The sequence below is a fragment of the Chelonoidis abingdonii genome, chromosome 15, assembly GCF_003597395.2.
Source record: "Chelonoidis abingdonii isolate Lonesome George chromosome 15, CheloAbing_2.0, whole genome shotgun sequence".
NCBI classification, from domain to species: domain Eukaryota; kingdom Metazoa; phylum Chordata; order Testudines; family Testudinidae; genus Chelonoidis; species Chelonoidis abingdonii.
The window spans coordinates 33,025,551-33,160,787 of NC_133783.1; the positions used below are offsets into that span (position 1 = coordinate 33,025,551).

At 42.3% G+C, this 135,237-nt stretch overlaps 2 protein-coding genes across 6 annotated transcripts; one reads left to right on the plus strand and one right to left on the minus strand.

Annotated features, from left to right (window-relative positions):
- The first annotated feature begins 17,908 nt into the window (after positions 1-17,908).
- TNKS2 (tankyrase 2) lies at positions 17,909-74,595 on the plus strand. Of its 5 annotated transcripts, none has more exons than XM_032793095.2 (27): positions 17,909-18,233; positions 27,012-27,236; positions 28,084-28,179; positions 28,515-28,551; positions 29,299-29,374; positions 30,841-30,935; positions 33,584-33,650; positions 37,452-37,638; positions 38,418-38,539; positions 42,265-42,356; positions 42,442-42,520; positions 45,707-45,878; positions 46,580-46,677; positions 47,176-47,321; positions 49,775-49,940; positions 50,327-50,546; positions 54,865-54,974; positions 55,638-55,826; positions 56,668-56,920; positions 57,869-57,951; positions 58,698-58,818; positions 61,684-61,781; positions 63,020-63,094; positions 64,822-64,927; positions 69,615-69,801; positions 71,877-72,033; positions 72,358-74,595. In XM_032793095.2, the coding sequence occupies exons 1-27, from the start codon at positions 18,032-18,034 to the stop codon at positions 72,418-72,420; spliced, it is 3,522 nt and encodes a 1,173-aa protein (XP_032648986.1). In that variant the 5' UTR covers positions 17,909-18,031; the 3' UTR covers positions 72,421-74,595. The 5 variants fall into 5 exon arrangements, with proteins under 5 accessions (XP_032648986.1, XP_032648988.1, XP_032648989.1 ...); XM_032793097.2 differs by having other exon boundaries at positions 17,946-18,233; positions 47,179-47,321; XM_032793098.2 differs by having other exon boundaries at positions 17,946-18,233; positions 46,598-46,677.
- A 25,939-nt stretch (positions 74,596-100,534) lies between these two features.
- FGFBP3 (fibroblast growth factor binding protein 3) lies at positions 100,535-102,459 on the minus strand. The gene is made up of 2 exons (XM_032793100.1): positions 102,378-102,459; positions 100,535-101,412 (listed from the first exon to the last, which is right to left on the minus strand). Exon 2 carries the CDS (start codon positions 101,305-101,307, stop codon positions 100,549-100,551), a length of 759 nt encoding a protein of 252 aa, XP_032648991.1. The 5' UTR covers positions 101,308-101,412; positions 102,378-102,459; the 3' UTR covers positions 100,535-100,548.
- Positions 102,460-135,237: the final 32,778 nt, after the last annotated feature.

The following is a 135,237-nucleotide window of genomic DNA, read 5'->3' on the forward strand; positions in this document are numbered from 1 at the left end:
ACGCTCCAGAAATCGATGCTAGCCTCGGTACATGGATGCACACCACTGAATTAATATGCTTAGTGTGGCCGCGTGCACTCGACTTTATACAATCTGTTTTACACAACCGGTTTATGTAAAATCGGAATAATCCCATAGTGTAGACGTACCCTGAGACTGGCTGCTACCCTGCTGTAATGCTTGAGTAGCTGCTGAGCATTAGGAGAATATAGAACAATTTTACTTCAGTTCCAAGTTTCTCTTGCTCAGAGCTATTTTGACAATTTTACATAAACTGGAAATGCTTAGGAGCTTCTGATGTTTTTCTGCATACTCTTCTGTGATCATTGCTTCCCAGATAAAAATAAAAATTACATGGGGAGAATTACCTCTGCTAAACAAAGCTTGACGTTTGCTCAGTACAACAGCTGATGAAGTCAATGGAATTCTTTAGAATTACTTCATTAAATTGTAAAGTGTGTAAAATGCCAATTTGTATAAAATTTAGGGCTGTCGATTAATCAGTTAACTCGTGATTAACTACAAAAAATGAATCGTGATAAAAAATTGTGATTAATCGTAGTTTTAATTGCACTGTTAAACAATAGAATACCAATTGAAAATTATTAAATATTTTGGATGTTTTTCTACATTTTCATATATATTGTATTCTGTGTTGTATTGAAATCAAAGTGTATGTTATTTTTATTACAAATATTTGCACTGTAAAATTGATAAAGGAAATAGTATTTTCAATTCACTTCATACAAATACTGTAGTGCAATCTTTTTGTCATGAAAGTGCAACTTACAAATGTAGATCTTTTTTTACATAACTGCACTCAAAAACAAAACAATGTAAAACTTCAGAGCCAATAAGTCCACTCAGTCCTACTTCATGTTCAGCCAATCACCAAGACAAACAAGTTTGTCTACATTTACAGGAGATAATGCTGCCCTGTTCTTATTTATAGTGTCACCAAGTGAGAACAGGCATTTGCATAGCACTTTTGTAGCTGGCATTGCAAGGTATTTACATGCCATATATGCTAAACATTTGTACGCTCCTTCATGCTTTGGCCACCATTCCAGATGCTTCCATGCTAATGATGCTCATTAAAAAAATAATGCTAATAATGTTAATTAAATTTGTGACTGAACTCCTTGGGGGAGAATTGTATGTCCCCTGCTCTGTTTTCATTCTGCCATATATTTCATGTTATAGCATTCTCAGATGATGACCCAGCACATGTTCATTTTAAGAACACTTTCACTGCAGATTTCACAAAACGCAAAGAAGGTATCAATATGAGATTTCTAAAGATAGCTATAGCTCTGGACCCAAGGTTTAAGAATCTGAAGTGCCTTCCAAAATCTCAGCGGGATGAAGTGTGGAGCTTGTTTTCAGAAGTCTTAAAAGAGCAACACTCCAGTGTGGAAAGTACAGAACTCATACCACCAAAAAAAGAAATTCAACCTTCTGTTGGTGGCATCTGACTCAGATAATAAAAAGGAACATGTGTTGGTCTGCACTGCTTTGGATTGTTATTAAGCAGAACCCGTCATCAGCATGGACGCATGTGCCTTGGAATGGTGGTTTAAATATGAAGGGACATATGAATCTTCAGCACATCTGGAATGTAAATATCTTGCGATGCCGGCTACAACAGTGCCATGAGAACGCTTGTTCTCACTTTCAGGTGACATTGTCTGAGTGATTGTCTGAACAAGAAGAAGAACTGAGTGGATTTGCAGGCTCTAAAATTGTACATTGTTTTATTTTTGAACGCAATTGTTTTGTACATAATTCTACATTTGTAAGATCAACTTTAATGATAAAGAGATTGCACTACAGTATTTGTATGAGGTGAATTGAAAAACTCAATTTATTTTGTTTTTTTACAGTGCGAATACTTGTAATCAAAAATATAAAGTGAGCATTGTAAACTTTGTATTCTGTGTTGTAATTGAAATCAATATATTTGAAAATGTAGAAAACCAAAATATTTAAATAAATGGTATTCTATTATTGTTAACAGTGAGATTAATCATGATTAATTTTTTAATTGCTTGACAGCCCTAAAATTATTACTGAATATAGTTAAAATGAGAAATTACTAAAGGAAAAGGAAGTCCCCATCTTGTCTGTGTGCTACTATAGTTTGATCATGAAGTGTTCTGTGCTGGTGAATTAATGAATGAAGCTAGGGACTTTCCCAGTTGTTCCAAGGTAAATTCAGTCATTTATTACAAAAATAAATATATAAAATTAGTTTCACTAGTAGTAATGTTAACATGCTTTTCCACATCATTTTTTCTAGTAATGGAATTTACCTTGGAATAAATGTGAATGTCTCCAACAATTGTCATGCACTTGTCTGCTGATTAGAACTTCTTGATAGGGTGACCAGATAGCAAGTGTGAAAAATCAGGACAGAGGGTATGGGATAATGAGAACCTGTATAAAACAAAGCCCCAAATATGTGGACTGTTACTATAAAATCGGGACATCTGGTCACCCTACTTCTTGATCACAAACTATGTGCCACATGCTGCTTGCCTCCTACTACATGTTAGAGAGAGTATTCTAATGTACCCAAAAAGCCCTTGCACCTGGGTGGTGCAGGAAGCAGCAACTCCACTGAATTCTCCCTCAGACAATGTGGAAAGTATGACCAGCAAAATTATTCATGAACTATAGTAACCAGCACTAGAGCGCAGAGTCAATCAGGATAAAAGGTGTTCTGGTGTTCAGCGCCTGCTCTAGGTTTTTTGCCGCCCCCCAGCCCTGGGCTCTCCCCACACACACCAGTGCCCTCCCCCCCAACACATCGCCTGCTGCCCAGCCCTGGGATCCCCCCGCACCAGTGCTGACTCTGCCCGCTCCCCCTTCACCTTCAGCCGGTCCGGCACTGGCAGGGTCAAGGTAAGCAGTGAGGCTACTGGGCTGCGCCTCAGCCCAGGGTCCCTCCCTCCAGCTGGGGCTCCTGCCTCCAGGTCCGGCCGGGACCTGGGAGGGCAAAGCTGGGGGACTGCCCCAGCAGGGGGCTGAGGAGCCAGGGCAGGGTAGCCCCAGAGGAAGTGGAGCCCCAGAGAGCAGGACGTGGGCCCTGCAAGGCAGCGCCCCACCCTCTATGTTCCCACTGCTGCTTCTGGCCGTCCTGCCACAGTCCCTGGGTGGCTCGGGGGCCACTTCGCCCAGCCCCAGCTGTGACGCTGAGGGGCGGCCGCCCTGCGGCACCTGCAGGTGGCTCCTTGTGCCCCGCAGGGTGGCTCCCAGCCTGAGTGTCCCACTTTCGGATCCTGCCTGGCCCAGCCACAAGGTGCGGGTGCTGCTCCCCCATGGCATGAACCACAGTGGCCCCGGGGCATCCCCCATGCACAACACACTGCTGCTGCCAGGGCTCTCTAAGCTTTTGCTGCCAGTAGCAAAAAAAAAAACATAGCCGGAATGCAGCCCCAAGCATGTGCTTGGTTTGCTGGTGCCTAGAGCCAGCCCTGCTGGTGTTACAGACCTTGTGGGGAAGGTGTCAGGCTCCCTCTCTCGTTGGACTTGTAGATATCAGTGTGGTATTGTCAGTTATATAATCTGTTGGTCTAATCCAGCAGAGAGTGACAAAATGGCTCTCAGTTTTAACTCTTGGGGTTTGCAGAAAAAAATCCTCTCCTTCCATGGTTTACCTGACCTCCCCCCCTTTTTTTTTAAAACTCTTGTCAGATTCTAAAAGAATTATAGTTCATTATATTTGAAATTGTGCCCCCTTTTTCTGTGTACTATTTGGGCTTCTTTTAATTTTCCTGTGGAGACAAGGCCAGGTCTATGGCTTATACACTAGTGAAATCACAAGCATTTTCTTAAGAAATTAAATGGAGTTTGTAAAAGGAATATGTTGGCCATCTAAGACTATATAGACTGTATATTCTGATTAGAATTGACTGAACCAGTTTTCCTATCCTGCCTCACATCTCCTGTTTCCAGCTCATCCTCATACCCATGACCTCCAGTTAGTTCCTTCCCTCTCTGTGTCTTTTAATAAGCTATCCAGGCCTCTCCCTCTGTGATAACTCTCTGACAAGCAGGTACTCCTACCTTTGATCCATCCCACTGTATAAGATGCAATAATTCTGGCACTGATTTTGCTGGGCCCCACCATTAAGATCTTATACATTCCTAGGGCTTTCCTGGTCAGATTATGTCACAAGCCTTTGAAAAGGGAAATTTCAATGTGTGAAATTTAAATGGAGGAGCTGGCTTAATGCCCAGCAGATATGATAACAGATCTATGGGATTCCTTTACAGGAGGGATCAGCAAAAGGGCCTATCAAGATGAGGGTTAAAGCAGGTACACATACTACCATAAAGGTTTGGTATTCAGTTCAAAGAAGACCTGAACAGGTGTTTATCCAACCTATTCTTAAAAACCTCTAATGACAGGAATTCCACAACCTCCTTTCATAACCTGTGCCAATACTTAACTATCCTGATAGTTAGATAGTTTTTCTGAATCTCACTAAAATCTCCCTTGCTGCTGATTAATCTGATTACTTTGTGTCCTACTTCCAGAGGAAATGGAGAACAATTGATCAGCATCCTCTTGATAACAGCCCTTACCATATTTGAAGACTATTATCAGGTCGCTCTTCGGTATCCATATCATGATTTGCTTTTTATTTTTTACAATAATTTCATTTGTCACAGATCCACAGGATCAGTGCTCCACCTCCAGCTTTGGAACAGTCTCTTCCAGGAACTTCTTCAATGTGCCAGACCCCCAAGGGGTCTTACTCTTCCTTTAGGGAAGGACACATGGCCTCCCTGCTTCCTGAAAGTGAACCTCTGGGGCCATCAGCTCTCCTGCTTCACACTGTGATCTCTGTTCAGCAAGTCCAACTGAGGCCACGTCTAGACTACGCGCTGTATCGGCGCGTTAAAATCGATTGCTCGGGGATCGATATATCGCGTCTAATCTAGACGGGATATATCGATCCCTGAGCGCGCTTATATCGATTCCGGAACTCCACCAACCCCAACGGAGTTCCGGAATCGACATGGCGAGCCGCGGACATCGATCCCACGCGGTGAGGACGGGTGAGTAAATCGATTTTAGATATTCGACTTCAGCTACGTTATTCACGTAGCTGAAATTGCGTATCTAAAATCAATTTTACCCCGTAGTGTAGACCAGCCCAGAGACAGACTTTTGGCAGAGACTTGTACACTCCTCAGGGATTAATGCATGTAACCAAGTACTTACTCTGACACTTAAACAGCATTTTCAAAACAGTAGGGTTTATTAGTCAACTGGAACATAGCATAGGAAGTCCTTAGGTTACACAGAGAAATAAAGGTTAAAGCATAGTTCATTCTGATCAGCCCAGAGTCCCCAGCCAAGCTGTAGTAAACTCAATTTTCTCTCTCAGACTGATCTCCTTAATCAATTTCCAGGTGAGAGCGCTCTCACCTTGCTCCAGAAGCCAATACTTATCCCCCACCCCACTTTTTGTTCTTGAGCTGGGGTCTCAGCTTTGCTTCCCTGCTGGGAATGTGGCTCCATGAGTTACTGGAACTTCCACAGTCTCTTTGGACCCCTGGTTGATCCAGGGCTGTTTCATCCAGTTCCTTAATGACTCTGTGAGTTCCACCCAGACGGAGAGGTGACACACACATATATGTCTCTTAGCCTTCCCTGAGAGCAAACTTAATACTTTTCCCCCACTGCGTAGCCATGCAACATATAAGAAAAAGCGAGGCATGCATAAGATTTATAAAAAATATTACAAATCGTTATATCATTTATCTGTTTTAAATGTGTTGCATTTCTATTTCACTTTGTTCTGGTATTGTAAGAAATTGTAATTTGGACATCTGATTTACTGTCTTCATACCATTCATTAGTCTATGCATCATGCCTCACCCCTTTATTTGTCTCTATTTTTTAATACAGGTGTTATACCAACCTCATCACTGTAGTACCTGAGCACCTTCCTGAAGAGAATTAAGTAACATGAATAACATCTGTCATGTGTGGCTCGTTCTTTCATTATAACTGAGGCCAGGTCATTTTCTGCTAGGATGGGAAGGAGTTTCCTAGCCAACCGGAGATGTAGAAAGCTTTCATCACAGACATTGCTATGTGAGAGCTAGGTGTCAGTGAGGAATCCAGGAACACCCCTAAACAGACCTAATCTACTCTCTAAACAGACGTGATCTTTTCAATCTCTCCTGGTACTGACGTTTTTATGGGGGTCTAATCATTTTTTGTCATTTGTCTCTGGACTCCTATTTCTGCTATATGAGAGCAGAACTGTATTCCATATGAGTGTGCACCCTTTGTTTATGCAATGGCACTATAATATTTTCAGTATTATTTTCTAGCCTATTTGAACAACCTAAATAATTTTGAGTCATCTGCAAATTGGACACCTGCTCATCCTCTTTTCCAAATAACTCATAAATATATTAAACAATACTAACACTTAACAGCACTAGCATATTAACCCCACTGGTAACCTTGTTCCATGTTGAAAATTGAAAACTGACCATTTATTCTGACTCTTTGTTTTCTATCTTTATCGATTTCTATTGGCTTCAGAGATGCTGGATATCCATGTTCTGAAGGATTCCTGCTTGATTCCAGTAATCTCTGAACCTTGCTTCTTGCTTTCTTTTTGTTTTGGGGTATGCTTACTGTGACGAAGTTTGTCCTCTGTCTTGGTAGATTCTGTGCTTTCTGGCAGACTTGCTAGCCTCAGAGATTCACAGCAGCCCTCAGTTCGGCCACTTTTGCCAGCACCCAGAAGTTGACAAAACAAAAATCGCCAAAGGATGTTCACTCTTGCTCCCTCTGTTGACAGATCATGTCCACATTGGGGACACCATCATCGACAGGTGAGCAATGTACTGTGGGTATACATCTCACAGTGCAGTGTTGTGGGAAGGAAGAGCTGATTGCTGCATATCTTGAGATACCCTCCGAATTTTCCCACAGCCCCCTCAGCTGCTGAGAGCAGCATAATGAGTAGCTCTGTGAGCTCTCTATGCTGAGGAATGGCAAAGCGGCACAGCAGTCTGTCCCCCTCCCCCTGCAGCAGCAGTCTGCCTCCTGCGGTGTACCTAGTGCCGGCCAGACCAGGAGCATTCCAATGATTTATTCTTTGTTTGTTCCCCACATGGAGCAGCACACAGATACTTCCCAGAGGGGAGGGACGCATGCCTGCAGGGCAGCAGAGATCAAAACACTGAGCAGAGCAATCAGGGCAGGCATTGTGGGATACTGGGGGAAGCCAGTTCTGTCGACAAAACAATCAGGAATGTCTACCCTGGCTCTTTGTCAGAAATAATGGGGGGGGGGGGGAGGGAGACAAAAGTCTCTTGTAGGGATGGAAGTTTTTTGTTGCCTAAACTCGTCGTTTTTCATGACAAAAATCCCATTGTAGTGTGTATGCTCTTCCTGTTTTGTCGCCAAAAACTTGCTAGTGTAGACAAGGCCAGAGATGGATAGCTCTGCTCAGGCTAACATGCTAAAAATAGCAGTTTGACCCTGTCCTCCCAAGATCAGATGGGCTTGTACTCAGATGACTAGCTTGAGCCATCATGGCCACAGAGCTGCTTTTAGCCTGTGTCTGGGAACCACACTCCCAGTTGCAGTATAGATGTATGCTAAGAGACATTGCCCCAGAATAGCCAATAGCCTGGTGCATAGGGCACTGGCCTGGGGGCTGGGAAAGACCTGGATTCAAGTATCTGCTCCAAAGCAAGTATTCAAATCTGTGTTTTACACATGCCAGATAAGCGTCCTAACCACTGGGCTACTGGTTGTAAGGGGCCACAACTTTCTCCTTCAATTTATTAATCTAGCCCTGTATTTCCTTTGCTTTTGTTACTAATGGTTAAAAATGCCCCAAATGAAAACATTTAGTTTCAGGTCAAACAAAACATTTTGTTCAACCCAAACCTTTTTTATATGTATTTCAGAACTGCCAGTAAACTGAAAAATCATTTATTTGCGCAGCTCTGCTTATGTGTGCTTAAATATAGCCTCCAACATGTTGAGTGTAAGCATTTTAGCATGGTTTTTGCTTTTGATTTTAGAGCTTTTTTTGACTAGCATCCTTTATTCTTCTTTTCCCCCTTTTTATCAAGATCAGCCTTTCTAAAGTTTAGTGTCCAGTACTAATTTTGGGTCTGGTCCCCTTCCCAAGGATGTTGAACTTCATTATATTGGGTCACTATTACTTGGTTACTTCTTTAGCCAACTCTTGAGTGTTACTTAGCATTAAATCAAGAACCGTCTCCCTCTTTGTGTGATATAGAACTAGCTGTTCCAAGAAGCCATCATTTAAATTATTGAGAAATTGCCTTTCTAAACTTTGTCTCAAATTGACACTTAGCCAGTTTATGCATGGGTAAATGAAGTTACATATTACTACTCTTTTTATGAGAGAATAGTTGCCTCTCTGCTCTTCCTTGACATTGGGTACTCAGTGTCCCTTTCCTGCTCAGGGGGTTAATAGTAAAATTCTTCTAAAATATTTGTACTCATATAAGTTGATATGAATCCATTCAGATTCTCTCTATAGCCATCTCTCCTCAGACTTTTTCTCTCACTAGATTCCATGGAATCCTTTAAGCGTAGCACTACTCTTACATCTCTGTGATCTGGTCTGTATAATTTATAAGCCAGGTACCTAACTGATTTTTTTTTCATTCCTACATGTTTCAGAAATGCTTCTTATGTCCAGCTTCTCTTCTGCTATAGGCCTTCTAGTTTGCCTGGTTTTCCTTTCGGTCTTCTTGCACCGGTTTATCAATATCTACAATTTTGTAGCCAGGTTCCCTTTTTTTTTCATTCTGATCCCTTTGTGCTGCTGAAGGCACAAAAGTGATGAAATCTAACCAGCTAAGAGTTTTGCTGGTACTCAGCGTAGAGCCTGCATCACTGGCCTAAACCGGGCATAGCTTCAATGCCACTTTTCTTCCCTGTCCTGGCTCCAGTTTAGGGGATATGCAAGGACACGAAGGGGCAAGGACAGAGCACTGCTGTGCTCTAGCTATTTTCAGTCACACAAGCTGTTCTAAACTGTCCTGTGGCATGGGCCAAAGAATCCAGGAGCTGTAAATGACCTCTGTGCCAAGCAGTTCTCAGCCAAGACTCTGGCCCTTTATTTTTGGCTTGGGCTTATTTTTATTTAACATCTTTCCTTTAACTCGGGCATTGGCACCTTTTTACTCTTCAGGAATGTAGATCTTTGATCTCAATCTGTCCCTCCTCCCATTATATTCAGTACTGGGTACAGAATTTTGTTATATCACTACATTTCTAGCAGATTTCTTTGCTTGATTTTTAAGCAATCCTCAGCAGCTCTTGGCTTTCCGCCAGTGAATAGTTTGGATAATTCTCTAAACTCTTGCCAATTTTCTGTACCAGTAGCTCTCCTTTCCCCAGAAAGTTCTGCAGTGCCTAAAAAATATCTTTCTCTTTACCCCCATGTTTCAAATCCCTAAAGCTTCTATTTGGTCCTGTATGTGGAACTGGAATAATTTCAGAGAAAGCTATCACAGAGGCCCTGGACCTAAAGCTTTTTTTTAGTTAGCTCAATTGAGCTTTCATGACCAGTCTTTTGCCTTTCTATGTCATTGGTATCATGGCCACCAGCTCCTCCCACCTTTGTCTAGATGTATCATGTGATCTCTCACCTGTATACCTGAGAGTTAAGTCACTTAATGGTTTTCATGGTCACCGCATACATAGCTATCAATATTCTAAGGATTGACTTTCCTGTCACCGCAGCTTCTCTACATCTCACAACTATATCCCTTCTGGAATGACCACCTTCATATACAACTGATTCAAACTCTCTTGTGCTCACTCTCAGGCCTGGTCTACACAACGCGTTTAAACAGAATTTAACAGCGTTAAACCGATTTAACCCTGCACCCATCCACACAACGAGGCCCTTTATATCGATATAAAGGGCTCTTTAAACAGATTTCTGTACTCCTCCCCAACGAGAGGAGTAGCGCTGAAATCGGTATTGCCATGTCGGATTAGGGTTAGTGTGGCCGCAAATCAACAGTATTGGCCTCCGGGTGGTATCCCACAGTGCACCATTGTGACCGCTCTGGAAAGCAATCTGAACTTGGATGCACTGGCCAGGTAGACAGGAAAAGCCCTGCAAACTTCTGAATTTCATTTCCTGTTTCCCCAGCGTGGAGCTCTGATCAGCACGGGTGGCGATGCAGTCCCAAATCCAAAAAGAGCTCCAGCATGGACCGTACGGGAGATACTGGATCTGATCGCTGTATGGGGAGACAAATCTATTCTATCAGAGCTCCGTTACAGAAGATGAAATGACAAAGCAGTTGAAAAAATCTCCAGGCTATGATAGACAGAGGCCACAGCAGGGACTCAGCACAGTGCTGTGTGACAAGCGTAATGGAAAGCCAAAGAATCAAATGGATGTTCATAAAGGGAGGGAAGGAGGGAGGGGGTACTGAGGACTCCAGCTATCCCACAGTCCCCACAGTCTTCGAAAAGCATTTGCATTCTTGGCTGAGCTCCCAATGCCCGTAGGGTCAAAAACATTGTCCGGGGTGGTTCAGAGTATATCTCATCAATTTACCCCCCCTCGTGAAAGAAAAGGTAAAAAATAGTTTCTTGACTTTTTTATATGTCATCCTATTTATACTGCATGCTGCTGGTAGACGTGGTGCTGCAGCGCTGAACAGCAGCATCCCCTCTCCTTCCTTTCCTGATGGCAGACAGTACAAAATGGGGGAAAAACCATCATCATCCCGTGAGTGCTCCTGGCTGTCCTCGGTGAGGTCGGCCAGGGGCGCCTGAGTAAAAATGGGAATGACTTCCTGTCATTCCTGGCAGACCGTACAAAATGCTTGGTAATCGTCCTCATCATAGCAGCTGGAGCCTGAGCTCCATCAGCCCCTCCCACCCCTTTGTGTCTAAAGAAAAGATTCTGTACTCCCTGGACTATAATAGCAGCGGGAGGCTGCGCTCCTCTCCCCCACAACCTTTAATGTCCTGCCTGGACTATCATAGCAGCTGGAGGCTGCCTCCCCCTAATTTTATCTCGCTAAAAAGTCAATGTTTCTTATTCCTGCAATTTACTTCATCACACAAATGGGGGACATTGCAACAGTAGCCCAGGAGGGTTAGGAGAGAAGGAAAGCAACGGGTGGGGTTGTTGCAGAGGTACCCTCTAGAATGGCATGCAGCTCATCATTTCTGCAGGATCTCTGGGGCTCTGACCCAGAGTGGCTGTGCTCTCTGGCTCTCTAGTAGACTTGCCCCATATTCTAGGCAGAAGTGACTCTATTTTTAGACAAAACGTAAAGAAGGGAATGACCCACAGAATCATTCCCATTTTTGTCTATGCGACCCTGGCCGACCTCAGCGAGGCCAGCCAGGAGCACCCATGACAGCAGTGGACAGTACAAAATGATCAATAACGGTCATCGCCAATTTCCAATTGCAAACAGTACAAAATAATTGATAACTGTCATCTCATCGCCAATTTACAATGGCAGACAGTGCAATATAGATGGTAACCATCTCTGCTACCTTGCAAAGGCAAATGAATGCTGCTGTGTAGCACTGCAGTACCGCCTCTGTCAGCAGCATCCAGTACACATACGGTGACAGTGACAAAAGGCAAAACAGGCTCCATGGTTGCCATGCTACAGCGTCTGCCAGGGCAATCCAGGGGAAAAAGGGCGTGAAATGATTGTCTGCTGTTACTTTCATGGAGGAAGGATTGAGTGATGACATTTACCCAGAATCACCCACGACACTGTTTTTGCACCATCATGCATTGGGATCTCAACCCAAAATTTCAATGGCCAGGGGAGACTGCGGAAACTATGGGATAGCTACGGGATAGCTACCCACAGTGCAACGCTCGAGAAATCGACGCTAGCCTCGGTACATGGACGCACACCACAGAATTAATGTGCTTAGTGCACTCAACTTTATACAATCTGTTTTACAAAACCGGCTTACATAAAATCAGAATAATCCTGTAGTGTAGACAGTGCTTAACTCTGTCTGTCAGGTCTCTGAGGTCTAAAGATTCTATCATTTCTTCATTACTCCACAGTCTCTTGTTCTAATGTTGTTCCACTATACCCCCATCTGCTGGTCACACAAAGATAGCAAATAAAGAACAAATACCAACTAGATAAAAATGGTTGGTAGGAATTAAGAAAAATGGAACTGGCTGTCTGTATGAGATTTTCCTTCTTTGATGGATCAAATGATATGATTAAAAAACCCCTGAAGATTTAAAAATATCTATTTTTGTACACTCATAGTAACACAAAATCTGTACTGCCCTTATCTCTTATTGATAGTCAGCCTCTCTTACAACTTACGGGGAAAAATAACTCAGACTGTCAATGATTCTGTTTTATAATAAGTAGTTATTAACTAAAAATCTACCAGCTTAGTTTTCCTTACAAGTACTTTTGTTTATTTTATGGGCTAGATTCTCCATGCTCTGCTCCAGCACAGTAGTCAGAAATGTTAACTTTGAATTTTTGACTGGAAAGCACATTTCATAATGTTCAGATCTTGAGTACCACTTAATAGATTTCAGAGTGGTAGTCGTGTTAGTCTGTATCAGCAAAAAGAACAGGAGCATTCGTGGCACCTTAGAGACTAACAAATTTATTTGAGCATAGGCTTTCATGGGCTAAAACACACTTCATTGGATGCACGTAGTGGAAAATACAGTAGGAAGATATATATACACAGAGGACGTGAAAAAATGGATGTTGCTTTTAGCTCAAATGAATTTGTTAGTCTCTAAGGTGCCACAAGTACTCCTCGTTCTTTTTGCCAATTAATAGAGTTTGTTCTTCTAAGTCTTACCATGGAAAAGTCTAAAGCAAGTGCATTTTAGTAATTATTCATTTGAAATGAAAAATACTGGTTGATACTTTGAGACTTTTAATGGCAACATTAGTGACTGCTTCTACCAGCACTACAAGTCATTAGGGGGACCAATCGGAAAGTTTCAGGAAATTCATTGGGAATTAAAAGGGATAATAGTTGAAAACCCTAAAGCTAAAGCACTCCTGTTCTAAAGCTAATTGACTACCATGCAGATTGGCTTTGAAGATGTCCCTGCACATGAATTCCCACATGCACAACCTTTATTATCACAAGGAAATAAGAAATGCATTGTTTTCCCTTTTATAAATCAGGCTTGCACATGCAGTTTTCATCTTGTATTTTTCTGCCCTCTAGTGACAAACCAAAAATATTTTTAGAAAAAAATCTATAGACAGTTTGAAGATGTCACTGTATTTTCTGAGGCCATCTCAAGCCACTAACTTTACTTACTAATATGCTACAGTGTGTATTTAGGGTGACCAGACAGCAAGTGTAAAAAATCGGGACAGGAGGTGGGGGATAATAGGAGCCTATAGAAGAAAAAGACCCCAAAATCGGGACTGTCCCTATAAAATCAGGACATCTGGTCACCCTATGTGTATTAGTTGCTATTTTATAGTTTGTGATGTAACTAATAAATGGTGACCAGAAATGTGGCTCTATTTTTTCTGAATTTCAGCTGGCGTACAACATACTGGGGTAAATTATTGAACTTTAAAGGTGACCTTCACATAAAATATAGTAATAAATAAACTGAAGGTATTCTGGTGTGGTATAATGCCCCCAACAGCAAGATTGAGGGAGATATTAAGGGACTGATCCACCTTCAATTCTCACTGACCTCAGAGGGAGCTGATGATGTTCAGCACCTTGCTGGAATGCTTAGCACTTTTAAGAATCAACCTCTTAGCACAAAAGAATGTTAACCCTTTTTTCCCCCCTCTCCAATTCAGGCCCTGCAAGTCCACAGAGTCCTGTGAGCCATAGGTCAGCTCCATGCTCTAGCTGCCACAGAGCCCTCCTGGAGCATGGAGTCAGACAAAGTGGGTTTTATTTAGTATAATGATGCGGGCGTGTTGAAATTGTTTTACTTTAGATCCTCAAAGGCATAATGTATTTTAAAACCCTACCAGATTTCTAATTCATTTCGTTAATGTTTCAGAATCCCTTCCATCAGGAAAAGAAATACAGTGCAGTATAAACTGTATGCTTCTGAGAAATCTATCTCTGGTTTTAAATGTCATCTTATGGCTTTGTGGAGGAGATAAATATCCCACACTGAAGTCTCTCTCTCTAGACTTCAGTGGGAGCTGCTGGATGCTTCGCATTTTTAAAAATCAGGCCACATAGGTGCCTAAATTAAATAGAGCTCTTAGCTGCCCTATTCAGCGTTTCTCAAATGCAGCCACCAGGGGCTTTTCTTGCGGTCACAGCCTCCTGGGTGGTGATTGGAGGGGGGACAAAGTAGAGGCCCCTTCCCCAGGATCGCCAGCAGGGGTTGGTCCCTGCCCCCTTCTGGAACCACAAACGCTGAAGGAGCAGGTGACCAGTGTGAGTCCCCCACCTTCCTGGGGGCGGTGGGGCTTGTGCATAGGTGCTGGAACTAGCGGTGCTGCCGCATCCCTTGGCTTGAAGTGGTTTCCATTATATCCAGGGTTTAAAGTTTGGTTCAATGACTCTCAGAACCCCCACTATACAAATTGTTCCAGCACCCTTGGGCTTGGGCTATGGGCCCTGGGGTGGTGAGCAGCAGGCTCTAGCCATGCAGAGACAGGCTCTGTCCGCCAGCCGCCGGGCTTCTGGCTCTGGGCTCACTCCCCATCCCACATTGTCCCTGGCCCCTGCTGCCTCCTCCAGCCCCCAGCCATGCAGCAGGACTCCAGGCTACAGCCCTGGACTCACCCCACCTGCATTGCCCTGACCCGCACTGCCTCTTCCACCCCCCCATCCAGTCACCCATTAGCCCTGACCCTCCTGCTGCCGTACCAACCTCCACATCCAGGGTTTGTCCCCCAGCTTGCCGGGGATGAGTGAGTCTGCTGTGAAAAGTGATATTAACAAATATACAAATATAAACTTTTCATAGTAGCAGACTTACTAGCTAGCAAGTCTTAAAAAAAAAAAAAAGAAGCAACCAAAAAAGCAAACCATGCAAAGCACCTTATTTATGTTTCTATTCTGTTTAGGTCCAATAAAGAATAGAGACAACTGTACATTATTTTTATTATTGAGTCTGAAAAAAACAACAACCAAAAAACCCCTACATAAATAAATTACAATGATTTGAACATGTATATGGGCATATTTATTTGTTTTTCCTAAAGTTAATTAAGTGCTTTAGGAAAGACTGTCAGAGTGGCCACCACCAAGAGTTAGTGGCTGCACTGTGAGGCCACCAAAAAAATTGTTGTGAGTCCGCCTGCCTCATAAGTAAGACTGCAGCAAACTTTCTATTTAAAAGCCACCTTTATAAAATGCTGTGAAATCCACATGCCTAGGAAGATTGCCATGGAAACTGGTAGGCCACCTCAAACATAGGCATATAATATCGGATGTCAAAACAGGGTAATTTGACAAAAGATATAGGTCCTCCAAAAACAGACCTGATTTTTTAAATTACTCTTCTGATGCTTTTTTGCCTACAAATTCCGGGAGAATGGGGGACTGCAGACTGTGCATGTGAAAATCTGGCCTTAAGTTCCTGTTTAAATTTCAACACAGGTCAGAGTTTGGTTTAATAAAGCTTATTCTTCAGGAAAGCAAAGCCTCATTCCTGAAGGTGGGAATATGAGCAGCTCACAGTTGTTTAGAAGGAGCTCAGTGAGTGATAGACTGGTGGACTGACCTGCCCACAGAGGGCTTGTCACTAACGCACGTGAGCTATTCAAGAGTAAACAGTGAAGGCACTTTAGTTTTACCAAGCTATAAACTCCAGGCAAGCAGTGGAGACACGTCTAGACTCAGTTGCTGCCGTAGGCCTTGGCTACATTTGCAAGTTGGTGCACATTAAATCAGCCCCAGGCACCCTAACTCCTGAGGTGTCCTCACTGGCAAAACACTTAGCGCGCCTGGACTGTGCAGCTGGGGCACTCCTGGAAATCCACCTCCATGAGACACAAAGAGCTTGCTGCACCCTGGCTGAAATGCTGGGGTGTCAAGTGTGGCTGATGTGTTGCATTACTGCGCTGTGATTAGCCTCTGGAAACGTCCCATAATCCCCTGAAGTCAAGTGACCACTCTGGTCATTGTTTTGAACTTGGCTGAAGGCATGTGAATATCCCCTTTCAAAGCTCAGTTTCTGACAGCCACCATTCTTATCTGCTCCAGGACAAGGCAAACCATTACTGTGGAATCCTTGGGGGGGGGGGGGGGAGATGAGAAGGAGAGAGAGAGAGAGAGAGAGATGAGAAGAGAGAGAGGTGTGTGTGTGTGTGTGTGTGTGTGTGTAAGAGAGAGAGAGGGGCAGTGTGCGGAAGGCAGATGTCGGGGCTTCCCCTTGCTGCTGTCTGAACTTGCAAGACAGCCTGCTAACATACTCTTCCCCCCAAAATACACTGTCTCTCCCCCCACATACACACAACACCCTCCCTTTCACACTCCAACTCCCCATTTGAAAAGCATGCTGCAGCCACTTGCACACTGGCATAGCTACCACAATGCACTGCTCTCTGTGGCGTTGCAAGAGCTGCTCATGTGGCCACACCACTGCACTTTCAACTCACAGTGCAAACACAGGGCAGCACTTTCCCTGCTGTGGTCTCTGAGGGCTTGTTTAACTCCCAGCACTCTATATCTGCAAGTGTAGCCATGCCCTTAAGGAGTTCTCAAACTGTGGGCCGGGACCCCTCAGGGGGTCATGAGGTTATTGTGTGTGGGGGGGGGCGGTCGCAAGCTGTCAGCCTCCGCCTCAAACCCCACTTTGCCTCCAGCATTTATAATGTTAAATAGATAAAAAATGTTAATTTAGAAGGGAGTTCTCACTCAGAGGCTTGCTATGTGAAAGAGGTCACCTGTACAAAAGTTTGAGAATCACTGCCTTAGAGAAAGATGGTAGTATACAAGCCCCAAGCCCCTGAGTTTGACTTCACTTCTTACCTGACTGCACACACATCCAGTTCTCTCTGATTAAAGGCTCATTTTGCCAAGTGATTTAAAAGTCAGTTTGTATTGTGATTACTTTTATGCATATGGTCTCTTTGGACCTACCAGAAAACTATGGGCTGCATCCACCTAAATATATATATACACACCTGGGCTCCCCTTGACCTCATCTAACATATGCCTTGGTGCTCTGTGTACAGAATCACTAGGGGCTCTGTGAGATTTAAAAGGAAAGATGATGTAGTGATTTCGGCAGTAAAATGCAACTAGACTCCTGACCCACACTTTACTCATTTCAGTTGTACACAACCACTTCTGTCCCTCAGCGGTGTGAATAAGGAACCCCTTGAGTGAGATACGTTACACCGACCAAAGCACAGTATGGACAGGGCTATGGGCGGGGTAGAGCTCTGCCCAGACATATAGCTACCCCCTCTCCTGGAGATGGCTTTATTACACCAACAGGAGTGCTCCAGGCTGCCTTAGAGCATGCAACCCCTGATCCCCACGCTGGGCTCGGTGAAGCTCCAGGCTGCCTTAGAGCAGCAGGTACGGCCGTATGGCACCGCGGGCAGACTGCCTTGTCCTCAGCCAAGGCACCGTCAGAAGCAAGGACCCCGACCATCCGCCACAAGGAGCCGCTGCACCTGTGCGCCGTCAGGCTCCCCCCCTCACCACTGGGCTCTCACACTGAATGGGCCCCGCCCCTGCCTATATCACTGCCGACTCCGAGTCTCCGCGCAGTGCGCGCGCGCTGAGTCTCGCTTCGCGCACGCGCAAACAGCAGCGCTCATACTCTTATGTTTAGTTTCGCGGCGGGTGTCCTTTCTGCGCATGCTTTGTGTGCCCCATACCCAAAGTGAACGCACGCATGCGCAGTGTGTCCGGTTCCGGCTGCTGGAGCTGTGAGAGGGAGGGAGTCTGGCTGGGGCTGCCCCGGGCTCGCTTCCTCTTGTGGCGAGGCGTGTCGGGAGTCAGGGCCATGGCGGGGGGCGGCCCGTGACAGGCACCCGGAACGCTGCTGCTGGGCAGGGGAGCGCCATGGCCGGGCGGCGAGGCGCGGGCGGGGCGGCCCCCTTGGCGGAGGCGCCGGGCTGTGGGCCCGCGGCGGAGCCGGCCCGGGAGCTGTTCGAGGCCTGCAGGAACGGGGACGTGGAGCGGGTTAAGCGGCTGGTGCGGCCCGAGAACGTGAACGGCAGGGACACGGCGGGCAGGAAGTCCAGCCCCCTGCACTTCGCCGCAGGTACCGCGCGCACGTCTACTCTGGTGGGGCCGGCGCCTCCCGCCCGGGCCTGTGTGGGAGCGACTCGCTCCCGGCTGTGCCACGCACCTGGCCCCGAGTGCAGGGCTGCCTGGGGACTGCCCAACGCGCGAACCCGGCAGCCTGGCCCTGTCGGAGCCCATGATTGCTTCTTGTGGCGGGGCTCCGCTAGCTGCCAGCGGTGCGGGCTCCTCGCTCTGCTCTATGTGTAGATCCGCGAGAGGGGATGTGTCTGTGCTTCAGTGACGAGCGTTGGGGGGGTTTACCCACCCCCGGTCAGTTGTACATACGCCAGCTTGGCGATCCGCCGAGCTTGCTGGGCGCCAAACACCCATTGGTGACGGTGAGAGTTAGTCCCAGTCGCCATAGAGGATGGGACCTGCCCAATTGAACGTAAGACGGTAGCCGCTGACTGGGTGGTATGGCCTTCTCACCAGTGCTGGACTAGGACCCAGGTGATCTGAGTTCAGGTCTTGGCAGCGTTTCCCAAACTTCCTGTTTGACAAGTCCTTTGAATCTCAGAAGCTGTGTTGGTTCCCCTCATGTAAAATTGGAGTACTAATACTTTCTGCTCTACAGAAATGTTAGGAGATACTCTGTGTACTACAGTAAGAACAGAAGTACTTGTGGCACCTTAGAGACTTAACATTTATTTGAGCATAAGCTTTTTTGGGCTACAGCCCACTTCATCACGTGCATAGAATGGAACATATAGTAAGAAAACACACACACACCCCGAAAAGGTGGAAGTTACCATACCAACCCTAAGAGGCTAATTAATGAAAATAAGCTATTATCAGCAGGAGAAAAAAAACTTATGTAGTGACAATCAAGATAGCCCATTCCAGACGGTTGACAAGAAGGTGTGAGGATACTTAACATGGGGAAATTTGCAGATACAGACTAACACAGCCACTATTTAAGTATTTAGACTGAGAGTTAAGAATTAGACAGCTTATCTCATGTTGATTTTAAAACTGCCTTGTGTTAGAATTTCTTACATTGTCTGACAGGTCCCTTTTGAAAGTCCCAAACTTTATGCACTTTTTTTGTTTGTTGTCACTTGTAGATGAACATTACTGCGTCCTAACCAACTGAATCTAATCAGTCATTGCAGCAGGTCAGGAGATTGTTTTATCGCTTTAGGCACAGACCTGGCTGTAGCTGTCCAAACACTTATGTGGATGCTTTAGGCTTGCCTATTGCAGCTCATTTCTAGGGATAAATGGTACAAAATCAGCAGCCCATTATTTGCCAAACATAGGTCATTATGAACGTGTAGCCTTGCTGCTCCACTCTGAATAGAGTCCCCCTGTGTGTCTTTTCATATTCAAAGGCCTTCATGGGGTTGGCCCTAATTACCTGAAAGCCTCTTGCAGGATAGCTGTATTCCACTGAAACTGTGAAAGAGTTTACTATTAAAGGGAAGCTTATGAACACATGAGACAACTTTAATAGATTATGGACTTCCTAATGCTTTCAAAACCTAAGTACCAAACTCATTTCTTTCAATAAGATCTTTACACACAGTACACCTACAGTTGATTCTTAAACTCAAATTCCTTTGTTAGCCAGTCAAGCTATTTCTACTACAGGCTTGGGAAATAGAAGATAATCTAATAACTGAAGGGACGGAGACACAGACACACACACATTTCTCTTCAGATCGTGTAAAATTTAAGTGCCTAGATAAGAATAACCCTGCTTAGTTTTGTCCAGTGGAACTCTGAAGGCTCTGAATAGCCTTAAAATAAATCACACACTTATTAAATTTGCAATAGAAACAGATAGGTATGCCACTAGGTAGCAGAGATGTTGGGAGGGTTTCATATTCCTCCCTTTGGTTCCTGAAAAAGGAGGATTACAAGGCAGTTACTGATGTCTTCCCTCCCAAGACCACAGGATCTTTCTGGTAGAGAGACCTACCTGTTAGTCTCTCTTGAGAAGATCTACTTATAGTCTTCCATTGGATGGAACTTTTCCACTGTGAACATAATTGTAGTAAATGAAAAAGAATAACATGATTGGTAGCAAACTTGTGTTTTGGGTTTTTTTGTTCCATTATTCCGGATGTGAATAAGAAAGGCTGCTCTTTGGTCTTCTGTCTCTGGAGGATTACCAGACTACTGAAGATAGATGTAACCTACCAGGAAGTGGTAACAAAGGCTCTGCTGTAGTTTTGCACACCTTTGTTACCCTTGTTAATGAGGCTGGGTGTGCACACCTTTGCATTAATGCATGTGCTAGGCAACCTTTTTTGTTTGGTTTAGTTCAGTTCTGGAGAAGTGTACTTATTAAGGTCTTTGCTTTGCAACAGAGATGCCACAATACCAAGGAACTTGTGTTCCTTTTTAACTTGTATTGTCACTTTGGCTTAGACTTTAAAAAATGCAGCCTGTTAGACAAGGTCTACTTCTCTCTCATTCCTTAAATAAAGAATTTCCATTCTTCCTCCTGGTCTAAAGGGCTTACTTTAGAGTTGACTTTACTAACGGAAAAGGGTTGAGAGAACAGGCTGTTCTCATGTGCTGCTCTCTGGAAACAATGAATCCGGGGGTCTTGGTGGAGATTAATCTTGATGTTTCTTAACTCCATTGCGCACACAAGATGAACCTATGGCAGTTAAGTTGTATTGAAGCTTAAGTCAAGAGTGTCACTGCACAACAAAGCAGGCATGTAATCAAGTCGAATTAGCAAAAGTTAGGGGCATGTGTAAGGCTATGTCTATGCTACAGAAGCACAGCTAAGGCCCTAGTGTAGAGACTCATTAAGTTGATGAAAGGGTTTTTCTGTCACTGTAGCTAATCCACTTGTCTAGGAGGAGGTGGTGTGTCTCAGGGGTGTGAATTTTTCTCTCCCCTGAGCAATGTTCCAACGTCAGCCTAAGTTCTAGGTGTAGACCCGGCCTAGGACGATCAGGCAGGTAACCCTTTTTGTCATGGACCATGACAACCAGAAAATGCCACAGATTCAAGGGATTTGTAATAGCCAGAATGCCCTTCCCAAAACATTCAAGTTTTGTGTTTGTTTTTAAACAGAAGACATGAGGAACAGATATATTTAGTTTGTAAATTCTCTAGAGCAAGGATTGTTTCTCTCTGTGTTTGTACAGCAGCTAGAATAGTGGGGTCCTGGTCTGTGACTACAGCTCCTAGTTATTTGTATTAATTTATTGCCTAGCAGGGAAATTAACCCAATGCCAAGAGAGGACTCAAGAGGCTCTCCTAGTGACTATAGATAGTTACTGTTAGAATTAGTGAGATGCCAGAGAATATGGATATAAATCCGTTTCAAATCCTGAGGAAAGTCCAGGAAGTAAGTCAAGTAAAAGTCAGTGATATGTCTATTTCTAAATAAGACCGAGGAAGGTCCTCAGCTGTCATCAGTAGCTGTATAATTGCTTGAATAAATATATAGATGTGTATCCCTCCTAGGCAGCAGAAAGATGTACTTAATCTGGTATAAAAGCTCTATTTAGTTGAAATCAGCATGCTTTAATGCAGTGGTTCTGGTGACCCCTTTCACATAGCAAGCCTCTGAGTGCTTTTAAATTAAAAACACTTTAAAATATATTTTACACCATTATAAATGCTGGAGGTAAGCTGGGGTTTGGGGTGGAGGCTGACGGGTCCACCTTAAACCCCACCCCATTACTTTGTGACCCCCAATTTGAGAACCCCTGCTTTAATGGTTATATCAACCAATGAGAATGCACCTCTCTTTAGAAAATAAAGGAAGTACAAATGGGAAAGTTGATTTAATTTGAGGTTTTCCACTTGCTTTAAATCCTCATTTAAAAATCAGTCTACTCTGCTCACTAGGGTTTTTGGTTTCTCCAGAAACACAAAGTTGTACCTCTTTACAGATAAAGGTGATTCTGAAGTGCCCCAAAGACCTTCATAGGCATCAATCACATCCTGTAAGGTTTTGTTCAGAGAGTAGGATATGCATGAGGAAGTGCCCTAAGTCATCCTAGCTTCTTGAAAAGAGAGAGCTGTCAAAACTTAATATAAATGGTCAAGATTTGCAGTACTGGTGCGTTTTCAATTAGAGAAATACTCAAGATATAGCGAGCATTGGACTAACAACATTACAAAACTGCTTTATATAAATTTAGGCTTCTGTTAGTACAAGATTACACTAAACCAGGCTTGCATAATTGTCACTTGCCAGCCTATGCGTAATTTGCTTGTTCACTCTGTGATGGACAAATATTGATATTTTACTTTAAAATATTACTTGTCCTATATGAGCAGGTAAGTAGAATTTTGCAGTACTTTGTTAAATTGGCTACGTTTTTTGCTTTCCAGTAACTTAATTGGAATGTAAAGCCTCACCTGAGTGTTTATTTAAAAATCTGTTCACACTTCATTTTTTATCAGATGTATATCATTGTATTAGGGATCACTGAATATAGAAGTGATGAACTTTCTCAAATTGTAGCTGTGCAAAGTCACTATGATAAATTACTTTATAGGCTATTTGTCCCCAATGTACAATTCAGAATTAAACTACACTTATTTTTGTTCAGATTGTTTTGAGCCAATGAATGGGGAGATAATGAAAACTTTAAATTGGTAAGAAATCTACTTGCCTTCAATCAGGATCTTTCTTATATAATGTTGACCTTTACAGAATTGCTGTTGTCTCTCTCTCCCTCTCCCTTCACCCCCACCCCGAAAGAGATGGTAAGAAATAAAAGCTTGTGGCTGGTTATTTTTCCCTGCTCTGAAAAAACACTGACTAGAGAAATGAGACATTGGCTCTTCAAGACACCTATTTTCTATATCTTTAAAAACCAAAAAACAACCCAAAACCCAAATTTTTGCTGCAGCAAAATTTGATCAGTGAATTAGAATACAGAACCCAGTTTGCTTCCAAACCAAGAAAGTGTAAGTACATGTTAAAAATAGGCTAAGCGCCAGCATATTCATAACACATTTTTGTTTAATGTTTATACACAATCTAGTTTCAACATTTTTTCCTATGAAACTTAATAATGGGTACTCTACTATGGAAATCTAGCCTCTATCCAACATACATATTTTTTTGAAGGAAGTTGCTATTGTTGAGGTCTTAAGTTTCCTTATAGAAAACTCATCCTTCCATTATCACTATTTTTAACATAGTTGCGTATCCCATATTGCAGTGTGGCCATCTGTTCCCCCTACTAGTGACTGGACTACAAGGACATTTTTGCTTCACAGACTTTAAGCTAACTGGACTTTTAACTCAGGAAATAGAGAGGCTCATGGTTTTAGATTCAGAGATCCCAGGTTTAAATCCTGCTACTGATGACGTGCTCAGAGGCAGTGCAGTACACTTGGAAGCTCATAGGAATTTTCATATCAAATCAGAGCAATAGTCCATGTACTCTAGTACCATATTTCTTCCTAATTCCAGGCAGTTAAGTCTTGACTAAACACAAAAGTTGTAGTTTGTTAACTACATTGGTATAGTGAAAAGTGGTACACCACGCTGCCCCCCTGTACAGGAAGAGAAATAAACTCCTGTTATAAGATGCTGTTATACAGGCATAACTGCATCCATGCTGGAAGTTGTACCGATCATAACTATTCAGTTAAAAAAAATACCCCTAACCAAAATAGTTATACCACTATAAAAAGCTATGTGTAGATCCTGCTTTAATGGTTGGGTTATGCTCTTAAGGATTGGCAAGCCAGTCAGTTGGCCACCGGTTATTTGACCACAGTCAAACATGGTCAGATATTTCAGCAGGAATGCTCTAATGTAGGCAGCAGCCTAGGCCTACCTTTTTGATTGCATCATAGGGCCATCTATTAGCAAGCCTACTAAATGTCTTGATCATTCATTTTATATCATGCTAATGGTTGGGGAAAGAGGTGAACTAATGGAAAGATGAGCTTGGGCAGGAGGGATAGCTTAGTGGTTTGACCATTGGCCTGTTAAACCCAGGGTTATGAGTTCAATCCTTGAGGGGAACACTTAGGGATGGGGTCAAAATCAGTACTTGGTCCTGCTAGTGAAGGCAGGGGGGCTGGACTCGATGACCTTTCTGCGAGATAGGTTTGTCTCCATATATTATATTTGATTATCTGGAATCTTGAAGAAAAATAATGTATGAAGGTCTTTATTTGTATACTAAAGCATTGGAGTACATGGTGTGCAAAGCACATTAAACAAGACAAAAGACATGGCCCCTGCCCCAAATATCTTGCAATCTAAATTTATGAGACAAACATACAGAAGTTAACTCATAAAGGAGTGGAAGAGGATTGTTCAGTTATTAAACCTCCTCCCACAACACAAGGAGCAAAGAGGCACAGCCCCCTTGAATGCAGCAAGTTTCAGCGCTGTGAAGCACCAGTGTAGACAGTGCACCAGCTGTGAGAATACTGAATACAGTCCACTTATAAAAGCTCAAGAGAAAACAAATATACAAAACATCACAAAAAAAATCAAGTGATCATTCCTACCTTTAATGCTGCCTACCTTCTTGAGCCATACTTCCTGGGCCAAGACTTTTCTAATGATGAATTTGATTAATCTCCTCATCTCATAGTGGTTGTTGCAAATTTCAAAGGCTATATAAACAGTTCAGATGAAGGTAGCAAATTATAAAGCAAGAAGTATGCAGTTCAGTCCTAAAACAATGTGGAGTACAATCCCAGCAGTTGAATCAAAAACAGTTAGCTCCATCATCATAGTGGAAAGGGTTGTGTCCTCCTTGCACTCTAGCTTCAGGGGCAAAAATTCTTTTAGTATAGGTTTAAGAAGTAATCCTTTTAGAAACCAGAAATAGACTGAAGACCTAGTGAAGCTAGTGAGCATGTATCACAGTTTAAGATTAGAGAGGAAAATGGCAGATGAAGAATTGACTCAGTATTTATCAGATGAAGGCAATACTGCTGTGTTTGATGACATATAGATGAAGCAGATGATGAAAGCAAGATGTTCGAGGAGTTGGCCTGCTACCTGCCTAGCATAAGTGCATTTAAAAATGACTCCTTTATAGTTTTATTGCTAATTTCATATTTCTTTTGTAACCGTTGAGCCTGGACTAACATGCACATCTAATTGCTAAAAAGCAGTAATTATTCTCTAATTTTTTTTGAACTTCATTTGATTGTGTTTTTGCATTTTTTCTTGAGTTAAAATAACTCAATAAAGTAACTTTTTTGTAATTAGGCATAAGTATGCATCTAAGGTGGTCACCAACCTGTAGATCACGATCAACTGGTCAATCTTGGTCAATCCTCTGCCAGTCGATTGCAATCTCTGGCCACTAAAAGTCCGATGGTGCAGCGGGGCTAAGGCAGGCTCCCTGCCTGCTCTGGCCCTGCACCGCTCCTGGAAGCGGCCAGCACACCTCTGATGCCCTGGGGGAGGAGAGGCAGGTGTCTCCGCACGCTCCTTCTGCCTGTAAGCACTGCCACCACAGCTCCCATTGGCTAGGAATGGGGAACACAGCCAATGGGAGCTGCAGAGGCGGTGCTTGCAGAGAGGGGCAGCATGCTGGCCGCTTCCAGGAACGGCGTGGTAGGGAGTCTGGCTTAGCCCCGCTGCCCAAGGTAAATGCTGCTCGGCAGGAGCCTGCACACCTCCTGTACCCTAACCCCTGCCCCAGCCTGATGAAAGTGAGTGAGGGTGGGGGAGAGCAAGCAATGCAGGAGGGGGGGAAATGGAGTGAGCAGGGCGGAGCCTCAGGGAAGGGACAGTGTAGATCCTGGGTTGCACTTAAATTCGAAAAGTGATCTTGTGCATAAAAAGATTGGAGACCACTGGTCTAAGGCTATGCCTACTGAAGACCAGACATTTTTATTCTTTTTTGTTACTGTTGTTACTGTTCCATTAAATTAGTGCTTTAAAATATGTGACCGTTTTTTACATCATTTGGCAATGTTTGACAGGTCAATTGACTAGTTAATACTTGACCAGTCAAAGGCCCAACCCTAATGAAGTATGTATTCTTTATATATTTCTGACTATCTCTGGGGACTATGAATGTTCTTATTATTCGCTGGCCAAGTGAAGCAAGGTCTACTATGCAACTCCATAGTGTGTATGTAAATTGAAACACCAGAAAAGCATGAATCACTGGAAAATCAGGGCACCCAGATTGTCTGTCCTGCACACAGAGGAAATCATTCTGCTGCCTCCTGATGCTGCTTGCACCTCTCAGAGGTAGCAGCTTAGCTAACTTGCTGCATGGAGATCATGGTCCTTAGCCTGGGCTCTACCAAAAATGAGAGCCTTACAGAGGGGTTTTTGCTGGTGGGAAGCAGGGACTGGAGTGTGAGAGTCCACACTATGGGGCTTGTAGTGATATAAGTGTAGGGGGGTGTGTGTGTGTAGACAAGCTCTTAGTGACTTCCCAAGCTCACAGAGGAAGTCTGTAGCAGAACAGAGACTTGAACCTAGTTTTCCTAAGTGCCATGCGCGCCTTAGGCACTCAACCATCTTTCTTCCCTATGCTTGTCAATGTCCTGCACTAATGTTATCTGATATTTTCAGGTCACAACGGTTTATCCTAGCATTTCTAACCAAGACAGCTGTAGTTACACTATATACTTGGGTATAGTATCAATATACTTTTTAGCATTACATGTAGGGTTTTTAATACATTGGTTTCAGTAAAAGTATTGCTGTAGCAGAGAACTCAGTTGTGGTTTCTTCTGTAGTAGTTTCCCTCTTTAAGTGTCTTGTTTTTCTAATTTTAATTTTGGCCTGATTCTGTTAATGCCTAGTGGTTTATACAGAGTCATCTTTTTGTTTTAGGTTTTGGTCGGAAGGAAGTAGTTGAATATTTGCTTCAGAGTGGTGCCAATGTCCATGCACGAGATGATGGTGGCCTCATTCCTCTGCATAATGCCTGCTCTTTCGGTCACGCTGAAGTTGTCAGTCTTCTTTTGCATCATGGTGCAGATCCTAATGCTCGGGATAATTGGAACTATACTCCTCTTCATGAAGCTGCCATTAAGGGCAAGATTGATGTCTGCATAGGTAACTTTATCAGATTTCCCCCTCAACTGACTTCTGTGTGAATTAAAACCCTGCAATGCCCAATTCTTCATTTTTATTTTTTTTTAAATCAAGCACTGCCTGTCACTAAATTCTAGTTTGTCAGGTGCACACTCACAAAAATGAAAAATTTACTGTGAGCTGAAACTTGACATATAAAAATCTGTTGACTCATACCTATAAGTTACAGAAATGCAAAAACCCCCTGCTACCTTATATGGTTCTCTCTTAGGTGGAGAGAACTACATGGTGTGAGAGGAGAAAAGTAGTCTGAATTTGATTTATTTTATAAGTAGTATTTTGACTACTAAGTGGTCTTTCTCTCTTCCCACACTCTGTCTTAGACTCATCTATCCTGCCCTGCTGCTGCTCCTCATAACACGTGGAAGCAACAGAAACATTTTTTAACATAATGACTTTGTTGTGGTCTTTTGTTCCCTGTACCCCCACTAAATTATCAGTCTTCACCCAAACCAACAGATTAAATTTAATTTATGTTTTAACTAGGTAGTTATGAGAGCTGTGAAGAGTATGAAACAGTTAGTAAAGTGGTCAAGTAATGAAATATGTGTCTGAGCCATCATCTTCCGGTTGTCTTGTCCAATTTGCCAGAGGCGGTTTTGATAAGTTTACCTTGGCATAAGAGCATGTCTGACATGTCAGGGATATTAGTTATGACATAGGTGGCCTCAACATATGTAAAGTTTGGGCCAGGGAATCAAGAGACTCCCCAACTGGGCCATTCTGTTGATGGGTCTTGGTGGGATGACAAGCCATATTTCAAAAGCCTAGTTTCTATCAGAGTTGTTTCACATGTGCTACTTTATAGTACTGCTGCAGCATGGTGCTGAACCAGCCATCCGTAATACAGATGGAAGGACAGCTTTGGATTTAGCAGACCCATCTGCAAAAGCAGTGCTGACAGGTAAGTGCTGTTTTTTTAATCTGTAACTGATAGATTATGGCTACCATTGCTCCTATTTCAAAAGTAATATGCTGTTCTGGATTTTTCTTAAATATTAGTTTAATTTCTATTTATTTATTTTTGTGGTCAGACCCCAAAAGTATAAATGACAGAACCTATCAGAATTTCAAGAGCACAAAGTACTAATTGTTTTAAAGAGGGGAAATAGCTGGAGACTTCGTGCTCTCTAAATACTGAAAGAAGAGGATAAGCAGAAAATTTTAGATTATAAAAACTTTTATCCATGAATTGTATGTTTTTGATAGGTAAGGAAATCATTTTCTCTTCACTTTCAGGTGATTACAAGAAGGATGAACTCTTAGAAAGTGCTAGGTATGTATTAAATGTAGAAAACAATTTGCATATGGCAATATTTTCAGAATAACCCACTTTTTAATAACACATACAAATTAACTTTAAGATTGCTTTGAGTATATGCAAGGCCTTGGACAGTCATTTTTGGGTTAAATTAATAAAACAATTATGGCACCCTTACCTCAGGACCTTGTCCTAATGGAGCCCCAGCAGCTAACTCAGGGCTCCTTCTTACTCTCCCCAGCTTCTGACAGCCCTGCTCTATCTTGGGTTCTGTCACTCCATCAACCACACTCCTACAGCTCTAGAAAGGAGCTAAATGCCCTCTGCCCCATGGAGCTGTTCTTATACTTAGGCTGGTGGGCCCTGATTGCTGTGTCCCACACAGCCACTCTAGGCAGCTTGGAGGAGCCTCCACCAGGGGGCCTCAGAGGGTCTGGTATACTCAGTCATAGGTTCTACTTACAATGAAGAGCCATGGGGTTCTTTGTTAAGCAGTGTTGATGAAAATAGCCAATTAATGTTTGACAAGATGTGATGCACAGTAGTTACTGGCTTGTAATATGTCAATGTTTATATTGTGTAATTTGAAATCCTTTGTAGAAGTTGTTTTTAGTAAATTTGAAACATTCCAAATAGCTGTTTTGTTGGTTCTGCTATTTGTGCCGCACTGTAAATACTGAAAGCAACTAAAGTTGTTTTTATATTCAGTATCAATTGGCTGAAATGTCTTGTGTGTGTTTAAACTATCTTTTTTTTTTGTAGGGGTGGTAATGAAGAAAAGGTGATGGCTCTTCTTACACCATTAAATGTCAACTGTCATGCAAGTGATGGCAGAAAGGTATTTTTAGCTCAAAGCCACATTTAAAGACATTTTGTTTTGAAATGTTAACATTTATATTTAAAACTGCCATTTGAGTCAGACTTTTGGTATATCAGATTCAACTTGTACTTAAAAAATTGTGTGTGAAGACAGAATGTACCTATGTGGCAACTGTCAGATATTTTTCCTCTTTGCTTAAAAAGAAATATTTCCACCACTATTTGCATTGATCATCTGCATCAAAGAGTAGTGGCAGAACAACTTTCTTATGCTGACTGACCCTTTTTGCAGCTGTCCTGATGTCAAAGTTACAACAAAAGCCTTCCTTCTTTGGTATTAATAGTTACCAAGTGAGTTGAAGAGTTGTATCCACGCTCTTGTTTTGCACTACCTCCATCCTGTGTCCCCGAGACTTGGCACTGGCTCTGACATTACCTTTTTTTACAGTAGAGTTAATGCTACATTTTCAGGGTGTGGACTGTTTGCTAGCAGAGTAAGGGTACCTTAGCTAAAAATGCCAAAATTCCCATCCAAAATGTTTTGAACTTTTTCAGTTTGAGCCCATAGCTTTCCTGAAGGTTCAAGTCGCTATCTGTGGCCCTGTCTCATTAGGTATTTGGATGGGCTCATTCCCTTACGTTTCTAAGTTTTGCCCAAGACAGTTTCTTACGTGTTATACACTGCAGTTGGATATCTGAAGCACTCCAAAACTTTTAAGTGTCTGAGCATCAGTACTTCTACTTCCCCCTCCTTGTGGAGCATGAATCTCGTCCAACTGTGCAAACCCCTCAAGTTGATGAACCTATCCACTTCCTGAATGAAGAAGATAAGATCGCTGTGCAAATCCTATTGCTTCAGGCCTTTTGCTGGGTACTCCTCTCTAAAAACTCTCATGCCTCTTGACTGGACAGATCATAGAGCAGTCACCTGCCTTGGGAGTTCAGGTGGAGGATAAGGAAGATTTTTTGTTTGTTCAGCATGTAATCACACTCTTCTCTCCAGCACAGTTAGCCATCATTGTGGCTTATTTCTAAACTTAACTTGTTACTTGGTAAAGAGAACTGTTCATAATCTGGCAATATATGCTGGTAACAGCTAAGTCACAGCGGGAGCCTCAGGGGGAGGGCTTTGGCATATCTGTGGAAGGACTAAACTGGGAGGAAGTGGGAGCCGACTGCAGAGCCCAAAAATCTGTCAGTGGTTGTCGTTTGCGTGAATGTATTAGTGGTGAGTAAAACCTTGCAATATGTATTGATAGTAACTAGATCACAGAAAAAAAGAAGTGAGCAGGTAAGGAAAAAATGGTCTATGCACAAATATTGATTAAATAACTCTTCAAACATTCTCTCTCTACTGATGGTACAAATATTTTGAGGACTCAGATAACTTTATTAGTTGTATTCCTTTCACATTTCACAATGCTTGATTAGTTAACAGTTGAACTTATAATTTTGATTCATTCTAAATTCATTCTGTCTTTCCAGTCAACTCCATTACACTTAGCAGCTGGATATAATCGGGTTAAGATTGTGCAGCTGTTACTACAGCATGGAGCTGATGTACACGCCAAGGATAAAGGGTGAGTTTTCTTTCACTTGTGTTTAGGATGTATCAATAATGCACTTTTACATGTAACAAAGAATTCTATTGTTTAAAAAAAACTTGACCTGGATCAAATGCCAGAAAACTCAAAGTTGAAGCAGATGTGCCATCTCTAACTTTATAGTTGTGACCTTCTAATTTTTGGTCACAACCTTATGAGAAACCTGCAAAGCAATAAAACTAATACCGAATCATCCATAAAATATATTCATTCTAAGAGATGAACTGCCAACCTGTATATGTCCAAAAGACTTTAAAAGGCTTTACATTTTTAAAAAATGTTTCAGCCCATACCTATCAAAATTCAGTGCACATCTGTGGTTGGTTCAGCTTTCATTTTCCTTTGAAGACCTTCTTTTACTTTAAGAATAGTTTTCTGGTTGGATTCCCATGATTTCTCATTTTAAAAGGTTATAATCAAAAGAATAAACATCGTTTTTGTTTCCCAAACACTGAATTTGGATAATATATTACTCCTGAGGGCATTATGCACCAAAAAATAAAATATTCTACACACAATATTTTAAAATTCTGCAAGTTTTATTTGTCAGTAAGTAAATGTAGAGGCTCCAGCATGGCAGTGGGGAGCACAGGCCACTGGCTGCACAAAGGTGGAAAATCACCCTGCAGCCTCCCCACCCCCAGAACATGGACTGAGTGGTGAGGTTGCACCGAACCCTGACAAAAGCACAAGGCCTGGACCTGCCCCAGAAATATCCTAGGGCCATGCCCCTCAGCGCCAGGTGCACCAGGTCAGGTGAGCAGCAGGTCGGCTCAACCAGGCAGGATCCAAGTGTGGGGAGATCCAGGTGTGAGGTGAGAGGATTCTGTGTGGGACAATCTGTGTGCAGGCAGCTCAATGGAGGGCGGGATCTGGATACACAGAGGCTTGGGAGGGGGGGTTCCAGGTGCAAGGGCAATGGGACTCTGCAGGGGCTTCCAGGTGAAGGTTGTTGGGGTTCAGTGGAGGAGTCTAGGTGTGGGGATCTTATCAAGGGAGGTCTGGGTGCTGGTGGAGTGGGGCTTGATGGGGTGGGGGTCTGAGTGCAGCTAGTTGTTGGTCAGTGGCGTGGGGGTCTGGATGTGGGGGCTCAGGATGATACAGAGGTTGGGACATCAGGGTAGGAGTATGAGTGCAGAGAGCTCAGATGGGGGTGGTGTGGGTGCAGGGATGGGGGTCCAGAGGCAGGGGGTCTGGGTGCAAGGGACTCCAGATGCAGGGATTGAGGTTCAATGGGGTGGGGTTCAGGTATAGAAGGCTAGGGGAGGTTTCAGGATGTACCAGGTAAGGCTTGGCAGGGGTGTCTGGGTATGGTCCAGATGCACAGGACTTGGGTGGATGAGGGAGCGGCACAGCTGAGGAGTGATGGGGCAGAAGCAGGGGGGGATACTGAGCTTCCTACAGATGGGGAAGGTTTCTGGGGGTGAGTCTGACACAGCCCCAGCCACTCCTTGCAGGGGAAGAGGAAGTCCTGTCCTCTCCTGCCTCCAGCCCAGCCAGGACTAGCAGCTGATCCCCAGCCCCGCAGTGATTTACCTCTCTACCGGTGGTCCGGATGCCTGAAATGTTGTACCTGTGCTGCTAGGGAGTGGTGCATAACTGCTCTTGCAGCTTACCCTTGCTTCTCTGTCAGAAAGTCATTTTTCTGCATGGAAGCAAAGAAATCTGCAGGGGCCATGAATTCTGCCCAGACGCAGTGGCACAGAATTCGCACAAGAGTAATATATTTGTAAGCATTCACTTAGCATATAAGGGACTTTTGTTTTTGCTAAGTATAGAAATGCTAATTGAAACATGGTAAGTTCATACAAATTTACAGAAAATATTTAATCTCTAGAAACCTTTTTTTTTTTTTTAAATTGTGAATAAATAGGCTGAAATTATAGAAAATAGAATCTTACTAAGTCTTTATTCCCAACATATCACTTCAGGATACATGGAACAGATGCCTGATCAAAGGGCTGCAAGGCCCTTGTAAACTTGAAACCTTTGTCAGTCCTCCCTTGCTACCCTTGTAATGAGGTTGAGTCTCCCTGGCTGTTTAAATTACACTAGCCAGCCACCAGAACAGCATAGGATCAGGAGGGAGCAGAGGTGGCTTAAACACCTTAGTTTTCCCTCCCTGTGGAGGCGAGGTCTGTGCCATGTTCTTAGATGTATAGTACAGAATCTTGCTCAGTGATATTAACCACTAAACCAATCAGACTTCTTTAGAATGCTAAAGAAAAGAGATTGCGCAACAAAACTTTTTAGGGCTAAGGGAAAAATTACTGTCTTCCTTGAAATAACTTCTTCCAATACCGTGCTTTCCACTTAGTGTAATTACTGTTTAATTTAATAAAATCTCTGGAATCAAGTCACTTATAACAAATATAATGCAATTTCCATGTGATTATGGAATTCATTGTGCAATTTATTGTGCTTATGTTAAGCAGACATTGATTTCAGTAATTTTGGAGGTTATTTTCTCATATCTGTTTTCCCCATCTCTTTTCTGGTATAGCTGGGTTTTTAAATTTTTAGAATTGTTTGAATGCTGCATATTTTTATTTGTAATTTACTGAGTTTACATACTTCTAATCCAAGCATATGTAATCATGTTCTCCCTCCCTCCAACTGTTTAGAGATTTGGTGCCACTTCACAACGCCTGTTCCTATGGTCATTATGAAGTAACAGAACTTCTAGTAAAGGTGGGTATTTATTTTCATTCCTCTTTCAGACTGGGTTGATTCTTCTATTGTGAATTTTTCCTGGTTTGAGAGTGTCATTTATCTTCTTGTATTTAAAATAATTTCGCTTTCAAGTTACGGAGTTGTCATGATGGCTTGTAAGATTAATGTAGTTCTAGCATTCTAGATGTAAACTAAGATTTAGCAAAGCTTTTTAAAAAATTGTCATCTAAAGAGATGATTTGTAAGCCTTGTTCCAGCCCTGTAAAAACTGAGGTAGCAATCGTGCAACTGTGTGCGTGCAGGCACAACAGTGCATATCTGTGGAGTCCCATTAAAGCCACTGGGGCTCTGCATTGATGCAACAGTGTGCACGCAAAAATTTGCAGAATTGGGTCTTGAAAAGAGTGAGGTTCATCCATCTCAGACACAAGTATTACTAATAAATGAAATTACATTGTCAGTTCACTTGCAAAAATATTTGACTTAATGTAAATATTTATTGTTTATAATAGTCTCTGAGTCTCAAAAATATTCCCCAGAGCCTAAAACTAGATTTGTTAAAGTAACTATCAATCAGACGGAGATAAAGTGAAGAAAAAAGAAAAATTGCATAGGAAAAAAGATTAACCTTAACTACTTGTGTATATATATTCTGTATATACTCCAGACATAACATTTAAACAGTTAGCAATCTTTACAAATTTTATTGTATCTAGAGAATATAAAAATTTGGTGAACTACAGTGTTCAGAGATGGCTCAATATCTGCAACAGTTCTGACATTTTGAACTTTTTCCCTCACTTCAGCCACTGATTAGGTTTGCAGGGTTATTAAAAACATCCTTTTGGTCTCCATTTCGGTGGTGCAGAGTTGGGGCCTAACTACAGAATCCTTACTGCCCTGTATGTACTATCTACTTGCATAGAAATTTTATCCTTACAAACACACTTTCCCTCCCTGCCACCCTCTTTTTTTACCCTATATTGAATGTTTGTAGGCACTTACGGTTTCTTCAGTAAAATGAGAGAACGACGTTCTAGAAGTGCTGGCAAGACACTTCTGCGCATGCATACGCAAACCCCCTCTCTTCCAGGAGAAAGCAGAGCATGAGGGGTCCATGAAAAAATTCAAGTTGTAGTTGAGATTGCAAATATTTAACTTTCTCAGGAGTTCTACATTAATTATCAGTCTTCGTGTGGAAATGAACAGTACCACCTTCACTCTGACCCTGTGTCATTGCTCACAAATCACTCCTCCCCCCCATCCAAATTAGGAGATAAGTATATTTACTTTCATTGCAATATACTTTCATTGCATCAGTGGTTCAAAATATCAAGGGTGGCTGGTATTTAGCAGAGGTGGTTTTTAGCAGTAAAATTGTGGTTGTATCCACCCCAGGAAAAACTAATTAGTCCCAATTTAAGGCATTTTTTGTTTTAAAAACTGCTTCATAATTGCACTTAGTTTTAGCTACATATTCAAGTTGCGGTTAATAAGGTAGGGTTGTACAAATGAAAAATAAAATTGCAACAGGTGTAATGTAATTATAATACTGAACATCGAGATGTCTGAATTTTGGTTTGCTATTTTCTCAAGGGATCTATACATGTCATGATTCATATTTCAGTTTTCAATGTTATATAAACATTGAAAACATTTGATTATATGAAATGATATTAATGCAGAGTTGTAGGCTTGAAACATTAAGCAGTCAGAAGCATGCAGAATTGCAGACTACCAATCCAGGTCCATTTGACCATGCTGCATTCTGTATCAGAAGACCAACTTTGATGTAGTGGATAGATGAAGCCTATTCCTCAATTTTGAATGGATGTGTCTAAAGTTTGATAAGATTTGTTCTGTGCTTGCTGAAACTTGCTGGATGCTGATGCAGTTATTTTTCTGAATTTAAATTAAGTTTAAGATAGTATTTACCAGTGCTCTGTCCTACACCATTTTCCCTCAGGAAATAATCAGCCTTGGCAAAACTTGAAGTGGTTTAACTAGCTTATCTTACTCTTGTTGTTAGGTTTATATTCTGCTGCTAAATTGTAAACTGAAACATTTAAACTGCATTCAGTAGTTTAAAATACACGTAAGCAGGTGTACGCCTGTATTTACATTATAGAAGACCGTTCTTGTCTTCTTTAAGAACGTAACTAGACCACTAGGAAAAGATATAGGTTTCCACACCTTTTCCGGCATATACCATTTGGTGTATCAAGTGTGGTGTTGTACTGTGAGACTTAACGTGGATGCTTATATCTGGGTGTACAAACCTTTAAAGAACCAAACCAATACTTAGGGTCATACCAGATGGTGGTGGTAATGCTTACATAATACAGTAGAACGTCAGAGTTACAAACATCAGAGTTATGAACTGACCAGTCAACCACACACCTAATTTGGAACTGAAACTATGCAATCGGGCAGCAGCAGAGACTAAAAAAAAAGCAAATACAGTACAGTCCTGTTTTAAATGTAAACTACTGAAAATAATAAAGGGAAAGTAGCATTTTTCTTCATAGTAAAGTTTCAAAGCTTTATGAAGTCAGTGTTCAATTGTAAACTTTTGGAAGAACAACCATAATGTTTTATTTGAAGTTACAAATATTTCAGAGTTACAAACAGCCTCCATTTTCAAGGCATTTGTAACTGAGATTCTGCTGTATATAGTGTTGCAATAAACTTTTTGTTATGTAACAAAATGTTAATTTTTAAAAAACATGACTCTTAGAGTAAATAGAAGTTGCCTTGAAGCAACTGAGTTTTGAAACATTTTTCTTGTGTTCACAGACTGATTTATCATTTTGTCAAAAACTGTCAACTTCCTCTTGGCAAATGGTAACTCTTACTTAGGCTAAAGAACCATTCAGTTATGTAGAGAGTAATGATGGAAGGATGATAATATAGTCGTGTTCACAGTGAGAGGAAGGATGATCCAGTGGCTAGAGAGCTAGCCTAGAGTTTGTGAGATCTAGACTCAGTTCCCTGCTCCGATACTGGCTTTCTTTGTGACCTTGGGCGCGTCACTTAGGGCTTGTCTAGACTTAAAATGCTACAGCGGCACAGTTCCACCACTGCAACGCTTCAGTGTAGAGCAGGGGTTGGCAACCTTCAGCATCAGGGTAATCCGCTGGCAGGCCGCGAGACATTGTGTTTAGGTTGACCATCCGCAAGCAAGGCCCCCTACAGCTCCTACTCAGATAGGTTTGCCGTTCCCAGCCACTGGGAGCTGTGGGGGACTGTGCCTGCAGACAGTCAACCTAAACACATCTCACAGCCCGCCAGCGAGTTACTCTAATGGGGCGCGTGCTGAAGTTTGCCAACACCAGGTGTAGATGCTACCTATGCCAACTGGAGGTGTTCTGTTGTCATAAGTAATTCACCTCCCCAAGGCTTGGAATTCTTCAGTCAACCAAGTACTGTCTGCACTGAGACTTAGGTCCTCCTAACTGTGCCACTCAGATTTGGATTTTTCACACCCCTTAGTGATGTCACTGTGCTGACCTAATTTTCTACAGTAGACTAGGCCTTTAGTTTCTTTCTATCTCACATCCCTATCTATAAAATGGGGATAGTAATAGTGCCCTACCTCATAAGTGTGTTGTAAGGATAAATTCATTACAGATTATGAGGCACTCTGATGGTATGGTAATGGGGGCTGTATAAGGACTTACAATAGATATTTCTGGAAAAATATCTTGGAAACCGTTTGTTATAAACTGTAGTTATATATTTATCCTGCTGTCTGCTTTGTTGCAATTAATTGTTGCAATTTTTCTCTAATAGTCTGCTTTGTTTTTGTAACTTTCCCAGCATGGAGCATGTGTGAATGCTATGGATCTGTGGCAGTTCACTCCTCTGCATGAAGCTGCTTCTAAGAACAGGGTGGAAGTGTGTTCTCTCTTGCTAAGTTATGGTGCAGATCCAACACTGTTGAACTGTCACAATAAAAGCACCATTGATTTAGCCCCAACACCTCAATTAAAAGAACGATTGGCATGTGAGTATAAAGTGAATGTGAAACTGAATAGGATAGTTGGCATTTCATAGCTCATCTCTGATTTTGATCAGTTGTTTTTCTTTATAATATGTGCCCTGAGTTTCATAAACAGTATCACACTAATATCAAGTTTGGGAGAAAGTGTTTACATTTTGCAAACAATTGTGTAATGCTTCCCTGATGATTATATTATCCTAAAACAGGAAATAGTCTCAAATATATACAACTAACAGGACCTTTTGAACCTAGATTTTAAAACTGATATTAGTTACTATTCAACAATCTTGTAGCTGTAATGGCTTGTGTAGATTTTTCTTTTCTGGAATCCTGTTTTCTTCCTGCTGCTTCCCCACTTCTCTCTATGATCTTTCCAAAAATGTATTCACAGCAACACCATTTTTCTCTTCAGCAAAGATCATTTGAACAAGAACAACAAAAAACCCATCATAATTACTTAGAACTCTGAATACATTTGTTCTGGAGATTAAATATTATCACTTTCTCTAAACTTCTGAAGTGGAGAATTAAGACATGAGTTCTCTCTGGCATAGCTTTAGGAATCCTCATGCTCAGCCTGTGCATGGACAAAGTAGTAATTTTCTGTAGTAATTTTCTGGAATGTTGGGCTACATCCATATAATGAGCCTGTTTACAGTAAATTACTAGAAATGACTTCCTAAGTTCTCTCCCATGCACTGAAAGGAGCGTTTCCCTGCTAGAAGCAAACAATCCGTTTAATACTTTCCAGACTTATAAAGAGTATAATCTTTCTTTTCTAGATGAATTCAAAGGTCACTCCTTGCTACAGGCGGCCAGAGAATCAGATGTAGCTCGCATCAAAAAATATCTTTCTTTGGAAACAGTGAATTTCAAGCATCCTCAAACTCATGAAACAGCACTGGTAATATTTCAGATCTATTAGTGATTTAAGAAGTGTCATGGCTAAACTAAATATGTTGGGCAATGTTTTAAAACAGACAAATTCCAATTTCTGAGAATCTGACTTTGATAAAGACTGGCAAGTCAACTCTAGTGTATAATAAGTTAACACATCTAGAGTATCCTTTGTAATTTAAACTTTTTCACATTCCTGTCAAGTCTTGCTGGATAGTTCTCTGCTGCCGTATCAGTGAAATGTTGTACCCAATTTGTCTATTTTCTCTAGGTCGTTTCTACCACTGTTTGTCATCTTTGTCAATCCATTGAATACTTGAGTTTCTAAGTTTTCTTCTACATATATTAGCTTATTTTTTTCAGGTTGAACCGCACTTACTGTCTGCTCCTATTTCTAATCTCTTCTAGTGGCTTTTGTAGTTCTATCCTTGTAGGTGTTTGTTTCACTTTTCAGTGTAATTTCATATGCATGTTTCATCAGTGAATTGAAAGAATAAAGATAAGCTCAGTCTAATGCCAATTGCTGCAGCACTGCAGTAGGCAGCTTTCTCTCTGCCTCTATTCCTGACACAGCCATTTATTCTAATTATTTTTTTGCTTAGAATCCAGCCAGTTTTCAATCCATATGACAAGTGTGTGGCGCCTTCATCTAGTAATTTTAGTAATTGTTAAAATAAGTCAGATTTGCGTGGCTTGATCATTACAAACTTATGCTTGATTCCCACTCTCTTGCTCTTGATTACTTTATTCTGATAGTTATTATATGTTGAGGGAGATAGAGGAAATGGCAAACAAAATAAAAGGAAAGAGAGAGGAAGAAAGAGAACAGAAAATGGTATTGTGTAATATCCTTTATATGGCCCATGGTACAAAATTCACGGCCATGAAAAATGCATCATGGACCATAAAATCTGGTCTTTTGTGTGCTTTTACCCTATACTGTACAGATTTCACAGGGGAGATGAATGTTTCTCAAAGGGGTCCTGGCCTAAAAAGGGGTGGGGGAGTGGGGTGTCACAAGCTTATTTTAGGGGGAATCATGGTATTGCCACCCTTCTGCACTGCCTTTAGCGCTGGGTGGCTCGAGGGCGACGGCTGTAGACCTGGCACCCAGCTCTGAACGTAGCGCCCCACCAGCTGCAGCGCAGAAGTAAGGGTGACAATACCATACGATGCCACCCTTACTTCTGCACTGCTGCCTTCACAGATGGGTGGCCAGAGAGTATGGCTGCTGACCTAGGGCCTTGCTCTGCAGGCAGCAGCTTAAAAGTAAGGATGGGATTGTACCGTATTGCCACCCTAACTTCTGCACTGCTGCTGGCAGTGGCTCTGCCTTCAGAGCTGGGCTCCTGCCCAGCAGCCATCACGCTCTGGCCGCCCAGCTCTGAAGGCAGTGCTGCTGCCAGAAGAAGTAAGGGTAGCAGTAACTCAAACCCCCACAATAGCCTTTTGACCCCCCCCCCCAGCTCCTTTTTGTGGGGACCCTTACAAGTACAACCTTATGAAATTTCAGATATAAATATCTGAAATCAAGAAATTCATGATTTTTAAAATGATATGACCATGAAATTTGAAATTTAGTAGGGCCCTAGGTATTGACCTAGTTACAGTTCCTGAAAAGTTTTTTCCAGAAATACTGGATTACATGGTCCAGAGTCAGCCAATGGAACTCCCTTGCCTTTTTCTTATTCCAGGGATGAATTTAGTCTAGTAAAACTATGCAAATATTGAGAACCTGAAACTAGATTTCCTAATATAGTTATATAAATAATAATTAGATACATTTTGTTGCTAGCTTTTTGAGTAGTTCTATAAGTTCAACCTCCAAACCTAAAACTGCTCTCACTGTACTGAATAAATGGGTAAAATCCTGGCTCAATTGAAGGCAAAACACTCATTGACTTCACTGGGTCCAGGATTTCATCCAATATATAAAAATTATTGATCCATCTCTGTAATTAACATAGACCTCAAGATTCTCGAAGTCCTAGGTACTGTTATACCAAACTTTGTCCACCTCAGTTAAGTGAGCTATACTGAGAATCTTCTCCATACACTAATATTAGAATTTTTAGTTTTGTTTTTCTTTGGCTTGGTATCAACCTTGGTATCCTTTTTATGGGTTATCAATCAGACATGCAAACATAGCTCGTTGATAGTTATAGACCACACACCTCAACCTCCGTTGGTAGTTGTAATTTTCTATTCTGGATCTGTTAAGATGGAGACAGACCAGCTTGTGGTTAATTGTACAGGTGGTCTAAAGGTAAGATGTAGGGTGAAGAGTCCAGAAATCTTTGTTCTGTTACCTCTGGTCCAGATGCCCATGTGACATTAAGCAAGTCACTTAATCACTCTTTGCCTATTTCTTCATCTGTAAAATGGAAATATTTGCTTTATCATTAATATTGAGACTAAGGCCCAAATATTTAGACATTGCTGCGCTCAGCGTTGCAGCACCTAAGTCTCATGTTCAAAAGGGATTTAGTATCGGAGGGGTAGCCGTGTTAGTCTGGATCTGTAAAAGCAGCAAAGAGTCCTGTGACACCTTATAGACTAACAGAAGTATTGGAGCATAAGCTTTCATGGGTGAATACCCACTTTGTCGGATGCATGTAGTGGCCACTACATGCGTGTGACGAAGTGGGTATTCACCCACGAAAGCTCATGCTCCAATACTTCTGTTAGTCTATAAGACTCTTTGCTGCCTTCAAAAGGGATTTAGTCACTTAAAAGCCAAAATCTCTTTGGCTGTCAATAGGTTTTTGGCTCCTAAATCTCTTTTTAAGATGAGAATTAGGCTCATAGATCAATTAGGTGTTGCAACTCTGAACATAGTTAACACCTGAATACCTTTAAAAATCTGGGCCTAACCTCCCTGTTTTAAAGCACTTTGAGATCAGTTTCATCTAAGTGCTCATATACCTTTCATGTATTTGTGCCATTTCTAGAACCTGTGCCTCTAGTTATTAATATATTAATTATTAAATCCCTCAGGAGTAAGATACTGTGTAAGCTTAAAAGTACTGAAGTATGCTCTGTGGTTGAAGTAATCAGTAGGATTGTTCTGCAAGCTAATCTAAGCATAAAAGGACAATTGTATAATAATAATTGTTCTATTTTTGCAGCAACATCCCCGATGTACAGTAACAGTCTTCATCAGCCATTTAATTGGACAGAAATCATGGCATTGTAATAGGACATTGTTACAGGATAATGTCTTCCACTTTAAAAGTGTTTCTCCCGAACCCATGTATCAACAGTAGATTTACAGTATCACATGTTTTCCACTGGTGAGAGAGGACTCTACCCTTAATATATTTTCTCTTCTCACCTATATTTTCTTGTTGCCAGTTTGTCTAACTGTAGTCGTATTAAGCTAACAGAGGAATATAGAACATGTTATCTACCTGTTTTTCAATTTACTGGTTCTGTGTTCATTAATTTCCCCAACATTATTTATATTATACTGGAAATCAGAGTAGATAGTCCCTTCTGGCCTTAGAATCTGCAACTTAGTGTTAGAAATTTTGTTAAATGCTGTGTTGGAAAATCATGGTACAAACCCACATGTAGGTCCTATTGAAATTAATAGGATTCTGCATGGGTGTGTTCTAGCATTTCCTGACACAGGATCTTGCTTTAGTTTGCAAGTTTATTAGTTTATTAGCAACTAATAAAATGCTGTATATAACAACAGCATTATTAATGCTGCAATTTTTAAATACTTAGCACTGTGCTGCCGCATCTCCGTATCCCAAGAGAAAGCAAGTCTGTGAATTACTTCTGAGAAAAGGAGCCAACATCAATGAAAAGACAAAAGAGTGAGTGCTACTGATGGATGCTATTCATTGTTCAGGATAATTTTATAGCATACAACTTAATTGTAATATTTATTTTTTAATAAAGCTTCTTGACACCTCTCCATGTGGCATCAGAAAAAGCTCATAATGATGTCGTTGAAGTTGTTGTGAAGCATGAAGCTAAGGTATGAATTACTTCCTGTTTTTCTTTGGCTAGAATTACCTATAAGATGTAACATTGTAGCACAAAATTGGCAGAAAGACTGCTGTTGTAAATTCAGCATTGTGCATAGAATTAGTTTTTGTAAGTATACATGTTTACATATGCAAGACAGAGATGATACAGTTGTATAAAATTATGTATATAGACTTCATACATTTGTAAAGTTTTAAGACACAAAACCCTGTAGTTTTACTAATTACTACTACTATCACTAAGAATGGAAAAAAGATGTATTTGGTGCTTAATTACAAGCAATAGAATTGTGAAGGTGTTTTACAAAAACACAACAAAAAGAGGAGGTATCAAATGAACTAGTTAGAAGAATAGTATGTAGAAGCTCTGGGGCTTAAATTTGAAAAGATAAAATGGAGAAAAATTTAAATGGTAACACTGGCAATAAAATTAAGATCAAGTCAAGATGTTGCACAGCTGCTATAATGCACTGCATTTTGGTCAAGTTTTCACATAGAGAAAAGTATGGAAATAGGGTCTGCCACTTACTGTAATCACATTGAACAAGACAGCTAAAATAAAGACTCTAGGATTCTAATTTTTGGAACTTGATTACAGGCTGACTGCTATAGGACTTCTGACATGGCTATTGAGAGAAGCAGAGAGAAGTCTAGAGAAGAATAGAAAGCTACTTGTTGTAGGGTTGAGTTACTGAATTTCTTAATTAGTTATTAGAAAAATCCAGAGGTTCTCAAATCAGAATGGCCAACATTAGCTGATGTAGACAAAGCTGTTCTGTACATCTTATTTAGTAGTTAAACAGTGACCTGAGGGTGGGGATAATATATAAGATCATAAATGAGACCCAGGCTCCTCCCACCCCAAGCTCTGGCTGTAACTCTCACAAGCAGTAGGTTTAATTGTCATTGTTAATTATTTTTCACAAATTTCTTTGAAATTGGCTTTTGGTTCCTCAGTAAAAGTAGTTTAAACGTGGAACAAACTTTCAAAATTTACAGAATCTTAGAAGATCAGGGTCAGAAGAGACCTCAGGAGGTCATCCAATCCAACCCCCTGCTCAAAGCATGACCAACCTCAACTAAATCATCCCAGCCAGGGCTTTGTCAAGCTAGGCCTTAAAACCCTCTTAAGGATGGAGATTCCACCACCTCCCTTGGTAAGCCATTCCAGTGCTTCACCACCCTCCTAGTGAAATAGTTTTTCCTAATGTCCAACCTAGACCTCCCCCACTGCAACTTAAGACCATTGCTCCTTGTTCCATCATCTTCCACCACTGAGAACAGCCTAGCTCCATCCTCTTTGGAACCCCCCTTCAGGTAGTTGAAGGCTGCTATCAAATCCCCCCTCACTGTTCTCTTCTGCAGACTAAATAAGCCCCGTCCCCTCAGCATCTCTTCATAATTCATGTGCCCCAGCCCCATAATCATTTTCGTTGCCCTCTGCTGTACTCTCCAATTTGTCCACATCCTTTCTGTAGTGGGGGACCCAAAATGGGACACAGTACTCCCGATGTGGCCTCCCCAGTGCCAAATAGAGGGGAATAATCACTTCCCTCGATCTGCTGGCAATGCTCCTATAATGCAGCCCAATGCCGTTAAATTCCTTAAACTTCAGTAACGTACTGAATATTTCCCTATATGCAGAGTAATAGGAATGTATTACTGCAGTTGAGAATTTTCACAATTTCCTTTTTCAAGTCATTTCTAATGCATTCTAGGCCATATTTTAGTGGTCTAACATACCTTCAGCCTTACTGAACTTGTATTAATAAAAAAGTAAGATTTTCCTTTTGAAGTTGTGGTACTTGCCAAGAGTTAAGTGCTGAACTTCAAAGAAAAATGCATCCTCTTCTAGCCTAGATGCCGTGTTCAAGAGCTGACTAGATTTTGTGTTCCTTTTTTAATTCTTAGCACTACCATTGTCAATTAAATGAACTATTTGCCATGTGGAGTGGGAATTGGTAAGCCATCTTCCCTAATAACTCTCAACTCACCATGTTTATTCCTCCCTAGCATTTCACAGAGCACTTTCTGGGTGGCTTCCCTACCCGGCAATGGTGTGTCATATTGAGGCCTCTAGCTGTAGGGCAAACAGGTGAAGAGTGGGTCCCCCTTTATGGTGGACACGGTAGTCATTCAGGGAATGTGTGCCTTTTGTATCTTGAGGTTGTCTGGTCTACTTTGGCTGATATGAAAGGGAAGCCTGTTTTCCTTTCCTTTTCATGATGTTGGTTGAAGCAGAGCTCCAGACTCCTCCCTGGTACTGGCTCTTTAAACTCCATGGTGAAGCTAAGGGTATGTCTATACAGCAGCGTAAGCCATGGGTTAGTGGGACTAGAGTCAGCTGACCCATATCAGCAGGGATGAAAGTAACTTAAGGACTCTGGAGTACGGTAAGTCCTTTAGGAGGGGGCGTGGCCTTTACCGGAAGAGACGGGGGCTTTAAATCCCCAGGCACTTTAAATCAGGATTTAAAAGGCCTGAGGCTGGGGCTGGGGCTGGGGCTGGGGCTGTGGTAGCAGCAGCTGGGAGCCCTGGGCCCTTTAAATCACCCCCGGAGCTACCAGCTGCAGAGGCTGGGAGCCGTGGGGGTGATTTAAAGGGCTTGAGCTGCTGCTACCACAGCAGAGCCCCAGCCACTTTAAATCACCATTGGAGGGGCCCCGGCCTCTGGCAGAGCTTTAAAGGGCCTGGGGCTCCGCTACCCCAGGGTTCCAGCAGCGGGGCTCGGGTGGTGATTTAAAGGACCCCTGAGGGTTGAGGCAGTGGGAGCTCTGAGCCCTTTAAATCGCCACCCGAGCTGCACTGTCAAAGCCCTGGGGCAGCAGCGGCAGCCAGGGGCTCGGGCAGTGATTTAAAGGGCCCAGGGCTCCAGCTGCTGATACCACCCCGGACCCTTTAAATTGTCCCCGGAGCCCTGTTGCTGGAGCCCTGCAACACCCCCCTATACCCCCAGCATGGCATCTGAGGTGACTGCCTCAGTTCGCCTCATGGTAAGGCCAGCCCTGTACCTTTGCATGGAAATGAGTAACAAACTTTTTTTTAAAGTGAAAATCAAGATTTTCCTTCACAGGTCCAAGGGTCAGATTGTTGTCATAATTCCTCATTGTGAACTTCTGCCTGGTCATTTGTGAAAATAAGATACGTGATGTTCTTAAATCCTATGTTCTCTTTAGGTTAATGCATTGGACAATCTTGGTCAGACTTCTCTGCATAGAGCTGCACATTCTGGCCATCTGCAGACATGCAGATTGTTGTTGAGCTCTGGATGTGATCCCTCAATTGTGTCGCTGCAGGGTTTTACAGCTTTACAAATGGGGACTGAAAGTGTGCAACAATTACTACAAGGTACTATATTTGTTTTAGGAAATAAATCCATTTAAAAAATGGTGTCATATTTTGTTTCATTTGCTGTATCATCAGCCATTAAGAAATAGCACTGAGCTCAAGCAAAAACATATTTTATATGTTTGTGTCATCTGCGAACTGCTTCTCAGTATATTTAGTAGACCTGACACTTCCAATCAGTTTGGAGAAACACTGAAAAGAAATCTCTTAGGCTAAAAGTGAGGATCAGTATTAGCTATTTTTGTTTTATCTTTGTGACCAGAGGTAAGAGAGTATATACATAGCTTGGAGATTTTTTTCAGTGAAAAAAAGCCATGGATAATAAATTTATAAGCTAAACATCTAAGCTTTTTAGGGATAATTGACATTCAAAGACTGAATAGGGAAGTTTGACTGGTTCTGTAATAATCCAAAGTTGAGGACAATGCAAGGGGGAAATTACCACAATTTTGGAAACCTGTGAATTCGAGGGTATAACCACAAGTTAAATTTTGGGGATTATATGAAAAGACATACATTGACTAGAATGTCCTTACTTACTTAAGAGCAGCCTTTGAAGTATTATAGAAAGTCTGATCTTAAATGTGCCTTTAGTTAAACTCTAATAATGAAAAAGTGCTGGGGAAGACTTGAGAAACAGCATCTTCCCCCCCGGGAGACCAAATGCCAAGTCTCCATGACACACTTTGCTTTCTTTATAGCCCTATTTTCTTTTGTAGAAGGCATCCCATTAGGTAATTCAGATGCAGATCGACAGTTGCTGGAAGCTGCAAAGGCAGGAGATGTGGATACTGTAAAAGTAAGACTATGCAGTTTTAATATTTACTAGCATGCATATTTTATCAAACTATATTTATGTTACTTAAAAAGAAGGAGAGCCTTTCTCAGTCTGAGTGCTGTAGACTCATGATCCTGGTCCTGATTCCCCTCGTACTGTGCAAAAATCCGCTGGTCAGATTTAAAGAGTAAATATTGACCATTTTTCTGGAGTCCTATTCAGTACTTCATTGAAAAGAAATAGTTCTGACAATAGTTACAGGTTTAAAGAGAGGGAAACAGGTGATTCTCTTTGTTCTGTCAGAGATACAGGATCTCTGAAAAGTAAAGCCTTTATGTAAAAACTCATTGACAAATTAAATGTCATGTACAGGTTATAATGAGTATTATTAAATCTTCTGATTTTGGTAAATAGAAGTAATTTTTCAAATCAGATATGCAGAACAGTATTTTATGACCAGTGTCTACATGTTTGTTTTTTGTTATATGTGTAGTAATGTATATTTTGTCTGTTTCGCAGAAGTTATGTACAATTCAGAGTGTGAACTGCAGAGATATTGAAGGGCGTCAGTCCACACCACTTCACTTTGCAGCAGGATATAACAGGGTGTCTGTGGTTGAGTATCTTCTTCAGCATGGTGCTGATGTTCATGCAAAAGATAAAGGGTGAGTACTCTTCCCAGTACTATTTATACAAGTACTTGAAAGATATTGTCTATGTTTTGTGATAGTTATGAGTCCTTGAATTTTGCTGACTGATTTGTGTTCCATCTTACTTCAGATACTTTATATTTCTTTGGAAAATCCTTCCTGTATAACGCTATAAGAAATTCCCCTCTCACTCTAGTGTGGACTTTAAAATATACCCATCATATAGTCTACAGGACCTGAATCATGTACTTTAGGCCAGTCAAAACACGCAAGTGAGAAATAGTGATGTGTATATATAGTACAGAATATGCATTTTAAACATCGGCATAAGTATCACACTATAGTAAAGCTTTAGTAAAGAACAGAATTATCAGACATGTAGATGAACACGATTTGTTGGGGAAGACTCAGCATGGTTTTTGTAAAGGGAAATCATGCCTTACCAATCTGCTAGAATTCTTTGAGGGAGGTCAACAAACATGTGGACAGGGGTGAGCCAGTGACTTAGATTTTCAGAAAGCCTTTGGCACAGCACTCGCCTAAGGCTCTTAAACAAAATAAACTGTTATGGAATAAAAGAGAAGGTCCTCTCCTGGGTCAGTAACTGTTTAAAAGGTAGGAAACAAAGGGTAGGACTAAATGGTCTGTTTTCAGAACGGAGAGAGGTAAATAGTGGCGTCCCCCAGGGATCAGTACTGGGACCAGTACTGTTCATTTATGAATACGTTGATCTGGGAAAAGGGGTAAACAGTGAGGTGACAAAATTTGCAGATGATACAAAACTACTTGAGATAGTTATGTCCCAGGCAGACTGCAAAGACTTACAAAGTGATCTCACAGTATTGGGTGACTGGGCAATAAAATGGCGGATGAAATTCAGTGTTGATGCAAAGTAATGCATGTTGGAAAACATCATCCCAGCTATACATATAAAATGATGGGGTTTAAATTAGCTGTTACCACTCAAGAAACATCTTGGAGTCATTGTGGATAGTTGTCTGAAAACATCCACTCTGTGTGCTATGGCAGTCAAAAAAGCTATCCCTTTCCTAATTATTCCCAGCATTGTTAGATAATAAGACAGAAAATATCATATTGCCTCTATATAAATCCATGGTACACACACATCTTGAATACAGCATGCTGATCTGGTCATCCATCTAAAAACAAAAAATTGGAATCGGAAAGGTGCAGAAAAGGGCGACAAAAATTATTAGGGATATGGAACAGCTTCCATATGAGACCGAATAATAAGATGGGGACTTTTCAGCTTGGAAAAGAGACGACTGGGGGGTGATATTGATAGAGGCCTATAAAATCATGACTGGTGTGGAGAAAGTAAATAAGGGAAGTGTTATTTACTCTTCTCGTAACACATGAACTAGGGGTCAGCAAATGAAATTAATAGGCAGCAGGTTTAAAACAGACAAAAGGAAGTATTTCTTTACACAACACACAAATCAACCTGTGGAACTCTTTGCCAGAGGATGTTGTGAAGGCCAAGACTATAGCAAAGTTCAAAAAAGAACTAGAAAGTTCATAGAGGATAGATACATCAATGGCTATTAACCAGGATGGGCAGGGATGCAAAACCACACTCTGAAGTGTCCCTATCCTCTGTTTAACAGAAGCTGGGAATGGGCAACAGAGGATGGATCACTTGATGATTATCTGTTCCAGGGGTAGGCAACCTATGGAACACATGCCGAAGGCGGCACACGAGCTGATTTTCAGTGGCACTCACTGCCCAGATCCTGGCCACTGGGGGGGCGGGGGGCCTCTACATTTTAATTTAACTTTAAATGGAGCTTCTTAAACATTTAAAAAAACTTATTTACTTTACATACAACAATAATTTAGTTATATATTATAGACTTCTAGAAAGAGACCTTCTAAAAATGTTAATGTATTACTAGCACGTGAAACCTTAAATTAGAGTGAATAAATTAAGACTCGGCACACCACTTCTGAAAGGTTGCTGATCCCTGATCTGTTCTGTTCATTCCCTCTGAGGCACCTAGCATTGGCTACTGTCGGAAGACAGGATACTGAGTTGGATGGACCATTGGTCTGACGTAGTATAGCCTTTTTTACGTTCATCTGTTCACAGTTGTCCTCATTGATAAAATTAAGGCCACTTTAGTTGATAAAGAAGTAATGAGCATTTTTTAGCATTGGATTTTTAAAGATTTAAAGCCATTGAAAGGCAAACATGCATTCACAAGGGATACCTGTACACAATGGCAAAATTAAATATTAGTCTTACAGCATCTCTAAATATATAGGTAACTACCTATTTTTCATATTTTAATGGCTTGATTTCTCTTCAAAGGTTTAAAAAAATTGATTGTTTTTAGAAAAGTTGTAGAATATTCATGGTGTAATAAAGTTAGATCTGTTTTTGACAGAATGATGTAACCCTAAAATGTAGCATGTATTCAGAGAAACTTGCTTAATCTTGTTTTCAGAGGTCTCGTCCCTTTGCACAATGCTTGTTCCTATGGTCACTATGAAGTAGCAGAACTGCTTGTTAAACATGGTGCAGTTGTAAATGTAGCTGATTTGTGGAAGTTCACTCCCTTACATGAAGCTGCAGCAAAAGGAAAATATGAGATCTGCAGACTTCTATTACAGGTACTCTACAGATTGATAGAGAGGAGGTTAATTGTTGGAAATAAGTATGTCATGTTTAATCCGAAGTACGGGGCCAGGCTTCTGTAAGAAATTGGATTTTATTCAGGTCAGGGTTCCAATCAGTGGTTATTAAACATCTGAATTTTTAAATTAAGAAATAAGTTTTAAGGGTACACAGTCCTTCCTCTTGCAATGTGTGGACTTTTATTCTTTTGAATACATGATAGCTTTTCTCTACACAAGTGGAATGTGAATGGAAATAAATTACCAGTGGGGTATATAAGCTGTCTAAGAGCTAGAAATACTTATTCTGATTATTTCCATTTTTGACAATTGCTAAAGTGAGATGAGTACATAATTTCTTCTGGGCTTTTTATATGCTGCAGCATGGTGCTGACTCCACAAAGAAGAACAGAGATGGAAATACTGCCTTGGATCTTGTTAAAGATGGTGATACTGATATTCAAGACCTACTTAGAGGAGATGCAGCTTTGCTAGATGCTGCCAAGAAGGGTTGTTTGGCCCGAGTAAAGAAGCTTTGTTCACTGGACAATGTAAATTGTCGTGACACACAAGGAAGACATTCAACACCACTACATTTAGCAGGTTAGCGCTGTTAAATACTAAACAGTTAGCCCTAGTCCATACTTAAGTCGACGTATGGCAGCTTAGGTCACCCTAATTATGTCAGTGTACACACTACAATCTTGCTGCCACCAATGTAAGTGCCCCACTACACCGACATAACAACTCCACCTCCGTGAGAGGTGATGGGCTTATGTCGGTGTAGTTAAAGTGATGCAGTGTCCATGTAGACACTGTGGGTGACTTACATTGGCTGTTGGCAATTCCATGGCTCCATGCTGGAGCCATGAAATTAACAGGAAAGCTGCTCACAGCTCGGGCTGTCACCCTGGGACAGGTGGGGAGGTTCCAGCTAGAGCCCAGCTGACCTCAGGGTCCTGGCTTCCTGCTGGGAGCCTGGCTGCACTGAGCACAGCAGCTGCCCAAGCTCTGGGTGCAGAGTTCCCCAACTAGGAGCCCAAGGTAACTGCCTTGCTCCCTGCGGGGATTGGGGGCAGTCAGGCTCACAGCAGGGAGCTGAGAGCCTTGGGGTGGGGAGCAGTTGAGCTCCCAGACTTTCAACCCCCCCACACTGCCCCTCTTTGGTCGGTGGAAGGGCTACTGGTGAAGTGTAGTGTGGACATGAGCCACCACAATTAATAATTTGATCTAACATAGGTTGACCTAAGTTTTTAGTGTAGGCATGCCCTTAGTTAACTTGGGCTTTGTCTACACTACCAAGTTTTTTGTTTCCAAAAACTGCCTTTTGCTGACAAAACAGCAAGAGCGTACACACTGCAATGGGATTTTTGTCGTGAAAAATGCCCAGTTTTGGCAACAAAAAACTTCCACCCACCTGAGAGACTTTTGTCTTTTCCCCTCCCTTTATTGGTGACAAAGAGCCATTGTAGATATTGCTGTTTGTTTTGTTGACAGAACTGGCTTTCGCCAGTATCCCACAGTGCCTGCCCTGATTGCTCTGCTCAGTGTTTTGATCTCTGCCGCCCTGCAGGCATGCACCCTTCCCCTTTCTAAGCTCCAGGAAGTATCTGCGTGCTGCTCCATTTGGTGAACAAACAGAGCAAGTAACTGGAATGCTCCTGTTCTGCTGCTGCAGAGGGAGGAGGACAGACTGCTATGCTGTTTTGTCATTCCTCAGCATGGAGAGCTCACAGAGCTACTCATGATGCTGCTCTTGACGGCTGAGGGGGCTGTGGGAGAATTCGGAGAGAATCCCAAGATATGCAGCAATCAGCTCTTCCTTCCCGCAACACTGCACTGTGGGATGTATACCCACAGTGCATTACTCACCCTGTCGATGATGGTGTCCCCAATGTGGTATGATCTGTTGACAGAAGGAGCAACTGTGAATGCCCTTTGGCGATTTTTTGTTTTGTTGACTTTTGGGTGTCAACACAAGTTTTGTTAACTAAACTTGGTAGTGTAGACAAGCCGTTGGTTAGATTCATTAGAGAGGAAATGTACTTCTGTGACAGGATAATCCTGAAAGCCTAGGAGACTCTGAGAGGTGGGAAGTGGCCTATTCCTCTCAGTGTGATGATCTCAACTGAATGAGAACATCTTATGGAGATGAATAAAGTGTAATGATAACTCTGAGATGTATGAACTGCTCCGTTAATGTCCTTGGATGTTCCCATTTCTCCCTTCCCTGACTCCCAGTGTTGGAGAGCCTTTGATATACAGTGTATTTTTGATGCATGCTCCTGGTATGCCTGTTCACAGCTTCTCACCCAGATGCTTGCAGGGAGAAGTCTTTGACACCTTCCGCTCCCCCATATTCCCCATCCCGACGAGGTCCCCCACATCCCAGCTTACACGAGGCAGGTAGAGAGAAATTCTGACACCCAAGGGGGGCTGGTGCCCCGAGATCACATGAAGGGTGGTAGGCAAAGGGACTCAGAGACTACCAGAAAGATAAGCCCCACACCCTTATCCCAGCTCACATGAGGGGAGGCCAAACCCCCACATATGGGCAGCGGTCTCCCCATTTCTGGCACGTATGCGCAGGTAAGGAGAGAGACACAGACCTCCAAGGAGAAATAGCCCTTCCAGATTATGGTGCACACATTGGGAAGCAAGAATGTGGGGCTGGCAGGTGCCCTTGCTCCTCTTCCTGTCTCCTTACCGTTCTTCTCAATGTTCCCCTTCCCAGTATCCCTACCCTCCCATCTCATGTAACTCCCAACCCTTCACCTGAGTCCCCCAGCCTGTTTCTCCTCCCTGCCACTCATTCCTATTTATCTCCTTACTCAGAATTCCTCCTCTTCTCATGGCAGCAACATGCCTTGAAACCTTTTCCACATTTCTGCCCTAGGGTGGGACTGGAACTAACACTGGCTGGGTAGGTGTTTTGTATTATTTTCAGCGGAATTGAGCCTATAGGTTGCCATCAGTTAAGATCGTCACCGTTTCTATACAGCCTATTCATGAAGAAATTTAGGCTGCTCTTTGCAAAGCTAGTGAAATGTAGCTGCCCTCAGTGAAGATGGTGGCTCTCTATTCTGCCAAAGAAGCAGACGAGAGCACTGTGAGAAGCAGGTGAATATGGGAGGGAAGACAAGAAGGGCAAGTTGGGAGAAGTATAAGGAAATAGAGGCAGGAAGGAGAATATGAGGAACAGTAAACTGGGGAGATAGGGAGAGCAAATATTAAGGAAGCAGATGGAAGACATGAGACATAGGTAGCATGGGGGAAGAATGTGAGTGGGACAGGGAAGACCAGGAGGGAGAAGCAGGATAGTGATGGGGAGAAGGACCGAGTGGCAGCTAGATAAGTGGAGTCTTCTCTAAGCAGGCAAAAGAGAGATTGGCACTTTTGTCCCTTTAAAATTGACCTTTGAATCCGAAATGATCATACCCAATTTAGGGGTGGGTGACTTACATCTAAAGGCTCAAAAATAAGTAGGCAAACAAAAATGTAATTTGTTTCTAAATTGTATTATATTTAAGCCAATCTCATTATTTTTGAATGGTTGTATTTGACAGCATAGTTTCTGTTACCCTCCCTCAAACCCCTACACAGCAATCTCCATTTGTCCTCTTCTTAATGTCACAGCCCCTAGACTCTACAGGATGAGGCAGAACTGGCAGGCAAACTCCTGGCAAGCTGAGCTCCAAGCTTTCTTACTGTGCTAGCCTCTGCATCCTATAAACATCTTATGGTTTACCTCAGGAGGATCTCCTGTGACAGGTTCATTGGCCCCAGACTGTTACAGGCTGCCATTCCAAGGGACAAAGGGGTGAAGAGAAAAGCAGGGCTTGTGTGGATTTGCATGGGGATGTTACAGCTAATGCTTAAACATTCCCTTTTTTTAAAAAACTGGGAGGTAAATGTACAAGTTTTATTAGATAATTGTTTGCTATATGCAACACAAAAGCACAGTGTAAAAAAGTATGCTGCTTAACTGTCTGTTGGCAAAGGAATAGAAGGCTTAACTTTTCTTTATTTTGCCTTTTTGGTTTGGTGTCAGGTATGTTGTTATCTGTAGTAACCTGAACTGCTAACCTGATTTTGTCAAATCTAGAGAGTTTTTAGTGAGAGACACCAAATCAGGATTCTCACCTGTAATGAGGAATGTCCTTATTGACAGGTACCCTTCCTGCTTGCCTTGCCTCCCCAATTTCTCCTTAAAACCAGGCACCAGCAAGAGGAGAGGACATGTAGTTGATACCCTGTCAGTACAGTGACTTTGCTAATGTGGGGCCAGCAGAACAGATTGCAAGGGGTTGACAGCTCGGTGGGATTCAGTAGAAGAGGTGAAGGAAGGTGGAAGAAAACTTGCTGGAGAACAGAAACAGAGATGGGTGGCATAAAAGTGGGCTGTTTTATCAGAGGAACGGAAGTAGAATTTTCTTGTTTATCGGAATGAAAATGCTTACCTGAAGTTTTCTATTTAATTGCTCACTCCATTAGAAATATAACTCTTGGTAAATGGAGAATTTAGATTTTCCAAAATCACTGCTATTTTGAAATCCATTAATTTTTATTTTGGAAAATCAAAATACTCAATGCCAAATGTCTAGGTGCAGATAGTTAACACCTTTATTTTCAAGTAAAGATGTTAAATCAGAGTATGTGCTTGCTTAAACATTTGAAATATTAAAAAAAAAACATATAGCACTGGAGTTCTCTTTGCAAATTGATTAAGTGACATTTATTGTGGAATTGAATACATGGGATTAATTTGTTCCATAGCTTTAGTAAATGGTTTCACACAGCATAGCACAGTTTGGCTATTTATTTGCAGACTTTTTTTCTCTCAGATGTGATTTAAAAAAATTTTTTTTTATTTAATTATTCTGGTGACAGTTTTTTTCTTCCTTCCTTAACTGCCTGTTAGCTGGTTACAACAATTTGGAGGTTGCAGAGTACCTGTTACAGCATGGAGCTGATGTGAATGCACAGGATAAAGGAGGGTTGATTCCTCTACATAATGCTGCATCTTATGGGGTAAGAATCTCTAACTTACTATCTTTTGGAACAAATTCAAACGTCTGTAAAAAGTTGTGCTATGATGCTTTTATTGGCATTAATTGTGTGCCTGACAATCTCTAAAAAGCTTTTGTCATTGTGTTATAATATCACCTTATTTGGAATTACTTAAATTATAACTGTAGATCAAATTCAACTGACTATTGCAGAAGTGAAGATTTTAAATTTGTAAAATCACTATTGGGAATTATGTTGAGAAATGTCATTCAAAAACTGTTGTAAAAACAAGCAGCCTAAAAGATGTCCTGTAAAACTGGTTTTCACGTGCGCATACTAGTAGAATTTCACTAGTAAAGATTTCACTTACGGTTCTGTGGGTGATCTTGTGAGATTTCAGACATCTGTGAACCCAGAGCAGGAAATAAGCTCTCCTTAAATTCAAAAGAGTTTGTATTTGGGATTCTGGTTTGGTCTATTTCTGTTTTACGGAAGAAAATGACTTAATTATACACAGGTACATTATAGTTCAGAATAGTCTCTTCTGTTTTGTTAGTGTTTATTTTTGATCTATTCTAGGAAAATCCAGAATGAAGTTACAAAAAAGGGTTGATTTAATGTACCGAAACTCTCAGAATTATTAAACTACCATCTTGGAATGTAACAGGATATTTTATTTTCCAGCACGTAGATGTAGCAGCTTTACTTATAAAGTATAATGCGTGTGTGAATGCTACGGACAAATGGGCTTTCACACCTTTGCATGAAGCAGCCCAGAAAGGAAGGACACAGCTTTGTGCCTTGTTACTGGCACATGGAGCTGATCCTACTCTGAAAAACCAGGAAGGACAAACACCATTAGACCTGGTCACCGTAAGTGATGGGATCTTTTGAGAAATTTGTGCTTAGCTGCAGCTAGTGGTTGCTCGCCTGGTTTATATAAGGTGCTCTTAGACACTTTTATTCAAAGTACAAATTTGGAGTTAGTGCACAATTTATAAACTCTGGTTTCTTGGGTGTTTGTGCATGTTTGGTTATGCAAGCTAGTACACCGGATACGTCTTTTCTCTGTTCTCTTGCGCAAGATTGCTGCAAAGTGCTTCTGACTGCCTGATGGAGAAAGAAAACAAACATTGATTTCTTCCAGAATTGACATTTATCGATTTTTAATTTTACTTTGAGTACTTGATCTACCTGTTTTACTGGCTAATATATTTGACCTCAAAAAACTGCGTTAGAGGTGAAATTTAGTCTAACTTTATTAAAACCTTCTAATTTTATACAACTTAATCAGGCTTTTTTAAGGTTTTGTTCTAGAGTATTATAATACAATCAAAAGCTTCACATTTTCAGAGTAATGCTGAATGGATCCTCTTGCTTCAAATTGGGATTTCTTGTTTCTAAAGTAAATTAGTAATGAGTTTTGTTTGACCTTGTGTTTATCTGGAAAAAAGTTACAAATATCAAAACATTCATCTATTGCACTTTTAATTTAGAACATGTTTTTTTTAAAAAACATTGTTTAAGTTATGTTTTGTTTAAATCTTGTTTAAATGAAAGATTGCTTTTTAATTGGTTGAAATGTTTGTATTATACTTACATATTTGTTCGCTATGGCTTTGGGCTTAATTTTCTCAAGTATTACCTTTATTCCAGAAAATAACTTTGCATGGAAGGCTTCCTCCATTTTAATAAACTGTCTTTTGATATTTAGGCAGATGATGTTAATGCGCTGTTGACAGCTGCTATGCCTCCTTCAGCGTTGCCATCTTGTTATAAACCTCAGGTTATAAATGTATCTCAAACCACCGGACCTACGGCTGATTCCCTGTCTTCCGTTCCATCCAGCCCATCCAATCTGTCTGCTGCCAGTAGCCTTGACAACTTATCTGGTAGCTTTTCTGAACTCCCTTCAGTTGTTGGTACAAATGGTGCAGAGGGAGCAGCTGTTTTAGAGAAAAAGGAAGGTGAGGCATATTCTAATTGTAGATGTGAATTAATGACTCTTGAGCAGTTTGTATAAATAAAGTTAAATAAAGCATGATTTTGTTGAAAATTTTTTTTCTTTTTCAGTATTTTTATCTAATTTAGTGAGTTTTGTGGGTACTCTTCAGCTCTTACTAGAATTTTCAATTTATGCATTAACCACCTTCGCCTTCTGTTATCTCTGTTTCCAACTGTGGCTTGATAAGGACCAGATAGCCAAAAGAACAAAAATTTTAACTCTTGGGCAAGGGTCTTCAGGCATTTTTTCCAGATAGACTCTTACTGATAAATCAGGTTTTAAATAGAAATCAAATAAATATGTATTGGAATGGTCTTATACACAATGAAATGGTATCACAGGTTCTAAAAGATTTGCAAGACTGATAATTTATGAACAAGGTTGCTTTGATAACTTCTGTTCATTGCTTAAATATGCAGTACTAGTAGCTCAACACTTACTTGTTTTGGAGGCCAGGACCATGTATTTCTATTTTTATTAAGAACCTAGTGTGTTCTTGGTGCCACCAGAAACAGTAATATATAATTGTGTCTTAATCATAACTTAAATATTTTTCTTAATGTTACCAACTCTCTTAAAAATTCTTTAAAAGCAGCAAAGAGTCCTGTGGCACCTTATAGACTAACAGACGTATTGGAGCATGAGCTTTCGTGGGTGAATACCCACTTCCTCGGATGCATGTGACGAAGGGGGTATTCACCCACGAAAGCTCATGCTCCAATACGTCTGTTAGTCTATAAGGTGCCACAGGACTCTTTGCTGCTTTTACAGATCCAGACTAACACAGCTACCCCTCTGATACTTAAAAATTCTTGTATTTCCCCTTATTGCAGAAGTGTAGGTATGGATTATACTGTGTTTAAGATATTTTCACATTCATATTATCTAATATATTCTTCTTTATATTCAGTTCCTGGTGTAGATTTTAGCATAAATCAGTTTGTGAGGAATCTTGGACTTGAACATCTGATTGACGTATTTGAGAGAGAGCAAGTGAGTAGCTGTATACAAATATTGGGTTAGAAAACTCTACCAGTGGGTTCCTTTTTGAAGTAGGAGGAAAAATAGTACTTGTAATTTAAGACCAACAGATTAAGTTCCTGTTTCTGTTATCTTAGCACAGGTGATGAAATCAATAGGAAGTGAATATCATGAAATTATGTGTAGTAATTATGAAGGTGTAGACTATTCTGTTAGCTTGGTAATATATTCTGAAAGTGAAATTCCCCAGTCAGGGAAGTGACTCTTGCAGTACCACTGGCCTATTTTTTTGGGTAGGGTCATGCAAAATGATGAACAAAAAAATGGGGAAGATGACAGCAATTCTGCTATGACTTGTAGCATGTTTTATGTTGTTCAAAAGCAAAATTTCATGCTAGGGAAGACAGTAGACACAAAGCCAAGGATGAACTGTTACATTAGAACATTCAGAATGTGACTCTTGTTACCATTAATCTAACTTTAATTTAATATACTTTATAAAATATCTTCACTTGTTTTATGGCTTCCTTTATAACTACGGCTTGTTTTAAAACTTCCCTGATTTTTCTTCTGCTGCATAATATACAGGTCTCCAGGGGCTGCATATCTGTACACCACTCTGTTTTATAACCTAACTAAATTGTCATAAATTTTATTTTTGAGGTGGTTGTTGATCCTTTCTAATGAAATATTTGTCATGAAATTTTTATTAAAATGTATACAGTAATCTAAACAAATTATATTGTGCTTTGCTCTAGATAACACTGGATGTATTGGTTGAAATGGGCCACAAAGAGTTAAAGGAAATTGGGATCAATGCTTATGGACATAGGCATAAAATCATTAAAGGAGTTGAGAGACTGATCTCTGGACAGCAAGGTATATTTTTATCAAATTATTGAAGTGGCACTGCTTTAATATAGAGTTAATTTTTATAAACTTTACCAGTTTTGTTCCAAATCATCTCTTATTAGAAAGAGCTGATAATGCAGTGCTTTATACAACAAAATGTAAAATTGTGCTTACTGGCAATATACACTGTCTTTTTCAACTGAAGCTTGTGTGAGAAGCGTTCACTAGTGGTATAAATGATCATGAACACCAGCATTCAGTTGTCTTTAATGTTTGACTGCTTTATCATGGTCATTGTCCACGTTTACTTTCATTAGTTGGATTGTAGATTTAGAGAACTTTGATTGTAAGTGTTTTGGGACAGGGACTATTCCTTTGTTCTATTTGTACCTACACAGTGGGGTTCTGGTCAGTGACTGGGGTTCTTATTTGCTATCACAATACAGATTGAAAAGTGAATTATTATTTACTGAGTGACACGGGCTGTGTCCTTTTTCCCAAAAGGATAACTGACGTTTTTAAATATTTTTCTTTTTAAAAAAATAGTTGGTATCTTTCCAGGGGAGCTGAAATTAGCATTGCTGCTTTGTTTAACAACTTCAACTTGTGCTGAGTTTTATGATAAAAACCTCTTTATTTTGCACCATTGTTGATGACAGCACAATCATAGAAATAACATGTTTTGTTGGACTACAGCTGAAGAAAAACATAAAGAGCACACTGTATTGATTCTGTTTATATTGAAACATTGGCTACTATTGTCTCACTACATTTCATAGAAATGGAATAATATTAGTTAGAATTGGTTGGATATTTTTTTCTAGACGCCATCTGTGGATTCTCACTCCCAGATCTGAACTCTAGTATAAAACAGGCAGAACTCCCCACACTCTAAAGGTTTTTTTGGCCCTTAAGAGCAGCAGTAGTAATCAGGGCCACAAAACAACCACTTCATCATGTTCAGGTATCTCCCTGGAGCTTCATTAGCTGTCCCTTGAACAGTCAGTTGCTTCTTAATTGCCATCAGTGAAGGTGTTCTGGGTGGGAGTATCTCTTCAGCTGCCAGTCTGTTCCTGTTTCCAGTGTAGTTTTACACTGCTGCAAGTATCATTTTATACAGTGTCCTTGCTTTCCAGTTGGGTCTCATCTGTTATCTTTGAATTTGCAGTCAAACACTCTAACCAAAGAACACTGAGTGGTCCCTAGAGTCGTGGTCTTGCAGTTTGTGCAGGTTCTTTAGAGATTTTCAGCTCTTTTGCCTTGAAAAGCCTTAGCATTGTCATCTCTAGATGTTCAACTCCTTACCTGAATATTTCAAAGCTTTGCCTCGCCTCATTTGATTTAACACTCAAGCTGTGGAGCTTTCCTCTGGTCTCTGTGCTTTGCCTCAGTGTTCTGGTGCTTTAGTGCATTTGCACTCTTCCCTGGATACAGTGGACCCATTGTTTCAGGGTTAACTAGAATTTTCTTTTTGGAGCTTCATTTTGATGCTTTTCTTGTTAAGTCAAAGTGTCTTGCCTCCAGACACTTCTATATAATTTGCTAGGTTCCAGCCACAGATCAATGAGCATAGGCTCCCAGCAGAGAGTTCCAGAGGGAAACCCCTAGTCAAGTGTTTGCTGACTATTCAAACATCATGGGCTCCTGGCAGAAAGCATTGCTGGGATGCCCAGAGTTCTTAAATCCTATAAATGATTGCCATTTATTTGCCAACTCATTCAGAATTCTTGGCATTATCAGAATTGGTGTTGGCCACCATATCAAGCTGTAGTGGTTTCTTGGTGTATTTGGAGCTTTCAGCAGAGAGGGTCCTGAGGATAGCCAGCATCAAACTTTGGCTTCCTGGGTTTGGAAACTGCCTTAAAGTTCTCTTACTGCTCTGCAGCATAATCTGAGCCAGAAACACTTGCAGACGAAGGTAGTAAATACTGTAAGAAACCCAAAGTAGATCTCGGCACAGTCAAAGAATTCTTATGCAGAGGTCAGAGCTTATGCTTCAACAGTCAGCTCTCTTCTGTGTGTGAAGCCCTGATCTCATCACCAGCAGGTTTTGGTGCCTTCTGCACAGAGTCTGGTTGCAACCATTGTTTCAGTCTTTGGATTTCATGCTGAACTACGTTGTCTTATCCTGACCCCATAGATAATGAGATTCTGTGGCAGCCCCACCAGAAATACATCAACCTTATGGCTCAGGATGTGACTCAGAGAAGAGTGACACTTGCCTGATGTATTTGACCAGGTGCTCTGATGCTCAATGTGAGAAATCTTATTGGTAGATGGGAAAAGAAGTCTTGTAGAAGACACGCATTCTCTCTCTCTCTTCCCCCCCGCTCCCACCCCCCTGAGTTTGGATGGGCTCTGTTTAAGTCACAGATACCTGTGCTTTAAGTTTTTCTGCTTCTGAAGCATGATTTTTCTGTAAAATGTTAGGTGACAGGCCTATTACTTTAGGGATCCTTTACTTGGGACTCAGGTAGGAACTGACTGACTGAAATGTTTCAGGGATGGCAGAGGTCTCAAGTAGTTCACAATCACTTGTGGGGATGAGGGAAGTTGGCTTATGGCCCTGGCCACCACTACTGCCATTTGTTTCTGCCTGTGTTTAGCTAGGAAGCTGAGGCCAAGAAATGAGTATCCTGCATGATATCTTCAGAGAAGCATAATTACAAAGGCAAATCAAAATATGTTTTAAAAAAACTAAAACTTTAAACTACTTAAGTGAGACTTAAACTGAAAGTTAATATAACTTTAAAATCACAGATGTTCCCCTTTTCTTTACCTTTGTCTCTATATGGGATCTTCCACCTTTTCATTCCTGGGAAATGGCGCTATGCCGGTGTTTTTAATTTTTGTTCTCTGCGTCTGAAATATGTGCGTTCATTGTATTTATAGGTCTTAACCCATACCTCACTTTGAATACTTCTGGTAGTGGAACAATTCTTATAGATCTCTCTCCTGATGATAAGGAATTTCAGTCAGTGGAGGAGGAGGTATGTTTTGCTGCCTAGCATCTCAAATTCTTTTTAGCATTGTCACTTATGGGTAGACACATGAGTTCCGGTAGACTATTAATATAAGACTCAAATACTACTAAACGTAATGGATTAAGGCTTGCATCAAGACACTTATTCCATTTTTCCTTTGTCAGTGCTGTCCCACTGTTATAATCCATGCTTGACATGTCCACAGCTTAGCATACAATAGAACCTCAGAGTAATGGACACCTCGGGAATGGAGATTGTCCATAACTCTGAACAAAATGCAGCTCCGACTCCAGCAGTTCACGCTCCAGGCCAGGTTCCAGGTTCCCCCTGCGTGTTGGGGTGAAGTTAGGGCTAAGGGTGGGGACAGGCAGCCCAGATGTGTCTACCTTTAAGATGCAATACAGGCACACTACAGTATTTGCTTTTATTTTAAATTTTTTTTGTCTCTGCTGCTGCCTGATTGGTTACTTCCAGTTTCACATGGTGTTCAATTGACCGGTCAGTCCGTAACTCTGGTGTTCATATCTCTGAGGTTCTACTGTATGTCTGCACTTCAAGTTGGAGGTATAATTTCCAGCTTGAGGAGACATACCAGCACTATCTTTAATTGAACTGGCATATTAAAAATGTAAGTGTAGCCTCCGCGGCAGGCTGTGTATCAATCCAAGGCACTAGGTACGTACTCAAGCAGTTAGCCCCTTCCATTGCTCTTACTCGTGTGGTTGCATGTCTGTTTTTAGTCCATTCACTCAAGCAAAGCTACCATATTTGTGTCGTCTTGAGCTAGAAATTACTACTCCAGCCCAAAGTGTAAGTGACAAGACTCTTTGTCTCTCTTAATGTCATTCCTTCTAGTTATGCATCTCCATCTGACGTTAAATTATTTCTGCAGCATGGAAATCTTCACTACAGTCATTTCCCTACATATAACAGACCCAGTTTCTAATCAATTCTTTCTCTATTTTCTGCCCAGTATTTCAATAATTGCACAGCATGTGATTCTAAGTAGATGTGATCAGTTAAAGAGTGTAAATTAAGAACTAGCACTGCATGTTCCACAAAGTATTCAGAATCTTTGAACTTGTGTAGAAAAATCACAAAACCTGTTGTGATGAGGATCCAGTGCTAATTTTTAGCTAATCGGTGTCTTCTGTTTTTAAGAATAGAATCAACTGCTTTGATTATTACAAAGAATATTGGAATATTTGTCCAAAATGTACAGCCTTACAACTCTTATTCTTCAGATGCAGAGTACAGTCCGAGAGCACAGAGATGGTGGGCATGCTGGTGGAGTGTTCAACAAATACAATTTTCTGAAGGTACCATTCACATTTTTGTAGTTCTTAAATGATAGTTATGCGCTCAACCCTTCGGTTCATTTTCATTGGTTGGTGTGACTATTAAAATACGTAGATTTGCTGCTAAATATAGACTTTACATTAATTTTGATGCTTCCTTTTGCTAACCAGGAGAATACACTATGTCTACACACTTATTTAAGCAATTATATAGCTCAATGTACGTTTGTTCTGATTCTTAATTTTTATATTTTATTATGTTAGAAAATGATCATTTCTTATTTACTAGAAGATAATTTTATATTTGAGACATCTGTCAAGCTGCATTTGGATGGAAATTGGAAATCTATTAAAATGCATAAAAACGCCATTTTTTAGTTAAATAAAGCTACCTTTAAATGTGCTGGATACATAAGATAAAAAAGTAAGCTTATTAAAACATGTTTTGCTTCTAAAAATAAAGTTTATTAAACAAAGGAAGTACTAACTGTAGTTAGTGAATTGGCAGATTATTTCTAGTCACTATGCATCAGATTTTCAAAAGGATTTTGGCAGTTAATTCCAAGGTGCCTATTTGCATCTTTTTTAGAAGTGACTGTGAAAATTAGATCCCTGACTCCTATTGAAATCATTGGTGTGGAAATCAGTCGGTATTAGGCACCTAATCTGCTTAAGTGTTTTCGAAAGCCCCACAAGGTGCCAATCTGCATTTTTAGGTGTTTAAAATCTGATCCCTTGTCCTGCAGGCTTTTAGAATTAGTAGATCTGCTTCTCTCCTGCCTGCAGCCTAGCATCTCTCATGTATGGGATAGTCATTTCCTGTCTGCAGTTTCTAGGGGCAATTCAGCCCTTGTAATGATTGAAAATAATATAGCTATGTAATGCAGAATGTGGGCATTATGATATATTTAGAAAACTTTAGTTGAACTCAAAATTTAAAGATGTGTTTCCCTGATTCTATATATAATTTAAAAAGCATCATCCTTAACTCATTAAGATTTAAGGAGGGCTCACTGATGCATCATATTACTTTATTTATTTAAATAGTTGTAATTATTTATAGTAAGGTAGGGCCTTAATATAGATTGTAATTATTTAAAATTAAATTTTAAATCTGTTTTTAAAAAGAGAAATGTATTTAATTTAAATTTTAAAAATCAGATTTGTTTTGAAAAAATGATCCGTTTTTATCCACCAGGACTGGAAGGGCAGGATTTAGAATGAGACTGAGAACAGAGATGGAGTGGTGGTGCAGAGTCTTGAAGGTGGTGATAAGCAGCTTGAATTAATGTGGAAAGTGAGGAAGCCAGTAAAGAAATCTAAAAAAGGGGGTTAGCAGTTCTTTGAATGGAGAGAGAATTATTTTATCAAAGTTTGGATGGACTGGGGGTTGGAGTCTAAAAAAGTCTTCAGTTGTGACTAAGCCTGATAAATGTCAGTCTAAGAACTTTATAGAGAGATCACTGAACAGTGGTTTAGAACAGAATAGCTTGGTTAACTTAGGTTTATGGTGATGATGATTTTACTCATTATATCATGCTAGAAGAAGAATTGAATTGAATTCCTCAGACTCTGAGGGAGATAATCTCATTTCTTCTCTAGAAATTTGACTAAATGTTCCCAGTTTTGGAGTGGATCTATTGTCATATACCCATTGTGCATCAAAATGTCTGTCAAATGATAAAGCAAAAAATTGGAAGGTCTTGTCTTCAAAATAAAATTTTTGAATTCTGATTTAATTATTTCAGATTCAAAAAGTGTGTAACAAAAAACTCTGGGAAAGATACACTCACAGGAGGAAAGAAGTTTCTGAAGAAAATCATAACCATGCTAATGAAAGGATGCTGTTTCATGGTAAGAACTTTGAAATTTACATTTTCTTCCATTATCAGTACTGTTAATCTTGGTGGGAATATTTTTGTTGGTGCCAAAAATTTAGGTAAATATGCTATATAATTAACAACTGGAAATAAAAATGTAAATCAGAGTTAAGTTTTTCATAATTTTGATAAAGCCTATTACCAATATTGCATATTATCACAGAGGTGACAACTATAGTTATATTTATTCTAATTGCCATTTTCAGTTGCCTTATAATTTTGAACCCCTTGCTTTTTTTGCTTAAAATTTCCTGCTCTGTCTTTGCCCAAAGAGAAGTATGGATTTGGGGGTGGGGGTTATTTAGTGTGATCAAAAATAGAAAAACAGGTCAGCAGGTTCAGTTTGAAGGGGGTAGGAGTGAGGAAGCTTTCTTACAATTTGTTTTACCAACTCTGACCAAGATGGATTTTACATTTGGCATGTTAGCCCTTGTTCAAAAGTGTCGTCTTAAGCTCCAATGAAATTAAGTTTTGATTCGACAGTTATAACCTATTGAAAACTGTCCCCTGCATATGCACAGTGACTCACTAAATGGCTAAGTTAGCTGCATAGTAAGAAACTCAGCTGCACATTCACTGAAGTAAAACCTGCACAGCTCCTTACTGCAGAGCTTAGAATTTGGTGGGATAAGGTGGTCCAGTGGTGTCCGTTGTAAGCATCTTGGATTTTTTTTTTATTTGGAAAAAAAATAGTTCAGACTAATCAAAATTCAGAATGTGAATTAAGATTGCGTGTCCAACCTTAATTCTGCCCCTTGTGGATATGCATTATGATAGTTACATGATTGCAGACTTTCTCTAATACAATTTAACATTTTCTTCTATAACCACAAATATACATGTTTGTATGGTATCTTAGATATTTTCATTCTTGTAAATGTAAGCTATTTTTATAATCATAATGGTCTTCCATATTTTTGACAGAATTTTTTTTTTTACATAATTAAATTCCTCAGAGAAGATAACTGTCTGTAGCCATGTAGTCTGCAATTTTTCCCCAACTAGTAGCACAGTCTGCCTTAACTATAACTTGGGATCAGAAAGAAACTACAACACTACCTTGGTGACAGACTTATGATTTATATATGCCAACAAACCTTTGCTGTCACTCCTGTTATACTTCAACAGTAGTGTGTTGTGTAAGAATAGTTGTATATTTGTCATATAAAATCTTTTAATGAATTCTGGCATACACATATAAGATTCCAACCATGTATATCTAAACCATGTAGAAAAATGTGACATAGCTGACAAATAATATATGATCTTGTAATTAAAGATCATGGTCTTGCTTACATACAAAGGGGTCAACTGCTGATGATGCAATGTTGTCATTTCCCAGCTGAGTGCTTAACAGTGTAACTTCAGTGTTTCTTTTATATAGGCTTTGGATGGGCATAATAATAACATAGAAATTATCATACTAGATCAGACCAGTGGTTTGCTATTCTGTCTCTGAAAATGGTCAGTATCAGCCCAGAGTAAGGTGCAGGCAACCCTTTAAGGGTATAACCCATCTGTAGGGGAAGTTCTTCCTAACCTGGTCAGATAGTGGTTGGATTATGTGCTGAAGCATGAGCACTTATATCCCTTACAAATTCTGTATCTCTCTAAAGTGATAATGGATGTTTACATACATGTTCCCCTTTTTTAATCCTGCTAACCTCTTAACCTCAGTGATATCTTGTGATGGTTCCACAAGTTAATAATGAGTTTGTGTATTTAAAAAAAAAAGGCTATTATTTTTCATTATCTATTTCTGTTTCACGTCTCCTTGTTCTTTTATTACACAGAAGGTAAATAAGAGTTTTTGATGTACTTTCAGTATAACATTTTTATTTTACATAAGTCTCAATTCTGTCATGTCCTCTCTTGTTCATCTCCTCTCTGAACAAAACAGTCTAATAATCCTATAACTAGCTTTATATTTACATGTAATTTTAAAAACCTTTTTAGTAAAAAGGAGCATCTTTGTGAAACTGGATATGTCTGATCTCTCTAAAGATAAGTGCTGCAATGCAGAGCACCTTCCAGGTTGAATGGGTAACTTAATATTAAATTTTATGATCAATACCCAGCTCAAATAACTAAACATTGCTTTGCAGAGGCAGAAGTGGTTAAAAAATATTTACATAAATCAGGTCATAGGGAACACTGCCGCAGTCCCTGACTTGAAGTGGTTTCCATCATATATAGGGTTTACAGTTTAGTTCAAATTGTTCCTGAACCTCTGAATTAGATGTATTCAAGTCAGCGGGTCCTGATGAAATTCATCCTAGGGTACTTAAGGAACTAGTTGAAGTAGTCTTGGAATGATTTAGCAATTATCTTTGAGAATTCATGGAGCACTCCAGAGGACTGGAGAAGGGCATACGTACTAGTACCTATCTTTAAAAAGGGGGACAAAGAGGACTTGGGGAATCAGACTTGTCAGTCTAACCTCAATACTCGGGAACGTACTGGAACAAATTATTAAACAATCAGTTTGTAAGCACTAGAGGATAATAGGGTGATAAGGAATAGTGAGGAATTTGTCAAGAAAAAAAACATGCCAAACCAATCTAATTTCTTTTCTTGACAGAGTTACTGGCGTAGTGGGTGGGGAGAAGCAGTGAACATGATATATCTTGATTTTTAGTAAGAGTTTTGACACAGTTCCCATGATGATCTCATAAGCAAACTAAGGAAATGTGGTCTAGATGAAATTACAAGTAGGTGGGTGCACAACTGGCTGAAAGACAGTACTCAGAGTACTTATCGATGGTTCATTGCCAAACTGGGAAGCCATATCTAGTGGCGTGCCACAAGGGCCAGTGCTGTGTCCAGTAGTGTTAAGTATTTTGAATGACTTGTTTGACAGGGTAGAGGGTATGCTTGTGAAATTTTTGGATTATACCAAGTTAGGAGGAGTTGCAAGCACTTTGGAGGATAGGATTAGAATTCAAAACTACCTTGACAAATTAGATTTTGTCTGAAATCAACAAGGTGAAATTCAATAAAGACAAGTAGAAAATACTTCACTTAGCAAGGAAAAGTCAAATGCACAACGACAAAATGGGAATGACTGGTGAGGTGGTAGTATTGCTGAAAAGCATCAGGAGGTTATAATGAATCACAAAATGAAATAAGAGTCAACGATATGATGTAGTCTCAAAAAGGGCTAATATCAGTCTGGAATATATTAAAAGGTGTGTTATATGTAAGACATGAAACATAATTATCCCACTCTACTTGGCACTAGTAAGGCCTCAAATGGAGTACTGGGTGCCACACTTTAGAAAAGTTGTGGCCAAATAAATCCAGAGTAGAGTAACAGAAATGATAAAAGGTTTAGAAAACCTGACCTGTGAAGAAAGGTTAAAAAACTTTGGTATGTTTAGTCTTGAGAACAGAACTCGAGAAGGGACCTGAGATGTCTTCAGATAGGTTAAGGGCTGTTACAAAGAGTATGGTGATCAGTTCTCCATGTCCACTAAAGGTAGGACAAGAAGTATTGGGCTTAATCTGCAGCAGGGGAGATTTAGGTTAGCAATTAGGAAAAACTTTCTAACTATAAGGGCAGATAAGTTCTGAAATAAGCTTACAAGAGAGGTTGAGGAATCCCTATTGTGTTTTTTTAAGAACATGTTGGACGAACACCTATCAGGGATGGTCAAGGTTAATTTGGTCCTGCCTCAGCACAAGGGGCTAGACTGGATGACTTCTCAACCTCCTTACCAGCCCTACATTTCTATACACCTCTACCCTGATATAACGCTGTCCTCAGGAGCCAAAAAATCTTACTATGTTATAGGTGAAACCACATTATATTGAACTTGCTTTGATCCGCCGGAGAGTGCAGCAGCACCCATCCCCCCCATCCAATCACTGCTTTACTGCATTATATCCAAATTTGTGTTATATCGGGGTAGAGGTGTACTTTTAAGATTCCTTCTCCTTACCCTCAGTTGTTGAATGCAAGGAGAGCTGCTGTGCAGCTACTACAGCCTTAGGGTTGAAGGAAGCTCTGCAGCTCTAGTGCATCCTCAGTGTTGGAAAGAAACAGAATTTGTGAGTTTCTCTACGTTGCCATGCAGGCTAGACTACAGGGGAGTGAAAAGCAGTGCACACCGAAGTGCTGCACTGTAAGTACCCCGAGTAGTCTACATTAATGTGAACTAGGATCCTTTTAGTTTGTGCCCATAGTATCTATATGGTAGTTTTATGTTGCAGCACTTTGGTGCACTCTCCTAGTGTGAATAGCAGTGTGCACCAAAGTGCTGCACCATAATTCACACTTGGGTTGCCAGTCCTCCAGGGAAACTTGTAGACCTAAGCTCTACAGAAAGGATATTCAGTACCTGTGCAGCTTTCCCTGTAAAGACAGGTCAGGAATTGTCCCTAGATGTCTAATATTTTGTGAATGTAAAAGTGCATACTGCTGTAATACAGTGGATATTAAAGTGTTTGCTGTGGCAGACTGATACTGCATCACGTAGTTGCTCTGATTTGTTGAAAATGTATCTATTTAAACAAAAGGTAACTTTACTGGTAAATCTTAGGGTTTTTTGGCAGGGGCGATACAACAATCAATAGGCTCTTGAAATGATTTAATAATTAATGATTATCTGAAAACTGTAGGTGATTAATTTAAATGTTTTTCCTTATTAATTTACTTCTAGGTTCCCCATTTGTGAATGCAATCATTCATAAAGGTTTTGATGAGAGACATGCATACATAGGTGGAATGTTTGGAGCTGGTATATATTTTGCTGAAAACTCTTCCAAAAGCAATCAGTATGTATACGGAATTGGAGGTGGCACTGGATGCCCAGTTCACAAAGATAGATCTTGTTATGTTTGCCACAGGTAAGTTACAATACTTGAATCATTCATACCAAGAAATCTGAATTTTCAAGTGCAGCCTGTGTTGGAGGCAGTCAAGTCCCCAGCAGAGTCTTTGAAGAAAGACTATAGCTCAGTAGAGATGTCTCCCTATGAACTAACAGTTAAAACAGATAGTACCACTATGAGTTTTGGTTGCCACCTTTTAAAGCTGTAGTGCAAACTTAAGAGCCAGGGAGGGGCAATGGAGATAGTTAAAGACATTGTAAGACTCACCTCCTTTCAGATCCCAAAACCCAGAATTGTGTAGCCTGGAAATGAAGAGAGGATTTGCTAGAGATTTTTAAAAGTATGAAAGATACAGTAAAAATTGATCAATAATTATTTTTCTGCTGGACAGTACACAAACAAGGAGACTTCTGGAAGAGCACAGTACTTCCATATTTACGTGGTTCATGGCAGGGGAGGTGTCCACTAGATGCGTCGAGATTATGATCCTGTATTTCTTTCAAGATGAGTTCAGTAATGTTTGACCCCACCTTGTAGGTTCAGACCTTGATCCTTACTGCTCTGAGGAAGCGCAAGGTAGATTTGTAGAACTTCCCTTCCCACGAGTTTCTGGGTTTCTAAAAGCATTCTTCATGTGTGTCTCTGGTTTCCCCTTGGAACTTAAATCTCTTGCTTTAGAAACTTAGCACTTCCTTTTGAAACCTCTCAGCTCAGCAGACTTAAGCTTTCTCACTGTACAGTGTTCCCGTTGGCTGTCACTTCAACCAGAAATGGTGATGAAATTGCAGCCAGTTCCCACTGGCTTCCAAAGTGGTAGTTGGGACTTGCTTCAGTTTCCTTCCTAAGACTTGTGCCCTTTTCATTTGAAGCAAGGCAAGACTCTCCAAGCTTCTTTGATAGCCCCAGCCAAAGAAGAGAAAGGTATGGCACTGTTTAGATTTGAGGAGGACTCAGGATTCCCATCAACAGATCAGATAAGAGGGACTTATTACTTGCTCTATGTGAAAGGTTTGAAAAAGGGCAAGAAGTGTCTTGAGTGAGCACAGCCCAACAAACTGGCTTCAGTATTTAGTTGACCTACAAAGCTGCTGAGACTCCTTTCCTGGACTTACTCCGCTTGAGCAGTTGCTGTTTCCTGGACAGAACAAAGAGAAATGTCATTCGAGCTATATGAGCTGCCACCTTGACTGGCTCATTTGTCAACTGGTCAGCAAATGCATTTTTGTTTAGAGTGTATTAAGAGCTGTGCTGCCACAGGAGCCACCTTCCTTTGGGGAGGAAACAGGAAATTCAGTCTTCCTAGTCTTTGGTCCTCTCTGTTGCACACACCCTTTTCCCAACTTAGCTGTAGGTTTCCTGACCATCCCTTCCAGAAGTATGTGGGAACACTGGTGGTTCCTCTTTTTATAGTCTGTACTGTTGCTGGTTGTGCCACCGAAAGCAAATGTCCAAGGACGTTGAAATCAAGTATACGAACTTCAGCGGTAAAGCATAATTACATTTTTATCCAAGTATTTAGATAACAATTGGCGATACATAAGGAAATATGTGTCCTTGTATCCCTTTTTATAAAACAAAAAAGCAACCACATCTAATATACTGACAAATTCTGCTACGTGGTGGGTCTAATTTGAGCTAGGGTTTGTAGTAAATCTGTTTGTAGTTGGCCCTGGTAATAGTTTGAATATGGCTTCCTTCTCTGGGATAGATACATAAATTTTAGTGTTAGGAACTACTACATACTTTATATAGACTTCATCTGTTTGTCTGAGTGACATATACTTTGCCAAAAAATAAAGAACTGAGGTGACAGTCTTTGAGTTCACTATTAAATATTCTATTTCCACAAACGATTAATATAACATGCATTGTATGTAGTCAGAAAAATCTCTGGAGGTTGGGGAAAGGAACCAGGACTGAAAAAGGGGAACATAACATTATGGATAAAACTTCAGAATTTGTGGAATATGAAAAATGACTGAAGTGGTTTAAAGTTACGTTCTCTCTGTGAATAGAGCTTTTGAATGACCAAGAAATGTTTTTCCTACTTTCCAAACATTTTTGGCTGTAAAAGTTTTTCTTTACTATAGGCAGTTGCTGTTTTGCCGTGTAACATTGGGCAAGTCTTTCCTGCAGTTCAGTGCAATGAAAATGGCTCATTCTCCTCCAGGACATCATTCAGTTACTGGTCGACCTAGTGTAAATGGACTAGCTTTAGCAGAGTACGTCATATACAGAGGAGAACAGGTACTGGGGTGTTTTTTTGTTTTCTTGTCAAAATATACTTAATTTTAAGAAGCCCAAATGCCATTTTTCACTGGTATGCCATTGACGCTGAGCCTCTTCTCTGGATTTATTGGGGTTTGTCTTTCAGTGCATATAAATAAAACCTAAGTTTTTAAAGTTGAGAATCACAGGTCCTTATTTACTGAAAACTTCTGGCAGATATTTTGCTCTCCCGTCTCCATGACATACATGTTCCACCTTTTGCTCAGATTGCAAGAAATCCTGTAAAATGTGTGTTCTGAATTTGCTATGAAAATTAACTTTACTGAATCATTTGCCTTTCAGGCTTATCCAGAATATTTGATTACTTACCAGATTATGAAACCTGAAGCCACCATGGAAGCTTGAGACAGATTGCTTTTGGAAATCAACAGATCTGAACATGAAGATACCAATACCTAATATCTTCTAAATTACGCTGAATTGATGAAAATGTTTTATCCGCAGGCATTGTGGTAGAAATGTGAAAAAATCTAACATTTTGACTTGATAAAGCTTTAATAATGTACAGTATGTTTTCTAAAATTTCAAAAACTTCCTCTTTTTCAGCACTTTAACAGATACCATTCCAGGTAAACTGGGTTTGTCTGTACTAAATTATAAGCATAAATTAATTTGAACTATGCTTTTTATATAATACTACATTGAAATCTAGCAGAAACTATAATATTCCACACAGGAATTCATTTTACTTATACTGTGTTCTTTAAAACACTGCATTTACACTGAATACAATTTCATTTGTAAAACTGTAAATAAGAGCTTTTGTACTAGCATGATATTTATTTACATTGCTTTGTAATATAAGTGTTTTAGAACTGCAACCTTGTAAAAAGTATTTTTTCCAAATGTTGCATTGTTCATCTTATGTTTCATCATACACGATAAACAGGAGAAGACTTTGATTCCAGGATTTGTCTTTTGGGAAGGGGGAGAATAAATTTGATTTTAATTAACCAGTTTAGAATTATACAATGCTTGAACAGTTATTCAAAAGATACTCCTGTGATTTTATTTACAAAATATGCATTCCAGAGATTCATGGCCTATGAAAGTAGGAGACTCCATTTGGTTGTTGAAGTATTTTGCCGCCTGTTTACCAGAATTTCACATTTTATCGTCATGAAATTGTCTTCTAGAATTTTGTATTGGACTAGATCTGTAGTTAATCAGTAGTCTTATTTCAAGGCTATTAGATCCTGTGAATTATGGCTAATAAATGATTTTCCTTGAATGTAGGTGGAAACTTTACTTCAAGGAGGTCTTTCTAGTTAAGTCCCTAACACTTTAAATTAACCCAAGGAAGTTGAATACATAATGTATAGTGAGAGTGAATAAATTGATTTATTTTCTGGCACATCATGGTTAGTCCATGTAACTTGTGGGTGGCTCACAGAATATAAACATTATGAGGTGGACATCTTTAGGCCATTCCTGTCTCTTTCTGTTTATGTTTCCTCCTTGTTTATGCTCAGGCTGGTAGCTTCAGCAGTAATTGAAGTTTGCTGCTGCAGTGCTTTGTGCTGAATGAAATTGATAGGATTGTAGGATCCGAGTCTGTTGCATTAGTTTGATAGATAAAACACTTGTGCATGAGCCGAAAGAGCTTCGCAGCTATTGGCTACAGTTGCCCCGTGACTATCTCTTGGGGGATACAGGAGGAAAGGAGATAAACCACCTGATCAAGGAACATTACAGATAAATGAATGCACTGCCCTCTTGTTCACCCCATCATAGTTCATCTGCATTCTATATTTTTACTCCATCTGCAATTTTTACCTACATATTTAAAAATATAAATATAATGCAGACAAAATATAGTTGATACCATGGGTTTAATTTTAAACTGAATAAGAGCATATTTTAATTGGCTGTATTTTTACATCTAGGACTCTGCCCCATAAGTTAATTTGTTTGCAGGTCATATGACTGTAACATGGTTTTAAATGTAATAATTAGTCAAGACTACGAAATTGTCTTGCTGATGTGGTGATGTAATTATTCTGTACGTGAGTAAGTGTACTGAAAAGTACAAAATTATGTGAGGAATCTAAGTAATACATAAGATCATAAAAGCTAACTCTTGCAGAAAGCAATATTGACAGTGAATAAAAGGTGCTTTAATTTAAGGTATTTTTTCCCAGAATGTTGCCCACTCCTTGGTTTAGTGTAATGCTGGAACTCGTGGTCATGCAAAATCTGGTAAATATGATTAAAACATTGATATTTTAGTTTCATTGCTAAAATATTTCATTCTCTATGAACGATTACTTAATGTCTTGTAAAATATTGTGGTAAGATAGCATTTAAATGGCACCACAATGTTTTTGTCTGGTTTAGTTTTTGCATGATATTCCTTGCATTCTGAAGGTGGAAATTGTAATGGTTTGATAGTCTTGACTTTTGAGGTGAAATATTTATCTCTTGTGCAATTAGGTCTGCTTTACTAATCTTGAAGTGTCTTACATGTATTGTACCACATTCCATACCCATTTAACACTGAATAAATTTAAATTCACTGGTTTTCTGGTAGCATGGTAGTAATTACAGGCATATTGCAAGTAAATTGATCAACCTTTTTGAGTACAAGAATGCAGATTATCATTACAATAAACTGATTATAGTAGAACATAATTTAGTTCGGAATATGGAAAAGTTCTTAATAGATGAAAAGAGTGGAGTATTGGAGTAATTTGCAGCTTGATATTGAAGAAAAAATTCTACTCAACATCTTTTGGTACAAGAGAGAAGAATTAAACAAAGATTTTACTTTTAGAGTTCTGCACTTAAAACACTATCGGCTGGTCGAAAAAATGGTCAAGGTTGAAAAGGAATAATCTGCCTGATTGTTTGAGGCAGTTTTGTAAAACCTATAATAATCTTCAAATCCAGGAATCCAAAACAATTGCATATCCTTTACTGTACAGGTGTTTCAGAGCACATTTTATCTAAATGAGTAAAGGCAGAGAGCATTGCTTGGATCAGTTAGCTTAACACTGAAAATATATTTTTATTCCAGTAGCAGACACTAATGTGGTAGGTGCTTTCCAAACACAAAGATGGCTATTCTTATAAGGTGGTGGTGAACAGTTATGGCCACTAGAGGGCAGGAATGTAAATCTTTACTAAGACTGTAATGTGGAATTTTCAAAAGCGACATAAGAGCACGAGTTCCATTGACTTTCTTTGGGACTTGTGCTCTTGAAAAACTAAGGTGAGATTTTCAAAAGCATCTAATAAATCTAGGTATTTAATAAATACATAAAACAGGGATCAGCAGCCTTTCAGAGGTGGTATGCCAAATCTTCATTTATTCACTCTAATTGAAGGTTTCGCGTGCCAGTAATACATTTTAATGTTTTTAGAAGGTCTCTTTCTATAAGTCTATAATATGTAACTAAACTATTGTTGTATGTAAAGTAGGTAAGGCTTTTAAAATGTTTAAGAAGCTTCATTTAAAATTAAATTAAAATGCAGACCCCTTGCCCACCGGACTGGTGGCCAGGACCCAGGCAGTGTGAGTGCCACTGAAAATGTGCTTGCTTGCCGCCTTTGGCACCCGTGCCATAGGTTGCCTACCCCGATATAAAACAACTCTAACCTGTGACTCTGTTTACATATAACATTATTTTTTAAATACTCCTCACTTTGTCGTCCTGGTTAACGTTTCGTTTTTATGTTGCTGATCAATATGGGAACATGCTCATTTAAAGTTGTGCAATGCTCCCTTCTGACATTGTTTGGCAGCTGCCTGCCTTGTCCACTGCTTGCAGGAAGAGCAACCTGTTGCAGCTAACTGGTGGGGGCTTGTAACCAGGGTGGACCGGCAACCCCCTGTCAGCTCCCCACTTCCCTAAGTTCCCTGTACTGCAGCCGGCCAGCAGGCTATCAATTGGCAGTTCAGCTGTCCCTCCCCTCCACTGCCATATGCTGTTCCTGCCCTCTGCCTTGGAGCTGCTCCCAGAGACTCCTTGCTGTGCAGGAAGGAAAGGGGGAGGCTAATGTCAGAGTGTCCCCCACCCCCCTGCTCCTGCATCCTGCTTACCCCTTCTCCATATAGACCAGGGAGAGGACATGGATGGAGAGAGACAGAGCGCTTTTAAGCTGTTAATTGGAACAGTCCAGTAGACTTCTCAACCAAGTGCACTGTCTCATTCTATGGGGAAAACTCCCAACTACTAATGCTGAAATACTGTTCTCCAACATCTGCAGGTTTATCGCTTCAGACAATGGGTTGTCTCTACTTCTATCAGCTATGAGTAGGGCTCTACCAAATTCACAGCCATGAAAAATGTGTCACAGACCATGAAATCTGGTCTCCCCCTGTGAAATCTGGTCTTGTGAACTCCTATACTACACAGATTTCATTAGGAGACCAGAGTTTCTCAAATTGGGGATCCCGACCCAAAGGGAGTTGCAGGAGAGACACAGTATTGCCACCTGTACTTCGGCATTGCCTTCAGAGCTGGGTAGCCAGAGAGCGGTAACTACTGGCCAGGTGCCCATGTCTGAAAGCACTGTCCCACCAGCAGCAGCACAGAAGTTAGGGTGGCAATACCATGCCATCCTTACTTCTGTGCTGCTGCTAGCAGTGCATCTGCCTTCAGCGCTGGGCTCCTGGCCAGCAGCCTCTGCTCTCCAGCTGCCTGGTTCTGAAGGCAGCACCGCTCTCAGCAGCAGTAAGAGTAGCAGTACCACAACCCCCCTTACAATAACCTGACAACCCGCTCCCCCTCAAAAAAAACCCTCCTTTTTAGGTCAGGATCCCTACAATTGCAACACTGAAATTTCACATATAAATAGCTGAAATCATGAAATTTACTATTTTTAAAATCCTATAACCATGAAATTGACCAAAATGGACCATGAATTTGGTAGGGGCTTAGCTATGAGACAGGACCAGACCTGTTAGTCAAGGAAAGGGCCTGCCTCAGGCAAATTCACAGATCATATGCTCTAGTTTGTAAACCTGTTTTGTTGTTTTTGTTCCCCATCCTTGGTGTTTGCTTGTTGTAGTGGAATATTTAGGTTTGGTCTGCAGCTGGCAGCTGTCCCTCACTCAGGGTCAAAATGGCACTTTAAAATGAAGTAGTACACTAAATGTCTTTCACCAGTAGTTTCTTGCCCAAGTGTGTGTGTTGTTTTTTGTTCCTCCTGACTAACTTAGGAGGGTGCTCCAATAGGGCAGCTGATCCTGTTCCTCTCACCTCTGGTTGCTCTCTTCCCACTCAAGAACTGTGGTGGCCCCAGACAGTAGTTTCTCCACCATTGTTGTAGCTATCTCTGGGGAACCTGACTGAGTTAAACAGCACTGATCCTACAGTAGTAGTGCCTGGATCCACTTCAGGGGAAGACATCTCCATTTAAGCCCTCATCTCTTTCTTTCTGGCCCTTCCACCACAATTAGTGACCTCAGCGAGTCTGTTACAACCACCAGTGTTTGGACCAGTTCCTTGGTCTTTTTTCTTTCCTGTTCATTCTAACAAAATGGTACCTTCTGAGATCCCATCCCATGAGTGTGTTAGCCATAGGAGACATTCCTATCCTTACAGTGCTCCATCCTCCCCCTCTACTCCCTGCTGAGAAAGAGATTGAACCCTATTCCAGGAGGAGGAGAACTTCACTTCCCATCTCTCTGGAATTATTCCCTTCAAAAGAATAATGCCCTCCTTGAACTCAGTCCATCCCTCCTACCATGACATATGAGCCCCTCCAAAGGATTGTTAATCCTCTCAGAAAGGATCCCCAGAATTGAGTGTCCTGGGCAAAGCTTAGGTTCTCCACTGCTTTATCCAGGACCAAACAGAAGAGGAAGTGGGAGACAGCCCACTTCCTTCACACTCTTTGGCATCTAGATCTCTTCCTTCATAAGAAGGAAAGACCACAGACAGCAGATCAAAACTATAAAAGCTCAAGAAAATTGTTACTTAAAAATGTATTTACCTCCCTTACCAGAGGTGATGTCTGAAGATCTAATATGGATTTAACCTTTCTCTTCTGAGGATGAAGAGCTCTCAGATCCTGAATTGAGACCATGGAAGAAACAAGTATCTAAGCAGATCACTTTGAATTGATAATGCTACTCAGAACGATTTCTCTTGATATCAAATCTGATGAGGTTTCACCAGTGCAGAACAGTCGTGATGTGAAAGAAAGTGAAACTACCAAAAAATCCTATCAAATAAGAGTGGAAATAGCCTAATAAATATGGAAGTCTTTCCAGTCAGGTGCAGAAGTTTTACACAATTCCTAGTACTAAAGGAGATTCTGCCAATTTGCCTAAGATGCTTGCAGTAATGTCTCCCTGAGTAATGGCTCAAGGAAGCAGTACAGCATCCACCTTAGGCACAGCCCTCTTACCTTGGGGATGGCACTTTCCCTGAGTGAACCAAGATGAAAGGACAGCCCTTGGGAGAAAGTACAGAGCTTCTTTCACTGCACTTCATACTTTAGCTGTATCCAACTATTTACAAAGAAAAAGTTCAAAGAACCACTGAATGGGAACTGCTTGCTAGAGCAAGGAGAGAGTTTCAGCACAGTCCTACTGGCAGTAAGAAGGAACTGAGGAAGGGAGAGGGGGCTGGCAGCGCCCCTTGTATTGGTCCATCTGCGGACCACTCTAGAGCTAGTCCCCTACAGAAACCACTGAAGAACCTCTTCTGGCACTGTTGCATATGGTGAGCACACACACCTAGAATGGAATGGACATGAGCGAGCAAGCAAGCAAGAAGAATTTCCATGACACCACTGGAGGCAGGCTTCCCTGACATCTATAGATAATAGGAACCTCTTGGAAATTACTGCTAACATAGATGGCAGAATCTCTACTGGGAATTTTATCCTCTTGCCAGATTTGTTCCAATGTTTTCGATCCAGAATTTCCAGATGAGCATTTGGAGATCGAGAAGAATGTAAAATAGATTTATCATTGCTCCACTTTAGGTATACATTCTGTGGCTCTAATTGCTAGTAAGTAGGAAATAACTTATTTAAAAGTATTGGAAGAAATTGTGTTGGAATAATATCTAGGATGAGTGGTTCTCTAGAATTTGATGATATAGCCTGACAAAATCAATTCCATTATCTTTTGAGCATAGGAAGAATCTATCACAAAGAAAAATGCATCATTCTTCTCTTATTCCCCCTGAGGAGACCTGGCTCTGGATTATCTTGGAATCATTCATTGATCTTGTATTCTTGACTTGATTCCATCAACCCTTCTCTTCTTCAAAATCTGTTTGAAGAGGAAAAGGTGAAATGGCAAAAGAGTTGCTTGCTGTTTAAGACTGTCTGAAGTCCCTCACTTGGTGGCTTGGGGAAAGGAAGGACTAATTTTCCTTAACCTCCATGACAGGTTAAGTAATTATTTAATTTTCCTCCAACATAGCTGGATGATTCCATAGAGCTAAAGAAGAAATTTTTCACATGGTAGATTTAAAAACCTTGTTAGTAAGATTTTCAAACATGGTTTAGGCCCAAGTTAGGGCTGCCTGTGCAAAGCAGTTGGATACAGCTGAAGTATGAAGTGCAATGGAAGAAGCTCTATACTTTCTCCCATGGGCTGTCCTTTCATCTTAGGTACCAGCCAAAAGACATTAAAAAAAAAAAAAAGTGGGAAGGGGGCACTCCGCGGCCACCTACAAGGACAAGGCTCAGGTGGAATCCAGACCGACTCATGCTATCTTGCCATCCCTGGAACCCAGCCAGGCGACAGCTTCACTGATGGAACTTACTCCACCGCACAAGCTGCCTCCCACTCCTGAGAGTGCTAGAGGCATGTGGTACCTCACGGTACAATCCATCCCGGAAGCCTTGCAAGCAGCAAGAGAAATTTTCTCCCTCGGGTGCCACGTACTCCGGAAGAGCAGCCCACTGACCCCTCCCTCCCACCTGTTTCAAGAGGAAAGCCTTCAGTAGTACCCCTGCACAAGCCATCCCTGAGGCAACATACCCTGGTTTCATCCCACTCCCCAGAGCCATGCTAACAACCTTTGGAGCCGCATCCCAGAGCACACGCCTACAAGCAGGTGGCGAGTTCCCAACATGGATCACTGAAGTCCAGGCACTGATCCTTGGGAATCCTGACATCAGTCACCAGACCCACGGTACTGAGCCACAGAGGCACACCATCAGTCCTCTGAGCCCCGTAGATCACTCCTTAGTGCCCAAGCACTGCTCACCAGAGCCCCCTTGGCACTCAGGAGTTCTGGCACCGCTCTTCAGAGCCTTGCCAGACCCATGACACCGGTCACCAGAACCTCATCATTAGAGCCCCGTAGCCAATCACCACAGCATGAGGGATGGTCCCCATGCTCCCAGTCATCGGAACTGGCACATTATGCTCAAAGCAGGTCGGATCACTCCCCAGATTATTAGTGGATCTATGCACAACGCCACTGATCGACGGATACGTGGGTTCCTAGTACCGCTCCCCAAATGGCAGGTGTGAGGCCACCAGATACAGTGGGGAAGCCTACCTTGTGGTGGCTCCGACATGGTCGCTAGAGGAAGATTATTCCTCCAAAAGCGAGGAGTTGCCAGCCCCCAGAGACCTACCACCTGCGCAGCCAGTGGGTCAGTCTGCAAGTGCGTGGCCGCAAGGTCAATGGCCATGGACGTGGTAGGGGTATAACCCACGGACATGTTCCCAAGCTGGAGGACCTCAGACTCTCTGATTAGTCTTGGGGGTGTCGGAAGGACCTTCAGCATTAGCGTCTAGCCCTGCCCTGGGCTCGGAGGTGGGGTCAGGCCAAGGGGTCCAGGAACCACCCCCTCCAGGACATGTGGCTACCCAGGCAGCGGGGATGCACAACCCACCCTTCCCCCTGGGCTGGCTGCCGCCTCCTCATTGCCTGATGAGACAGTAGCAGGCCCTTCGCAGGCAGTGCCCCAGGATGATGTCATAGCCCACCAGGAGCTGCATAGATGGGTCACAGCAAATTTGGGATTAAAGGCCAAGGAAATGTCCAAACCAGAGGACTTCCTGTTTGACATGCTGGCTGCAGTAGTGCCAGCAAAGGTGGCCCTACCAATCCATGACGGGGTGGTCAAAATCGCAAAGGCCCTGTGGCAGACCCCGTCATCCTTGCCAACTATGTCTCAAAGGACAGAGCATAAGTACTACGTCCCTGCAAAAGGGTTTGAGTACCTGTATACAGACTCCTCCACCAGGTCACTAGTAGTCACAGTGGCCAGTGAGCATGACGGCCATGGTCAATCCAGCTCAACCCCCAAGAATAAAGATGTTAAGCAACTCAATCTGTACAACAGGAAAATTTATTCTACAGCCAGCCTACAGCTTTGCATAGCAAACCACCAGGTCCTGCTCAGCAGTTGTCATTTTAATGTATGACAGTCCACAGCCAAGTTTGCTGACTTGCTCCCACAGGACGTTAAGCAATGCAGTGGCATGCTGGATGAGGGTAGGGCAAGGGTCTCCCTCCAGGCCGCCTCAGACGCGGCAGATTCCACAGCCAGAGCCATGGCATTGGCGGTGTCAATGAGATGGGCATCGTGGCTGCAGTTGTCTGACCTCTCAGCAGAAGACCAAAAATTGATCCAGGATCTCCCATTTGAAGGTTCGGCCCTGTTTGCTGAACAAATGGACAGCAGATTACATGACCTGAAAGACTCTAGGGCCACTCTTTGCGCGCTGAACCTCTTGGCCCGCACTAGGAAGTGATTTAAGCCTCAACATGCTCAGAGGTTCATGAACCAGGCCAGAGCAGAACCATACCGCAAAAAGAACAGGGGTTATAGGCACTGCCAAGGTCAGCCGTCACCAGCAGGGGCTCATTCGGGCTAGAGCTGCACCCCTCCTAAGAACAGGCAGTTATTCTGAAGGGACGCTCAACCCTCGCAATCCGCAACCAGGATCTGTCTCACCTTTTATTTTCCCATTTGTTGTCTTACCTTCCTGCTTGGACCACCAAAACTATGGACTGCTGGGTCCTCAATACGGTGGCAGCAAGGTATACCCTCCAGTTTTGTTCCATCCCCCCCTTCCCACCTCTCTTCCCAGTCCCTCTTCAAGAACCCTTCTCACAAGCAATTGCTTGCCAGGAGGTACAAGCCCTCCTGCAGCTGGGGGCCATGGAGGAAGTTCCTGTAGAACCAAGAGGGAAAGATTTTTACTGATGTTACTTTCTCATTCCAAAGGGAGCCTACACCCCATCCTAGACATGCGAGCCCTCAACAAATATCTCCAGAAGTTGAAGTTCCGTATGGTCTCCCTGGCCTCCATCATCCCCTTCCTGGAGACTGGTATGCAGCCCTCAACCTAAAAGACACTTACTTTCACATCTTAATATTTCCTGGCCACAAGAGATTTGTATGGTTTTTGGTCTATCAGACACATTTATCAGTTTACAGTGCTCCCATTCAGCCAAGTGACAGCGCCAAGAGTGTTTACAAAGTGCATGGCAGTAGTCGCAGCTTGCGTCAGGCTGTGTGTGTCCAGATCTATCCCTATCTGGATGACTGGCTCATCAAGGGTTGCTCCAAAGGGCAGGTGCAGTGCTGTATTGAGGTGCTGTGAGTCACTTGTCACACCCTGGGCCTATTGATAAATGACCATTGGTCACTGTTCAGAGGACAGAGTTCATTGGAGCAGTCCTCGACTCTACCCAAGCCAGAGCATAATTACCACAAACCAGATTCAGAGCAATGTCAGATCTACTCAGGTCTGTCTGACTCCTACGGCACATGGCTGCATACACCTATGTAGTCCAGCACACAAGGCTGCGTCTGAGGCCCCTTCAAATATGGTTGTCATCAGTCTATTCCCCAGCAAGGCACCCATTGGACAGTCTCCTTACGGTCCCACCCCAGGTACTCACCTCCCTCCAATGGTAGTACAATCCAAATCCGGTGATGGAAGGGGTTCCGTTTGCAGCTCCACGGCCCACAGTGTCCCTGGTGTCAGATGCATCCGACCTCGACCTTAGTGCCCTCAAACTCAAGGACTGTGGTCGCAGAAGGAGCTGTCACATCACATAAATGTCAGAGGGCTCAGGGCCATCCGCCTGGCCTGCGAGGTGTTCCTTCCCCAACTATCTGGTTGGGTGGTGCACGTACTGACAGACAACATGGCCTCTATGTTCTATATCAACAGACAAGGGGGAACCCAGTCATCAGTCCTGTGCGAGGAAGCTCTTTCTGTTTGGGGCTTCTGCATCCAGTATCCTATCCACCTAGAAGCCTCCCACCTCCCTAGGGTTCGGAATATGCTGGCGGATTGCCTCAGCAGGTCCTTCTTCTATCACCACAAGTGGTCCTTCCACTTGGAGGTTGCCTGGATGTTCTTCGAAAGGTGGGGAGCTCCCCAAGTGGACCGGTTCACCACCAGACAGAACAGAAAATGCCCACAATTCTGCTCGCTACAAGACCTCAACAGCGGCTCACTGTCGGATACCTTTCTTTTGTCACGGTCAGAGGATCTCTTATATGCCTTTCTGCCAATCCTGTTGATCAGCAGGGTCCTTTTCAAGATAAGAAGGACAAGGCATGAGTCATTATGATCACCCCAGCCTGGCCTCACCAGCAATTGTTTGGCACTCTCGTGGACTTGGCAGTGGAGGCCCATGGACTCTTCCCAGCCATCTGGACTTGCTATCTCAGGATCACGGACGGTTGCTGAACCTGAACCTTGCCTCTCTCTCTACCTCATGGGGTGGACGCTGTGTGGCTGAGCTCCGAGGAACAGGCTTGCTCCACTCAGGTCCAGCAGATTCTTCTGGAAAGCAGAAATTCCTCCACTAGAGCTACCTGCCTCACAAAGTGGAAGTGCTGCTTCTGCATTGCTTCAGAGCCTCTTTACAAAATCTCTTTAGTGCCTCTTTACAATCCATCCTGGACTGCCTCCTGCATTTAAAGCTCCAAGGCCTTGCCTTTTCATTGATCATGGTGCACTTGGCAGCAATATCAGCCTTTCATCTGCATATCCAGGGAAGATCAGTATTCTCACATAAGTTGACAATCAGGTTTCTCAAGAGCCTGAAGAGGCTTTCCCCTCTGATTTGGGATCTGGTTCCCCAATGGGATCTCAGTCTAGTGTTTTCCAGGCTCGCTGGTCCTCCTTTCAAGTTTCTTGAAAGTCTCCAAGATTAAAGTTCTTACGTCGGAGGGTGTTCTACAAGGATTAGGTCTAGCTCCATCCCCATCCTGCCTAAGGAGGTGTTGCAGTTCCATATCAACCAGGACATCTTTCTCCCAGTGTTCTGTCCAAAGCTCCGTCTAACACAGATAGACATCCGCACACCCTAAACATCAGCCATGCCCTTGCTTTCTACCTGGAATGTGCTACGCCTTTCCACAGATGGATTCAACTCTTCTGTGGTGGCTGACAGAATGAAGGACCTCCCAGTGTCATCCCAAAGGATCTCGTCCTGGATCACTACCTGCATCCGTACTTGCTAAGAATTGGTGCAGGTGACACCTCCACCAAGAGTAACTGCTCGCTCCACAAGAGCTCAGGCATCGTCGGCCGCTTTCCTGGCTTATGTCCCCATCCAGGATATCTGCAGAGCTGTGATGTGGTCATCAATACGCACCTTCACAACGCATTAAGCCATTACCCAGCAAGCCAGGGTTGATGTTGGATTTGGCAGAGCTGTGTTGCAATCGACACGTCCTTGAACTCCTACCTGCCTCCAGAGGTACTGCTTGGGAGTCACCTACAATGGAATGGACATGAGCAAGCACTTGAAGAAGAAAAAAAGATTACTCATCTTTTGTAACTGTTGTTCTTCAAGATGTGTTGCTCATGTCTGTTCCATTACCCACCCTCCTTCCCCTCAGAAGGAGTTCTAACAAGAAGAAACTGAGGGCGGGAGGGGATTGGCGGCTCCCTTTATACCAGTGCATATGCACACCACTCCAGAGGGTTCCAGCGCCAGCACTGGTGCATGTGGCGAGAGCACACACCTACAATGGAATGGACATGAGCAACACATCTCGAAGAACAATAATTATGAAAGGTGAGTAACCGTTTTTTCCTATGATTCTTCTAGGGCCAAGTCTATTTCAATATCAAACACTGCCCTTTGGCTTGGTTTCTTCCTGTGAACTACCACCACTTTGGTGGTAGTTCTGTGTGGTGGTTTTGTCATGTGAACAAATGTCCAATGGGAACTGTTCAAAAACTCCTTTCACTGTAGATCAAAGTCAGATTTGAACCCCGTTATGCAAAGGTGAAAGCCTGGTGAGAACAACCTTTGTTTCACTTCACCCTCTTTAATTGGGTTCTTTAAAAGCTACTCTGTAAAAGCATGCTTTAAAGGCGCAGATCTCAAGAATGGATGTTTTCTGGTTCAAACTCAAAAGCCTAGACTGCTAGACACAGAGTTTAAAATGACACTGTGAATAGTAGAAGTGATGCGTGTTTCAGAGGAAAATGTAAATTACTTTGCTTTAAAACAGGATAATTTCCAGTCTAAACACTGAATGAAATAAAATAATTAGATCACACCATAACAGAAATAGTTTGGTATATATTTGAGTTTTAAATATAAAAGGATTGTCTGCTTAACATAAAAAGAACTATGCTAAATTTGTATTTATAGTTGAGGATTAAATAAACTAATCCTCCAGTAGTTTATACTATTAATTGTTAGGAAGCAAGATAGATTCATCTGCATATTAACAGTTTGAAATCTATAGCTCAGTATGGCGAAGACAGCACAAGAGAGACCACCAGTTCTGACAATCAGTCATTCACATTTCCCACTGTTTTGCTCTATTGTAGCAAAATGTGAGAAGCTGCTCTCAAGTCCACGCATACAAAGCTCTTTATTAGTCTTTACTGAGGCATGATCCAAGCATCTATGCTGAAGCCGCTAGCCTGAAAGAAGTGCTACTTGATGGCATCTGGCAGCTTGGCTTTGCAGTGGATAGATTTATGAGCTGTGAAAAATGGCCAAATTAACATCCTAGGCATTCTTGATAGGATTAGAGTTTCTGGGACATGCAGTTATTTGCATATTGCCCTGACTTACCACATTAGTATTGTGTCTTCATGGCTCATTTTAATACATGATTTCTGTATTTCCCCCCCTCTCTGTACATCCGACTGTTCTCAGTTACTCCTTGCATTCTTACAGAGATCCCAGTTCCCCTAATATTCAAGTAGAAATATTGATTTTTTTAGCCTGACATTTTCTAATTAAAATATTAATGTAAATAGAGAACACTAATTATAGTTAGTAAACTCTATCCTCATGCAGGGATGGATGCTCTTCAAAATCTGCATGCTCCAGAAAGGTTTAATGTAAAACTGCATTAACCATGCTTACTAGAGATGGGAACGGACAGCTGCTGACAGTTTAAATTAACTTTTCCCCCCAAGAATGGAGGGGGGAGCAGATTAAATGCAAAGTATCTCTCTACATCACATAAAAATGATATTTCAAGTAATTACCAGTTTTCAAAAAGATTAATTTCACCACTTCAAGAAGTCTAAAGAAAAATGCCCCCCACCCTCAAAAAGTACACACCACTTCCCCAAAAGCTAGCTTGGGTATGACTGCACAAGCTACAGTCACACTGTGTGCTTGCAGTGCAGACATACCCTGTGATGTACTTCAACATTGATAGTCTAATGAGTTTGCAATACCTACATATAGAACAGAACAAGCCTGTGGTAATAGTGATGTTCCACCATGAGTGAAAAGGAAAGTGTTAAACAACAAAGTTTAAAACCTACCGATAAAGATATATACAACATTTTCTTAGAATTAAGTACCTTAGAACTGAAAAACATTGATTAGATATTCTCCCCTAGTAATCCATACATGGCAAGTTTGCCCACATTCTCCTTCCAGTCCCCTCTGGCCCATTTTTGTAGCCTCCCCTCCATTAGGAGTGGAACTTAGGTGGAGCTTTCCCTCTCTTTTCAGCCAATCTCTTTTCAGTTTCAATATAAAAGCAAAGGAAACCTCTTTATCAGAAGTCTGAGGTCTATAGCTGCAGCAACAAGGTTATCTCTTCATGTTCCCAATGAGGGTTTGATATCTTAGAAGAAGCTGTACTGCAGGTAAGAGATTCTTAATAAGTTGTTTAGGCATGGTTACTTCTCAAAGGCTGTTTGCTGCAATAGTGTTTTAAAAATACGCAAGTTGTATCCATCTGACGGGGTAGAAGCAGTTTTCCAAAAAAACAAAACAAAAAAAAAACAACACAAGGTCTGTATAAAATGAGTTAAGCTTTGCATGACTAGTCTCCCCAAAGGCCTACCTGTTCATAGCCTTATCATAGCCAAGAGGAGGCTCCATTCCAAATAAGCAGGTGATCCAGCTAGCACAAAGAGAGTGGTGGTCCCCTGACACTTATTGTGACACACCTCACTCCTCATAAATCACTTAGTGAGCAATTACAAGTTCATAGAGAGAGAAAGATGTATCATGAAGAGTGTGTAGCTGCAGCAGAGAAAGGGGCTTGCCAAGGTTTCACGCTTTCAATTTATGGAGTTATTGGGGGAAAATCAATGGGGAATATTGGTAAGGGTGCACACGTTAATCCACTAGAAAGAATAGCAATCTATACACACAAGATACTATTTGTAAGTGCTTTTAAAATAACTGTCAGTATTTTGGGCTTTTCGATTTGAGGTTTTCATTACACAGAGGAGTTGGGGTTTTCATTCTACTGAGACGCCTTAACTGAAAAACTAATGTCTGGGTTTGGGCCACAATTTCAGAAATTAGATGGGGTTGTGAGGGGTGTGTTAGAAATGTCTGAAGTAGAAGAGATTTTGGATATCTTCAGAGTTCAGAGGTGTTAGGATTTCTAATAATTGTTTGGCTTGTTATTATGGAGAGGCCCCTAGGCTCAGGGGCGGCCAGGTGGCTCCATGCGCTGCCCCTGTCTGCAGGCACTGCCCCCCGCAGCTCCCATTGGCTGTGGTCCCCAATGGGTGGGGTACAGGGGCAGTGCACAGAGACCCCTTGGCCGCTCCTGTGCCTAGGAGCCGGATATGCCAGCCACTTCCGGGAGCCTGCCTTAGCCCTGTCGAGTCCCCAACCGGACTGCTTTTAATAGTCACTGGGAGATTGAGGCTGATTCTGGTAGACTCCTGGCCAATCTGGGAGGGTTGACAACCCTAGCAGTGCTTGAACCTGCAAGCAAATTCCAAATCAATATTTATGAGGACGACAATCACCAGACTGCTTTTATGTAATGGACATATATTATAGCTGTAACTCCCATGTGTTAATATTTTAGCTGTTATGCCAACATCTACTTCAAGAAGAAGAAGCTAGAACATTCTTTAGCCTAGATCCTCCCCTGCTTTAGGGCTGCTTTGTATTGAACCAGTGGCACAAAGCAAGGATGAGGGGCTCCCCTGGTGGTGTAGAGCTGATGTAACCGCTCTTAAAAAAAAAAAACCCTCTTTGGCTCCCTAAGCCCAGCTCAAGGTTGGCATAGAGGCATGGATTTCTCTGTGCCCTGGTAATTTTTGGTTGTCTTAACCCCTAAAGCAGTGGTCCCCAAACTTTTTACCTCATGCCCCCCTTTTTACCTCATGCCCACCAAGAGCAGGGACATGGACAGGGATAAGGGGGTCAAGGCTGGGGCCATAGCTGGGTATGGGCATGGGGCTGGCAGCTGTGGGGCCAGCAGCCAGGGCCAATAGCTGGGGCCAAGGCTGGAGCGGAGCTGGGTGGCGCTCCCTCCCTGCCCCCCATGTGGGCTCACCTGGGCCCCAGTCGCACCTCTTGAATGTTTCTCTGCACCCCCCTAGGGGAGCATGCCCCACAGTTTGGGGACCTCTGCCCTAAAAGTATGTCTACACTGCAGTTAAACACCCATGACGCCTGTGTCACCTGACTCAGGCTTGTAGGTCTGGGGTGTAAAATTGCAGTGTAGATGTTCAGCTTCAGGCTGGAGCCTGGGTTCAGGCCAGCCATGGGTGTTTAACTGCAGTGTAGACATACCTTCAGAATGTTGGCAGCCAGTGTAAGTGCGATCAGCCCTGGACTGCGCCTGCAGACCAGCATGGCACATAGCTGGCCTGGGCCTTAGGGCTCCCTTCACAACCAGGCCCTCCTGAGTTGCACTGTCCACTCCAAAGACAGACACGAGGATTTGGGCTTATATCTTATATTGACAGGAACCAAACAAATCTTCTGAAGTGCAGAGAGAGATGTTTGCTGATATTTAATGTTACTGTGTGACTCCTGCACCATGAAGACTTAGCAAAGATATTTTTAAACAATAACAAAAACCCAATGGAATAAAGCCCTTAAGGTTCCCTTACTATTTACAGTGAACTCACGGAGGTTTACAATCCTACTAGAAGCTGTTAAAATACAGTCAATATGTACATTTCTCCTTGTGATGGTGCAAAGGAGAGTCCTCATTGGCCCCTCTATGGGTGGCATGACATCGTGCCCTATATTCAATAGGTTCTTCAGATTGCCTAACTGTCTGCTGAGGGCTGCTGGAGAATAGAACTGGAAAGGAAAAAAATGTTCACGCTATGTGGTCTCAGATCCAGTGAAAATGCCGATTGCTTCAGCTGGGGATAAAGGAACCTAAAAAAAAGAAGTGCTTGTAGTCTTGGAGCTACTATTAAAAGGGGAGATGAATCAGGAGAGACCATTTCATGCCAAGGTACATTAGAGAGTAGAATCTCAAAGAGCTATTAACCCTCAGTAAGAGTTGTGTGGAAGTCCTTTGCTGTCAGGACAGAAGCATGCATATAAATTTAATAGTTTGTCCTTTGGTAGAGACAAAAAATTACTTCTATATCCTTAACATCTTGTCTCTACTAACATGAAATGATATTCCACTGTGTTGCCTTCTTTTTAATCCTTTCCTGTCAACAGAATTATAATGATAAATGTATAATTTTGAAAGGTTTTGCTCTGAAAAGAAAAATATAAAATATGCACACTGATTGCAGACTATATACATTTCTTTTAGATCTTGCCTGCTTCATTGCAAATCATTATGCTGTTCAAAGTGGGTCTTTCGAGAAGTGTACTACAGTTTTATAATTCTTTAAAAAAAAAAAAAAAAAAAAAAAAAGCTTTGAAAAACTCGTGCATTGGCTCTCCCTTTCCAAAGCTTCTCTAGATTAGCTGAGGTTTGATTTTGATGTATTTAATATAATTGTAGTTCCAAAGCTGAATGTCATACACAGTAAATGCTACTAAAAAAGCCTAACTGTGCATGATTCTGTGATCTCTTTAATTCAGACCACATATTCTTCAGACACTTTGGTGGCCCAATCCTTACTCATGTAAGTAAACCTATTGAGTTCACTGTGATAGTCCTATGAATAAGGAATATTTATTTGAGTATGATTTGCAGGATCAAACCCTTTAAGAGTTATCAACTATTCTGCATAAATCTTAAGTAAAACGTTGCACTTTGAGATTTGGATCTTTTTTATAGACCCAAATATTCTTTTACTTGTTTCCTTTGATAAATTCAATATAATCTGTGTGTTTATATTTATATATTACAAAAAGTTATTTAATTCTGTGTTCATAATTATTTCATTAAATGTCTTCTGATTTGAGAAATGTTAAATAGAAAATATAGCCGAAATAGAACTCTGAAATTAAGATCAGGTTTAATCCTGAAGAGTTTTATTTTACAAGGTTCTCGATTTCATCTGAGATTTAATCACAGAACATGTATCGGTGATCTAACAAAATTCTAAAAGTAACATTTAAATGTTAATTATGGTTTGTATATAATAAAAATATTATGTACATGAATTATGCCCCTCAAAAAGGTGCATTGTATGAATTTAATAGCCTTGCAGTGTTACATGTTTTTCACTACAGCCAATTGAAATATACTTCTGCTAAAGTGAAGCCAATACTGTCTTTCTAATAGCAAGATAAGTACAGCAAGCCAGCATCAGGCAAAGTCCCTTCATAAGGTACACATTAATATCAAGCATAAACTATATACAGTTTCAGATTATAAGGGTTAATAAAGAATGCTTCCAGATTACAGGGTGTAACCTTGTCCTTGTTGTTATGAAGCTGAAGTTATTTTTGCTGTATTTGTGCATTGTCTTAATTTTCTAAGACCATGAGAATGTTCAGTGTTTCTCTTTGTAATCATTCAAGACTGTGTTTGAGTCAAGTGGAATGTAATGTGACTTCGAGGCACCCGTGGTGTTCCAGGACAAGGAGGGAGGGACCTGTTCTGTGGGAAGGCTGCATTTTGATGAGTAAAAATCACACCATGGCGATCAGGCCATTTCTTCTATTCAGAAAGCTGGAATGTGGGCTGAGTTAAGGATGGTGCAGCCTTCCCTCTCACGCCCTTTTCCCCCTTCCAAGGCACATGCATCATTAACCTTCTGAATGCTTGAAATAAATGGAACAAAATATTTTCCTTACACTGAGGGTAACAGAGACTGTACAAATCTAACAAAGCAAGGCACATACCAAACCATGTTAAACCCTACAAGCCTCAATTATTTCTAAAGCTGTATAATATTTTCTACATGATTGTACTTGATAGATCCCCTCCCTTAATGAAACACTGGGAGAATTAATCTAAACTCTATAATACCTTCTGTTTAAAAGCTTCCCAAATGTAATTATGTTTATAGATTGAGCATGAAATCCTTAAATCCAAATTATTAGCAGAGTAACTTGTTTAAGGTGGTAGTGAAAACTGGAAAGTCTGCTGCTGAAATGTCTGTTGTATTGTTTGATTTTACTGTGAATTTCAGTAAAAGGCTCACGGTGCAAGGTAGGGCAATATTATTTTAGGGTTATTCAATGAGAAGTCACTAAAGACTTAAGGTTCAGTTATCCAACTTGCTTTCATTTAAATTGTTGCTGTCCTGTGCCCCTTATTGTTCTGTTTGTTAAGGGCTTAATTCTGGCACTCTGTTCCACAATGCAGATATATGAAAAAAAGTTAAATTTTTTGAGGATACCCACTCAAAACAGTTGGATCTTGGACCCATGCAGAAAACATTAATTACCACTAATCAGATGTGAAATAATTTACATATGTAGTATTGTATAGGGATATAGTCAATAGGGATCTATCTGAATAGAGATCATTTGACAAGACTCTGGCTCCTCACTTGTCCCAAGGAGTAAGTGTACAAATGGATTTGTAAAGGTAATGATGAGACTGAAATTCAAAACAATCTCTCATCTCCTCCTGTGCTGCTGGAAAACAACTAAAACCACAGTTTATATCTGTTTTCAAAATCCTGACAACTAACCTCTGTTCTCCACAGCCTTCCTTAGTCTCTCAGTATCCCACATGCAGACACACTTTCCAAGCTGTAGAATGATGTTCAGCTTGGATGTGCATACAAGAAGACACTGACCACCAGTTGAACCATATTACTGTAGAACAGGGGTCGGCAACCTTTCAGAAGTGCTGTGCTGAATCTTCATTTATTCACTCTAAGGTTTCACGTGCCGGTAATACATTCTAACGTTTTTAGAAGGTCTCTTTCTATAAGTCTATAATATATAACTAAACTATTGTTGCATGTAAAGTAAATAAGGGTTTTTAAATATTTAAGAAGCTTAATTTAAAGTTAAATTAAAATGAAAAGCCCCCCAAGCCAGTGACCAGAGCCCGGGCAGTGTGAGTGCCACTGAAAATCAGCTCGTGTGCCGCCTTCGGCACGTGTGCCATAGGTTGCCTACCCCTGCTTTAGAATCTTCTCCCTAGGTAAGTACTGGTAGGAAGTTTATGCACTGAGCTAGGTTAGGTCTGATGAGGAAATTACTAAGGATTCCATCAGGATAAATGGAGTCATATTGCAGGAGAAAAAACTCATTCAAGCCAATACAAGCTAAACATAGATCTGTTAATGAGAAATATGGATCTGATTTCCCTTTCCTCAAACCAGTTTCTCACAGAAATCTGTGAAAATTAAAGAACTTTGCTATCCCAATTAAGGTCCCAGTTCAACCAAGTATTTAAATGCATATTTAATTTTAACTTTAAGCCAATGGGACTTAACCACATGCTTAAGCGTTTTGCTGAATGGGAGCCCAACTGCTAGAACTTTAAGGTTATACAAAAGGATTTCACAATGATGGAACTGAGACCTAAAGGTGGAGGTCAGAAACTGAGCACAACTCCAGATGTTAAGTACAAGTTAACCCTCTGCATGAACAGATTTCAGTTTCAAAATGAGAGAGAGTGAACAGCTGAAATGTTTCAGTGGGAGTTGCAGAATAGGGTCCTGGAAAGAGCTTGTTTTTATAGATATCAGTATTTTCTATTTTATATAAAAGTCATGAGTAGTTCACATATAGAGCAGGACCTGTAATGTATTGAAGCAATCTACACATAACAGTGGGCACATACAGTATAAGATGTATTGATTGAAATTGCTGCAATTTCATATGGAGGAGATTTGGCTGATCTATGGCTTTCGCTCTTTCATAATAATGCATAGCTCTACTATTCTGTTAGTTGTAATTGACAATTAAGGAGTCAGTGACATTATTTTAATGTGAGTTTTTCACTCAAATTCTTCAGTGTAGGTTGAAGGCAGTATTCAGGCTTAACGCTTAGGTGACCTCTCAGGCAGAATGCTTCCAAGCAGTCTAGGGATTGCTCATTAGACTTCATTACACCGGTTCTTTTCACTAAGAATGGATCCACAATATTTTATTGCCAGTGAATATGAACAATGTGGTGGATGAAGTCAGAATTTGGTCTCCTCTGGGAACCTTAAACAAATCTCCCAGGCAGACTTGACAGTGAACAGAATGAAGAAGACACACAGGAAGCATCATGGCAATTCAGTAAACATTTAGTTTCTGAGACACTTAATAAGAACTACATTTTTATATTGTTCAGCAAATAAAGAGTGGCATCTTGCCCAGGCATCCCTCCCCAAGACTTCCTTCCCCCTTTTTCTGATGTTAGGCAATTTAAATGCCTAAATACCCAGCACAGGAGCTAGGAAAGAATAATTCCCATTGTGATCTTTGTACACAAAACAAAAGAACCTACTGATCAAAGATTTGGGGTCTGCAGCCCAAACTTTGTCATGTGACCAACCAACTCTGTTTCCAACTGTCAAACTACAGGCTGGTCTGGAACTTCTTCACCATTTATGTGGAGCACTAGTTGCCTAGCAACAGCTTCCAGCAGTCATTTACATTGTTTTACATTTCATGGCCACTGAAGTTTCTTGGGGAAACTTCTGTAGTTTAGCCATATCAAGTTTTTTTCCCCAGTTGACTTCCACAGAATCTTGTCCCTAGCAATAGAATCTTGCACTGACATAGAAGTTCTAATTTCTTAAAGCACCATCTTCTGTCCTCTATTAAGATATCAAAACATGATGCCCTTTCAATTCTTTGTTTCCATCCAGGTACAAGTCTTGAAATGTATTGGAATGAAGTGAGCCTAGTTTAAGCAAAAGACAATGTTAGATATGAAACTTTGGGCAAGTTTCTCAAACTTTGAAGGAGGAAGATGTAATAGGGATGGGAGATGGGGAGTCCAGTGAAACAAATTTTGCCAAGTTATTAACAACATATCGTGACCTTAGGAATGTGAGTTTCTTTTGTATGTGACACTGCAATAAACTTTGTAGCCCCCAAGAATATTCAGGGTGCCAGTGTCCAGCAAATTACTCATAAATGTAGCTAGTAAATTATTTAGAATATTTGTATGCACACAACAATGTAATAAAATTCTGTATCTGATAAAATGATTGTAACTGTGGCTTCTTAAACTGTGTAGCAAAAATAACCCACTGCCTACCCACAATTAAATAAATAATTTAATTTCTACAGTTCATTTTTGTATGTTAGAGGGTTCTTCAAAAGAAGAAATGAGCCTTTATACACTGCATATAAGAAGAGCTCTTGCATTTTACCTAGACAGGACTAGGTCCTTTAGGGCTTCACCCAGATTTTTTTTATCTCAATTGCAGAATGAATTAAAGGACAGGCAATTCCCACTCAAAGATGGTCCAAATGGGCTGCCGGATGCATCTTAACCTGTTACAAAGCCTCAGGGGTTTTCCCTCTCTGAGAGTTATTGCTTACTCCACCAGGTGTCAAGCTCCCTCTGTTGCCCTGGTGAGAAACATACCTATCCCAGATATCTGCAGAGCAGCCATCAGGTCTTTGTTACACTCGTTCTTCCAGCACTATGCTCTTGTGAATTCTTCCAGAGCTGAATCCACCTCATCAGTACCCTCCTCCATCATGGAGGTACTGCTAAGGAGTCTCCTGTTGGGGAGCACCCTAGCAACACTACTCAAAGAAGGAGCAGTTACTCACCTTGTACGGTAACTGGAGTTCTTTGAGATGTGTTTCCCTGTAGGTGATCCACAACCTAACCTCCTTCCCCCCTGCCTTGGAGTCTCTTACTGGACTTTCATAGTTGAGAAGAAACTGGAGTGTTGGTGGTGAGTCCGCCCCCCCCATATGCCCTTGTAGCAGAGCTTGAGGGTGCCCAGGGCACAGTTGCAGACCCACAGTCACTGCTGATGAAAACTCTCTGATCCGGAGTGTACAGGTGTGCACACACTGACATGGAGCAGCCACAGGGGGACACATCTCAAAGAACTGTTGCTATTCAAGGTAAGTAACCTCTACTTTTCAGAAGCATTTGAATCTTTTAGAATCTCTTCTGTTTCTATTTCAAGTCTTTTTTTTTGTCCTGTGACAAAAGGAATGTTAAGGAAATCTTGCAATCCCTCCTCATGTCCTTATCTAGAGTGATTTACACACTTTCATTTCTGGAAAATTTTCAAATTTCATTGTGTGCAGATGTAAATCACTCCTTGGAACCAAAAATACCTCCTCTTTAAAGCTGCCTCTGCCTTTTTTTGGCCTGCAAAAACTGAACTGTCTGTTTGGCAGAGAAAAAATAGGCCTGTTAGAAAATGTTATTTAAGTACACTTGTAAAAAGAAGTAGTCTACACATTTTGGAACATGTTTTCAGTTAGTAAATTCTTTAATTTCTGTGCGGTCTGACTTGGGAAGGAAGTGCACAAATTGAGGACTGTATTCAACAGAATATTAAGGAGCCTAAATCTTTTATCTTTGAAACCTATTCAGTGGAGATTCAGCCATTCTGTTGAACCATCTTTTATCTGGATCCACAGTTAGCTCCTGTGGAAACTCCTTAAGGAATGAATATTCTATATAGTACACTCCCTTCATATATTTCCCTCCCCCCATCCTGATTTTAATGGAGGCTTCAGAGCAACTATATTTCACTAGGCTTAGCAGCTGGAAATCAGTGTTCAAATTCTGGTTTAGATCACCAGTGAAAACATTAGAGATGTTTACAACTTATAGCATTGCATGCCAAATACAGTTGTGTTGCTCAGCTATATTTAATGTTGTATTCTAATTTATCTTCTATATTGTGGGATAGTCTAATTGCTGCACTCAGGAGTACTGTTTCAAGAACACACAAGGATTTTTTCCCTTACTACTTTCAACATAAGAATCTCCATACCAGATCAAACCAATTGTCCATATAGTCCATTATGCTGACTGACAGTAGCCAGTATCAGATGCTTTGGAGGAAAGTGCAAGAAACTACACAGGGGGCAATTATGGATTAACCTGCCCATTAAGGAAAGTTGTTTACTGAGCCCTGTCCACTTGTCATTGATTATGGCCTGAAAGTATGAGGATTTATATCAAGACACAATAAATTACCCCATATACAGTAACTGAATGTTCTCATTATCCAAATAACGCCCAATTCTTTTTTAATCCTGCTAAACTTTTGGCCTTAAGTATTTTGTGGCAATGAGTTCCACATGCTATTTATTTCAAGTATTTCCTTTCATCAGTTTTAAACTGTTTGCTTTTCAATTTCATCTGCCATCTCCTTATTCTTGTATTAGGTGCTCCTTTTTATCCTTTCATAACTTTACCTTCTCTGTTCCATTTATTATTTTATATCATTCTGTCATGTGCCTCTTAATAGTTTCTCCTCTAAACTGACCAATTCCATGTTTACAATTTGACTTCATAACTGTCTCGCTCTATGCATCTAACTATTCTTGTATCCCATCTTGGAATCCTTTCTATTTGTGCTATGTCTCTTTTCAGATAACATGCTCCACATCGAATGCAGTATTCCAGATAAGATCATACAGTATTATTCATTTATGTAAAAGCATTATAATGTTTTCAATAATTTCTATCTCACTCTGTATTCTTAATGACCACTGCTGCACAATGAGCAGAGGCTTTCATTATACTGTCCATAAAGACACTGTGTCTTTCCCTATGTTTTTGTCTATACTGCTTTGTAAACCTGGCTGCAGACGCAGGTTTGAGACCAAACTTCCCTGTTATCTATGCACACTCCTTTCTGACCTGGCTCAGCAAACCCTCAGACCTAAGTCCTAGGACCCACCTCAGGGAGATGGCATCTGAGCCTGAGTCTTAATGGGATTTGGATCCAAACCCTGTCATTTTGCAGTGTGGATGCAGCTCAAGCCTGAGTACCCAGACTCATATCTGGAGATTCCACCAATGTAATCCCAAAATTACCTGGCCCTGTGTTTGTCCTTTGACCCTAAAACTTCCCACTTGATTCCCAGGAAACAGAAGTAACCCGGTTGGTCCAAATATAGTTCAAATGCAGCTGCTTAGTGTTTCTCCTTTCCATGCAGACTGCATACCTGGAAATACGGCCCATAGTACACAAGGAGTCCCACGCCAACCATGCTGCTACCAGACCAGAGGAACACAGCTGAATTCTGGTAAATCTCTGGTGGGAGGTGAGCAAATCAGAAAGAGTGCCAGAAATGATCAAGTGTATAAAGAAGTCTCAAAGAAGCTTGTGGCATTGGGCATGTATTGAACTGCTTATAAGTGCAGAGAGCGAGTCAAAGCAGGATTTAGGATTATGATCCTGAAACTGCTTCATGCTGAGTAGACCTCCATATGGAGACACAAGGACATCAGTGAGGCTTGTGAATTTGCCCACATCAATGTGATTGGAGAACCAGAACCTAAATGACTGAGTTGTCTATCTCTAAAATATCAAGCCCAGCCAATAAAATTACAACTGGAACTATTTAAGTAGTTTGTTAAAGACTGAATAATGCATTATTGATGTGAGAAAAGCATTTTCCTCTCCATTTAAATGTTCCTTTGTGTTAACTACAAAACTCCTATTGATTTAAAAACTGAGACTCAAATCTCCAAACTGAGTTCACTTTTAGGAATCCTTTTCTCACCTGTTAGAAACAACAGCAATTGTTTGAAGTCAATCACAATCTTGCCACTGACTTAATCGAAACACGATTGGGCCTATACATCTTCCCCTAACCCTGAAATAGGACCCCACTCTACATTCTTGTTCCTACTGACATCACAAAGAGGTTTAGGCAAGAAAAGAGCAAACCCTTCAAGAGCTTTTTGTTTAGTGTATTTTTTAGTATTTTATTATACAATTTTTGAAACTGTCAGGGTCTATTTTAAGGTGGGTCATTTCCAATATTATTTTCATCTTTAGGGAATGTAGAAACTAGTTATTTGGGGAAGACATCAGCTGTTTTTCAGTCTTTATATCTGCACTGAAAACATCCATCAGTTAAAATATATAAATAAGAACCTCAGCCAGCTGGTTATTGTCTCTTAATTTACATAGTACACTATATGAAAAAGGTTGGATTTTTTTTTCAGCAGCATGTTGTAGCTTTTAAAAACCAAGAGCCATATTCTTCCAGCAATTGTATGTGAAATTCCTGTTGATTTTCATAGAACTTCTCCATTCAGTGTGTAGCAATTCTGGTTTTCATTTGATGGTTTCTATAATAAGATCAAAATTTTGTTTACATTGCTCTTCTTTTTGATTATCCTATTCAAGCCAGAACATCACACTTTGCCATTATAAGTACAGATCTTTGATTAAAAAATAAAATAAAATTGCTACACCTTTTGAAATGAGAAGAGAGGCAGTTAAAATTAACACCACCACATCTGTAAACACTTATGTACATGAGTAACTTTACACATGCAAGTCCCTCTGAGTTCAATTCAGTGGGACCATTCATGTGCATAAGCAGCTGCAGGCTTGGGCCCTAGATTTATATTTACAAAAATCAGCATAAGCAGTATATGGACCTGATTTGACAACCCCTCTCTCTTTCTTTTTTCTTGCCTGCAGTCCCATTAAGGTAACTAGCTTCTTCTCAGTACATGGTTGAGGGTTTCCATGACTGGGCCCCATGGCAGCCACACAATCACACATGAATATGAGACTAAATATAAGTGAGGTGAGGCCATAAGTAAGTGAAGTGTAATAACTGACACTTTCCTGAGGAAAAACAGGTGTGAACTGGGTCAACGGAGACAACTGTTTCAATTTATTTTCTGAAAACTGATGCAAATGGTGCTGCAGAAGTGCTATGAAAAGGTGAGTGTGAAGGGAGGAGGGGGTGTCACCTTTGAAAGAATATCAGCCAAAGAGAGTTAAATAATAAGCTAAGGAAAAAGTACCTAAATTGTGACTCAGAGGAGTGTATTTTAATGCATATTAATTGAAAAATGTTTCATTTGCATGGGTGGAGGAAAAGAGAGCATATTCCCAGGGCATCTAGAGAAAGTAGGTCCCTTTCAGTGTTTCTCAGCACTCCACAATGCAGGACACAAGGAACAGAGAAAGCAATAGCTTATAGTGACAGCCTCTAAAGCCACATAAATATTGACTGTTGTTTTGCTGGAGCTTTTCACAATAGATTAGAAAAGAAATTAAGTCTTGTATGAATGGCTAGCTTCAGTAGAATGAAAAGTTTGCACAATATTCTCAAAGGGGTATCATTTCACTGTTGTCCCAGTGCTGTGTAGGCATCCTGCCACCTGGGAAAGTCTTTCAATATCTCATGGCCCTTATCCACCTTCAGGGAATCATGTTAACAGCCAGTTAATGTAAGGCACTGCTTCCTCAACTCCTCAGTTGGTCCTGTGGGGCTCAGTTGTGGCATCACAACCACAAGCAGGCTGGGGCAAGTCAGAGATCACACACACTGCTGTAAAAGAGTTGCATCTTTATTAATGTTGCACCCATCATCATCTGCAATACAACTCACTGGCACATGTTTGGTCCTGGTGAACAAGGGAAAGTCCTTTCCCAGCGAGTAAACGCGAGTCACAATACAGAAAATCTAGGGGTTTAACTACCGGAGCGCAGGCCATGAGGTGGCATGTCACCCCCCGAGCAGAAACCTCCGAAACAGCAGCCCACACTACACGCGGCACGGTGCTTGTTTAGTGTGGAAGGAAGGACTGGTCAGTCATGTTAGCCAATAACCCCCCGTGCAAAGCCCTGGCCACAGCTCCCGCCCTGCCCCAAGCCTAGCAGCGGCTGCAGGGTTAGTACCAATGAGTAAGTTATACCCCTCCCCCCACCCGGGTGTCCCACGGCGGCACGCTCCTACCCCCAGCTCCGCCCCACGCACCCGCCTGGGCCCGACCCTTCCCCCCACACCACCGTTTCCCCCCTTCCTCGCCCCCCGCCGCCCTGTGCCCTCAGCCGTTCCAGAAGTTGACGAAGAAGCTGCAGAGCGAGTGCCACTGCTCCGCACAGTAGGTCTCGGCCAGGTCCTCGCTCAGCTCCGTGGGCGGCTCCGGGTTCCCCCCAGCCGTGGGTGGCCGCCGTTCCGGGGGCACCGGGGAGCCGGGACCCCCTTTCTTCTTGCCCGCCTTGCCCCGCTTCTCCGGGGCACCAGCGTGTGCCCCGCTGCTCATCGCCTTGGCGCCGGGGGCCCCGGGCTGCGGCAGTGTAGGCGCTTCCTGGACGCTGCCCTGGCCCTTGGCGTTGCCTCTGGCGGGGCCCCCGGCGGCTGCAGGGCTGGGGCTGGGAGGTGCTAAGCGCAGCTGCGCCTCGGGCGGCCCCTTCTTGCTGCTGCAGAGCCGGGCTTTGAGCGGGCTGCCATCCTGGCAGGGGTGGCGCTTCCGGCGCAGCTTGCCCAGGATCTGCTTCCAGTACTGCCGGCTCTTGGCGCCGTAGGCGGCGCAGCGCTCCGGCTGGCCGCGGTACGCGCACCGGAGCCCCTCGCTGCCGCCCTCTCCAGGCGCCTGGCAACTCAGCTGCAGCTCGGTGGCCTCCTCCCCTCGGACCAGCTGCCAGCTGCACACATGCTGCTCCCGGGTAGAGAACTGCCCGGCTTGCGCCCAGGGCGCGGGGCGCTCCGCTTTCTCACCAGCCCCTCGGGCCTGCCCGCTTGCGGCGCCCCCCAGGCAGCCCAGGAGCAGGAGGCTCAGTGGAAGGGCTCCGGAGACCCTCATCTCATTAGGTTAGTGGAGCTGCTGCGGCTGCCTTTTGTCATGCAAATGCAGCAGGGATGGAGAGTCCCAGCGAAGGAGCGAGGGGCCCTCGGCATCCCCCGAGCCCTAGAGAGACAGACAGGGCGCACACTTAGCAGGGAGCATGCAGCATAGCGACACAGCCACAGGCATGGCTAATTACTATTAATATGCATCTCTCATCAAGCACACGCGCATCAGCATTGGGCATGCCCCACTAGATCTGTCATTCGTAACTAGTTGTTTGGTCATTGTTATTATTTATGAAGCATTTATAACGCCTTTATTAACCGTATCTGAAAGGTTGCTGAGACAGCACCTTCCGTAATAATAGACATTAATACTTGGCATGAATATAGCTGTTTACTTCATATCTCCCTGCAAACATTAATTCATTAGTGCTCCCTAAATCCTGATCAAATATAAGACCAAGGGATGTGCTGCTCTTAAGTCTTTGTCGGAAAAGGTCATTCAGAAATCGGCAGCGTTAATCACAGACGGCACCACATCTCTGCACTCTCCACAGATGAGTGGTTTTACTGTAAACAGTTTCTGTTCCTGAGGTATTCACTTGCGGTTTTATTACACAAACTTGAAATCTATATACTGAAGATAGATAATGCCATCATTTGCAATAACCAAACTCTGCTTTGTTTTTGCTTTGACATATTATGCTATGCAGATTGGTTCTTAGAACACCATCAATGATAGACAAAGATTTTTCTCTACAATATTGTTTTCCAGTTTTATGATCTTTTTCCTTACATAGCTAAAGCAAGTTAACAACCTCTTCACTGCATTCTAAACTTCTCTTTGCTGTATTTCCCAGTGCAAAATAAATTCTCTAAATTAGTTAAGTGTTAAAGTCTTAACAAACAGAAAGATGTTTGTAAATATGGATACAAGGCCACTGGCAACGATTGGAGAACAAATCTCTTTCTAATTCTAGCATCAAAGATAATGTGTGGCCAGAATTCACTAACAAACTCACCTCAAAACAAAACTATTCCTCACAAAATCAGATCCTGTTTTCCTTCTTTGATTAAACTTACCGTGCACTGTGTGAGGTGAAGTAGTCTATTAGAAAAGTGTGTGAGTCTGCATGTAGGATTAGTCTCTGTTAGAAGGGTATATGGAGCATGAATATATTATCAATAGCACAGGAGTGGCTATCCCATGCTATGCCCCTCCCCAGCCTGGTGTATGCAAACACACACATTCACCCACCCAAAGAGAGAGAGAGAGAGAGGGAGTCCTTAAAACAGAACTACTTTGACATAATGTTTACAGTATTCCACTCAATGATAAACCTATATGCTGCATGGTTTATAAGGGAGTGTGTTTATTTAATCAAATGCTGTTCACTTGTTTGGTATGGTAGTGGGTTATTGACTCTTGTTTTATTTGCTTTGAGGAAACTTCAAAATAATGTTAAAGAAATTATTCTTAGGGCTTGTTTACACCTGGAAATTTACTGATACAGCTATTTCAGAATAATTACTCTGGAATAGTTTCCTCATGTGGACACTCCTAATTTAGAATCAGAATTTGGTGACTGAAAGTGGACTTTGAAAGTGGATTAAGCTAAATCTGAAGAAGGCACTTCTATTCCAGAATAGGAGTGTCCACATAGGGAGTTATTCTGGTACAACGATTATTGCGCTCTATCGACATCAGGGTGAATCTTGCCCATTTTAATTAAACTCATATCTTTTATAAACACTCATTTATTTAATTTGACTGAAAGTGCCTGCCCCTGAGTATTTAAGCACTGGGATAGAATATAAAATACATATCCTGTGCAAAACAACTATAAGGACAATGCCAGTGTAAGCCAGCCTGGATCTATATAACAAACCAGTCTCCAACCCAGACAATCACATTTGGAAAAAAAAATACTCCCTCCTTTCTAGAAGCAAAAGCAACCCCATGCCACTGAATCCTCCATGTATGTCTGAGTGAGCAGAAGGAGTACTAGAATATACATTAGCAACAATTTCTCTATTCTCAAGACTTTAGATACTTTTTGAAACTTATACATTTGACTGGTGAAATGTAAATTTTCTCAGAATAAAATAGTATGTGACAAGATATCTCAGAATGTTTTTCCTACATGTGCTTTTGCAATTCCTTCTTTAATTTTGGACTGTGACAGGGTGCTGTGAGCAGTTATAAACAGAGCCCATTTTGGGAACCAGTACCCTGGTCACTTAGAACACACAGGACACTGGGTGTAGTTAGAGTAGGAAGGCATTAAGTAGCGTGATTGAGTTTGGAAGGTCAGAGTGCATCTACATGGGGATCAAAACAAAACTGATTAGCCCAGGTCAGCTCATGAGGTGAAAAACTCAGGGTTAAAAAATTGCTGTGTAGACATTTGGGTTCAGGCAGGACCCTGTAAAGATGGAGGGTCCTAGAGCTTGGGGTCCTGTCTGAGCCCAAACAGCTACACTGCAATTTTTAGCCATTAAGCCCAAGACCCATGAGTCTGAGTCAGCTGACTTAGCCTAGCTGGGGCTGTAGGTCTTTTATCCCTCTGTAGATGTTCCCTTAGAGGGGATCACTTGCACCTGTAGGGAGTATAATGAGCTAATTAGCTCACTAGCTGGATAGGTTGCCAAAAAAAACAAGCTGTATGAAAGACTGAGCCAGGGAGCAGGAAAGGGTCCCTGTAACCATGTTACATTGTACCTGGAACTTAAGGCGAGAAATAATAATAGTAAAGATACTTGGCAAAGGTATGTGCTGTATAATCACCAAAAGGGTTTCTAGGGTTGGAGGGAAAAGCTGCCTACATGCTCAGTGTGTGTGTGAGAATTGTGGTAGCACCAAGGAGCCCTGGTGCTGGAACTGTACAAACAGAACAAAAAGCTCCTTCCCCAAAGTACTTAGCTAAATAATAACCTAATACTTGTTCTTCCAGCTAGTATTTTCTTCTGTGTTAGTACCAATACTTCTCGAACAGTTATCAACAGCTGCCATGACTGAAAATATAATTTATGGTCCTGTTCCTGTATTTTTTGTGTATTCAAAACTCTGGTTAACTTCAGCTGGAAGTCCTATTAGAATTCCAGATATGCAGGCAAGGTATGGTCTGAACTAGTGTTTTTGCCTGATTTACAAATAGCTATAGTATGAATTAAAGGAGTCTCACATTCACATCTATATTATAAATTCTGTACAAAAATGTATTAGATCTGTAAGCATAACCCAAGAGCTTGTTGTCATGATATCACGGTGCTGTACACGAGTTACAGAAAATCAGTGTGATTAGGTTAGAAGTGACAGGCAATTTTGCATTCTGCTCTTTGGTTAATCATTGGCTTCTGTTTTGGAGTGTGCTACCACATTTTCTTCTACTTCAGTTGGTTAGTGAATGTTTTGAAGAGCTGGGACTTTGTCTTGTTTTTCTGTGAAGCACATTATTGTTGACACTAAACAACAAGTGCATAAAATAGAATAGCACAGCATTTTTTGATGATGTCAGTGGTATAGAACTCTCATTGATATCTTTTGGGAGTTCTCCTTGGCTCTAGGCCAGCTGTTGAGAAGACTCATCTGCAAACTCCCTTGAGTTCAAACCTGGTTTCTGTTAGTCCAAGTCCACTAAATGATCATCAGTATTAGAAAGAGAGGCAATCTTTGAGATATCTGGGTCCTATTCCGTTGAGGGCTTAGTAGATGAGTACCTGAAATTGACTTGGATCTAGTAATAAGTAGAGAACCAGTGCAATTTGTGCAGAGACAGTATCATATGCCTTCTGCTCATCCAGCTCAGGAGATAGGTGGCTGAGTTATGCAACAGCCATAAACTCTTCATGAAATTTTTAAGACCCACATAGAGTTAAGATGCTTGCTCAGCTTGTTTTTTGCCTTTTTATAAAACTCCCAAGCTATGGTAATTTGAATTTACAGTATATACTCGTTGATAAGCCGAATAGTTTTGGTTAAAAACTGATGCATCAAAGAGTGGGGGTTGGCTTATAAACAGGTCTACACCAAAATCTGATGATTTAAAACTCTATGGAATCATTGAATTGAATATCTAATACATTGTCATTTTGTTTATCCAGAGCATCTGCAGGCATGCGCACCACTTTCTGAAGCTCCCATTGGCTGGGAACGGTGAAACGCGGCCATAGGGAGCTGAGGGGCTCTGTACCTGCAGACACTCCAAGTAAACAAAACGTCCTGACCCGCCAGTGGCTCACTCTGATGTCCAGGAGCCAAAGTTTGCCAACCCCTGAAATATAAGGTCAGCTTATGAAAGGATCATACAGTTTTTGCTATTTTTACCTAACCATCTTGGGGGTGGGGGGGAGTTGGCTTATAAACAAACATGCTAATGAACAAGTATATACAGGAATTTATTATATGCCATTGAGCCCTTTGTGCTAATATATTACTACAAAAATAAAATAGAATTGCGAAAATCATGAAAATATACAGTAAAATCTTTCATTGCAGGACTGAGATGCCTTAAAATTAATCCCTAATGAGGGGACTTAGCAGTTATGTGCCATACCACATGAATGCCAATGAGCGTGAGGAAAACTAGGAAATGAGTTTAGTGATATGAGTTACATGGAGAGCAAGTGTAGTGCCAGTCTAGTCAGATTCTGGTTGTGGCTTTTGTGTTTGTTCTCTATTTGTGACTCTTCAATTAATCTTATTTTTGTAATAAAACAATTCTTTTCCAAGTACCATGATTGCTTTTTTGGGTCGATACTTGTAAGAAATTTGTACTCACATTCATGATGATTTTCTTTCCATGGACATAATTGGGAACAGTATCTGAGGGCTGTGCTTGGGAACATTCATCCAAATGTTTGCAAATAAACAGGGTTAAGCTACCTGCTGATTCAAATAACTGGTATGCACAAATATTGTTGTTGGATTATCCCAGTTCTAGCTCAATGGAAAAAATACAACCTGCATTTAGGCTACTTCCTGCAGCTCCTGGAGATCTCCAATCTCAGTTCTGACCTGTTCCAGTGCTTCTTAGTTTGAGATCAGCTTGAAGCTGCATGACTGCAGACATTTTACTAAAATCACAGGCAGCTAACCACCCACTATCTGTAGTTTCATACTTTAAATAGTTGCTGTAAGGCGGTTGCAGTTCTCTCCCTGGCCATCAGGGAGGGGGACCACGCCCTCTTGCTGCAATGCTGCTAGCGTGACTCCCTTCACGGGGAAATAGCTGACAGGCTGCCACACCTGACAGTGAGGTGGCAGGGGAATGCAGGCCCACCCTCTCCACTGCATCCCAGCCCAGGGCCCTAACAGTAGTGGAGTGGTCCACCACTGGGTCAGCAGGGAAATCTGGCCACAACACACTCGCCGTTTTCTAGTCAGTAACACAGCCAAAGCCTATTTGGCTTCCCTGTGCTCCTTTCTACACTCTCGATCTGGGGGTACCTGGGTTCCGGGTTGTCGTCCATCTCGTTGGGGTAAACGGCTAGAGGGACCCCAACAGCACCTCTGTGTTCTTGGTGTCTGGCAGCTCCGGCAGTTCTTCGAGTGATTGCTCATGTGTATTCCACAATAGGTGTGCATGCTCTCACCACGTGCACTGGTGTCGGAAATTTTTCCCCGAGCAGTACCCGTGGGGGGGGGGTGCCCCCCATGACCCCTGAAGTGGCGCCTGCCTGGCACAGTATAAGGGGAGCTGTGCACTGCTCCCACCCTCAGTTCCTTCTTGCTGCCTGTGAAGGTGCATTGGAACTGCTCTGCTCCAGCTTGCTGTAGCTTGTCCCCAGAACTGTTCGTTCGTTCAACGTTAGTACCTGTAGTTAGTTAGCTGTTTGGTTAGTTTAGTTAGTCAGTGAGCCTGGGCCAGGGCATGCCTCGTGACCCGGGGTTTAAGTCATGCGGCTCTTGCAGGCATTCTGTGCCATGGAGTGACCCGCACACAGACTGTTTTTGCTGCTTGGGAGAAACCCATATCAGTGAAAGGTGCAAGATTTGCAAGTTGTTTAAGCCTCCGACCAAAAGAGAAAGGGACGTTAGGCTCTGGGCCATCCTGATGGAGTTGTCACTGACCCCAACCCCAGCATGAGACTCCGAACTGGTAGCCGGTATCGGTACGCAGTGACCCAACAGTACCATCGACCAATCGGCACTACTCCCCACCCACGGGATACAGCAAGAGGGGCAAGAAGACTCCTTCCTCGCAGCAGCACCGAGGGAAATCTGGGACATATGGGGCAGTTCTTGATCCCCACTGGGACCCAGGCCTCCAACATGGTCGTCAATGCAGTTCCTGCTTGGCCTCCCGCTCCAAGTCTCCTCCAAGATATTGCAGCCCTGGGCATTGATTGCTGGCGTCTCGCCATCGTGGGTCCGCCCATCGAGGGCGTTCGCAGAGCAGCTATTACCATCGGTACCAGTCCTCCATATTGAGATCATGGTCCCATGGCTGTCATAGATCCCGGCACCACCGCTCCTCCTGGTCCAGGGACAGCAGCGGATCTTACGCCAGCCCGGTTTCCATCCGTAGCTATCCCTCGATGGGCCAGGCAGGCCACTCGTTGGCCCCCATCTCTAAAAAGGTGGAACGTAAGTCCTTTGTACCCACTAAAGGGCACAAGTACTTGTATATCCACCCGGCGCCCAACTCTTCGGTGTTCGAGTCGGTCAACGACAATAGGGAACGGTAGGATCAGCCAGCCCCGACTGCAAAGAACAAAGACTTTCAGAGACTGGTCTCTTTTGGAAGGAAAATTTATTCATCTTTGAGCTTCCAGTTATGAGTGGCGAACCATCAGGCTCTCCTGGGCCAGTATAAATTCAATCTGTGGGGCTCCCTGCCTAAGTTTGAGGATTTCCTCCACGAGCACGATAGGAAAGAGTTTAAAGCGCTGATGGAGGAAGGCACAGCAGCTGTTAGGGCATCCCTGCAGGCAGCTTTGGATTCTGCGGACACGGCCGCACGATCAGTGGCCTCCGCGGTGTCCATGAGATGGGCATCGTGACTCCTACTCTCTGGGCTGTCTAGCGAAGCACAGTCTTCCATGCAGGATCTCCCATTTGATGGGAAAGCTCTGTTTGTGGAGGAAGCAGATACAAGGCTGCATGGCATGAAAGACTCCTGCACGATCCTCCAGACTCTGGGCCTCTATGTCTCAGCTCCGGCAAAACCTAAATTCAAGCTGCAGCAGACTCCCACCCAGGCCTCCCTCCCGAAGTACGAGGCCACCCATAAGAAGCAGCGGGACTATAAGAGACACCCTAAGAGACCGTCTTGGCCTGCCCCCCTGGCCTGGGTCCTCCAAGAGCAAGCAGGCGGGGAAAAGATGTTTTTATTGGGATGCTCAGGGGCACCCCGCCAGTCCCCATCGTGGATCCACCCCCAATAAAGCTTCCCTTTTCCAACCAGTTGTGTGCTTTCCTCTCGAAGTAGTTGTGGCTAGCCTCGGACCGATGGGTCCTCAACACCATTTCCGGGGGTTACACCCTCCAGTTTACTTCCTTCCTACCCAACCACCCCCCATCCCCCTTCTTCTTGGGGGGACCCCTCGCACAAAGCTCTGCTCGAGCAGGAGGTGGGGCAGCTCCTTGGCCTAGGGGTGATAGAGGCGGTGCCCGAGGAGTTAATGGGCAAGGGGTACTACTCCCATTATTTCCTTATCCCAAAGGCCAAAGGGGGGGCTCAGGCCCATTCTGGACCTTCGAGGCCTGAACCAGTACATTGTGAAGCTCAAGTTCTGCATGGTCTCCCTGGCCTCCATCATCCCCTCCCTGGATCCCGGGGACTGGTACACTGCCCTGATCTACAGGACGTGTACTTCCACATCCACGTATTCGAGGGGCATAGACGCTTCCTCTGTTTCATGGTGGGACAGAATCATTACCAATTCAAGGTCCTTCCATTTGGTCTGTCCACTGCTCCCAGGGTGTTTACAAAATGCATGTCAATGGTAGCGGCCTATCTCAGATGGCGGTGAGTCCAGTTATTCCCCTGTCTGGACTGGCTTGTCAAGGGCACCTCCCAGTCGCGGGTGAGGGATCACATGGCACTCCTCCTGTACACGTGCACCGCCATGGGCCTGTTGGTAAACAACACCAAGTCCATGTTAGTCCCAGTCTAGCACACAGAGTTTATCAGGGCACTCCTGACGCAGAATCGACCAGGGCCTCTCTCCTGCCAGACAGGTTTGAGACCCTGAAAGGTCTCATAGGCTCAGTCACATGGTTCCTGGTGACAACAGCGAGGGTTTGCCTGCAATTCTTGGGTCACATGTCAGTGTGCATATATGTGGTCTGTCATGCCAAACTCAGGATGAGGCCCCTCCAGCTCTGGCTGGCCTCAAAGTTCTCCCAGGCCGTGAACAGGATGGACAAGATCCTCACTGTGCCAGACTCTGTGATCGCCTCCCTACAGTGGTGGTCCCCCCCAAACAACATGCTCCAAGGGGTCCCGTTCAGGGACAAGGCTCCATTGTTGGAGCTGGTGTCTGATGCGTCGGACCTGGGTTGGAGGGCCCATGTGGGAAACTTTCAGACCCAAAGTCTGTAGTCAGCTCAAGACCTGACCCTACATATAAACGTCAAGGAGCTCTGGGAGGTGCAGCTGGTATATATGGCCTTCTGCTCGCACCTAGAGGGCAAGGTAGTCAGGATCCTCATGGACAACACGGCCTCGATGTTCTATATCAACAGGCAAGGTGGGGCCTGATCCTCTGCCCTCAGGCTGTGGGACTTATGTATAGCCCATGACATTCACCTGAAGGCCTTCCACCTACCCGGCGACTGGAATGCTTGATCAGGGACTTTTCCTCGCAACACAAGTGGTTCCTCCACCTGGAAGTGGCCCACCAGCTCTTCCAAAGGTGGGAAACTCCCCATGTGGACCTATTTGCGACTCAACAGAACCGGCGATGCCCCTGTTCTGCTCCGGGGGGGGCTGGGGAGGCACGCTATGTCCGATGCCTTTCTCCTGTCCTGGTCAGGCTGGCTTCTCTATGCCTTTCCCCAGTTCTCCCAATCAGCAGGGTCCTGGAGAAGATAAAGTCGGACAAGGCCCAGGTCCTCCTCATTGCCCTGGCATGGCCCAGGCAGCATTGGTACAGGACCTTCATGGGCCTGGCGGTAGCTCCGCCGTGGCTGTTAACACTCTGCCTGGACCTGCTCTCTCAGGACCAGGGCCGCCGCCTCCACCTCAACCCAGGGGCTCTTCACCTCACGGCGTGGCTGCTCAGTGGTTAGCTGGAGAAGAACAGACGTGCTTGGACCAGGTTCAGCATGTCCTTGAAAATAGATGGTCCTCCACTTGCCTTGCTTATTTGATGAAGTGGTCCTGATTTTCTAGATGGGCGGCGGACCAAAGTATCTCCCCAGTGACCCAACTTATCCTTGATTACCTCCTCCACCTGAAGACCCAGGGCCTGGCGCCCTCATCAGTCAGGGTGCACCTGGCAGCCATATCGGACTTCAATCTCCTGGTGCAAGGGCACATGGTATTTTCCCATGCTGTGACTGGCCGGTTCCCTAAGGGTTTGGACCATCTTTTTCCATATTCTAGATCCCCAGTCCCACAGTGGGACCTAAACCTGGTGTTGGCTCATCTCATGGGGCCCCCGTTTGAACCACTGGCTATGTGTTCCTGGTCTCACCTCTCGTGGAAGGTGGGCTTCCTGGTTGCAATCATGTCGGCCAGGTGAGTCTCAGAGCTCAGGGCCCTGACCTCTGAGCCATCTTTCATAAGGACAAGGTCCAGCTCCGCCCACACCCAGCGTTCCTCCCAAAGGTGGTCTCTGCCTATACATGGGTCAGGACATTTTTCTACTGGTCCTCTGTCCCAAGCCTCACTTGTCCAGTGAGGAGCGCCGTCTCCACACGCTCGATATGCGGCAGGCTCTGGCTTTCTACCTCGAGCGGACTAAGCCGTTTAGAAAGTCCTCGCAACTGTTGGTCGCCTCAGGTGAGCGCTTGAAGGGCCAGCCGATTTCCACTCAAAGGCTCTCCAATTGGATCACATCGTGCATCCGTTTCTGTTATGAATTGGTGGGTGTTCCCTCGCCGCCCATTGTGAGGGCACGCTCGACTCGAACGCAGGCCTTGTTGGCTGCCTTCGTGGCCCACGTCCCCATTCAGGATATTTGTAGGGCTGCCACATGGTCTTTGGTTCACATGTTCACCTCACACTATGCAATCATCCCCCAGACCAGGGATGACGCTGGGTTTGGCAAGGCTGTTCTCCATCCCGGGAACTTGTGAACTCCTACCCACCTCCAACAGATATAGCTTGGAATCACCTATTGTTGAATACACACGAGCAATCCCTCGAAGAAGAAAAGACAGTTACCTTTTCCGTAACGGGTGTTGCTCATGTCTTTTCTACATCCCACCCTCCTTCCCCTCTGTCGGAGTTGTCTGGCAAGAAGAAACTGAGGGTGGGCGGAGCATGCAGTGCCTCTTATACTGCGCCATGGAGGCATCATGCCAGGTTGTCGCGGAGGGGGCACTCCCCCCTACTGGTACTGCTAGGGGAAAAACTTCCGGTGCACGTGGCGAGCATGCACATCTATTGTGGGACAGACATGAGCAACACATCTCGAAGAACACTGGTTACGGAAAAGGTAACTGTCTTTTCCTCTGGGTGTCTGGCACTGTAGTGGCCTCCGTTGGCTCCAAGCTCCAGCAGCCAGGAGGAGACATCCTGCTCCTCTAGCAGCACTTCTCCCACTGAGTTGGAGGGCCTGCCTTTTATAGTTCCAGTTCCTGTCCCACTTCTGCTTCCAACAGGGCAGCCACGGGTATCCTGGTTCTGCCCATCTGGGGGCAGTTGCGGTTCTCTTCCTCATGTGTCAGGGAGGGAGACCGTGCCCCCTCACTACAGTTGCAAAACTACACAGCTACTTGTTCCTAGTTAGGGCCCTTGGACCTATAACTGTGCAGGGTGGGCCATGCAGCTACACTCCTACCCGCAGTCCTGCGAGCTCATGGAAGAAAAAAATGAATGGGAAGGGTCCCCCAGAAACTTACATGGCAGGAGCAGAGACATGCAGCTACAGCAGAGTGAGAGGTACTTTGAATGCTAATAATGTCATCAGTGCCTGAGGGCTGTGTTTGGCTTTTACTCTGGACATTCTTTCCCCTCTGCTGCTTGGCTGTTTGCACCAACTCCTTCCCACGCTCTTCATAGTCGTTGCTTTATTTCAGCTTCCCTCAGCCTGTCCTCCATAGCCCCCATCTTCCATCCTCTTCTCCTTTTCCCTTTTACCCGTCCCTTCAATGTCCCCCTCTCCTTTCCTTTGTCTCTCTCTTTAGCTAACCTCCTCCCTGCAAAACTCCATCTCAAAAATGAACAAATAAACATATTGGTTGTAACATAATTGCAGCCCAAAAGCTCCCTCAGAGCAGAGACTTTCTCTTAACTATATCTGAACAGTGTGTAGCACACTGGGGCCATGGTCTTAGTTAGGGTCCTGAGCGATTACCATAATACTAAGTATTAACAAGTTGTACCTCAATTTAAAAACACAGATGTACTCTACAGTAGTGATCCAAAACACTGTAGTAACAGTACTCTAAATTGTAATGTTGGCCAGTATATTCTAGTGTGCAGTATTGTTCCAAAACCCTGCAGTTCAGAGTGTGGTGTGGCACAACAAGGCCAATTTTCTGTCTTTGGAAATGCTGGTTGCTCACCAGTTGCTTCCGAAAGAGCACCATTTCTCAGCACACGAGAGACATCTAGTGTCAAGCACTAAAAACACCAGACACAAGTTTAGTACCTGACAATAAATTGCACAGGCATGCAGGACAGATGAATCTGAGTTGAAATAACTGCTGCTTGTGCATACAACAAAACATTTTGGTACTCCAGAGCTATCAAGAATATTTTTCAATCCAAGTCCTGCTGCATTGTGTTCTCCTAGTCTCTTATATTAACTCTCTTCCTTTGACCCATATCATCATCAGATTTTATTACCACATTTCCCTTTCTTTAAGTCCATGATAATTAAGCCCATTCAGTGCAGTAGCTTGCTTCTGTAATGCCTGTAGTGCAAACATGGCTTAAAACACTGAATTTGTTCACTGTGCCTGCAGTTAAAGCAAGACTAAGATACTGGTGACTTGTAATGTGGTATATCTTTGAGCTGCCATCTTGTTCTCCAGAATCCAAACTTTCTTTTTTTCTAAAAAGAGACTTTATAGTAAGGGGGAAAATCTTGACATGACCCAGTCTAAACAGATGAAGTGGTGCTTGCCTGCATCTGCAGAGAGCGTGAAACAAGCACCAAGAGGAGTGAACTGCCCCATTCATTTCAATGGGTTGTTAATGCAAATGCTAGTTAATAACCTTTGGCATGTCTACATTGCTGACTATTTCACTACTATCAAAGCATGTAAGAAAGGATAAAGGTGATCATGGGACCATCTCAGTCCACTGAGTGGCAACTCATTTTGGCGGATGGTGTTTGGGAAAGGATCACCATTTTGTCTCACCACCCAGTCTGACCTGTGGAGCCAAGGAGAGGCGCAGAGTCCTGTGGTGCATCTGAGCCTCATCAAGTCAGAGCCATCCCACAGAGTCCAGTAGGGCATCCATACTTCCTAATAACCCAGTTCTGCTGCCTCCCAGAGCAATAGGAGCCAGGCCTATCCTGGTGGTGGGTGCAGGACCAGATGGTTTCTCCTGGGATTTAATGGTTGCTGTTTTTTTTTTTTTTTCTGCCTGCAGATTCAGGAAGACATCACAGCATAACTTACATTTGGGTCACATTTTCAAGCTTTCCTTTGCAAGCATAACAGCTATATAATGGGGCTTGTATACATGAGACCACTCAGGAAAATTAATCTGACTTAACTTTTATAGTAGATAATTAAATCACTGTAACCCTTATGTGGACATGCTGATGCAGAATTAAAGTGACTTAAATTTGGTTTAGCTTAATTTACAAAATGAGTTAATGTCTTGAATTGACCTAAACTGAATTAAGGCAACTTCAATTCTGAATAAAAGCATCCATGTAGGGTTTAATGTGGTTTAAATATCCACAGTTTTCATTAATGGATTTCATTTGGATTAACTTTCCTGAGTATACCTGTGTAGACAAGTCCATAGTTAGTCATTTTTAAGGAAAGTTTGATTCTGACTTCATCACATGACACTGAGAGCTTGGGTCTTATGCATATGTTCTATTGTGCCTGTACCAATATGTCTAAGAGTATATCTGAACTCTGCTGAAGAGGCTTGCCTGTAGAGCAGGGGTGGGCAAACTACGGCCCATGGGCTGGATCCGGCCCGCGTGATTGCTCCCTGTGGCACCGCAGCCCTGTGCCACTCTGGGAAGTGGCTGACACCATGTCCCTGCAGCCCTGGGGAAGGGGGGACAGAGGGCTGAGTTCACTGGCCTTGCCTGTGGGTCCCTCCCCTAAGCTCCCATTGGCCGAGAACAGGAAACGGCAGACAATGGGAGCTTCGGGAGAGGTGCCCACAGGCAAGGGCAGAGCTCTCAACCCTTTGCCCCCCCGCCCCCCAGGGGTCGCAGGAATGTAGTGCTGGCTGCTTCCCTGAGCGGCGCGGCCCTGGTGCGCACCACTGCCACCCCAGAGCCACTCCAGGTAAGCAGTGCTGAGCTGCAGCCCTCACCCCAACTCCCTGCCCTGAGCCCCCTGCCACACCTCTCCTGCACCCCAGCCCCACACTGTGCACCCCTCCCTGCACCCCAACCCCCTGCCCTGAGCCCCCTCATACACCCCGCACCCATCCTCTGCGCCAACTCCTTGCCCTGAGCCCCTTCCTGCACTCCCCACCCCCTCCACACCCCACACTCCCTCCTGCACCCCACCCCCTTGCTCCAGCCCTACATTCATGGCTCTGCATGCATTTTCCCCACTTATATGTGGCCTTCAGGCCAAAAAGTTTGCCCACCCCTACTGTAGAACATATGTGATATTTTCTGCTTTTGTTCAACCTAGTGTGAATAGCATCTCAGTTGTTGACTTGTGAATTTCACTCAATATTTTGAGGTTAGGTGACTTGTGTAAGGTCACAGTCATTTGAAGAGGTGAGAACAGAAATCAGGTCTCCCAAGCTTCAACTTTAACAACTACATAAAGTTGCCTTCCCTATTTGTGCAACTTTTCTACTTTAGAAAAACTCAGATCAGAGCTCTGCGCAATCTTTTCTGATACTAACACAATATAGGCTTTATATTTGTAATGAGTATTATTCTAGCTAGTTCTTACTCCATGGGCTAGGAAGCTGTCTTCAGTTTATAGGCAATTTCATCCACGTGGTGATATTGCACAATTGTAACATGTAACAAACTTGGGTTTGTTTTGACCGTGGACACATATAAAAATGTTGATCTTGGAGACCTAGTTGGGCAAATCTTATTTTTATGAAAGTTTCTCCTGACATCACTGGGAATAATATCTAGTTCCCATTATTTTAGTCCTTGAGAATTACTGTTAATGACCGTAAGTGCAGCCATGCTTCAAAACATAAAGTAGCTGCAATTTCCAGTCCTAAGCATGCAGATAAGCAAGCAGTGTTAAGAACTCAGATGATTCGGAAGCCTAGATAATTGTTTTTAAATATGTAATATATACACATAACATTTTAAGCATCATGGATTGCTTCATAATGACCTGACCATTTCTTAAATTAGCATATTCTTATCTCCCTCCCCATCCCCCCAAAACATACTCCTTATATAAGAGAATGGGGTCATACTTAAATAAATGCTTGTCTTTCATGGAAATACACTGACTGTGATGAAACAGAGAAACTGCCTGCCAGCACGGTAGGGATTAAGGAGAGCCTTTGGGCCCAGCTAGCCTTGCCCATCATACCTGCAGCCAATGCCAGGCCTGGAGTGGGGAGAAAAGGAGAGAGCCAGGTCCAGTTCAAGGCTAACTGGTGAAGAGGCAGGAGCTAGCTATGGTGCTACTTGAAAGAAGGATCACTAGCCTGCTAGCCAAGGCAGCCACCAGGGAGCTCGTTCTGTCTCCCAGCCAAGGGAGACTGTGGAGGAGACCTCAGAACCTCCAGCAATTGAGGTAACTGGGTGACTGCAGCCCAGAGACATTGTGCAGTTTGGCTTCAGCAAACTCATGGTTGCCCTGCCCGAAGGAGTCTGGGACTGCAGCAGGGCACTGCCCAGATCCATTGGAGGGTGCCATGGGAGACAAGCTGCCCCAGCAAACTGGACACTAGGGGCCACCCCCCAAACTGAAGGGACTCTGGTAGGAATTAGCCCAGGGCAGTGGCTTTTGGACTTCCTGCTTGGAGTTCCCCCTGTTCAGGGGTCAACTCATACAGGGCCCTGTGGAGTGGGAGGGCATGGGTCCCCTTACCCCTGCTTTCCGAAAGACTGAGGCATGTTGATCAGGAAAACAAGGGGCTGGACATCAGGCGCGCCAATCCCTACAGTGCGTGGCCCTCCAAGCCCCTATTACATTGACTTATCTGATTAGCTATTTTATGCATTATGAGGCAAGCCAGGCTGGGTGCTCGGCAGCTGTGCACAGTATAGAGGCAGGAGTCTAAAGATTCCCCAGCCTGCCCCTCCTGCAGAGTAAAAACATGCTCTTGCACTGCAGAGGGAGCTACAACCCTGTCAGAGGAAAGGCCAGAAGTGGGCCTCTATGGCTCTATCCTGCAAAGTCCCCAGCACCCTCAACTCCCATTGATGTCAGTGGGCACTGAGGGTGCCTGGCACCCAGCAAGATCAGGCCCCAAAGCTCCCTTGTAATACCCACATTTTTAGTTTGACGTCTTTAAAAGTTTTGTGTCTTGTTTTGCCAGAGGAAATGATCTTCTGAATGCAAACAAAAGAGTTGTTTAGCCCTGCTGTAGCACTGGGAAGCCACTTTCATGAAGTGCTATTCTCATTCTGGCCTCCTTTCAGGAACTGTTGGCAAAGACAGATGACAGTTAGAAACAGTTTTATAACACCAGGGATTGTTTGTAGATGAACATATGCTTCCTTGCTAAGGAATGGAAAGTACATCAAATAGCAGCTAAGGAAAATGCTCAGCACAACTCACGTGGGTTCAATGACTTTCCTGGGCTGCTCTCGGACTCCTCTCCTTAAAAGTCTTTACAAATCAGTCACCTCTGCTCATGAATTTATTTAAATGTAGCAGTATGCTAATATTGAGATTAACAGCCCAACCTGCTAATGAATGCTGTCTTTGGACAGAGGTCCCAGGAAATAGGAATCTCTCTGATTTATTGGCTTTGACGGACATGTTCCTTTATTCTAACATGTTTCCTGAACATCTTGTCATTGGCCGAGCAGACTCCTCCATCTTATGTTCTCCCATGCCATGCCTGCTATGCTGTGCTCAGGAAACTGCTTTTAAGAGATTATTTGAATAGTGCTTCCTTTTCCTTTTTTCTTGCACCATAATTCCACTATTGCTTTCTGGGTGACTTGCATGTTCACAAACTCATATTGCCATGTCCCTTGTATTTCCTGCTCCACAGTAAACTCAGTAACTTTTCTAAGTTTGTATTTTTTTCCTGAAAATTCCTTTTTAAAAATCTTATCTATTAGAAAGTGTTATGTATTCTTCTTCCTAATGTCACCATACTTTGTTTTTTCATATAATGATTAACATGCTTACTCTGGGCCTTTGTACCCTTTGGTAAAAGCATGCACATATGAGAATTATATCTCCTTTTGGAATGAAATGTTCATCAAATGTTTTAAGAATGATGTCATAGTTACTCATCATGGTGAAATCATCTATTTATACACAGAACAGGCACATCATGAACAACAGCACTACAAGCCTCCTGTATATCATTCCAGTGATGTACCTCGAACCTTACCAGGAGAGAGATCATTTCTTCAGATGAGAAGGTACAATCCAGACTATTTAGTCCTAGCTTATCTGCTGAGACTGCTAACAAGATGACGGCTCTAAGGTTGGTTTTTTATCATGTAGACAGACACCGGTTTCCTGGGATGTACACTACTGAGAGTAAAGGACAATTTTTTTTTCTAAACTACAATTGTGAAAGATGCATGTATAGCAGAATAAAACCTGTATGTTTTCCCCAAAGGAAGGTGACTGTGTTGGCTGCATAGAATGTTGTATTTCATTTATTGTTTGTATTGTGGCTGCAACGCAGGAGTCCAAACAGGGATTAATAGCCTATTATATTAGCCAGTGTACAAGCAAAGACAGTCCTGCCCCAGAAGCTCACAGTCTAGGATGACTGTTTCGTGCAAGAGCATCCATAATTTGCATATACACCAGAGTTCTGGAGGGAGTTTGATTGACTTTCTTTTTTGTACAAAATCAGAGAAAACATAACATTATCTTTCAATATGTACAGCTGCAACATGCATAAGCACCATATAGAAAAGATAGTGTGTTTCCTTGATGTTTTTTTCACTACAATCTAATTGGGAAACAGGAATCAAAAAGTGGAGTTTCAAACTTCGGTTTGTCTTGTATCATCCAATGAATAAAATAAGAGCTTCCCTGTCCATTCAGTTTGCAAAAAGGTAGTTTCTAGTATGACCCAAATGTGGACCTAGTTAGGAAGTGTTTAGCTAAACTTCACTTTTGCAAGCAATTGCTTTAACAGTGATTCATTATTTTCTGTAAGTGTAGGAAACCATAGAGCACCTGTCCAAAAATTAGTGACCTGTAAATACTCTGCTTGTAAGTTGTTCCCCTTTCTTTCTCCTTCATCTGTCTTTCTCTTTTTAGATTGTCATCAATTTGGGGCTGCATCTCCTCTGTGCTAAAACAATGCCTCTCACTTGTTGGGTGCCACTACTGTGTAAAATATAGTAATAGGGAACTAGTCATGCCTCTGCCATCCTTGTTTGCTTTCCTTCCAAGGCCTCATAATGCATTTCTTGCACACCCTAAATTCCAAGTGACTACAGTAGGAGTCCCAGTGCACAAGGAATGCAGGATCGGGGGCCCAGTTGGGAAGAAACAAATAGCCACTCCCTCAAATACCCTTCAAATGAGACAAACTACACTACACTGAAAATACATTTTGAAAAAAAGAGAAGATTCAGATTGTTTAATTTTATAAATATCCTCCATGCAAGTAAAGTCTCTTCAATCCCCACAGCTATGCAGTATAACCTTGGCTTCAGTGTGTCCCAGTTTTCTCTACCCAGTGTATTCAGAGGAACAGATTCCAACAACTTTCAGCATGTTCCTACTGTATTTGGAACACTTCACGCTTGCAGTGCTGGGGAGGCTGGAAGCACTGACAAAGAATCCATGCATAAAATATTATTGTCCCATCTGGTTTCTGTTTTATTGTTTTCCAAACTGTCATCTGTTATACCTCAAGTATTCTTATTTTTTCCAGATATGTGGGCCAAGAGATTATTTACAAGGAGAGCCCAGAGATTCCCCCAACTGAACTATGTATAAAAGAAATTAGTTAGACAGGGAAGCACTGGTCTGTTTTAAGTAGAAGTTTCTTCACTTCACTTCTTAAACACAGTGCAAAACAGAAAACACTCAATTTGTTTCTTCGATTTTAAAAAAAAACAAAACCTGAACCATTTTTGTTTATATTATACTTGTGTAAATATTTTGCAGCTATGGAAATGCTAAGTAATCCATCCTCATTACCCCTGTGAAAATGGTCCTGATCTTACAGGTGGGAAGACTGAGATGCAGATAGATTAAAGACTAGATGATAGCACTAAACCAGCATTGTCAAATGCCCAGATCTGGCCCACTTGATGTATTTTTGTGGCCTTCCTGACACATTCAGCTTCTGCAGAATTTTAACTTAAAAAAAACACCTCGTGATTACAAAGAAATCCTTCTAGTGTAGACTGAACAGAAATCAGCAGATTATTGTCTTCCAAAATCTGCTGACCATCTGGAACAATGGCTGAAAACGTGAACTCCTCTCCCCCATCTTCTATTTATCTCATTGGGGTTTTAACTCTAAAGCTAGTGAAGATACTTTAAATGTCGACACTGATTCTCTCATTTTAGCAGATGGAATCTGAGAGAACTTGGAGTGCATTGAGCACTTCAAATACCTGGGTACCATGACTACAATGGATGCTAAACACCACTTAGAGAGCCCACATAGAATTAGACTCCCCTACTGCTTCAGTGACTCTTAGCCATGTTTGGAGAAACAAAGGTATTACCATGAAGTATAAAATGAAATTGCTGCAGTCTCTTGTCTCTAGCATCTTGCAATATGCATGTGAGACACGGATGTTAAGAACACAGGATATTAAGAGGCTTACTGCCTTCAAACTGAAATGCTACAGCGATTGCTGCACATTAGTTACTCTTTACATGACTAATGAGCAGGTAATTGCCTAAATTTACAGCATAACCAGAGTGATATCTAATATCAAGATGATCAGACAAAAAAAACCTTGTATTTTCAGGACATGTGGATCAGATGAACAGAGGAAGGTTGCTGAAGCAAGTTTTGCAGGGACTGGTGTCAGGTGCCAGAGAAGGGGATACCAATGGCGAGTGTGGTTTGACAATGTGGTTTTCTGGACAGGCTACAGTATAGCATGTTTCTCAAAGCAGTGTGAAGGCTGCAGAATGTGGAGGAAGATTGCTGGACAATGACTCTTGTATGTTGTGTTTACTGTCCATTGTGATGTGACTCTGTGATGCTTTGCACTCTGAAAAAATGTTTGTATATTGTGGCACAAAGTGACCTTAGTGAAGCTAAGGATCTGGCCCAATATACTGAGGAATCCTTTAGCTGCTGGAAATGTTTTTATAAGAAAATACATATGAAATAAGCTGATGTCCCCAAAATACATTGTATTGTCTGTGCGGAAGAGTAGAACTGCCAAGTGTTATGGATGCAGCTTCCTGGAATGAAGAGCTGAGTGCCTAGTTCTTTCCCCCTGAAGGCTACATCTCCTATGCAGGACCTTAATTCTTCAGATCCTATGCAAAATTCCCATTGTGTTTTGTTTTTTTTTAAAGGAGTTTCTTCTTTACAGCTTCTTTCTTGATTCTGTGATGAAGAGCGTATGATCAGTCTGTGATATCATAATCAATTTAGCAATACAACATGTCACAGTCCTGGTTTAGGACTCCTCCTCAAAGATCATGCAAGAAAAATAGGTGATAGATGTGTAGAGACTGTCCGGTTTGGCCAATGTACATGGCAGAGGGGCATTGCTGGCATATGATGGCATATATCGTGTTCACCTGCACATCTGCCAACGTGATATATGCCATCATGTGCCAGCAATGCCCTTCTGCCATGTACATTAGCCAAACCGGACAGTCTGTATGCAAAAGAATAAATGGACACAAATCTGACCTCAGGAGTCATAACATTAAAAAACCAGTGGGAGAACACTTCAGCCTCTCTAGCCACTCAGTGACAGACTTGAAGGTGGCAATTTTGCAACAAAAAAACTTCAAAAACAGACTCCAGAGAGACTGCTGAACTTGAATTAATACGCAAATTAGATACAATTAACTTAGGTTTAAACAGAGACTGGGAAAGGTTGGGTCATTACACTAACTGAATCTATTTCCTTATGTTAAGTTCTCCTCACACCTTCTATGGGTCATCTCAATTATCACTTCAAAAGTTTTTTTTCTCCTGCTGATAATTGATTAGACTCTTCCTGTTGGTATACATACTTCCACCTTTTCATGTTCTCTGTATGTATAAATATCTCCTGTGTGTGTGTTCCATTCTGTGCATTCGAAGAAGTGAGCTGTAGCTCACGAAAGCTTATGCTGAAATAAATTTGTTAGTCTCTAAGGTGCCACAAGTACTCCTGTTCTTTTTGTGGATACAGAGTAACACGGCTGCTACTCTGAAACCTGAAGTATGTTGTTAATAACTGCGTGAATCACATTGGGCCTGTTTCTACCTCATTTATACTAATTTTACACTGATGCACCTCTGTTGACTACAGTGAATTTACTCCTGGTTTACACCATGTGAGAAGGGAATCCGGCCCATTGTGTTCACAGAAGTTGTAGTTGAGAGGAGTTTTTTTCCTTTTGCATGATGGCATTGTCCTCAGTGTAGGCTCTTTCATGGAAAGTCTAAAATAAACCTTCAGACTGGAAGTACCAATTAAAGAAATAAAGAATTACCTTAGCTTTTGAAATGGCATTGGTGCTGACCTAAATCAATGACAGCTTCTATGGAATAATAAATATAAGCTCAGTAATTGTTCCCTTTAAATAACCAGAGCACGCACATACAAAGAACACCTGCATTTCTTTCTTTTCAGTCTGCTCTGTAATGATTTATGAATGCTATATGTTGCCCTGGTTATCAGTTTGTTTTCTTTTTGACTGTTGATTTATCTCTGTCTGGGAAAACAGGCAGGAAGTAAAAGTATAGCTCAAGACAGCCACGTCTCAGTAAACACTTAAAAGTTGTTCAGAGAAAATGCCAGAACCTATAGCTAGCTTTGATTTTGCCTCTGTCCCCAGCCAACCTAGAAAACTGTTTTGAACCAGGAGAAGAAAATGCCCATGAACATGGAAAAAGAAGAAAAGAACTGTGGCAGGATTAAAAGGGGCCTTTCTCAAGAGAGACACTAGTTGTTTGGAGGAACTAGCGGGGCACACAGGACATTGCTGGGAGTGTTAGACGTTAGGCTTGCATAGGTTGCCATTGAGGGATGATAGCTTTCTAGGTGACTGATGTGTAGGCTGTTTCTTGTTATAAAATCCCCTTTTTTCTAAAATATTTTTTCCTACTACTTAAATAAACAATACTGTGGGTTAAGAAAGTTGTGTGGTCAGTGTATTCACTACTGGCCAGACTCCTGAAGGGAAGAACTGCAAGTGCCCAAACTCAGTCAGACATCTGGGTAAGCATGGTTGATACACAAGGTACTGTAGCCCAGGGCCCAGTTTGAGACTAGGAGGATTGCAGAATTCCACCCCAGGAGAGCCAAACGCACAAGGCCTGACACCTGAGGGATCATGATGACTTAATCCTGCTCCTCTGCTGCCCCACTCCCCCTCCCCCACCCCACCCGGCTGACCTAGGGTCTCAGGTTGTTTGGTTATCCTGTCCTGCCCGCTCCATCTCAGCAGGAAAGGTGCTGCAGTTCTTGGACTGTCATATCCTATCTTATTGGAAAGGATGAAACTAGTGTAGATTAATGACAAATTCCATGCTATGGTTCCATACTGCATGCAGGCTAGCTCCAAATCTCACTAACACAGCATGATCTCATTAAGGTAGTAACTACAGATTTCAATTTATCAAACTACAGTGCTCAATTTATCAAATACCATTCGTTATTTTGCTTTCAGTTGAGTAGTGAACAGTAGATTTTTTTCAGACTCTGGGAAATAAATAAGAATAGTCATGATTGTTTGTTATTTATTGTTGATGGGTTTTCGCATCACCATAGGTAATCCACCTCCTTGAGATGCAGTAGTTTGGTTGACAGAAGAATTCTTAGGAGAATACTAACAACATCCATAGCAGAGGTTAGGTTGACTTCACTAGGTCTCTCAGGGATGTGAAAAATCCACACCCTTGAGAAACATGGCTACCCTTTTCCAGCATCAAACAAGGTTCAGGGTTTGGTATATAGAGACCATAGCATCTTGGCAAACATATTAGGAAATTCATGCCAAAAGTCAGAAGTGTATTAACTGAAACACAGAAAAGAAAAAAAAAAAAATCAAGACTAGGCAAAACACATTGAAACTGTAATCGAGTGATTATGCAAACAAACTTAATTAAAGCCTATTAAAGTCTCTTTTTGGAGACATTGAATATTGGTTCAAGTCTCTTATTTAGTTGAACAGCCCTCCTTGGTGGGCAAGAAAGAGTTAGTTCTATTGTTCATTTCTGAGTCAGGAATGATAATCACTTTCCTGCTTTAGACAAAACAGAGACAAAGACGAGAGACAAGAGAGAGGATAGTAAAGATGGGGGAAGATATGACTTTTGTTGATGTTCTCAGGATACAGGACGGCTGGTATGTCACAGATGCATGCTTTGAGCTGGTAGATCAGCCACGATAGCAGTTGCTTTGGACCCTCGCTCTCCTCCTGAGTCAGGGACATCATCTAGTTGATCTGCTGAGGTTCCTCTCCTTCACCGGTACTTCTCAACCTGGGCAGAGTGGGATTGGCCATATAATGTCCCTGTATTGGTGGTATGCAGTACAGTTGATTTCAGGATCAGGTGAAAAGCCAGCAGAGAGTGATAGGACAGGAGAAAGATAATGGGGAATAGAGAAGAGTACATCAGGGAGGGGAAGACAGAGCAGGACCTCACATGCATTAGGCTTGGGTCCTCACTGGTGCGGCAATGATGGTCAAGCATCCTCAGTGGAGCATCAAGGTCTGGTGTTCTGGCAGTAATGGTTAAAAAGCAAAAACAAAATTTTTCTCTCCTAAAGTTTCTGTTTAAGGGCCCCAATCGATGCTCTCATTGGTGGACAAACTAATTAGGCCAAATTTCTGCCAAACCAATTTTGTTTACCAGTCATAATCTTAACCCAGTCCTTGAATGGTATTGGTAGATCCTTTCTGTTAACATTAATTCAGTCTTTCTGTCTCCTTCTCACATATTTTCTTAACTAGTTTTATATAACCAATCATTTTAACCATTCATGAAACTTTATCCACTTTTCACCAGTTAGGCTAACTAGTTAAGTAGGTTTGTTTGGCCTCAATTGCTACAACAGGCCCCTCTTGGATACATGTGTATACATACAGCTGATATATGGAACTATTGTACATCAAGTTGTCTGTAATTTATTCTCACTATGGGCTGGATCCTTCTGAGGCACTGGATCCTTACTGCCTTGAAGCTCTCTAGGGGCAGGTAGAAGACTGACATGTCTAATTTCTTTGGATCACTCCTAGAGCCTTTTTTATGTAACCCGTGCTTACACAATGGATCACGTAGAGATTTGTGAATCGGTTATTAGCCTCAAATTAACAGAGCTGAGACTTTTAGCACAGGCATAGATAGATGCTCATCCTTTTAGATCCAGAAGTCCTGCATTCATTATCCTCTGTTGGTGAGTCCCCTGTGTTGCAGTTAAATATAGGTACAACATTTGCTATCTTCAGTCCGCTGGTACAGAAGCTGTTTTTAGTGGGAGATTGCGTGTTATGGTTAGCTTAGTAACTTCATTCTTAAGCCCCTTCAGAACTCTAAGGGTATGTCTACACTATGAAATTAGGTCGATTTTATAGAAGTTGATTTTTAGAAATCTATTTTATACAGTCGATTACATATGTCCACACTAAGCACATTAAGTCGGTGGAGTGCGTCCTCACTACCGTGGCTAGCATCGACTTACGGAGCGGTGCACTGTGGGTAGCTATCCCACAGTTCCTGCAGTATCCACCACCCATTGGAATTCTGGGTTAATCTCCCAGTGCCTGATGGGGCAAAAACATTGTCTCGGGTGGTTTTGGGTATATGTCGTCAATCGCCCCTCCCTCCGTGAAAGCAACGACAGACAATTGTTTCGCACCTTTTTTCCTGGGTTACCTGTGCAGATGTCATACCACGGCAAGCATGGAGCCCACTCAGCTCACCATCATTGCTGCTGTTGTGGGTAAGTCTGCTGTGATCCAAGTAGCCAGTGCAATCATTGACATTCTGTTATCAAGGGTAGTGACTCTGGGAAATGTGAGGGCCTTTTTAGATTTTAGGGGCATCATATTCCTGTCCTTTATCGCTGATGAAGAAGTCTTGCAGCCATACATTCCAGTCTGGTTGGCACTGTAACATTCCATAGCACTTCTGTGGTTGACACATGTAACAAGTGTATCTCCAAAAAAGAAAAAGCTATCTTATAGAGCTGGAAGGGACCCTGAAAGGTCATTGAGTCCAGCCCCCTGCCTTCACTAGCAGGACCAAGTGCTGTCCCTGACAGTTTGTGGTTTTTTTCTTTTTTTTCCTTAGCTGAGGTACCTTGCACTACCTGGACCTCCAAGCATTTGACACAGAAGCACCTGCAGCAGCTGGCTTTGCTACACAGCAGCAGCTCCTTGTCTTCGCAGCAGACGGTTAGCAGTCCTACTGCACCATCATCATCCACTGCTTCTGCTGCAACTCTGCTCTCCTGCAACGAACTCGGGGGATCCATACTGGTCCTTCTGGGTGCTGCTGGCAGCAGACGGTGCAGTAGGACTGGTAACCATCCTTGTCGTACATGTAGCTTGGTTGGAGGTTTTGGGAATGTCTTCCCTGCCCGGCTCCTAGCAACCTCCAGGACATGGTGAATGACTCCATCACTTCCCCTGCAACTCTACTCTCCTGCTCCCCAGCGACGAGCTCAGGGGATCTGTTCATGAAGCCTGGACAGTAGTAAGGAGCAGTTCGACTATAGGCTGAGCAAGTGCAGAATGGTGGTAGAATGTGCCTTTGGATGTTTAAAAACTCGCTGTGCTGTTGGTCAGACATCAGTGTAGCCAACATTCCCATTGTTATTGCTGCTTGCTCTGTGCTCCATAATATCTGTGGGAGGAAGGGAGAGACATTTATGGCAGGGTGGAAGGTTGAGGCAAATCATCTGGTGTCCGATTTTGAGCAGCCAGACACTAGGGTGATTAGAAGAGCACAGCAAGGCATGCATCAGAGAGGCTTTTAAAACCAGTTTCATGACTGGCCAGGCTTCGGTGTGACAGTTGTGTGTGTTTCTCCTTGATGCAAACCCACCCCCTTTGTTGATTTTAATTCCCTGTAAGCCAACCACCCTCCCCCCTTCAAAATTAAGTAACTATTGTTTTGAAACCATGCATTCTTTCTTTATTAATTCAAAAAAAAAATGAGAGAACAGACAAGGTAGCCCTGGTGGGATGGGGAAGGACGGAAGGACAAGGCCACATTGCTTATTGTAGTCATACTAAAAATCAAACTGTTTGAATGACAGCCTTCTGTTGCTTGGGCCATCCTCTGGAGTGGAGTGGCTGGGTGCCCAGAGCCTCCTCCCCTCCACGTTCTTGGGTGTCTGGATGAGGAGGCTATGGAACCTGGGGAGGAGAGTAGGCGGATATACAGTGGGTGCGCAGGGGTCTATGCTCTTGTTGGCTTTCCTGCAGCCGCCACAGCCATTTCATCATGTCTGTTTGCTCTCCCATTAGCCTCAGTATCACATCCTGCTCTTCATGCTCACTTAATTCTTTCCTGGCCTCTGCCACTGAATGCCTCCATGCATTAAGCTGTGCCCTATCTGTGCGGGAGGACTGCATGAGCTCGGAAAACATGTCATCACAAGTGTGGTTTTTTTCGCCTTCTAATCTGCAATAACTTCAGGAATGGAGATGATAGGGGGAATGTAGAAACAGCCTATGATCTACGATTCTGGGGGGACTGTATGGTCACCCGTGCTGCTGAGTTCACCATGCTGACGAAATGGGAAATTAAATTTAAAAGTTCCCAGGGCTTTTCCTGTGTACTTGGCTAGTGCATTGGAGTTCAAAGTGCTGTCCAGAGCGGTCACAATGGAGCACTCTGGGATAGCTCCCGGAGGCCAATACAGTCAATTTGCGTCCACACTACCCCAAATTCAACCCAACAAACTCGATTTTAGCACTACTCCCCTCGCCGGGGAGGAGTACAAAAGTTGATTTTAAGAGCCCTTTAGGTTGATGGAACAGGGTTGGTTGTGTGGACATATTCATTTTAAAATCGACCTAACGCTGATAAATTTGATCTAACCCTGCAGTGTAGACCAGACCTTAGATGTACCATCTGGGTATGGTGACGTATTGCTTGTAAATTATCAATGTGTTCCTGTTCCTCCATTTGACATATCAGTCTCTGATAGTACCTCGTGGTTATTACCAGGTAAGGGGTAGTTGTAGGCAGATATCTCCCCTTTATAGAGAGTACTGATACAGAGAAGTCATTTAGCTTCTTAGTGATGTCCATATCTTCCTTGATTGATCCTTTTAACACCCCTGGCGATCCAGTGGACCCACAGATTCTTTCATAGGCTTCCTGCTTCTGACATAGGTAAAGATATAAAAAACAAATAGATATTATTTAACTATTTGCTCTTCTATATTAGCCCTTTTATTTCATTCTTTCAGTTTGCCTGCTGCAGTTCATGATCCTAACTGGGTTCACTAGGATTAGATTTAAAAATTCTGGAGGATGAGGATCTTTGGTTTGAACAATTTCTTGAACGTTGTCATTTAACATACTGGTTGACTTGTGTTACTGCTTCCCTGTTTTTTAAAGGTACAAATGGTGTCTGAGACACTATCATTTGTTTTCTTAAGTAACACCAATTCCAAATGTAAGGATTGTATGTTTTTACTTTTGTCTTCAGTATTTTTTTGGCTAGCTGCCTCATTTCATTGAAATATCCTTTTCTCAAGAGAAAAAGATTAATTGATTGATGTTAAGGTTCTATAAATAGTGTTATCAATATATTTAAAAGCATAATTTGGCTTTTTTAACAAATCAGTTCTCCATGAATTTACCTACTTCTTTTTTGAACCCTGTTATAGTCTTGACCTTCACAACATCCTCTGGCAAAGAGTTCCACAGACTGAATGAATGTGTGTTGTGTGGAAAAATACTTCCTTTTGTTTGTTTTAAACCTGCTGCCTAAAAGCTGTGTTATCCGGCTCTGTACCAACCAGAAAGCTCTAAAAACCGGCATTTCTAATCTTCATAGAAAGTCTGGTTTATAGTCTGGTTTGTGCGGGGCTGGCAGGCTCCCTACTTGGCTCTGCGTGGCTCCCTGGAAGGGGCGACATGTCCCTGCTGCTCCTAAGCGGAGAAAAGGCCATACGGAGTGCAGGAGGGAGTGCAGAGCCAGTGCTCAGGGCAGGGCTGGGGCAGTGTACAGAGCCATCTGCCGCACCTCTGCCTAGGAGCAGCAGGGACAGGTCACCACTTGCAAGGAGTGAGAGGTGGGAACCCCCCAGATCCAGCCCGAGGTGGGAACCCCCCAGATCCAGCACCCCAAAGCCCCTACTATGCCCCAACCTTCTGCCCTGAGCCCCCATCACACCCAAACTCCCTCCCAGAGCCTATGTCCCACACCCTTCCCCCCTCCTGTGCCCCAACCCCCAGCCCCACACTTCCTCCCGCACCCAAACTCTCTCCTTAGCTAACTGGCATTTTTCATTTACTGGCATGCCCCATTCCCCCAACGTGCCGGATAAAAAAAGCTTTTACTATAATTTCATTTGGTGACCCCTAATTCTTGTGTTATGAGATGGGGTGACCACATCTGCATGCAGTATATACAAGATGTGGGTGTAACATAGAATTTATATAGAGGCAACAAATATTCTGTCTTCTCTATCCCTTTCTTAATGATTCCCAACATTCTGTTCCCTTTTTTGACTGCCACTGCACATTGAGTGGATGTTTTCAGAGAACTATCCACAATGATTCCAGGATCCTGCAGCCTGCCCCGCTTCCCACAGCTCCCATTGGCCTGGAATGCCGAACCACGGCCAGTGGGAGCTGCGATCGGCCAAACTTGTGGACGCTGCAGGTAAACAAACTGTCCCGGCCCGCCAGTGGATTTCCCTGACGGGCTGCGTGCCAAAAGTTGCCATTCCCAGACTTAGCTCATTGCAGGATCAGGGTGTCCAGGCCTGCGTACAGCCCCATTAACTTCAGTGGAGTTTCATATGGATGCAGGGTTCTGCCCAAATAAAGCTCACTGTGGGATCTGGACCTTAATTAGGCCAACTGAAAGCAAGGATAATAGTGTTTGTTTGCTTTTGCAAAGCACTGTGAGATCTGCAGATTAAAAAGCAGTGGATGAAGTACATGCAAACTGGTATTAACTACAAGTTTCAGAGGAGATAGAGACATAACTCCCACTGACTTAAACATGCATAGGTAAGAGCAGAATTTTGCCCTAGATCAGACAGGGAATTCTGGTAACATTCTCATTGTCTAGTCTGTCACTCATGTAACAGATAGGTTCTACATGAACTTAAAAAATTGAGATGAAATCAAGAAAATCTGCATTGTATGTGAAAAGTTGTTAAAACAGTAAACTGGGAATCAAGAGACTGAATCTGGCCTATTAGGCATATTCCTTAGCTACCAAAACAGTACTGCATGCACATAAAAATACAGGAAGTTAAAAACGAGGATTTCCCAAGAGGGAAGGGAGAGAGAGATCATACAGGCCCAGTCCCTCAATCTGATCTCCATGGCCACATGGATTTATTGGTGCAGCTCCAATTTCAAGTTTGGAGGCAGAGCAAAGAATTTCTCTCTTGTGTCACTTGTAGGATAGTCAGGGTACTGGAGTTATTAGCCACAGTGGTAACTGTACTATTAACAGTGATAGTGAAGATGCAGCATGAGTCTATAGCTAAATAATGAGGCTGAAAATCAGGAACTTGGGGTTCTAATCACAGTTTTGCTTCTGATCTTTGTGTAACCTTGGTAAATTAATTAATCTCTCTGCCTACATTTCACTATTTGTAAAATGGGGATAGTGAAGCTTTATTTTCTTTCTGAACTGATGTGAGACTTATGGACTAAATAACTGATTATTAGGCGATATTCACTGAGCCATATAAATCACTTCAATTTCTACAAAATATACACATTCTTTCTGTGTTAGACTAGTGTCTGAGGAATATCTATTAGAAGCATGCAAGGCTTGTTGTTCTGAGTATGATAAAATACATTTGCAAAACATAAAATATTAGAAGGATTGTGGCTTGTACTAAAGAAATTATCAGTCCTATTATTTGAATCTTTAATTTGCAGAGCTTGAAAGTAATGCACAAGCTACATTAAATACAGTGCAATCATATACAGAGCTTTAGTATTATGCAGTCTGTTAATTCATTCAACATAAACTGCATTTTTAAAGAGTTAAAGGCTGACAAAAAAATAAAGCAAATACATTCACAAGAAACATTTGAAACAACAGCAGTCAACAAGTCATTGGGAAGGCACTCTGTGAGGCTTACAGTTTGGAGAGGAATAAAGCCTCTGAAATTCTTTTGCCTGTATTCATTTCTTTTCAGACTCAAGATTGTTTGGATACAGTTTGCATTGAGTAATTTTATTTTTTTAATTACACAATAGGCCCAATTATGCCTGCTTTGACACAGAGGGAGAAAATAATGCACAGGAGGGATCCATAATTGGGCTGCTTGCACTACAAGAGCCCAAGAGGGGAGTTTGGCTGGAGCTGGTAGAAGTATGCCAGTCCTTGAGCGGCTATTGTTGCTCAAGAATATAGCCCTGCCCCTACAGTGTATCAGGAAGTAAACACTGAAACTATTCAGTGGGCAGGAGTCATCCAGCAGCCAGTAATAAGCATGGTCCCTCAGCACTCCTTGAGGTTATACCTGCTCCTAGCTTCTGTAGGCATAATGCTTCTTCGATGTTATACCCTCTCTGACTGGATAACCTTGTATGATCCTTAGTTGGGCACATAATTTTTAGTTCAAAGCAGTAAAACTTAAGTTGTCAGTGATGCTTTTTAGGAGGCATTAGGATGTACTGATAAGGAATCAGAGGCTAAATTATCTTAGTACAGGTATGTAGTATGTTTAGTCTCAGCACTTACATTTAATTCTGGGACTAAAACACTCTGGGGAATGTTCTAAGCACAAATGGGCAAGACTTCAGGTGGTGATGCTTTTTATAATTGTTGGTTGTTGACTGTGATGAGATTCTTGGTTGGAAAGCATAAGTACAAATCATTATGGGTTGGTTTATGAAGATATTCTTACCAAAATAGAATGTCAGGGGTGCCAAAGCCTCTCACGTAAAGTGCCAAATACACAGGATCATTCCATATAAAACGGAATATATGAGGTTTTGTGACTGCTCAGCTATTGCTATTCATACATATTGATTTGGGGAATAAGAAACAAACTATTCCTTATTCTAATCACATAAGTGAGGGGACTGCACTTGGAATCGAAACCTTGCAAAACTGCATAACTAATAAATGTGTATGTCAGTTATTGTTACTTTTTGGCCTGAGCAGTTAGCTAGTATTCCAGCCCTTGCTGGGTTGTTTCCATTAGGAGAAGAAATTGATCATGAGAGTCAGGTATTTCTTTAGTGCAATCCTGTTTATTTACAAAGAATGTACAGCAAGGTGTGTTCCCTGAACGCAATAAGAACAAACAGGCAGTTTCTTTGATCATAATTTCAAAGCCTGTCTCTGGAGCGTGTCCTGTGCCCCAAGAAGCTCTGCCTCTGCTCTCTCTTGGGGCAAGCTTTCTGCTATTTCTCTTGCTTTCTCCTGGCTTTCTTGTTGCTTTCTGCTTTACACATACACAATTACACCCAATCAATACCCAATCCCCTGAATTTTCAATCAGTCCTCTGCACACATAGTTTAGCTTCTGCTCAGGCCTCTCCATGCAGGCCAGTGCTTTGGGAAGTAGCATCTATTGTTTCATCTATTGCTACACAAGAGGCATTTAATTGCTCTTTTATTTAGTCTGAGGGAAGGATGCTTACTATACCAATTGACTTTAACCAGGTCTGTGATTGACAGCAGTCATTAACACCTTCCCATGTAACATTATACAAGGACAACAAACATTGTGCATTAAAATTTATGTCTTTATTTTAAAACATAGGACTGGCTAGTTTCCAGGTATTTTGGGTGAGTTTTCAGAGAGTGCGGTAATTTGCAAGCAGGTAGAGGAGAGGCCAGACCAGGACTGCTATGGAGAGCCAACCCCACCTTTCCAAGGCCAGTAACTCCTCTGCCTGCCTGGGAGCCTTGCCCCGTTGATGAATCTTGTGCCATGCAGCTCTGCCAAGATAGAAGCAATAGGAGAGAGGTGGCTCATAGAAATGGCAGGGGTTGGAATCGGGGAAGAAAAGGAAGAGGCCCCACAGCTATACTCTGAGGCCAGCTCATGAAGAATGTAAGATAAGAGGGTGGTTTTGGAGCTTCAGGGGGTGCAAAGAAAAGGCTAGGAAGGGTGTCTTTGAGCAGTTGAGTTGAGGAAGGAAACTGGAGATACACACACTGTCTGGGACATAATCATTAAGATTCTAAGGGTTAAATCAGCATGTCTCAACACTGAATGACCCCCCCCACCATCTGGGAGCAGCAGACTATGGGATGGGGTAGAGGAGAGATTCAATTTGGCATGGGGAAAGCTTCCCTAGATCCACCCTTCCTTCTTCTATGTTTGCTTCTGCTGCTACAGGTAAAATGATGGGCTTTCCTTCCTCCCTCTGTTTCCAGTGTGGCTTGCTATGGTAATAGCTCATACATGCAAGCAACCCGTGCTTCTGTTCTTTGCACCCGTGACTTTGCCTCAAATATGGGTGGCACCAATGGAGTCTCAAGCAGCCTTCTGATAGGTGGAATGGAATAGAGAGGGGGGGAAAGTTAGATTTTTTTTTTTTTTTAAAAATAGAACACCAGCAGTTAAAAATCAGTGTTGTTTTACCTCTGATGAAATGAGAACTTCAGGTACTGTGACAAATGGATAGAACGAGCATTTTAGTAATTTCACATCAGCTTCTTTTAGAACTTGGGTATCCTTTCTGAAATGCTATTTTGTCATTTATTTTAGAAACATGGCTTCAGCTTTAAGATATGGCCTCTGTTTGGAGCTTAGGGACAGGGTGAATTTAGTGGGGGAGTCACTTGAACTATGAGGAAGTACATTAGTATGGCATCAGGAGTGGATCACACAAAAGTACGCTTGGTTTATTGTTGGGAATTTTTAAATTTAAACTAAGACTTACCAACCACTGAAATAGATTTTGTATAATTCTTTTTAAAAATTGTCCATTTCCTGCCTGATGTTTTCTGTACCAAGTTTTGCTCTGGAATTAACTTTTATGTTTCAGTTATCACAGGTTTATAATTCAGTTTCATATTATAAAGCCAGGCAGATCCTGACTAACATATTAAGATCCAGTATAGGATAAAGTGTTCCTAGATAAACTGTAAACAAAAAAGGGTGACATTGAGATTGGCTTAGACAATCTTGTGTGACAGGATAAACTTGTTTCAGTCTGTGCAGTGCGATATGCTCTGTAGCTGAAAATTGTGCAGAGGATCAAAAAGACTCTTGTACAAGAGACACTCCTATGTTCGTTCCACTTGCATTGAGTTTTATCTATGGGAGCTTGGTAACCAAATTTCACCATTACAAGATTTTAAAATAGATCTCACAGAGAGTAGTTTTTTATTTTAAAAAGCCTGTTAAAGGCTTTTAAAGGAATGCACAAGTTTGAAGACTATCTGATTACACTGTGTAGCAGTTAGAATATAGAATAGAGGTGGGCAAACTAAGGCCCGCGGGACTGTTCTGCCTGGCCCTGGAGCTCCTGGCCTGGGAGGCTATCCCTTTGCCCCTCCCTTGCTGTCCTCCCTCCCCTGCAGCCTGAGCTCACTGTGCCATGGGTGCAATGCTTTGGGCAGCAGGGCTGCGAGCTCCTGGGGTAGCTCTGTGCTGCGTGGTGTGTGACTGGCTCCAGCCGGGCAGCACACCTGTAGTGCTGCCAGCCACCGGTGCTCCGGGCAGCACAGTAAGGGGGCAGAGAGCAGTGAGGATTGGATAGAGGGCAGGGGAGTTTGGAGAGTGGTCAGGAGCCAGGGGTGTGGATAGCGGTTGGGGCGGTCAGAGGGCGGGGAACGGGGGTGAATGAGGGTGGGGGTTTTGGGGGTGGTCAGGGAGAAGGGGTGGTTGGATGGGGCAGAGGCCTGGGGGTGAGGAGGCAGGAAGGAGAGGAGGGGTTGGATGGAGTGGTGGGGGGCAGTCAGGGGTGGGGGTTCTGGGGGTGGTCAGGGAGCAGGGTGGGTGGATGGAGCAGGGGTCCCGGGGGTGAGGGGGCCATCAGGAATGAGAGGAGGGCTTGGATGGGGCAGTCAGAGGTGGGGGTTCAGAGGGCAGTCAGGGGTCAGGAATTAGGGAGGGTGGATAGGGCAGTCAGGAGGGAGAGAGGTTAGTTGGCTGGGGCAGTGGGGTGGCCAGTTAGGGGCGCGGGGTCTGGGGCTGGTCAGGGGACAGAAAGCAGGA

Coding starts and splice junctions, on each gene's coding strand:
- TNKS2 (XM_032793095.2), top strand. CDS start 18,032: ATGGCCGGGCGGCGAGGCGCGGGCGGGGCGGCCCCCTTGGCGGAGGCG. Junction 18,234..27,011: donor CCCCCTGCACTTCGCCGCAG/GTACCGCGCGCA, acceptor TTTTTGTTTTAG/GTTTTGGTCGGAAGGAAGTA. Junction 72,034..72,357: donor TCATATACAGAGGAGAACAG/GTACTGGGGTGT, acceptor TTTGCCTTTCAG/GCTTATCCAGAATATTTGAT.
- FGFBP3 (XM_032793100.1), bottom strand. CDS start 101,307: ATGAGGGTCTCCGGAGCCCTTCCACTGAGCCTCCTGCTCCTGGGCTGC.